Source organism: Cherax quadricarinatus, chromosome 32 (assembly GCF_038502225.1).
Source record: "Cherax quadricarinatus isolate ZL_2023a chromosome 32, ASM3850222v1, whole genome shotgun sequence".
NCBI classification, from domain to species: Eukaryota; Metazoa; Arthropoda; class Malacostraca; order Decapoda; family Parastacidae; genus Cherax; species Cherax quadricarinatus.
This window is the reverse complement of record NC_091323.1, coordinates 6005338-6149516: the sequence shown is the minus strand read 5'-3', so window position 1 is coordinate 6149516 and position 144179 is coordinate 6005338. Positions and strand designations below refer to the sequence as shown.

At 43.8% G+C, this 144179-nt stretch overlaps 2 protein-coding genes across 2 annotated transcripts; both read left to right on the top strand.

Annotated features, from left to right (window-relative positions):
- The first annotated feature begins 24021 nt into the window (after nucleotides 1-24021).
- LOC128690172 (probable peptidoglycan muropeptide transporter SLC46) lies at nucleotides 24022-26521 on the top strand. The gene is made up of 2 exons (XM_053778728.2): nucleotides 24022-24675; nucleotides 24848-26521. The coding sequence occupies exons 1-2, from the start codon at nucleotides 24130-24132 to the stop codon at nucleotides 25298-25300; spliced, it is 999 nt and encodes a 332-aa protein (XP_053634703.2). The 5' UTR covers nucleotides 24022-24129; the 3' UTR covers nucleotides 25301-26521.
- Nucleotides 26522-48609: 22088 nt separating this feature from the next.
- LOC128690173 (uncharacterized) lies at nucleotides 48610-142722 on the top strand. Its single transcript, XM_070090433.1, has 41 exons — nucleotides 48610-48685; nucleotides 68444-68565; nucleotides 80807-80936; nucleotides 81049-81196; nucleotides 81538-81646; nucleotides 81870-82096; nucleotides 86991-87120; nucleotides 88692-88860; nucleotides 89409-89524; nucleotides 89846-90038; nucleotides 90122-90255; nucleotides 90392-90538; nucleotides 90632-90766; nucleotides 91581-91740; nucleotides 92732-92958; nucleotides 93225-93414; nucleotides 93608-93835; nucleotides 94807-94973; nucleotides 95079-95206; nucleotides 95284-95380; nucleotides 95881-96006; nucleotides 96082-96190; nucleotides 96263-96442; nucleotides 96543-96736; nucleotides 96819-97008; nucleotides 98948-99105; nucleotides 99206-99398; nucleotides 99579-99691; nucleotides 101442-101658; nucleotides 122156-122265; nucleotides 122398-122512; nucleotides 122610-122827; nucleotides 123005-123194; nucleotides 123388-123557; nucleotides 138922-139025; nucleotides 139146-139300; nucleotides 139377-139498; nucleotides 141508-141618; nucleotides 141699-141857; nucleotides 142035-142199; nucleotides 142498-142722. Exons 2-41 carry the CDS (start codon nucleotides 68452-68454, stop codon nucleotides 142651-142653), a joined length of 6204 nt encoding a protein of 2067 aa, XP_069946534.1. The 5' UTR covers nucleotides 48610-48685; nucleotides 68444-68451; the 3' UTR covers nucleotides 142654-142722.
- Nucleotides 142723-144179: the final 1457 nt, after the last annotated feature.

Sequence of the window (144179 nt, the reverse complement as noted above, 5' to 3'; positions counted from 1 at the left end):
TCCAGCAACCATCATGACTGTCATTGTCTAGTGAAGCCTCTAGCAACCACCATGACTGTCATTGTCTAGTGAAGCCTCTAGCAACCACCATGACTGTCATTGTCTAGTGAAGCCTCTAGCAACCATCATGACTGTCATTGTCTAGTGAAGCCTCTAGCAACCACCATGACTGTCATTGTCTAGTGAAGCCTCTAGCAACCACCATGACTGTCATTGTCTAGTGAAGCCTCTAGCAACCACCATGACTGTCATTGTCTAGTGAAGCCTCTAGCAACCACCATGACTGTCATTGTCTAGTGAAGCCTCCAGCAACCACCATGACTGTCATTGTCTAGTGAAGCCTCCAGCAACCATCATGACTGTCATTGTCTAGTGAAGCCTCCAGCAACCACCATGACTGCCATTGTCTAGTGAAGCCTCCAGCAACCATCATGACTGTCATTGTCTAGTGAAGCCTCTAGCAACCACCATGACTGTCATTGTCTAGTGAAGCCTCCAGCAACCACCATGACTGTCATTGTCTAGTGAAGCCTCCAGCAACCATCATGACTGTCATTGTCTAGTGAAGCCTCCAGCAACCACCATGACTGTCATTGTCTAGTGAAGCCTCCAGCAACCACCATGACTGTCATTGTCTAGTGAAGCCTCCAGCAACCACCATGACTGTCATTGTCTAGTGAAGCCTCCAGCAACCATCATGACTGTCATTGTCTAGTGAAGCCTCCAGCAACCACCATGACTGTCATTGTCTAGTGAAGCCTCCAGCAACCATCATGACTGTCATTGTCTAGTGAAGCCTCTAGCAACCACCATGACTGTCATTGTCTAGTGAAGCCTCCAGCAACCACCATGACTGTCATTGTCTAGTGAAGCCTCCAGCAACCACCATGACTGTCATTGTCTAGTGAAGCCTCCAGCAACCACCATGACTGTCATTGTCTAGTGAAGCCTCTAGCAACCACCATCACTGTCATTGTCTAATGAAGCCTCCAGCAACCACCATGACTGTCAATGTCTAGTGAAGCCTCTAGCAACCATCATGACTGTCATTGTCTAGTGAAGCCTCTAGCAACCACCATGACTGTCATTGTCTAGTGAAGCCTCTAGCAACCACCATGACTGTCATTGTCTAGTGAAGCCTCCAGCAACCATCATGACTGTCATTGTCTAGTGAAGCCTCTAGCAACCACCATGACTGTCATTGTCTAGTGAAGCCTCTAGCAACCATCATGACTGTCATTGTCTAGTGAAGCCTCCAGCAACCATCATGACTGTCATTGTCTAGTGAAGCCTCCAGCAACCACCATGACTGTCATTGTCTAGTGAAGCCTCTAGCAACCACCATGACTGTCATTGTCTAGTGAAGCCTCTAGCAACCATCATGACTGTCATTGTCTAGTGAAGCCTCCAGCAACCACCATTACTGCCATTGTCTAGTGAAGCCTCCAGCAACCACCATGACTGTCATTGTCTAGTGAAGCCTCTAGCAACCACCATGACTGTCAATGTCTAGTGAAGCCTCCAGCAACCACCATGACTGCCATTGTCTAGTGAAGCCTCTAGCAACCACCATGACTGTCAATGTCTAGTGAAGCCTCTAGCAACCATCATGACTGTCATTGTCTAGTGAAGCCTCCAGCAACCACCATGACTGTCATTGTCTAGTGAAGCCTCTAGCAACCACCATGACTGTCAATGTCAAGTGAAGCCTCTAGCAACCATCATGACTGTCATTGTCTAGTGAAGCCTCCAGCAACCACCATGACTGTCATTGTCTAGTGAAGCCTCCAGCAACCACCATGACTGTCATTGTCTAGTGAAGCCTCCAGCAACCACCATGACTGTCATTGTCTAGTGAAGCCTCCAGCAACCACCGTGACTGTCATTGTCTAGTGAAGCCTCCAGCAACCACCATGACTGTCATTGTCTAGTGAAGCCTCCAGCAACCACCATGACTGCCATTGTCTAGTGAAGCCTCTAGCAACCACCATGACTGTCAATGTCTAGTGAAGCCTCTAGCAACCATCATGACTGTCATTGTCTAGTGAAGCCTCCAGCAACCACCATGACTGTCATTGTCTAGTGAAGCCTCCAGCAACCACCGTGACTGTCATTGTCTAGTGAAGCCTCCAGCAACCACCATGACTGTCATTGTCTAGTGAAGCCTCCAGCAACCACCGTGACTGTCATTGTCTAGTGAAGCCTCCAGCAACCACTATGACTGTCATTGTCTAGTGAAGCCTCCAGCAACCACCATGACTGTCATTGTCTAGTGAAGCCTCTAGCAACCACCATGACTGTCAATGTCTAGTGAAGCCTCTAGCAACCATCATGACTGTCATTGTCTAGTGAAGCCTCCAGCAACCACCATGACTGTCATTGTCTAGTGAAGCCTCCAGCAACCACCATGACTGTCATTGTCTAGTGAAGCCTCCAGCAACCACCATGACTGTCATTGTCTAGTGAAGCCTCCAGCAACCACCGTGACTGTCATTGTCTAGTGAAGCCTCCAGCAACCACTATGACTGTCATTGTCTAGTGAAGCCTCCAGCAACCACCATGACTGTCATTGTCTAGTGAAGCCTCCAGCAACCACCGTGACTGTCATTGTCTAGTGAAGCCTCCAGCAACCACCATGACTGTCATTGTCTAGTGAAGCCTCCAGCAACCACCGTGACTGTCATTGTCTAGTGAAGCCTCCAGCAACCACCATGACTGTCACTGTCTAGTGAAGCCTCCAGCGACCACCATGACAGTCTAGTGAAGCCTCCAGCAACCACCATAACTGTCATTGTCTAGTGAAGCCTCCAGCAACCACCATGACTGTCACTGTCTAGTGAAGCCTCCAGCGACCACCATGACAGTCTAGTGAAGCCTCCAGCAACCACCATGACTGTCACTGTCTAGTGAAGCCTCCAGCAACCACCATGACAGTCTAGTGAAGCCTCCAGCAATCACCATGACTGTCGCTGTCTAGTGAAGCCTCCACCGACCACCATGACTGTCTAGTGAAGCCTCCAGCAACCACCATGACTGTCGTTGTCTAGTGAAGCCTACAGCAGCCACCATGACTGTCGTTGTCTAGTGAAGCCTCCAGCAACCACCATGACTGTCGTTGTCTAGTGAAGCCTACAGCAGCCACCATGACTGTCGTTGTCTAGTGAAGCCTCCAGCAACCACCATGACTGTCGTTGTCTAGTGAAGCCTACAGCAGCCACCATGACTATCATTGTCTAGTGAAGCCTCCAGCAACCACCATGACTGTCAGTCTAGTGAAGCCTCCAGCAACCACCATGACTTTCACTCTCTAGTGAAGCCTCCAGCAACCACCATGACTGTCATTGTCTAGTGAAGCCTCCAGCAACCACCATGCCTGTCATTGTCTAGTGAAGCCTCTAGCAACCACCGTGACTGTCAATGTCTAGTGAAGCCTCTAGCAACCACCATGACTGTCAATGTTTAGTGAAGCCTCCAGCAACCACCATGACTGTCATTGTCTAGTGAAGCCTCTAGCAACCACCATGACTGTCAATGTTCAGTGAAGCCTCCAGCAACCACCGTGACTGTCAATGTCTAGTGAAGCCTCCAGCAACCACCGTGACTGTCAATGTCTAGTGAAGCCTCTAGCAACCACCATGACTGTCAATGTTTAGTGAAGCCTCCAGCAACCACCATGACTGTCATTGTCTAGTGAAGCCTCTAGCAACCACCGTGACTGTCAATGTCTAGTGAAGCCTCCAGCAACCACCGTGACTGTCAATGTCTAGTGAAGCCTCTAGCAACCACCATGACTGTCAATGTCTAGTGAAGCCTCCAGCAACCACTATGACTGTCATTGTCTAGTGAAGCCTCTAGCAACCACTATGACTGTCATTGTCTAGTGAAGCCTCCAGAAACCACCATGACTGTCACTGTCAAGTGAAGCCTCCAGCGACCACCATGACAGTCTAGTGAAGCCTCCAGCAACCACCATAATTGTCATTGTCTAGTGAAGGCTCCAGCAACCACCATGACAGTCTAGTGAAGCCTCCAGCAATCACCGTGACTGTCACTGTCTAGTGAAGCCTCCACCGACCACCATGAGTCTAGTGAAGCCTCCAGCAACCACCATGACTGTCATTGTCTAGTGAAGCCTACAGCAGCCACCATGACTGTCATTGTCTAGTGAAGCCTCCAGCAACCACCATGACTGTCTAGTGAAGCCTCCAGCAACCACCATGACTGTCATTGTCTAGTGAAGCCTCCAGCGACCACCATGACTGTCATTGTCTAGTGAAGCCTCCAGCAACCACAATGACTTTCACTCTCTAGTGAAGCCTCCAGCAACCACCATGACTTTCACTGTCTAATGAAGCCTCCAGCAACTGCCATGACTGTCACTGGCTAGTGAAGCCTCCAGCAACCATCATGACTGTCATTGTCTAGTGAAGCCTCCAGCGACCACCGTGACTGTCACTATCTAGTGAAGCCTCCAGCAAGCACCATGGCTGTCATTGTCTAGTGAAGCCTCCAGCAACCACCATGACTGTTACTGTCTAGTGAAGCCTCCAGCAACCATCATGACTGTCACTGTCTAGTGAAGCATCTGGCAACCACTATGGCTGTCGCTCTCTAGTGAAGCCTCCAGCAGGAACCATAGCTCACTCTCCAGTGAAGTCTTCAGTAACAACCATGACTGCCACTGTCTGGTGAAGCCTCCAGCAAGAACCATGATTGTCACATTACTAGGTGAAGCCTCCAACAGCATCAATGGCCCACTGTCCAATGAAACCTCCAGCAACAACCATGACTGTCAGTGTCTAGTGAAGCCTCCAGCAGCAACCATAACTGTCATTTTCCAGTGAAGCCTCCAGCAACAACCATGACTGTCACTAATAGGCGAAGCCTCCAGCAACCACAATGACTGTCACTGTCTAGTGAAGCCTCCAGCAACCACCATGACTGTCACTGTCTAGTGAAGCTTCCAGCAACCACCATGACTGTCACTCTCTAGTGAAGCCTCCAGCAACCACCATGACTGACACTGTCTAGTGAAGCCTCCAGCAACCACCATGACTGTCACTGTCTAGTGAAGCCTCCAGCAACCACCATGACTGTCACTGTCTAGTGAAGCCTCCAGCAAACACCATGACTGTCACTGTCTAGTGAAGCCTCCAGCAACCACCATGACTGTCACTCTCTAGTGAAGCCTCCAGCAACCACCATGACTGACACTGTCTAGTGAAGCCTCCAGCAACCACCATGACTGACACTGTCTAGTGAAGCCTCCAGCAACCACCATGACTGTCACTAAATAGTGAAGCCTCCAGCAACCACCATGACTGACACTGTCTAGTGAAGCCTCCAGCAACTACCATGACTGTCACTGTCTAGTGAAGCCTCCAGCAACCACCATGACTGTCACTAAATAGTGAAGCCTCCAGCAACCACCATGACTGACACTGTCTAGTGAAGCCTCCAGCAACCACCATGACTGTCACTGTCTAGTGAAGCCTCCAGCAACCACCATGACTGTCACTGTCTAGTGAAGCCTCCAGCAACCACCATGACTGACACTGTCTAGTGAAGCCTCCAGCAACCACCATGACTGACACTGTCTAGTGAAGCCTCCAGCAACCACCATGACTGACACTGTCTAGTGAAGCCTCCAGCAACCACCATGACTGACACTGTCTAGTGAAGCCTCCAGCAACCACCATGACTGTCACTGTCTAGTGAAGCCTCCAGCAACCACCATGACTGACACTGTCTAGTGAAGCCTCCAGCAACCACCATGACTGACACTGTCTAGTGAAGCCTCCAGCAACCACCATGACTGACACTGTCTAGTGAAGTCTCCAGCAACCACCATGACTGACACTGTCTAGTGAAGCCTCCTGCAACCACCATGACTGACACTGTCTAGTGAAGCCTCCAGCAACCACCATGACTGACACTGTCTAGTGAAGCCTCCAGCAACCACCATGACTGACACTGTCTAGTGAAGCCTCCAGCAACCACCATGACTGACACTGTCTAGTGAAGCCTCCAGCAACCACCATGACTGTCACTGTCTAGTGAAGCCTCCAGCAACTACCATGACTGTCACTGTCTAGTGAAGCCTCCAGCAACCACCATGACTGTCACTGTCTAGTGAAGCCTCCAGCAACCACCATGACTGACACTGTCTAGTGAAGCCTCCAGCAACCACCATGACTGACACTGTCTAGTGAAGCCTCCAGCAACCACCATGACTGTTACTGTGTTGTGAAGCCTCCAGCAACTACCATGACTGTCACTGTCTAGTGAAGCCTCCAGCAACCACCATGACTGTCACTCTCTAGTGAAGCCTCCAGCAACCACCATGACTGTCACTGTCTAGTGAAGCCTCTAGCAACTACCATGACTGTCACTGTCTAGTGAAGCCTCCAGCAACCACCATGACTGACACTGTCTAGTGAAGCCTCCAGCAACCACCATGACTGACACTGTCTAGTGAAGCCTCCAGGAGCAACCATTGCAACCAACTCTGTACACACCGGTTCAATGTTGTGGAGAATTCTCTTTCAGAATGTTTTAACAGTCTATACATTCTTAAAAACGACTTGTATGTTAAATCTTTCAGTAGCATTCGGCAGGAGAGAGATTCTCATTAATGGCACAACCAACACATTTTTGATCTGATGTGCTATTGTGGAGGTGTTAGTGTCCTTCAGACCCTCAAAGAGCATATGAAGGAACTCCCTCCTCCTTATGAACAGAAAAAAAAATCTTACGAAATATAGAAGAATTAAATATGAACTCGTCCTAACTGAAGCAAATGAACGAAAAATTAAATCAAATGAAGCAAGCCTAATGGTAATTAACCTGTGAGATCACAGGTTAGTTAGTTACCATTTTGTCATAGACACATGTCGATTAGACACTAGGCCCGTTGCATATGTGTGTGTACACACCTAATTGTGGTTCCATAGGTCGAGACTCGGCTCCTGGCCCCGCCTCTTCACTGACCACTACTGGGTCCTCCCTCTCCCTGCTCCAGGAGCTTTATCATACCAAGTCTTGAAAATATGTATGGTTCCTGCCTCTACTATATCATTTGCCAGACTATTCCACTTTCTAACAACTCTGTTACTGAAGAAATACTTCCTAACATCCATTTGACTCATCTGAGTCTTCAGCTTCCAATTTTGACCTCTTGTTTCTGTGTCCCATCTCTGGAACATCCTGTCTCTGTCCGCCTTATGTATTCCACGCAGTATTTTGTACGTCGTTATCATGTCTTCCCTGACCCTCCTGTCCTCCAGTGTCGTCAGACTAATTTCCCTTAACCTCTGTTTGTAGGACATTCCCGTTAGGTGTTGGTTCCGAACTGGTGCTGCGTACTCCAGTATGGGTCTGACGTACACAGTGTATAGAGTCTTGAACGATTCCTTACTATGGTATCGGAACGCTATTCTCAGGTTTGCCAGGCGCCCATATGCTGCAGCAGTTGTCTGGTTAATATGTGTTTCCGTAGACGTGTTCGGTATTATACTCACTCCTAGATCTTTCTCCTTGAGTGAGGTTTGCAGTCTTTGGCAGCCCAGCCTATACTCTGTCTGCAGTTTTCTTTGCCCTTCTCCGATCTTCATGACTTTGCATTTGGCAGTGTGTGTGTGTGTGTGTGTGTGTGTGTGTGTGTGTGTGTGTGTGTGTGTGTGTGTGTGTGTGTGTGTGTGTGTATGTGTGTGTGATTTGTTGATAATCGTGACTATTGTACAGTCCAGCTCCAGAAGGTACCGACGTTAATGAAGATACACAGTTTAGCAGCTCAATTAATGGAGTTGGCTGTGGTAAACAACTGGAGATCGGCAACAGAGATATAGGGAACATGCCAAGTTCCTTAAACGTAGAATGTTGTAGAAATATTAGCTCTGTCCTATGGTATGAGAAAAGCAGAGTTCTCAAGATGACGCCTTTGATGGGATCATTAACCTGCACAGAAGTGGTAGAGCAGCAGAGTTCTCGTAATGATGTAGAGGTGTAGACCCAAACCAAATGTGAAGGAGCAGCAGAGATCCCAGGATGACAGATTACAAAGTTTCTGAAATATGATTAGATCTTGCCACTCTTCTCATCTCGTTTCTGTCGAGTGACCTGAAAACTACAAGAAGACTTGATGAGCGCAAGAAGCCAAGTGACGTTCCTCTGTCAGCAAGAGTCCTTTGTTGACTTCCACCGGGGGATGGAAAAAAGTGGGGGAGGGGGGGTTAAGGTAATTTCTCACACACCCCTTTCTGAACAGTCATACTACCTCTACCACTCATTCAGTCTTCCACTCTTATGTAATGAACATTTCCCTCACAGTTATCCTAGGTTCAGTCCTATGATAAGTTTTTCTACCTGTCAGCAATGCTGATTCCAGAAAATCTCTAGGGCACCACAGTTTCGTGGCAATATCAGATATTTTCTTAATTTCTTCTAGAAATTCCATGCTACATACTCGATAAGCTGTCAGAAACATGGTGAGAAAGACACTGCTTTTTACTCTGGTCTCATGGTTGGAATAATAGTGGATATATTAGCACACATTAGTTGTCTTCCTATATACTGTAAACTTATACTTTCTAACAACACGGTGTATCAACACATTTAGGAAGGGAAGTTTAGATCCCACAGTGAATTTGATAGAGGTACGAAAGTATAAAGACTCCGTAAGAATGTATCCATGTATCCTAACCACCTAGCTCTACGGGGAAGGATGTCTTTCAACAGCCTCACCTCAAAGAACTCCATATATAGATAGCTCAATAGAGGAGACAATGGAGTTCGCGTAGCCATTCCCTATCTTTGAGCACAGTATTTCCCTTCAAACTCAAACTTGCAATCAACAACACAAAACTTAATCAGCTTAATAATGGTGTTCTAATTAAAAGGCATGGAGAACTGATCTAATTCTTCATCCAAGTAAGATAGCAAATCAGAAGCAGGAACTCGGGTGAACAACGCAGTAACATCAGAATTCACCAGCGTAAAATGGACTTGTTAACATTTTGCAGTTTGTCATTGAGATCAAAACTGCTTTTTATGTGAGCTTCAGAAATGTGTTGTGTTGATACACTGTGTTAATAGAAAGTTTACAGTATATAGGAAGGCCACTAATGTGCGCTCATATATGCAGTATTATTCCAACCATGAGACCAGAGTAAAAAGGAGCGCCATTCTCACCATGTTTCTGACAGGTTATAGATTGTGTAGCCTGGAATTTTTTGGATGAAGAAATTAGGAAAATATTTGATATTGCCAAGAAACCGGTACCCAAGAGATTTTGTGGAATCAGCATTGCTGGGAGCTAGAAAAACTTATCATAGCACTGAACCTAGGATAACACCTCAGATAAAAAATGTGCTGGTTCTCTCATACAATGAGAATTTATCTGTCCTGCTGAATGCTCTTAAATTATTTAATATACAAGTCGTTCTTAAGAATGCACCGACTGTTAAAAACATTCTGATAAATAATTCTCCACAATATTGCATCGGAGGTGTGTACAGAATTGGTTGCAATGGATGCAACTTATCTTATGTGGGGCAAACTGGCAAATCTCTAGATATTAAGATATTACAACACAAATATTCGATACGGACTGCAAAAGATTCCAATGCCATTTTTAGTCACATTAGAGTCTGAAATAAGATGGCAAATTGGCCGGAAACTAAAGTCATTGTCCCTTGTTCCACTTGGCTTGGACAAAACGTCATAGAATCAACCATCAAAAAAAAAAAGATAAACTTTCATTATATAATAACAGTGGTGGCTAATTCAAATTAGATTCGTTCACAGTGAAGGCTGTAGTCCATAGCCTAAAACAGGACTCCTATACAAATGCAATGGATTGTATTAAATGTAGCACACAGAGGGATAGGCTCGGTTCTTATGGTTAGACCAAGGTTTCCAAGAATGATGTGGGATAAAATATGACCTACCTATCGTATGTCTCCTTTTTAAATGAGTTCTCCTTTAAATGAGCGCTGCTTTAAATGAGTTCTGCTTTAAATGAGTGCTGCTTTAAATGAGTTCTGCTTTAAATGAGTTCTGCTTTAAATGACAGAACACAGAGAGTAGTCGTCAACAGAGTAAAGTCCGAGGCAGCTACGGTGAAAAGCTCTGTTCCACAAGGCACAGCACTCGCTCCCATCTTGTTCCTCATCCTCATATCCGACATAGACAAGGATGTCAGCCACAGCACCGTGTCTTCCTTTGCAGATGACACCCGAATCTGCATGACAGTGTCTTCCATTGCAGACACTGCAAGGCTCCAGGCGGACATCAACCAAATCTTTCAGTGGGCTGCAGAAAACAATATGAAGTTCAACGATGAGAAATTTCAATTACTCAGATATGGTAAACATGAGGAAATTAAATCTTCATCAGAGTACAAAACAAATTCTGGCCACAAAATAGAGCGAAACACCAACGTCAAAGACCTGGGAGTGATTATGTCGGAGGATCTCACCTTCAAGGACCATAACATTGTATCAATCGCATCTGCTAGAAAAATGACAGGATGGATAATGAGAACCTTCAAAACTAGGGAGGCCAAGCCCATGATGACACTCTTCAGGTCACTTGTTCTATTTAGGCTGGAATATTGCTGCACACTAACAGCACCTTTCAAGGCAGGTGAAATTGCTGACCTAGAAAATGTACAGAGAACTTTCATGGCGCGCATAACGGAGATAAAACACCTCAATTACTTGGAGCGCTTGAGGTTCCTAAACCTGTATTCCCTGGAAGGCAGGAGGGAGAGATACATGATTATATACACCTGGAAAATCCTAGAGGGACTAGTACCGAACTTGCACACGAAAATCACTCACTACGAAAGCAAAAGACTTGGCAGACGATGCACCATCCCCCCAATGAAAAGCAGGGGTGTCACTAGCACGTTAAGAGACCATACAATAAGTGTCAGGGGCCCGAGACTGTTCAACTGCCTCCCAGCACACATAAGGGGGATTACCAACAGACCCCTGGCAGTCTTCAAGCTGGCACTGGACAAGCACCTAAAGTCGGTTCCTGATCAGCCGGGCTGTGGCTCGTACGTTGGTTTGCGTGCAGCCAGCAGCAACAGCCTGGTTGATCAGGCTCTGATCCACCAGGAGGCCTGGTCACAGACCGGGCCACGGGGGCGTTGACCCCCGGAACTCTCTCAAGGTAAACTCCATATAAATGAGTTCTGCTTTAAATAAGTTCCTCCTAAAATGAATTGCCGTGAGCCGTTTCCTAAGGTATGGAAAATACCCAGATAGTTGCCAAATATCAATATTTAGAATGTTAAGCCTTTTATATCATATCAAAGTTGAGGGAATTCTTGGTGATTATCATGCCACTGATTGTTACACTGGTTGGGCTGCCACGACAATATCAGTGCTTGTGGGCTGGAGGTCTTATAATTCCTTAAAAAACTGTCAACCTTCCAGGCACCAGGCACTGGCATAAGTGGCACCCTTGACCTCTTGTTTTCCGATTCCCTTCTCCCTAATTCTAGCAAAAAAAAAAAAAGTCATTCGTCTCTCAGCCTTTGAGTAGAGAGGACGTGTGCTACTGCCGCCACCTATAGTTGACTGGTGGCAGTTTTCGTTTTCACAACATGGCAGCAAGGCGCTGCGTCAATACTGTGTGTATTGAATTGACCCGTGGGGCCGTGCTTGGACCGTCTATGGCGCTACTATTGCCTGCGATAATTCGTGATACCTATGGTACCGCCAACGAGGACTTGTGCAGTGTGGCAATGAATGGCGTATCACAGATCTTTGTGAAGTTCTGCTCGGCTCATGTTTACGAGGAGGTGGTCGACAAGTTCCAGGAGGTTAATCTAGTGGTTAACCCCACAGTGTCTGTCAAGCTACATGACGTCTCCCACTATTACACATGGGTAAAGGTCAGAAATGTGCCCTTTGAGGCTGATCTGTCTGACATTAGAGCTGTACTGGGGAATTATGGCACCACACACATGGCTACAGCAGGGAGGTGGTCTGACAGCCCATATGCAGGAATACCAGAAGATACGTTTTCTGTAAATATGACATTATGGCACCCAATCCCTTCTTACGTGATCTTGCAAGACTTCAGAACTCAGGTAATGGTGTCATATGCAGGGCAACACCGCACTTGCAGGTTGTGCGGTGCATATGATCATATGGTGGTACAGTGTGAATGACGACGAGGTGCCAAGGTTGGGGGACAAAGCACGGACATTGAGGAGGAAGCTGCGGGGCAAGATGTGCCTGGTATGCCGGTGATACCATCAGGATTGTCTTGGAGCGAGGAGGTTGAGAGGTCGACGAAAACAGCGTGTGCCACACTCCCGGAAGTGTCGCCTTCATTGGAGGTGAAACCAGTAGAAGGCCCGGCTCTGCAAAATGTGCATAACAACGACGTAGATGGAATCCATTGCCTCCGTGCTGGATGCATTATTTACAGAGAGGAGCATGAGTCCTGCTACGGATCCATCCCTAAACCTGGGACCTGCTGCGAAGGTGGACGCTGGACACGAAGAGCAGCAGGTCATGGGCGTCCCTGACGCTTTGCTGAAACATACGGTGGAGGTGGAAATCCACCAGGACTGTTCTGTGGATGAAGACATGCAGGTGGAAAGTGTAACGCGAAAGTGCTCTGTTGCGCTTTCAGACTCTGAGGAAGTGCTGACGCCAGCCCAGCGATCAGGGAAAAAAACCTGGGCGGATGTGGCAGAGAGAGGGTCCTGTGGACCGAAAACTCAGGGGATGGTCAAGAGTGCTTCAAAAGGGGGGGGGGGAATTGAAAAACGTGGGAACAAAAGATTAGGTGAGAAACATTCAGTATCGAGAGGAAAACCCCCACTGTCCAATTTAAGTGTCTGACAATAAATATTACTGAGGAGTGCCTGAAAGCGTGTATGGTACAGAGAATTATTAGTTTGTAATAATGTTGACGTTGTGTTCGTACAGGAACACAATCATAAATTAGGAAGTGAGTTGCGGATAGATGGGTATGATGTGTATGTGGAGAATGCTATAAGGCTGAAAGGTGGCATTGCCATCATGATCAGGGAGACAAGCCCGTTTGTTGTGAGACATTGCGAGGGTGGGGAGGGGAGGGTAATAAGGGTGGAAGGTCTATGGGGCAGGGTGAAGGCTGCCTTCGTGTGCGTGTATGGACCAGCAGAGAATGATGGATGTGTAAAAACTACCTTTGTGAAGGAGGTATTAATTTACTATTTGTGGTCACTCCCTGAAGTGGTGCTCATAGGAGGGGATTGGAATTGCGTGATCCGATGTAGTGATGTTGAACCCCGGGGAAGTGGACACTTTTTTGGGGTATTGGGGGATTTATTGACTGGGGCGGGATTAATGGACATGGTGGGGGGGTGAGGTTGAGCATACTTTTGTACATCGTGGGTATGCGGCGCGACTTGATAGAGTGTATGTACCGCACATCGTCGCAGTTAAGAGCATGTGTATCGTGGATGTGGTGTTTACCGATCATAGAGGGGTTCTCATGGACGTAGGGTGGGAGGAATTACCTAGAAGGAATCGTAGTTATTGGAAATTGAATGTTAAATTGTTGAAAGGGGATGAGAGCAGCCAATCATTTGCGACTTTGTGGGAGGGTTTGTGGGCGGAGGCACCTGGGGATGGTGACTAGGTTCGGTGGTGGGATATGGTGGCTAAGACACGCATCCGGGATTTTTATGTTCGGCGAGGGTGGGAAAATAATCAAATGTTGTACGGGCTTCAGGGGTATTTGGAAGGACAGTTACATGATTGTTATGTGGGTGACGGTGCACGATACCCTGTAGAGGAAATTGAGGATTTAAAGGAATGTATAAAGGGCTTGCATAATGATCATTTTGATGGTGCTCGGGTGGTGGGAGGTTTGGAGGAGGTTCTCTACGGGGATCGGCCTTCGGCATGCGTGTTGAGGGAACAGAGGCAGTGGAGAGCAGCTTCGGAAATGATTGGGTTAACAGTGCATGCAGGGAGAGAAAGCTATCATGAGGGCCAAGTTTTGGTGATGACGGAGGGCATGAGTGGGTATATAGATGTGTGGTTTAAGACCTACATGACAAGCATTGGGATAAGTAATATAGCACTACGGGAAATCGGTAATAACATGCAGTGTGGGCTTAGTATGCAAGACAGAGAAGCATTGGAAGGGCCTATTTCGGAGTGCGAAATATGGCAGGCTCTGGCTGGGGCGAGCTTAGGTAAAACCCCTGGCATTGATGGGCTCCCGAGTGATTTCTACATAACAAACTGGGGTGTGATGAGAGCGTTTTTGGTACGATTGTTTAGCATCTTAAAGACTAAAGGGGTTATGGGAGAATTGCAATGGACGGCAGTGGTTGTACTTGTGCCAAAAGGGGATCGATAAATAGTTCTGAATTATAAGGCCATTTCACTTATGTGCAGTGATTACAAGTTGTTCACGAGGATACTGGAGAATAAACTGAAAAAGGTGATGGAAAAAGTTATAGATAGGAGACAATACGGGTTACGACGCAGGTCCATGTTTGAAGGTCATGGGATGATTCATGGTTTCATAGAAAGGCGAAAGGTGTCGGGCGAGGGGGAGGGGTTTTAGCTTTGGATTGGGCTGCTGCATATGATAGTGTAGAAAGAGGAGCTTTGTGGCAGTTCATGCGTTGGCAGGGTTTTGGGAATGAAATCATCTCTTGGGCACAGACTTTATACACAGGGGCGACTATGCATGTGTAGGTCAATGGAAAGTTAGGTGTGCTAGTTCAGATGGGTCGGGGTTTGAGGAAAGGTTGCCCCCTTTCACAATTATTGTTTGCGTCTTTTCAAGATCCTTTTTATAGGGCGGTGCAGGCTAGAGTTTTAGGGGGTTTGGAGGGTTATGAGAGCGATGGGTGGCCTGGTATTGTGGGTTACGTAGATGACACATCGGTCTTGGTAGGAGGTGGTGTAGACTTGCAGCAGGTGGAAGGAATTGTGGACATGTTTAGAGAGGCGACAGGGATGACAATTAATGCCACGAAGACTAAGTTCATGGCAGTGGGAAATTGGGACCAAATGAGTGGGGGCATGAGGGATAGGTGGAGCATGGTGGACCAGCTTAAGATATGTGGGATTGTGTATGTTTGTGATCCGTTGGTGGCACGTGAGGTGAACTTGGTGAGGGCCGTGGACAATGTGTTAAAAAGATTAGGAGGATTGAGGTCTGCAAATCTCACGTTGCACCAAAGAGTAATTGCAACAAACGTACTATTATATAGTAAATTATGGCATGTGGTGGTCATGTATCCATTAATGCGCCGAGAGGTCACGAGATTGTTGCATAAGGTTTTTCGGTTCATTTGGGAATCTGGCAGTGAGTGGTTAAGCAGAGGGGTAATTTTTTGCCAATTGACCAAGGAGGGCTGGGGCTCATACCGCTTGAATGAAGGATTATGAGTATTTACACGAAACGGAGTTATTTGCGGGAGCGTGGGAATAAGGGGGAAGGGGTGATCGAGAAAGTGCATGCGGACATAAAATGTTGGTGGGCGGGGAAGGATTTGCGAGTAGGGGAGGCGATGTTGAGATTTTTGATTGTGGTGAGGGATCCAGCTCGAGTCAGGCTGCGCATAATCGAGGGAGTGGGGGGGTTGGAGGTGGCTGCTGTGGAAGGAGTATACCCGATGTATGCCTGGCGCGACATATGGGAACGTCTCCGGAAGTTGCGCATTAGTCCGGGTGTACGAGAGGTAATGTATCGCTTTTTACACGGGATTCTGCCATCTGGGATCGTCTTATTTATTCAAAAGCTCAGGGAAGGCGGGGAGTGTCGAGCGTGTGGTGAAGTAGAAACCATTTTTCATGTATATTTTTGTGAATATAGAGGGAGAGTCGGGGAATGGTTTGGAAGGGTAATTCGATTTGTGGGAGGGGGTGGGTTGCAGGTATTGCAAGTGTTAAGTTTAGATATTGATGTGGTGGGAGCGCAGGTTAAAAACACAGTGGCATATCTGGTAACTGATTTCGTGTTCACATCATGGGCAATGAGAGATATAGGAGCAGGTGAGAGAATAAAGGTGCTGGCAGCGACGTTTTACAGATGTAAGTGTCGCAATCGGGCAGTATATGGTAGGAAATGGAACACTGAATTTACAGAGGGTTATAGGAATTTTCGGCTGTGTGATTTATGGAATTTTTAAGTCAATGGGAAGCAACGGGCTAGCCTCCCATTGCTTCCCATTGACCTACAAATTCCATAAATCACACCAGCCGAAAATTCCTATAACCCTCTGTAAAATTCAGTGTTCCATTTCCTACCATATACTGCCCGATTGTGACACTTGTCGCTGCCAGCACATTTATCCTTTCACCCGCTCCTGCGTCTCTCATTGCCCATGATGTGAACACGAAATCAGTTACCAGATATGTCACTGTGTTTTTAACCTGTGCTCCCACCCCATCAATATCTAAACTTAACACTCGCAATACCTGCAACCCACCCCCTCCCACAAATCGAATTACCCTTCCAAACCATTCCCTGACCCTCCCTATGCATTCACAAAAATATACAACATGAAAAATGGTTTCTACTTCACCACACGCTCGACACTCCCCGCCTTCCCTGAGCTTTCGATTAAATAAGACGATCCCAGACGGCAGAATCCCGTGTAAAAAGAGTTACATCACCTCTCGTACACCCGGACTAATGCGCAACTTCCGGAGACGTTCCCATATGTCGCGCCAGGCATACATCGGGTATGCTCCTTCCACAGCAGCCACCTCCAACCTCCCCCCACTCCCTCGATTATGCACAGCCTGACTCGAGCTGGAACCCTCACCACCATCAAAAATCTCAACATTGCCTCCCGTACTCGCAAATCCTTCCCCACCCACCAACATTTTATGTCTGCATGCACTTTCTCGATCTCCCCCCCTTATTCCCACGCTCCCGTAGATAACTCCATTTTACGTAAATACTCATAATCCTTTGTTCAAGCGGTATGAGCCCCAGCCCTCCTTGGCCAATCGGCAAAGTAATTACCCCTCTGCTTAACCACTCACAGCCAGATCCCCAAATGAACCGATAAACCCTACGCAACAATGTCATAACCTCTCAGCGCATTAACGGATACATGATCACCACATGCCATAATTTACTATATAATAGTACGTTTGTCGCAATTACTCTTTGGTGCAATGTGAGATTTGCAGACCTCAATCCTCCTAATCTTTTTAACACTCTGTCCATCCACCTGCTGCAAGTCTACACCACCTCCTACCAAGACCGATGTGTCATCTACATAACCCACAATACCAGGCCACCCATCGCTCTCATAACCCCCAACCCCCCAAAAATTCTAGCCCGCACTGCCCTATAAAAAGGATTTTGAAAACACGCAAACAATAATTGTTAAAGGGGACAACCTTGCCTCAATCCCTGACCCATCTGAACTGGCACACCTAACTTTCCATTGACCTGCACACAGTCGCCCCTGTGTATAAAGTCTGTGCCCAAGAGATGATTTCATTCCCAAAACCCTGCCAATGCATGAACTGCCACAAAGCTCCTCTTTCTACAATGTCATATGCAGTAGCCCAATCCAAAGCTAAAATCCCTCCCCCCAACCCGACACCTGTCGCCTTTCTATGAAACCACGAATCATCCCATGACCTTCAAACATGGACCTGCCTGGTAACCCGTATTGTCCCCATCACCTTTTTCAGTCTATTCCCCAGTATCCTCGCAATCAACTTGTAATCACAGCACATAAGTGAAATGGCCCTATAATCCAGAACTGTTGATCGATCCCCTTTTGGCACAAGTACCACCACTGCCGTCTGTTGCAATTCTCCCATAACCCCTTTAGTCTTTAAGATGTTAAACAACCGTACCAAAAACGCTCTCATCACACCCCAGTTTGTTACGTAGAAATCACTCGGGAGCCCATCAATGCCAGGGGCTTTACCTAAGTTTGCCCCAGCCAGAGCCTGCCATATTTCACACTCCGAAAAAGGCCCTTCCAATGCTTCTCTATCTTGCATACTAAGCCTACACTGCATGTTATTACCGATTTCCCGTAGTGCTATATTACTTATCCCAATGCTTGTCATGTAGGTCTTAAACCACGCATCTATATACCCGCTCATGCCCTCCGTCGTCACCAAAACTTGGCCCTCGTGATAGCTTTCTCTCCCTGCATGCACTGTTAACCCCATCATTTCTGATGCTGCTCTCCGCTGCCTCTGTTCCCTGAACACGCATTCCGAAGGCCGATCCCCGTAGAGAACCTCCTCCAAACCTCCCACCACCCAAGCACCATCAAAACGATCATTATGCAAGCCCTTCATACATTCCTTTAAATCCTCAATTTCCTCTACAGGGTATCGTGCACTATCACCCACATAACAATCACGTAACCGTCCTTCCAAATACCCCTGAAGCTCGTACAACATTTGATTGTTTTCCCGCCCTCGCCGAACATAAAAATCCTGGATGTGTGTCTTAGCCACCATATCTGACCACCGAACCAAGTCACCATCTCCAGGTGCCTCCGCCCACAAACCCTCCCACAAGGTCGCAAATGATTGGCTGCTCTCATCCCCTTTCAACAATTTAACATTCAATTTCCAATAACTGCAATTCCTTCTTGGTAATCCCTCCCACCCTACGTCCACGTGAACCCCTCTATGATCGGAAAACACCACATCCACGATACGCATGCTCTTAACTGCGACAGTACGCGGTACATACACTCTATGAAGGCGGGCCGTGTACCCACGATGTACAAAAGTATGCTCAACCTCAGCCCCCCACCGCGTCCATTAATCCCACCACATCCATTAATCCCGCCCCAGTCAATAAATCCCCCAACACCCCAGAAAAGTGTCCACTTCCCCGGGGTTCAACATCCCTATGCCGGATCACGCAATTCCAATCCCCTCCTATGAGCGCCACTTCAGGAAGTGACCGCAAATAGTAAATTAATACCTCCTTCACAAATGTAGTTTTTTCACGCCCATCATTCTCAGCCGGTCCATACATGCACACGAAGGCAGCCCTCACCCTGCCCCATGGACCTTCCACCCTCATTACCCTCCCCTCCCCCTCTCACAATGTCTCACAACAAACGGGCTAGTCTCCCTGATCATGATGGCAACGCCACCTTTCAACCTTATAGCATTCTCCACATACTCATCATACCCATCTATCCATAACTCACTTCCTAATTTATGATTGTGTTCCTGTACGAACACAACGTCAGCATTATTACGCACTAATAATTCTCTGAACCATACACGCTTTTGCACACTCCTCAAACCATTAATATTTATTGTCAGGCACTTAAATTGGTCAGTGGGGGGTTTCTTTTCGATACTGAATGTTTCTCACCTAATCTTTTGTTCCCACCTTTTTCAACCCCTTCCCCCTTCTGAAGCACTCTTGACGAACCCTTGAGCTTCAGGTCCACAGGACCCTCTCTCTGCCACATCCACCCATGTTTTTTTCCCTGATCGCTGGGCTGGCGTCAGCACTTCGTCAGAGTCTGAAAGAGCAACAGAGTGCTTTCGCGTTACACTTTCCACCTGCATGTCTTCATCCTCAGAGCAGTCCCGGCGGATTTCCACCTCCACCGTATGTTTCAGCAAGGCGTCAGGGACGCCCACAACCAGCTGCTCTGCGCGTCCAGCGTCCACCTTCACAGCAGGTTCCAGGTTTAGGGATGGGTCCGTGGCAGGACTCATGCTCCTCTCTGTAAATAATGCATCCAGCACGGAGGCAATTGATTCCTCTACGTCATTGTTATTCACATCTTGCATAGCCGAGCCTTCTACTGGTTTCGCCTCCAAAGAAGGCGACACTTCCGGGTGTGTGGCACATGCTGTTTCTGTCGACCTCTTAACCTCCTCGCTCCAAGACAATCCTGATGGTATCACCGGCCCACCAGGCACATCTTGCCCGGCAGCTTCCTCCTCAACGTCCGTGCTTTGTCGCCCAACCTTGGCACCTCGTCGTCGGTCACACTGTACCGCCATATGATCATATGCGCCGCACAACCTGCAAGTGCGGTGTTGCCCTGCATATAACACCATTACCTGAGTTCTGAAGTCTTGCAAGATCACGTAAGAAGAGATTGGGCACATTTCTGACCTTCACCTATGTGTAATAGCGGGAGACGTCATGTAGCTTGAGAGACACTGCGAGGTTAAAACCAGTAGATTAACCTCCTGGAACTTGTCGACCACCTCCTCATAAACATGAGCCGAGCAGAACTTCACAAAGATCTGTGATACGCCATTCATTGCCACACCGCACAAGTCCTCGTTGGCAATACCATAAGTATCACGAATTATCGCAGGCAATAGTAGCGCCGTAGACGGTCCAAGCACGGCCCCACGGGTCAATTCAATACACACAGTATTGACGCGGCGCCTTTCCGCCATGTTATGAAAATGAAAACTGCCACCGGTCAACTATAGGGGGCAGCAGTAGCACACGTCCTCTCAACTCAAAGGCTGAGAGACGAATATTGTTTGATTTAAGGTGTTTTTCCTTGGCTATGATCCATGTTCCATCACTTGGCAGTGATGGAACGTATGTTTACATAAATATGTAGGTTCGTGAGTGTTTATGTATATATGTGTGCATATGTACAGAAATATATATAAATGTATTTATAAATGTATACATGTGTGTGAGAGGGCATGTTTGAACAGGAGAATATAGTGGGTGACAGAGCGTAGCATTTTAGTCATAAGATGCTTACCAAATATACATTAAGATGAGGAGTATCATTTGTTCATAATTTTATCCATTGTGAAAACTGAACTAAATATAAGTTGATCTACAGTATTGTTTTTGGTTTTAGTGCTGTTTAGCCCTTGTGGCTTAGCGCTTCTTTTTGATTATAATAATAATATTTTGGATTTAGGGTATAATTATTACATGTCTGTAACGTGAATATTGACATATATATATATATATATATTGCAAGTGTAATGTCTGATGAGGTGTATGTGTTTTAGCTGTATTTAGTAGTTAACATTATTGTGTCAAGTAGGTACTGAATTTAGGTGTTTTATTCTACATTGTCTGTGTAAAAAGGTGCCACTTGTTTTTGGATCGTTGAATTAGCGTCTATTACTTTTAGGTTTATGGGAGATAACAGTGAGCAGCACACTTCACCCAGCAGGGTGGTCGGTGTGTGCACAGAATTATCTAGATTCCATACGAAGAATGTCTATATTGGATGATATGATCGTCAGTAGCGAGTTGTGAATGGTGTTGTGTAGGATGTAATGGCAATCGAGTTAGTACACGTATTATCCTTGTAATCAAAAGTATAAAATTGAGTTTGTTGTTTAATATTTATTGTGTGAGGGGACAATGTCATAATCATGAGGTGTGTGTTGGTGTGTCGTGTATATATTAAAGGTCAGAAGAACGGGGTTTGTGTAATCAGGTCAGTGAAAGTATACTTTTTGAGGGGTACTGTAATTTTGTTTTGTATCATTATAATAATTACTCACAGGTGTGGGTGAGTATCGGTTGTGTAAGTTATAGACAGCATTGTACTGTCATCATGTCTCACTGTGTGTAACCCAGTAGATTGTGTACTGGAACCATTACTTATGGTTCGTGTTTGTTTCTTTGTTATACATGTACTTGTTTATGTACAATTCTGAATGAAGGATTAATAATATATAAATAACAAAGTGGAAAATAAATGCATATAGTAGGTTTGATGCTTCTTTGTGTATAATAATAAAGCATATTGTAATATATTCTTGTGTAATCTTGCTTAACACAGGTACAAGGGATATAATGTGTAGGGGATGAGGGACAGTTCGTGTCAGCACAAAGTTAAACGTCTGTGTGTATTTTGACAATGAAATTTATACTTCTGTGTAAGAACTGATACTGTGTTCTTTTATTTAATGTATTGTATTGTTTTAAATAAAATATAAAAAAAAATCTAGCAAAAATGCTCACTCTGAACGTGTTTGCTCGGATTTTATCATCTTTTCTGTAACATTGGAAGCTCCTGATGATGTGTTGATTGTGCCACGAGAGGCCTATAGTTATCTTTTATTTTTCCCATGGTTGTCTTGCAACTTGCATAGCTTGTTATCGATTTTTTGCATATGTGTGTATATATAGCATTGTAACCACGAATGAGTGGTATTTAATCGATAACAACATTGCGATTAACCAGGGGATCGAACCCGTGTTGTTTTATCCCACCTCATGGTGAGCGAGAATTCACTATGCTCTAACCCACTGGACCATAGAATCCTACAAGAATCACGCATCCAGCAGAACTAGGTGTTGTACCATGATCCGAGGACATACGATGGTGTTCGCTCTCCATGAGGAGGGCTAAAACAACACGGGTTCGATCCCCTGGCTAGTGGCAGTGTTGTTATTGATTAAATACCACTCGTTCGTAGTTTCAATATTTTATATGCTGCTTGTGGAGGCTAGTACACTAAACGGGGAGCAGAATAAAATTAGCTCTAAGGCACCTACACCATCGTATGTCCTCGGATCATGGTACAACACCTAGTTCTGCTGGGTGAGTGTTTCTGGTAGGATTGTATGTTCCAGTGGGTTACAGCGTCGCGAATTTTCGCTCATCATGAGGCGGGCTAAAACAACACGGGTTCGATCCCCCAGCTAGTCGCAGTGTTGTTATTAATGTGTGTTTATATATATATATATATATATATATATATATATATATATATATATATATATATATATATATATATATATATATATATATATATATATATATATATATTGTTGAATATGTAAAATTGGTCAATTAGCAAGAACTCATTTAAAATTAAGTCCTTTCTAAAATTTTCTCTTATACGTTTAAAGATATATTTTTTCATTAATGTTAATGTAAAAAAAATTAATTTTGCACCAAAGGAATCTTAGAAAACTTACCTAACCTTGTTATAACAAGAGCAATTTATTTTAGCCTAACCCAACTAAATATATTTTAGATTTGTTTACAGTAATTTAATACTAAACAAACACAGTGAAATATATTTTTTTTCGTTAGGTTCAGAATGATTTTGGCGAAATTATTGCATACACAAATTTTCACTTGTCCTATATGGCAAGATGAACGTTGCTATTTAAGCCAAGAACGTGCCTATTCGGCACGACATATATATATATATATATATATATATATATATATATATATATATATATATATATATATATATATATATATATATATGTATATATGTATTATATATATGTATATACCTCCCAGATATCGTACATATCAGATAATTTTCTTATTTGATAATTCCGCAGCAGAGGCTTATCATGATTTGGTTTCCACTGTGAATGTTAAACCAGATGTTGTTGACAAAGTTAATTCAGTGTTGTGAAGTCAGCCATGGCAGGTACAAGTGTACTGAGACACCTGCAGAAGCTGGCTCTAAATACTCTCTCAGCAATCACTATAGAACCCATATTGTTTTTACAGTATACTGGTTTGTATACACTCACAGTTGTTAGAGACACCCTGAAAATAGAACGGTTCTGTAGAGTGACCCTAAACTATTCCACTGAGGAATGCAGCGCTATTAACGACGGGGAGCATACAGAGCTACAGGTGAAGGTACAGCAACTCGACAGTGTTCTCACATTTTATGAAAAGATAGCAAGCACTGTTATACCAATCTTGTTGCTGTCTTTCATTGCTTCCTGGAGTGACAAGCGAGGCCGTCGTATTCCAATCCTCCTTTCATTGTTCGGAGAAATACTTTACGCCATTATCTACTTGCTGGAGGCGGTATTTACCTCATGGTCACCATATGTTCTTTTAGTTGCGTCCTTCCTTCAGAGTATTGGAGGAGGCTTTGTAATGCTTTTAATGGCATCTTACAGTTACATGGCAGACAACACCACTAAGCAGTCTAGAACAATTCGCATGACAGTCATGAATGTATTCCGTCATATTGGAGGTCCAGTTGGAACACTTTTGGGTGCTTGGATCTTTGAGATTGGAGGTTTCATATCAGTCTTTAGTACCTCTCTCCTTCTGTACATTCTCGCTTTTGTAGCAGCTTTAATTATAGTCAAAGAAAAAATTCAAGAAGAAGAGAGTGCTGGTCATAACCTGAAGGAAACAAGTCCATGGAACCCGAAGAATGTGACAGACTTACTTCGTGTTGCCACGAGAAGACGATCAGGCAGAACTTAATTATAGTCAAAGAAAAAATTCAAGAAGAAGAGAGTGCTGGTCATAACCTGAAGGAAACAAGTCCATGGAACCCGAAGAATGTGACAGACTTACTTCGTGTTGCCACGAGAAGACGATCAGGCAGAACCCGGGGTCATCTTATACTCCTCCTGACACTGATACTCGGTTACTTGAGCTCTTTACCCCATAACTTGTACCTGTGGACACGCAGAGTGTTCACCTGGGACCAGAACCAGTACAGCTTATACTCGTCACTCAACTTAATTTTTGAGCAGCTGGGAGTTCTCAGTACTGCAGCAATTTCCCGCCGACTAATTCTACACGACTGTGAGATTGGTGCAATTTCAGCCCTCACTTTGTTTATGAAAAACTTGACTTTCGGATTTCTGACCACTTCTAGTCAGTGGTGGGTTCTATATGTGTTTATTGCCGTGCCTGGCTCACTGCCCAGCGTCATAGTCAGATGCCAAATATCTAAGGTGAGAAGATTGGAACTAAAGCATTATTTTATTGAAAATTGACACACTTTGGTACACTATTTGATTAATATTTCTGATAAAACTATCAATTTAGAAATAACAATGATAGATATGGTCTATCATTATTATTACCAGGGTAATAATAGTGATACATATGCATTCTTTATTCCAGCTGTGTGATATGGAGGAGGTTGGAAGATATTTCTCACTTGTGGCTATCCTAGAGGTGTTGTGGCCTTTGATAGATGCTGCTATCTTCACCGCTGTCTACATGTCTACTCTCTACATCTATCCGTCTTACGAACACCTGCTTGGTGCTTTATTCAGTGTCTTCGTCTTGGCAGGTTTCCTGTTTCTCAGGTTGTCCTTGGCCAGTTGTCAAGCCACAGCACTTGGTGTTAAAGATTCACTTACAGTACCTGATGTCAAAGGTTCATTTACAGTACCTGATGTCAAAGATTCATTTCCAGAACCTCATGTCGAAGGTTCACTTACAGTACCTAATGTCAAAGGTTCACTTACAGTACCTACTGTCAAAGGCCCACTTACAGTACCTGATGTTAAAGGTTCACTTACAGTACCTCATATCAAAGGTTCACCTACAGTAATTGACGTTATACAGTAGCAAGCGTTGACGCCAGCAGACAATAACCTCCTTATCCAAGACTAGGGACAATGTTTGACTCTTCTGGTTTATCGATAGTAGTAGTAGTAATAGTAGTAGAAATAACAGTATTTGTAATAGTAGTAGCAATAATACTAGTAATAGTAGTAGTAGTAATAATACTAGTAATAGTAGTAGTAGTAATAGAAGTAGTAGTAGTAGTAGCAATAATAGCAACATTAGTAATAGACAATCAATCTATACACTGCATATCATACAGACATGTTAACACACCTAACTTATTCCTCTACAAACAATACTCCTACACTAGACATCTTTCATCTGGTCGTAATTCGATAAACATATCTCTAGTTACTTCATGACCTTTCTAGCTAAGTTATTCCAGATAGTCTTACATCCAAAATCACTTTAAAAAAATATACAGTATGTATCAAAGAATAAATTACATAAATATTGGTATCATGTTTTACAAGATTAAAAAAAATATAGTTATATTGATCAGTGATTTAAAAGTCTTAACTTCTTGTAAGACAACATTATGGTTAAGTACAGACATTAATGGCGCAGCATTTGGACTACTGGTGCCCTCAAGGGAGGTTCCTTGACACTGGTGAGGGGCTCAGTATCTAGGGAATGGGATCTGTGCTCCAGTTCCCTGAATTGAGCCTGAATACCTTCCATCCTTTCCCTCCCCCAACTTGTGCTGTATAATCCTACGGGTTTAGCGCTCCCCCATAATTATAATAATAATATTTGGACTACTGGTGTTAGTGGGGAACCCCAACATGTTTCGTATTTACAAATATAAACCTGAAAATTATTAAGGTACCCAGAGGTAAAACCTTGCCAGACTTAATCAGACAAAATTGTATAAATAAAACAAGAGTATCAAAATTAATAATTTTTAAATTTCTAAATGTAGAATTATATTTTGCATAAAACATACGAAGTCCTATTTCAACTTCCTTATTATCTAGTAAGTTCGTAGCGGTTGACAAGACCCGGGCCGGGAGAGTACCGGCGAATCAAGAAGTCAAGGCCGGGCCACCACCTGGAAAAGACCCGGGCCGGGCCGGGAGAGCACGGGCGAATCAAGAAGACAAGGACGGGCCACCATCTGGAAAAGACCCGGGCCGGGAGAGTACCGGCGAATCAAGAAGACAAGGACGGGCCACCATCTGGAAAAGACCCGGGCCGGGAGAGTACCGGCGAATCAAGAAGACAAGGCCGGGCCACCATCTGGAAAAGACCCGTGCCGGGAGAGTACCGGTGAATCAAGAGACAAGGACGGGCCACCATCTGGAAAAGACCCGGGCCGGGAGAGTACCGGCGAATCAAGAAGACAAGGACGGGCCACCATCTGGAAAAGACCCGGGCCGGGAGAGTACTGGCGAATCAAGAAGACAAGGACGGGCCACCATCTGGAAAAGACCCGGGCCGGGAGAGTACCGGCGAATCAAGAAGACAAGGATGGGCCACCACCTGGTAAAGACCCGGGCCGGGAGAGTACCCGCGAATCAAGAAGACAAGGCCGGGCTACCATCAGGAAAAGACCCGGGCCGGGAGAGTACCGGCGAATCAAGAAGACAAGGCCGGGCTACCATCTGGAAAAGACCCGGGCCGGGAGAGTACCGGCGAATCAAGAAGACAAGGACGGGCAACCATCTGGAAAAGACCCGGGCCAGGAGAGTACCGGTGAATCAAGAAGAACAACATCAAAGCAAAATTTATGCACTGAGATATAATAATACTATAGCACTTCGAAATTAAAAGTGTCAAGTGTTTCAATATATTCCATTAAATAGATGAATCTCTCAAGTAGGATACGACTGTTGAAATTCTACAGCCGATCAGAAGAGCCTGTCTCTACCTATTGATCTGATTGCAATGAGTAATTGATCTGATTCCAGTGAATAAGTGATCTTATTCCAATGATTCCAAGTGTCTTTAACTAATACAGTAAAATTTCAAATTTTCACCTATTTGGACTAAACTTAAGAGTTATCATCTTAATTAAGATGCTAACTCTTAATAAGAGTTATCTTTATTAAGAGTTATCTTCTTTATTATAAACCGCACCGTCAGTAATATTTTGAAGCCAGTTAGAATAAAAAATTAACATCTCTATTTATTCAATAAACTTGGCAAACTGATCCTTATGGGAACCAGCAGCAGCGTGAACTTGGTGCTCGAGAAACCACACCAGTGGTGAAAATTTGAAGCCAATTAGACGAGTCATTCTCTAGTTATGACACGGATTTCAACAATTCCATTTTCTTTATTGTTTCCCTACAATCTCAAATTTGCCAGCACGCAAACGAAACTGACTGGGTACTATTCTGAGCTTAAGATGCGTAAAGATGGCTGATGGAGTGCTACAGGGAACAGTATCTTCGGCAAGGTATGTAGAGAGTTCTTCTCCGAGATCATCCAGTGTGTGCATCAAATGTCTCTACTATGCTGTTTAGTGTATCAAGATTACGGGCATTATTCTTCCCTCAGTCTTACGCCTGGCAACGCTCTACAAGGACTGCAAAGGTTACATTATCAGTTTACCATATCTTAATAGATTATTCTATCTGTCAGTAGGCATGATGAATTCAGAATTCAATTTCACCGTCACCAACCCAACACACTTGCTCTTACTGGCCTCCTCGCTGAAAGTCCCAACTTTGACGCGGAATCTCTCTGACTTTTTAACAGAAACTTACTACACCAAGTTTGATTTTAATTTACTTATTGCACTCTTTCCTACCCCCGCTAACCCTTACTCTTGCACACTTCTGTCTCTCACCCCCGCCTACCCTCCACATACTCTTCCCTCAGCACGTCCCTCTCTGCAACACTGCACGGCCTTTTCTGGTTTAGAGTTTAATTTGGTTATAGTATTAATATTATCCATGTAATTTACACATCCCTTTCCCTAATATTCGGTCAGATATTGCATATTAGATGTGAACTATAAACAAACTTAATAACAACAAGGTTATCACTGCAACATGACTGATAAGGTGAGAGAGCAGCAGCAGCAGTCTGTCTTCCCACCTTCACCAGTGACGCAAATATCAGCTGTCTAAGGTCACGGCCACCGTGAGAATATCACCTGTCTCTAGCCACTGAGACTGAGAATATCAACTGATTTTGTTCACGGCCACAGTGAGCGTAGCATCGCAACAACACTATTGTTGTGTCTCACCACCTACGTACGTGGGATGGTGACCCTACAGATTTAAACAACTATAGGCCAATATCAAACTTACCATTGCTATCCAAAAATCTTCGAGAAACTCGTGCACAGGAGACTATATTCATTTAGAACGGCACAAAACATACTCAACCCCTGCCAATTTGGATTCAGGAAAAATAAAAGCACTAATGATGCAATTATAAAAATGCTAGACCTGCTTTACACAGCATTGGAAAATAAGGAATATCCACCAGGAATTTTTATTGACCTAAGAAAAGCTTTTTACACAGTAGACCACGGCATCCTACTCCACAAACTTGACCATTATGGTATAAGAGGCCATGCGCTTGCATATTTCAAATCTTACTTAACTAATAGGTATCAGTATGTCACCATTAAAGACACACCATCAACAACACGTATGTAAAGTAAAAGGACACAAGTGCAACTAATGTGACATTTATTGTGGCAACGTTTCGCTCTCCAGGAGCTTTATCAAGCCATTACAAACAATACATGGACACAGAGGGTATATAAAGGCTCTGAGTGAGGTGCAATACTAGTGAGGTAACATTTCGATGTTCACTAGTGGTGGTAGTAGTAGTAGTAGTAGTAGTAGTAGTAACAAAAATAATACAATAATGAAGAGCAATTAATTCGTACATGAGTAAAAGGATATAAAAGCTATTACTTGGGTAACATAAAAATAGGTTGGACAAATATAGACTGGAAAGAGGCAGGTTGTTTCAGTGTTCACTCTCTGTAATGTGCTTTGTGTAGTATAACAGGAGAGACTATGTGATGGCAGGGTTTACTGTTTTCAGGAGGATTCTTGCTAAGACTTCGGAGATGGTGAAGCTGCCGTTGTTTTGTTTAATTGTATTCGAAACAGCGATCAGTGCTGATTCAAGGCACTTGCGTCTGCGGAAATTAGTTTCTTTGATCACTAATTGGGCGTCTCTGAATTTCATGAGATGATTGGTGGAATTTCGGTGTTGTACATAGGCGTTGTTCAGGTTATCGTTCCTACATGCGTAAATGTGTTCATTGAGGCGGGTGTCGAGGTTTCTTGCTGTTTCACCTACGTAGATCTTGTCACAGCCTCCACAGGGTATAGTGTAAACTCCTGCATTGACTGGTTCGTGGTGCTTGGGTTTTGTCCTTGTTAGATCCTTTATTGAAGTGGTAGAAGCGATGGCGACTCTGGTGTTAGCTTGTGAAAGTACTTTTGAGACGTTTAGTGCAACCTGGCTGTTGGGAAGAATTATAACTTTGTTGGGAGCGGTGTTGATGCGTGGAGAATTGATGATCTGAAGAGCTCTTTTCTTGCAGTCTTTGATGAAAAAAAGGAAATTGTAACTCAGTGAATGTTTGTGAATGTAAGTGCATTCCTCGTCAAGAAACTCAGGACTACAAATTCGGTATGCTCTTAGGAAAAACCCGATGATAATGCCTCTTTTGGTCTTGGTATCTTGACTGGAATAGAAGTGTGTGAGATCAATTTTATTGGTGGGTTTCCGATAAACTTGAAATCTTAGGTTGTTGTCTACTTTGTGAATGAGGACGTCGAGGAAAGGTAGCTTGTCATTGGACTCTTCTTCTAGTGTAAACTGAATCGCTGGTTCAACTGCGTTGAGCCTTGCCTGAAGATCCCGTACATCAAAACGTTTTGGAGTTATTACGAGGACATCGTCCACGAGGTTCTACGACGTAAAGTCAACCAGGACCTTAATCTTCCTTTACCTCCCGGAGATTTTGTTGACTTGATTGAACTCTGTGTTAATTTCAACTGTTTTTCTTTCAATAACAAGCTCTACAAACAAACCTACGGCATGTGAATGGGGTCCCCCATAAGTGCCGTCCTAGCCAACTTATACATGGAACACCTAGAGTCCGAACACTTCGCCAACATCATCCCTTCAAGCGTCACTTGGTTACGTTACGTGGACGATGTCCTCGTAATAACTCCAAAACGTTTTGATGTACGGGATCTTCAGGCAAGGCTCAACGCAGTTGAACCGGCGATCCAGTTTACACTAGAAGAAGAGTCCAATGACAAGCTACCTTTCCTCGACGTCCTCATTCACAAAGTAGACAACAACCTAAGATTTCAAGTTTATCGGAAACCCACCAATAAAAATGATCTCACACACTTCTATTCCAGTCAAGATACCAAGACCAAAAGAGGCATCATCATCGGGTTTTTCCTAAGAGCATACCGAATTTGTAGTCCTGAGTTTCTTGACGAGGAGTGTACATACATTCACCAAACATTCACAGAGTTACATTTTCCTTCTTTTTTCATCAAAGACTGCAAGAAAAGAGCTCTTCAGATCATAAATTCTCCACGCATCAACACCACTCCCAGCAAAGTTATAATTCTTCCCAACAGTCAGGTTGTGATGAATGGTTTGAAAAACCGACATGTTGAAGATTGAGACACTTATGCAGCATATGGGAATCTTTATTCAGGAAACGTTTCGCCACACAGTGGCTTCATCAGTCCAATACAAAGAGGAAGGCGTAAGGAGAGGAGGAGAATGAGGTAATCAGTCCCTCAACCTGGAGTCGACGTGTTCAGTCCATCAATCTTGTAGAATGTACAGCATAGGGCCGTAGACGTGGCTTATATACTGTATAAACAGTATATAAGCAACGTCTACGGCCCTATGTTGTACATTCTACAAGATTGATGGACTGAACACATCCACTCCAGGTTGAGGGACTGATTACCTCATTCTCCTCCTCTCCTTACGCCTTCCTCTTTGTATTGGACTGATGAAGCCACTGTGTGGCGAAACGTTTCCTGAATAAAGATTCCCATATGCTGCATAAGTGTCTCAATCTTCAACATGTCGGTTTTTCAAACCATTCATCACAACTGTCAGACACTGCAGCATCATGGGGTCTTGTTACAAAGAATTCTTCAACACTTGTTCAACCTTTGGACGAAGACCTACTTCGACTAGTGGTTGGTACCACTATGACCCCGCCTCCACCTGCTTCACGTCACCTCACTACAGTATATAAGCCACGTCTACGGCCCTATGCTGTACATTCTACAAGATTGATGGACTGAACACATCCACTCCAGGTTGAGGGACTGATTACCTCATTCTCCTCCTCTCCTTACGCCTTCCTCTTTGTATTGGACTGATGAAGCCACTGTGTGGCGAAACGTTTCCTGAATAAAGATTCCCATATGCTGCATAAGTGTCTCAATCTTTAACACCAGAGTCGCCATCGCTTCTAGCACTTCAATAAAGGATATAACCAGGACAAAATCCAAGCACCACGAACCAGTCAATGCAGGAGTTTACACTATACCCTGTGGAGGCTGTGACAAGATTTACGTAGGTGAAACAGCCAGAAACCTCGACACCCGCCTCAATGAACACATTTACGCATGTAGGAACGATAACCTGAACAACGCCTGTGTACAACACCGAAATTCCACCAATCATCTCATGAAATTCAGAGACGCCCAATTAGTGATCAAAGAAACTAATTTCCGCAGACGCAAGTACTCGAATCAGCACTGATCGCTGTTTCGAATACAATTAAACAAAACAACGGCAGCTTCACCATCTCCGAAGTCTTAGCAAGAATCCTCCTGAAAACAGTAAACCCTGCCATCACAGTCTCTCCTGTTATACTACACAAAGCACAGAGAGTGAACACTGAAACAAGCTGCCTCATTCCAGTTTATATTTGTCCAACCTATTTTTATGTTACCCAAGTAATAGCTTTTATATCCTTTTACTCATGTACGAATTAATTGCTCTACCATATTGTATTATTTTTGTCACTACTACTACTACTACTACTACCACTAGTGAACATCGAAATGGTACCTCACTAGTATTCACCTCACTCTGAGCCTTTATATACCCTCTGTGCCCATGTATTGTTTGTAATGGCTTGATAAAGTTCAGTCCACGGGAGCACACAAGACACTTCTTCACAGAGTTAAGTACAGGTCACCACTGAGTTAAGTACAGGTCACCACTGAGAAGTAAAAAAGGCGATTAGAAAGGCTAAACGTGACTATGAAATTAGAGTTGCTAATGAATCAAAGACTAATCCAAAGGGGTTCTTTCAAGTGTATAGGACGAAGGTGAAGGAAAAAGTAGGACCTCTGAAATCTGGGAATGGACAGCTGACGGATAATGAACTGGAAATGTGTTCCTTATTTAATGACTATTTTTTGTCAGTTTTTACACAGGAAGATGTAAATGAGATTCCAGTAATTAACAATTATTTAGTTCCTGATGAATTTAAGTTAACTAATATTACTGTCACGAGGGACATGGTTATTAAACAGATAGACAAACTGAAACAAAATAAGTCCCCGGGACCCGATGAGTTGTTTTCAAGGGTACTTAAGGAATGCAAGATGGAGCTTAGTCAGCCATTAACGAGTGTATTCAATGCGTCCATCCTTACCAGTGTTGTGCCAGAGTTGTGGAAGATGGCTAATGTGGTTCCAATATTCAAATCAGGGGATAAGTCCACTCCTTCAAATTACCGTCCTATAAGCCTGACATCTATAGTGGGCAAGTCATTAGAATCAATTATAGCTGACATTATCAGAAGTCACCTTGAAGAGCATAACTTGATAAATGAATCTCAGCATGGATTCACGAGAGGTCGTTCCTGCCTGACAAACTTACTGACGTTCTTCAATAGAACATTTGAGGCAGTTGACAGTGATAAGGAATATGATATTGTTTATTTGGATTTTAGTAAAGCCTTCGACAGAGTACCTCACAAGAGACTCCTAAGAAAAGTGGCAGCTCATGGTATAGGAGGTAAAGTTCTAGCATGGATTGAGGCATGGCTTACCAATAGAAAGCAGAGAGTTACCATTAATGGAGTGAAATCTGAATGGGGATTAGTCACTAGTGGCGTTCCACAAGGATCAGTTTTAGGCCCTCTCCTGTTCATAATTTACATTAATGACCTTGATGAAGGGATTACTAGTGACATGAGTAAGTTTGCTGATGATACAAAGATAGGCCGTATAATTCACTCTGAGGAGGATATCAATGAACTCCAGGACGATTTGAACAAATTAATGTCTTGGTCTGAAAAATGGCAGATGAAGTTTAATGTGGATAAGTGTAAGGTACTTGCCCTTGGTAATGAAAGGACATAGGAAAGTATTGGTTTGGAAATAGGGTAGTTGATGAGTGGAACAGTCTACCTAGTTGGGTTATTGAGGCTAGGACTTTGGGTAGTTTCAAATTTAGGTTGGATAAGTACATGAGTGGGAGAGGTTGGATTTGAGAGGGACTTGCACATCGGAGCTTGTTTCTTGGGTGGCATTGAAAATTTGGTTGGTCAAATGTTTGTTAGTGGGATGAATTGTAAAGGACCTGCCTAGTATGGGCCAACAGGCCTGCTGCAGTGTTCCTCCTTTCTTATGTTCTTATGTTCTAACCCTCGAAGCTATAATCTAGGTGAAGTAGAGCTTGTTTGTAGGGATTTGGGTGTTTGTAGGGATTAAGATGTAACATCTTACACACAGGTACCAAGTGGACACACTCACTCTCTATTGCTCCAAGTGGTGACCTGTACTTAACTCAGTGGTGACCTGTACTTAACTCAGTGGTGACCTGTACTTAACTCAGTGGAAACCTGTACTTAACTCTGTGAAGAAGTGTCTTGTTTGCTCCCGTGGACTGAACCAAGATGCCCTCCATCGAGCAACTTTACCAGCAACTTAAGGAAGAATTGAGGGCAGATAAGATGGAGATACGGCGATTGACCGCGGAAAACAAGAGGATTCGTAGTAGTCCTCCTGTTTCGAGTCCTCAGGTCAAGAAGGGATCGTGGTCAGTGGCTGGACAGCAGGGGACGACGAAGTTGACGATCAAGAAGACGAATGGAAAGCCAGAAACGATGAAGAAGAAAGAGACTGCTGTGGAAACTCCCGTGGAAACCTCCAACGCATTGTTAGGTAAGACACATATGCAACAGTTAGGTATATTTATTTCGAAACGTTTCGCCTACACAGTAGGCTTCTTCAGTCGAGTACAGAAAAGTTGATAGAAGCAGAAGATACTTGAAGACGATGTAATCAGTCCATCACCCTTAAAGTTTTGAGGTGGTCAGTCCCTCAGTCTGGAGAAGAGCATTGTTCCATAGAATGAAACAATATGGAGATGAAGTGAACGAACGAACGAAAGTTCAGGTAAGATCCCAAATGGGATGAGCGGGGAAGACGGGACAGACGAAGAATAGTGCTGGAGAGGAGTGTTCTTAGTCGTAGAAATAGAGCCAGGGCTTAACCCAGCAGCAAAGGCGATCGTGGGACAGATATTGAAAAGAGAAATTCCGGTTCTTCTGTTGGGACTCCGGTGGGGTGAGCTGGGAGTAAGGGACTTGCGACGTTTAGAGCTAGAGAGGAGTGCAGAACTGAGTCATGTCTTAACCCAAAAAAGCTAAGGCGAACGTGGGTCAGAGAATGGTACCTGTCTTAGAAGGTACCTGTCAGCGGATCCAAGGTTATTTGTAAGTAGGGTTAGGAGCAGGATCATGCAAGGAGTAGAAAAGGTTGTGTTGGTTTGTGGGTCTGCGAATGTCTTCGTCAAGGAGAGAGGTCCAGTAGTCATGTCGTGTCTCAAGTTTGTCTATCTGTCTGTCACTGAGCCTCTTCCAGTACAGATTCAGCGCAGGGACGTCTAACTGGGCATGGAGAGACTCGCTTGTGGCGAAGTCCTCCCATCTGACATCAAGCACCCAGCGCAGCGCCTTGTTCTGGACACGCTGCAGTTTAAGTAAGTTTGTTTTTGCTGCAAGAGAGAGGGCTAGAGGAGAGTAAGTTATCAGAGGACGTATTAGGGATTTGTAGAGGTGTAGTTTGGTGCGTTGAGAGGCATGTTTCAGCTTGTAGAGGCCCGCAAGGGCCTTACTAGCTATTGCATGCCTTGAGTGAATGTGTCCGTGTAAACGAAGAAGGTAGTCAAGATTAACGCCAAGGACAGTGACAGATTGTGTGATAGGGAAGTAAGTGCGGGTGTCAGCTGTTCTGAGTTCGACAGGTAATGGAGGATCAGGTTTCCTGTAGTTAAAATACGTAATGCTGGATTTTGCTGCATTGGTTTTGATCCTCCATTTTTGTTCCCAGATAGCTATCCTGTCAACCTCATTTTGTGTTTTGTGTGTGAGTGTATCTATATTGGCATGAGTGATAAGTTGTGTAATGTCGTCTGCATAGGCTAGTGTGATGGAGTTGTGGTATACAGGTGTTGGAATGTCGTTAGTGTATAAAATGTAGAGGGTAGGGGAAAGGACAGATCCCTGGGGTACTCCAGCATTTAGTGTGAAGTAGTAAGAGTAACAGCCTTGGAATTTGATTCTCATGGTACGGCCGTCTAGGAAGTTGCAGAGGAGTTTACGAGTATTGAGAGGCAGGTTGAAGTTAGTGCAGAGTTTGTACTTGAGCCCCTCGTGCCACACAGTGTCAAAAGCTTTTTCAACGTCTTTTGCAGCCAGGGCTGTACTGTTTCTTTGTTTTGTGTTTATGTGGATGTAGTTGAGAATGATGTTAATGGCATCCTGTGTGGATCTGTGTGTTCTGAAGCCAAACTGGCCATCTGAAAGTAGAGAATTATGTTCCAGGTATCTGCGAAGGCGATGATTAATGAGTTTTTCAAAGAGTTTTCCTAAAGTTTCGAGGAGGCTGATAGGGCGATAGTTTCTAGGGTCAGAGTGATCTTTATTGGGTTTAGGAAGGAGGATAGCAGTAGCAGCTTTGAAGAGGGAAGGGAAGTATCCAGAGGCAAGGGAGGCATTGAGGAGGTTTGTGTAGGCAGTAACGATAGAGTCAGGAAGGTGTTTCAGGATAATATGGTTTAGGCCAGAGGCACCAGGAGCCTTTGGAGGAAGGTGTCTGAGGAGAGTTTTAATATCTGTGTTGGTGAAAGGAGTGTAGAGTTCTTGGGAGGAGGTAAGAGTGTCTAGATGTATGTGGCTGTCTGGTGTTGTTTCTTGTGTGTGTGCAGTGTTCCAGTGTTCTATGTTCTGAATGTGTTGAATAACGTTAGGGCGAGGTGGGTGAGGGTGGAAGATGTTCTCCCAGATGTGTTTGAAGATGTTGGTAGCAGCCTGTGGGTCTGAGATGTGTGTGTTGTTGTGGGTGATGTGTTTGAATTTGTTGGTGGGAGTAGTGCCTCTGATTTTTTTGATAAAGTTCCAGAAGGCTTTAGTGTTTTTAACACGCTGCCTGTCCGCTTGTTGTATTAGTCGTGACCAGTGATTGTTGTGGTCTTGATCTAGGCTGTGTAAAATGTTGTTTCTAAGGTAAGTGAGATCTAATCGGACTTGATTAAATCTATGTGTGTTGTAGAGGAAGCGGTTGTGGTAGCAGATAATTAGTCTTCTTGTTCTGAGTGATGGTTTGAAGGAATAACGAGTGGTGTGAGTTTTCTTTGGTATTGCGATGTTGGCTGCTTGTGTAATGGTGTCCTGGATGAGATCAAGTTGAGTATCGATGTCAGAGATAGGTTTGTTGTTGTAGTCATAGGTGAGGTTAATATTGTCTATGTGTTGTTTGAAAGCATCCCAGTCAGCGTTCTTGTAGGAGAAGGAAGGTGTGGTTGGAATGAGGATAGGGTTGGAGGAGATGTGCAAGATGACTGGGATGTGATCAGAGCCTGTAATAGGGCCAGGTGAGATGTAATGTTGAAATAGAGAACTGGCTCGGTTTGCCAGAATGATGTCTGGTTTGCCTTGGCCCGTGTGGTTGAAGAAGGTATTGAAGTCTGGGCCAAGATGAATTAGGTGTTTATGGTTTGTGAAGTTGAGTAATTGGTGACCAAGTTGGTTGTTACTGGTGTGATGAAAGGCAGTGTGTTTGGCATTCATGTCAGCTAGTAGGTAAGTTGGTGTGTTGGTGTAGTTGAAGACTAAGGAGAGGTCGTGTATGTTGAGAGTAGTGTTTGGGCGAGCATAGGTGGTGAAAAAGATAAAGGGGCCAAGGTGGGTGTGTATTCTGACCGCAAGACAGTGTTGGTGAATAAAAGGGATTGGGAGAAATTCATGTTTTATGTTGGAATTGACAAGGATGGCAACCCCATCGTGGGGATCATAGGGGGACTGTAGTGCAGTATAACCATAATGGCGGATACATTGAGGGGCTTTGAGGCAGGTACTGTTTAGCAAAACAATATCTGGCCTCTCTGCTTCAAGGAGCTCGGCCAGTAGGTGTCTAATTGTAAAGTAAGAACGTACGTTGAACTGAATCACCTTAAACGTGATTTAATGGTTTCGTCTTAGCAAAGTTAATGTCGGGGGAGGAGTTTGGATTAAAGCCCGTGATAGTGGTGCCATCAGTGGATGTGTGTTTGTAGGTGCTACGGACCCGTTTCCTATGTGGCATCGGCTCCACAACCGCTGCCCATGACTTCTTCCCCGGCCTCTGCCCCGGGGTAATAACCTCGTCTATCTCTGATGCCGCAGTTCTTTTTCTAGAACTTCCACTTACACACATCTCACCCTCAGACGAATCCTCCTGGTGTACCTCCACGGCCACCACACGCTCCAGCATTTTCTTACTCAAGTCTTTCTCCACAATTTGTTGTCCCTCCAGCGCTCCAACTTCACATAAACTGAGGACACCTTCTGCACCGGGCTCCTCCCCATCCAAAAAATCCTTGATCACATCTGCCAGTAAACCCTCCTGAGTCGAAGCTTCCTGGACAAAAGACTCCTCAGATAACACCTTCGACTCCCCCGACTCCCCTGGGATAGTGACACACATCTCCGCCTCCGCCACCTCCCGGTCGACCTCCTCGCTCCAGAGATCAGGCCTCCAGCCTCCCGAGGCAACAGAGCCAGGCACCAAATCACACGACTGTTGAATCACAATCGGCGTTTCCAGAATTCGAGGAGCCCGCCTCCTAGGACACTGGGCTGCCATGTGCTCATAAGAGCTACACAGACGACATGTTTTTCTCTGACCCGCATAGTACACATAAACCTGTGTTCTACAACCGGTCATCGTTACATAGGATGGCATAGGCCTTGTTAAAGACATTTTAAGGGTATAAGAACCTTCCGGCATTCCTTCATATGGACCATCCCTCCATACCCCTATGGTTGCAGAATGCACTGTCCCATAACTGCGAAAAAACTCCTGTAGTCCATACGCCGTGGCCTCGAAGGGTACATTCCGTACCTTCACCCATGTGAAGTACTTAGAAACATCATGTAACACAACATCCATCGCTGAATTCACACTCATGCGTTGTTCCTGGTACTACTAGACAATTCTTGTGTAGAAGCCGGCTCTTAGAAATTTCACGAAGATTCTTGTCAAACCATTAAGAGCGACGCCATATAATTCCTCGTTGGGGATACCATATGTGTCCCTGATGATGTTAGGGAGAAGTACGTTCATCGTATCTCCACTTAACGTACCACGAACCAGCTCTATGCAGATAGTATTTACTCTCCGTACTGTATGTTCAGCCATTTTGATATCCCAAAATGAGCAGCGCACGTCCTCACTACTCAATGGTTGCTGATGTACTGTGGTAGCTCGCCTGAAAACAGCAGAGGGGTGCTGAGCACAGCCGCACTCCACCGTAGTCAGGCAGCGAATATCTATAAACCTACGTATAATCCCCTGCCCCACATACATCGAACGCCCAGGCACTCCATATTGACCCTCGTCCAAAACTCTGGCAAGAACACCTTTCAACCTATTTCCCAACACTTTAGCAAAGATCTTGTAATCACCACACATTAAGGTGATCGAACGGTAGTCATGCACGCATTCACAAGACTTTTTTTTTAGGGACCATGACCACTACACCCGTTCTCTGCTGTTTCCCCCAACCTACCCCTGGTTTTCATGGCATTAAATAACTCCACTAAAAACCCACGCAAACACTCCCAGTTTTCCCTATAAAAATCACAAGGGATGCCATCAATACAAGGTGATTTACCCATGCTCATCCCGTCCACTGCCACCCTAATCTCCTCCTCACTTATAGGCCCACTCAATCTCAATCGATCCTTATGCTCTAGATTACAGTTTACCCATTTGCCCATTGCGCCTAACGCCTCACAATTAACCCCCACACTTTTACCATTCTTCTAGTACCACGCATCCACATAACAACACATACCCTCTGTCGACGAAAGCACCTGCCCCTGACGATATCCCGCCAATTGCTCCTGTACCCGCAAACTCATCACTTCCGTTGCCCTACGACGTGTCCCCTGCTCCCACAAGACATACACTGATGGACGGTCCCCCCATAAGACCTCATCAAAGCCCCCTGCAACCCTCGCAGCATCAAAATTGCGATTTTGAATATCCCTAATCCGTTGTTTCAAACCCTCAATCTCACCCACCGGATATGCACCCTCCTCCAATATAGCATTCCTGTAGTTGACCCTCAAGGTAATTTAAAATCCCATATTGAAACCGCCTCTCTTCCTTTCCCCTCTTCTGATAAAAATCCCTCACCTTCCCCTTACCGACCGAGTCCCACCACCCAATGACATCAACCCCCCCTCCATCAGCCCACCACCTTTTCCAAGTGCACACAAAAGATTCCCTCCCCTCCACTGTTTTCAATAACCCAACATTCATCTTCCAGAAACCTCTGAAACGCTTTGGCAAACCCTCCCAATTTAAATCCACCAGAACCCCTCGATGATCAGAGAAGCTTACATCCAATGCACTCACACTGCTCACCCTCACCCCCGAGATACATAAATGCGATCGAGCCTCGCTGCATAATCACGCTTAATAAATGTATGCGTCACTCCGCTCACCTCCCCTCCAACATCCACTACATTCACACCTCTCAACAAATCCCCTAAAAACCCCGAAAAAAAACCGTTCCCCTAGGCTCTACATCCTTTCGTCGGACAACACAGTTCCAATCACCCCCTATAATTGTAATACCTGGCAGCGATCTGAAATGGTAGACAAGGAGATCCCTAAAGAATCTATTTTCAATACCCATGCCCCCTTCCGCCGGCCCATACACCCCAATGAAACCCACCCGAACCCCACCCCACATGCCCTCGACCCTAACCACCCACCCCTCCTCCCCTACCTCACACCTATGCAAAAGAAATGGGCTGGCTTCCTTAATTAATAGTGCCACACCACCTTTCAGTCGTGTAGAACAACCCATGTACACGTCATATCCGGTAATTGACAATTCACCTAAATATTTATAATTATGCTCCTGCAAGAACACAAGGTCTGGCACATATCTCCTCAAATAACCCTCCAGAACTTTACATTTGCCCACTGCCTTCAACCCATTAACATTTAAAATATGACACCTGAAGGCCGTAATGAGGGCTTTCCCTTAGACACCCTAACACACTTAGAACCCTGGCGAGAATCCCCACCCTGCCCCCTACACTTCCCATCACCTTCCCCATGCTCACACTCAACATTCTTTAAACCACCTTTATTTCTAGGCATTACATCATGCCAGGCTTTCTTCCCAGTCCTTTGCCCAGGCGTCAAAACATCCTCACTATCAGAAATGACAGCCGTCCTCTTGCGAGAGCCACGCTTCTCACGTTTCGCCTCCTCCTGGGCATCTTCCCTGTGGACCTCCACTGCCACACTCTGAACCTGCCCCTCATCACTCACAACCTTCTCATTGAGGCCACCCACCTCAGCCTCTACACTCACAGCATCCAAGCCAACATTGACCGAAACATCCAGTAAGTCGTCCAGGGCCTCCTGAATTGTAGCTTCCAAAACATGGTGAGCAATTGCAGACTCCTCACCACTCTTCGCTGACACCAAGCCTACGTCCTCAAGTCCAGTGAGTGTCACACACTCAGACGACGATGCCTCCTCCCTCTCCACCTCCACACTCCACGCCTCCCATGACAAAGGCTTACGTTGCGTTGCCGTTGCATAAGTCAGTCGGTCCATAGTGCCATCAGACCCCGCCTCAGCATCAGGTTTCCCACGTCTCGTTGGACAAGTCGGCGCTATGTGGTCGTACGCCCCACACACATGGCACGTACGCCTCTGACCTGTGTATGTTACGTACACCTGAGTCCGGAAGTCCTCCATTCCCACATAAGATGGAATAGGATGCCGTAGGGACATTTTCAGGGAAAACGTCCCTTCAGGGAAGCCAACTAGTGGCCCATCTCGCCAACGTCCCAATGTCGCCATATGGATCATCCCATATCTTCCAAAGGTGAGTCGCTGCCTGACCATGGTCGAGTGAGGTTGTGCGCTGCACCCCTCTGCTGTTCAGGCGAGCTACCTTGTATCAACATGGCGCTGAGTGTGAGGAGGCGCGTAAATACCATAGGTATTGAGCTGCTTCGTGGGGCGATTTCACCCTCTTCAGTGCAAGTCTTACTCCCAACAATCATTAGGGAGACCTATGGAATCCAGGACGATGAGGTGTATGGTGTAGCCCTGAATGGGGCTTATAGAATCTTCGTCAAACTGAATTCCACGTCCGTGTATGAGTCTTTGGTGACGAGGTTCCAAGACGTGAGTCTTGACGCTACTCCAGCTGTGAAGGTGCGTTTGATCGACGTATCTCGCCACTTTACGTGGGTTAAGATACGTAATGTCCCATTTGAGGCAGATGAGGCTGACATAAGGAGTGTTTTTGAGACATATGGAACCGTACATCTGGCACAAAAGGGCAAGTGGACGGCAGGTGCTTACATGGGACGTCCGGAGGGTACCTTTTCCCTGAAGATGACTCTGAGACATCCCATACCGTCTTACGTCGTGTTGGAGGACTTCAGGACGCAAGTTATGGTATCGTATGCCGGACAGAGACGTACGTGCAGAATATGTGGGGCGTACGACCATATGGCGGCAGAGTGCGTGAAGCTGAGGAGGGCGCCAGCGCAAACTGGTGAAGCACCAGTTACCAGCGTGATAGCTGTTGAGAGCCCAGTGCGCAAGCAAGGGCCTGGGCGCTTGTGGAGTGAAGAGGTGGAGGATTCCAAAGAGGAGAATGGCATGTGTGAGGTAAGCTGTGATGTAAAAGGATCTGTTACTACTCACAGGAAAAGTACAGAAGTGCAAGTGCAGGAGGAGGTGCAGGCTCTAGAGGAAGAGCTTCAGGAAGTGTTAAGGACATTGACACCGCCTGCAGTGGACGTTGTTCCTGAGCTGGTGAGAGACACGGCGGTGCCTGTAGAGGAATGTAAGGATAAAAAACATAGCAGGGTTGACGGGCCAACTAGTAAGAGAGAGTTGTCGCCGTGTGCTGTGGTACGGGGCGTGGTGGAGGTAGAGGTTCATCGTGAGGGAACCTCTGAGGATAACATGGATGTGGAGGGCATCACGAGGAAGAGAGCGGCGGCGTCAGACTCAGATGATGTCCTGACGCCGGCGCAGAGGTCTGGGAGGAAGGAAGAGCAATGTCGAAGCAGTCACGATAAGAGGCATCGCAAAAAAGGGGGAGGGGTTGATGGTGTGAAGCCTTGTGCTGGCTCTGGGGCAGGAGGCCCTGGGATGAATGAAGAGAGGAGGAAGGGTTGGAAACTATAAAGAGGCCTTAGGTGTATGACTGTGAACGTAAATGGATTGTGTAATAGTGTGAAGAAGGAATGGTTTCGAATGTTTCTGTATAAATATAGGGTGGATGTAGTGTTCCTGCAAGAACACAATTTCAAGGAGGGAAGAGTGCTCGAGGTGGAGGGGTTTCAGGTCATGACTCTGCCATCTGCACGTCTGAAAGGTGGTGTGGGTATATTGATCAGGGAGGCAAGCCCGTTTGTGTTGCTAAGAAGTGAGGGGGGGGGAGGGGGAAGAGTATTGCGCGTGGATGGGTGGTGGATGGGACAGCGGGTATCCTTTGTATGTGTGTATGCACCAGCGGAAAATGATGTGAGGGTAAAAAGGGATTTTGTATGTGAAGAACTAGTTTTCTTCTTACGTGGTTTACCTGCAGTGGCCATCGTTGGTGGCGACTGGAACTGCGTTATTAGGAGGGCTGACGTGGAACCAAAAGGGGCGGGGCACGTGTCGGCGGCCTTGCGAGATCTTTTGAGGGATATTCAGTTGCGGGATGCGGTTGGAGGAGGGGCGTGGGAGGTAGAGCACACTTTTGTAAGACGGGGTTACGCTGCTAGGTTGGATAGGCTGTATATATCTCAAGGGGTTGGGTTGACATTTTTCCGTACAATAGAAGTAGCTTATTCGGATCATCGGGCGGTAGTAGCAGAGGTGGCGTGGGAGTCACTAGCAGGTATATCTAGGGGATATTGGAAATTAAATACAAGTGTGTTAGGTGATGAGGAGGGGATAGAGGGATTTGCGACGCTGTGGGAGGGGTTACGTGCAGAGATAAAAGGGGTAGAGGATGTGGTGATGTGGTGGGATGGTGTGGCTAAAGAACGGATTAAGCAATATTACGTAAAGGAAGGGAAACGTATCAATTCTTTAAAATATGGGCTTGCTAACTATTTGGAGGATAGATTACGGGGTTGTTATGCGAGGGGGGCGGTGGCGGGCACTTATCCAATGGATGAAATTATGGCAATTAAAGGGAGGCTGCGTGAGGTACAGGATGAGAGGTTCCAAGCGGTGAGGGTACAGGCGGGGGTGGAAGAGGTGTTATGGGGCGATAGACCTTCATCGTGCGTATTGCGTAGGCAGAAACAAAGACAGCAGGCAATGACTATTCCATGGTTGGAGGTTCATGAATCGATAGGAGGGTACAGGGAGGGGCAGGTCATACAAGCTACGGAAGGAATGGGGGCGTTTGCTGACAAGTGGTATGAGAAGTACTGGCAACGAGAAGGGGTAGAGGATGGGGTTTTAGAACAGGTGTGTGGGAGTGTGGTATGTCAGTTGCGTAACAGTGATAGGGAAGCACTGGGTGGGGAAATAACTGAGGGGGAAATATGGAGGGCTTTAAGTGGAATGCGAAAGGGCAAAGCACCGGGAATTGATGGACTCCCGGCAGAGTTTTATCAGCAGCATTGGGAATTATTGAGGCATTTTCTGGTTAGGTTATTAAATTGCATGAAGGAGAGAGGTGAGCTGGGTGAGAAGCAGGCAACGGCTGTCGTTGTATTGGTACCGAAGGGTAAGGGGCAGCATACGCTTCGGGATTATCGGGCGATCTCGTTGTTATGCGCAGATTATAAATTGTTTGCGAAGATTTTGGGAAATCGGGTCAAGTGTGTGGTAGGGCGGGTAGTATCAAAAACTCAGTTTGGTTTGCCAGGGAGGTCTATGGTGGAGGGGCATGGGTTACTTAGGGATTTCGTGGAGGCAAAAGGGGGGGGGAGGGAGGGAGGTTTGGTGGCGCTCGATTGGCAAGGGGCATACGATAGAGTGGATCGGAAAGCATTGAAAGCCATCCTCAGGGGTCAGGGGTTTGGGGAAGAAATAGTGGGCTGGGTTGAGGCGTTGTATGGAGGTGCAATGGCGAGGGTACAGATTAATGGTCGATTGGGTGGGAAGATTGTAATGGGTAGGGGACTTAGGCAGGGGTGTCCTATGTCACAATTATTGTTTGCGTGCGTACAGGACCCCTTTTATAGATTGATGGAGCAGCGTATGTGTCACGTAGAGGGACCAGGGTGTGAGGTTGCGAGGGTTTGGCCAGTTTTAATTGGGTATGTGGATGATACAACTGTTCTGATCAGGGAGGGGATGTCAATGGACACATTAGACGGGGTAGTACAAATGTTCGCAGGGGCAACTGGTATGAGGGTAAATTCAGATAAATCGATGGTCATGGGGTTAGGAGCTTGGGCGGGTAGGGTTGATTGGGGTAGTGCAGTTGTGAGGAGGCAGGTGCATTCGTTAAAAATCTGCGGTCTTATTTATGCAGACGATCTACCTGTGGCACGCATGGAAAACTCGCTTAGGATGGTAGAAAGGATTCAGGGACGCTTGGGTGCATTGCGACCTTATCATTTGACCCTTGTGCAGCGTGCCATTGTGGTTAATATCTTACTGTATAGCAAAGTATGGCACGTGGCAGCCGTGTTCCCATTAACTGGGCCAGCAATAACGAACATACTTAGGATGGTTTTTAAATTCTTGTGGGGTTCGAGCTGTGATTGGATTAAGAGAGATGTGGTAATGTTACCTGTAAGTAAGGGGGGGCTGGGATTGCTGGACTTAAAGCGGAGGGTCAAATGTGTCTTCATTAAAAGGGAGGTGATGAGGGAAAGTGTGGGTGGGGGGGGTTTGGCCAGGATCCATAACAGATTGCAACGGATGTATACAGGAGTTGAGTTGCATGAGTGTGAAAATGTGTTGAGGGCTCTGGCGTGGGATCGAGAGCCAGCAAAGGTTAAAATAGGTAGGTTGTGTAGATTGTTAGCCGGGAGGGTTGTAGCGCCTGTAGAGGGAATTTTCCCCATGTATGCATGGGGAAGTATATGGAATAGGTTGAGTAGGATGAGGTTGCAACCTCGTGTTCGGGATGTAATGTATCGTTTTCTGCATGGCATTTTACCGTCGGGTGTGGTTCTACGGGATAGACGAGTCGTTGACGGGGGGGAGTGTGGGATATGTGGTGGGGAGGAGTCGGCTTTTCATGTAGTATATTTTTGTGATGGACTGAGGAGTGTCAAGGGGTGGTTAAATAGGGTGATAAATAGGATAGGAGGTAAAGGAATTTCTGTATTGAGAGCATTAAGTCTCGACGTGGGGGGTTGGGAGGAAAGTGTAATCAGAGCTGTGGGGTACATTATGGCAGATTATATCTATATAGTGTGGGGAATGCGGGGCAAACAGGTTACTGAGGTGAAGAGGAGGGTGTTAGCGTTAACGTTCTATAAAACGGTATGTAGAAATAAGGAAATTTATGGGAGGAGGTGGGTGAAGGATTTTTCAGAGGGATATAGGCAACTTACGTTACAGGTTTTATTAGACTTGTAATAGACGAGGGAGGGGAGGGTATGATTGGAAAGTGTTGGTGGGGTAGGGAGGTCAGGGGTGAAAACAGGGTTGCCTCCCTGGTAATGGATAACAAAAGTTTTGCGAGAGTGTTGGATGAGTGATGCATGAGTGAATAATATGTGGACCACGGGTGCTAGCACCTGTGGAGCTGGCCAGTTTTTGTGTGACTGGACTTTATACTTATTATACATATTGTGTGTGGTAATATTGATTTACGGTAATGACATTGTAATTTGGAGATTTGCTATAATAATTGCATGTATTTGCTCCAACTTGTTTTTCTGGTGCCTTGCACTGCATAGTGTTGATGCTGTGATCATGCACGGTGTCCAGAGATATGATGTGATATGTTTGTATTAATGTCTGTGCATTATTGTTCGTCACTGGTGTTCTGCAATTCAGTTTTGTTTTGAGAGTAAAGAGGTTACTGCACGTCAGATAGTGTAATAAAGTTGGGCAACAGTGGTGTTATAGGTTTTTGTGGTTAGGTGCGTGCTAGGCACAGTCTATGTGTTACTTATGTCATGGTTATATTTTATGTTGTATTGTACTGTTGTCAATAGTACTATGTAATGTCCATATAAGCTGTATAGAGCTTGAATGTCATAGTTGAAGCTGTGTTATTGTTTTAACACTGGAATTGCATGTTTAAATGTGTAAAGGCTTACATGTGTTGGATTTTGAGACTAAGTTTATTCTTATGGTTTTGTAGTAATTTTGTATGTCTTTGTGACTTTTCTATATCACCATTGTTATGTAATACATATTGTTATGTAACTGAACCATTAGGACAATTACATAAATTAATGTTGGATCATTGCTGTGTGACTTTAGATTAAGCAACATTCATTGTTTATAGTATGTTAGGTTGTAAATAGTGGGGTGGTTGGATAACCACGGAGGGGGGGGGTAATATGTCTGTATAATATGGTCAATGCAATGCATTGTATGGTCTGTAGTCGATTATTAAGTACCATTTCGAGGGATGTGTATATAAAAGTGTTGTTCATATCATGTAATTCTGCTGGGTAGCTCCAACAGGTTTGGGTTAAGTGATAGGATGAGGGAGCAGGGAGGGGGGGGTGTACCCACACGGAGTTGTAAGTGTGGTGTGTAATATTAGATGTAGGGAGGATTGTGTTAATTATCGACTTAAATGAGTTTTACATATTATATTTTGTAATGTCATGGTTTAAATAAAATATAAAAAAAAAAAAACCTCATGAAGACGGACACTAACGCCAGGGGTAACCGTCTTAACCACGTCCTGATACTTGGCCACCATGTTTTCATATGTACTGCTCAGCCAGAACTTAACGAAAATGCGTGCCACACCATTCAGTGAGACTCCATAAAGGTCTTCATTAGCGATGCCATACGTATCCCACAATATCGCCGTCAGCAACATGTTAGTGTTCTGGGCAGTGAGCACGCCCCTCACCAATTCTAAACAGACAGTGTTTACACGTCTGCGGCCACTCTCCGCCATGATGAAAATACTGTCATCTGCCACCAGGGGTCAGAGCGCAGTTCCAAGTACGTCCTCTCTACTCAAGAGTTGAGAGACGAATATGAAAACTGTGCAGAAAGTCAGATGATTCGGGAGCTACTGTACAGCCTGTCCACACAGCCCGAGAGCGATGAGGACAATGTGTCGGCACTTGCAATAATTATTGTAAAAGGTGGGGTTTGTAGGATATGTTTTGGGTTGTGTATATGGTTGCAATATGGCCATTATCTGTAGTGTTTGTTTTCTGTACTGGGATTGTGTAATAGAGGTTTAGGTAATATCCAGTATAGTTTTTAATTTTATTATACTCTTATACATTCTTGTATTTGTTCTGTTTTAAATAAAAATATAAAAAAATAGTTTATGTCATACAGAATTTAAGTTACCAACGTCACATTACATTAAAGATTTGTAAGTACTTATATTGTATTATTGAACATGAGTTGGGCAAATATTTTTGTTAGCGCGTTTGGGGTTTGAGAAAGACCTGCCTAGTAATGGCCAGTAGGTCTCCTGCAGTGTTCCTATTTTTTCATGTAATGAAACTTTTTTGGAAAAAAATATATAAAAAATGCTTTTATTTTAATAACAGTAGAGCAAATTCTCAGTCATGTATGTATAAAATAAACTTTTCAAATTAATTTACAAAGCAGATACAGATAAATATTTTTCCTGATTTTTGAATGTGAGGTCAGGTAAGGTTAGCTGACCTGAGAGAGCGAGGTCAGTGTGTGTCTGGCAGCCCAGGTCATCACAACACCAGTTTGCAGTGTCAGTTTCTCACATTAACAGGTAAACGTCTACAAGTTGGTGCCTTATAGGTATGTGTTTGTTAATTCTGACGCGACAGACTAACAAAGATGACTTAACACCACTGGTCAACGTTGAGGGTTAACGAGGTTGACTCTCAACCGGTTGTTTAAGAGGATATTTAACCACTGTTAACTGCTCAACATTAAACTGTTAAATTATTTTTGGGTTAAGTTTTGAACGTTTTAGGTTATAAAATACTTAAAATTATAAACAAAACTACTGGTTTAAAACTTCATTGATAATAAACTTGAATGGATAAACCAATGTTAACTATTTCAGCAAGGTAGTGTACCAGCAACCTCTGTCAAGTATTTTACCAATTAAGGTAAGCTTTTGCTGACGAGGAATTCTTGATTAATGGAGTTCTTGCTGTATAACCACTACCCCCTCCCCTATGGGTTTACCGCTCAACCTTAAAAGTTGGGTAAATTAAGGGTAAACCCACTTTGTAAGCATATAAAATCTTTAAACCATTCTTCAAACTTGTGCATAAGTTTTCGTGAGTGAGTTTTACCTTAGCTTGGATAAGTGTATTCCTATAGTTTAGTTTTAATTAGTTTACTCTTTAACAGCTTCACAGTGAGGTGAAAACTTTTCCTGGGGAGACTTTTCATACCTAATTTGGTTCTAATCTCAACTCGACCTTCCTTCTTTCACCTCGTAATTTCTTCCTTCTATAAAGTACACCTCGTAAATAGTGAAAATCAAATGTCGACCTTCTAACAGCTTCCACTGGTAATCAGTCGTCACTCTTCCTGTAACATCCAGTAGTAGTGTTAAGACGCTCCTCTTTCCGCAGATCAGACAAGACCTTATGGTCACCTGGCACGTCTTCAGGACTGGATAAGAGCTTCCTGTAGCTAAAAATATCGCTTGAAAATGCCAGATTCCTGGCGTTGATTCGCTGACTGTTAGCCGCTACACTATTAAAATATTTTTTAGTATTTTATTTAAAATACAATACATAACGAACAAACCCTGTGACAAAGGGTTAATGCATATAAAACTTAAAACATAAAACGTCGCACCATACTGGCATAAGAGGAGAGGTTAAAGACGGCCTTTTGTAGCTATGTATAATATTACATGAAGTCGGTGAATGCTGCATGGGACAAAAAAACGGTAGTATTTGATTCCCATTGTAAAAGTCATGTTAATGGAGCTTAGGGTTTTGTTTATAATACAACTTGAGGATATGTCCTGTGGGGTAGTCATAACCGGGAGGGGGAGGGGTGGAAGTGAATATAATTGAGATCATGTGAAAAACTTAAGTAATGTGTGGTGAGGGATTGGCTTTATCTATGTTGGGCATATGTGTGATGGCGGCGTATGCAATTGCATTTTTGTCAACATAACTGTTTTAGGTACATTGGGGTATGTACGATATCTCTGATGTGTCGTTTGGGTGTCGAGTGTACAAGGGGGGAGCATATTCAATTATTAGGCAAGCGTTTGTAATTTGATTAGAGAAGTGGGAAGGGCCGGTATATGTCACTATATGGCACTCTTATGGTTGTAACAGATGCATGTATCGTGTATGTACTTGTTAGGTTAGCTTTTGTGTTGTGCATTTTACTGTATCGTGTTTATAGTGTAGGTTGTTTTCCTATTATAATTACTGTTCAGTTTATAAACGATATGTTTATCGTGTTTAACTATATTGTGTATGCCATATGTCAGGGTTGTACTTGCCTAGTTGTACTCGCCTAGTTGAGGTTGCAGGGGTCGAGTCCTAGCTCCTGGCCCCGCCTCTTCACTGGTCGCTACTAGATCACTCCCTGAACCGTGAGCTTCATCATACCTCTGCTTAAAGTTATGCATGGATCCTGCCTCCACTACATCGCTTCTCAAACTATTCCACTTCCTGACAACTCTGGCCGAAGAAATTCTTCCTAACATCCCTAGGATTCATCTGTCTTCAACTTCCAGCTGTGTCTCGTCTCTGGAACATCCTGTCTTTGTCCACCTTGTCAATTCCTCTCAGTATTTTGTATGTCGTTACGTCCCCCTTATCTCTCCTGTCCTCCAGTGTCGTTTGGTCGATTTCCCTTAATGTCTAACGTGCCTTATAATTTCATAAGGCTCTCAACCCTCCGCCACCCACGGAGCCCTGTCCTTAACGAAAATTAAACTATCCAACCAACATCATTTCTCATTCAACAATACACTGTACGTTTCCACCTACCTTATGGTGGAACAAACTGCAAGTGTAAAACTCGACCTGCTCACCACAAACCGACATTCATTCTTCCCTAACCATATAACATGCACTTGAACACTTGCACGAAGACCGTATGACCTCTCCTTTAGTGTGCTCAGGTACAGGGAGCTCTAAAATAGGGTGAAATCCCCCATTTAAACTTCACTCGATCATCCCATTCTCACTCTCGTCCCACTCCCCCGCGCGCATGCACGCACAATCCACTGCCCACCTTTCCCCTTTAGTTTGGCAAGCTAGTTTGTTCCCTTCCCCTTTAACACTTTGCTCAACTGCTGAACCCACTGCCCCCTCACAACCCCAGCAACTCCCCACTCTCCCCAACAGTGATGGACTTGTAACCCTCAGCGAAATCTCCATCTCGTCTCCTCCCATACACCTCCCGATTCCTATTCATTGTACTACAAAATGTCGTTGCTAAAACCCGTTTTCTCTCCTCTCCATTACTCTTCTCTCGCATTCCCCACGATATACACTAAATCAACCATCAAATATGCTACTCCCCTTGCAACATCCTCGCCCCCTCCCATATCAAGGCTAGGTGCTCTCAGCACAGACACCCCAGTTCCTACCAACCACTTTCCCCATCCATTCCCTCAAACCCTCCCGTTAATAGCAAAAACATACCACATAAAATGTCTCCAGCCCCCCCACACCAACCCTCCTCAATGACCCATCTATTTCTGAAGGCTGATCCTGACTGAAGAATCCCATGCTAAAACTTTAACATTCTCCCTTGCCCTGGGCTGTAGCCTTAGTTTGCCCAAACAATTCCATATAGTTTCCCATGCATACATTGGGAACAGCCCCTCTGCTGGAGCTGTCTCCTTAACCATCAACATTGGATATAAACCTAGCCTTTAGTTTCTCTGGCTCACACGCCTACATTATTGCCCTCAACAAGCACTCGCTCTTCATTCCCCACCCGCATACATCACTTTCAATATGTCCTGCAACCTGTGTCCCTCCCTCTGCCCCCTAGTCTCTTCCACTCCCACCTGATAAACACACTTCACCTTCTGCAGGTCAAACAAGCCTAAACCTCTCCTCTCTGGCAAGGTCACCACCTCCCGCAGTATCCATTCACAACCTGACCCCCGTAAGAACCTAAACACATCTAACGATACGAGTAATATCGGTTCCCAACAATGGGTAAACTGCTGCTACATACCATACCATACCTTACTGCACAGCAGCACATTAATAACAATCACCCTTTGAAATAACGTAAAGTGATAAGGCCTCGGCATCCCCAACAGACTTCACACGCGTCCCACCATTCTCGACGAATTCGCCTCCCTAGCCTCCCTTATGGTCCCTTTGTACAAAATGCCATCAATTAACAACTACTGGTCCTTCCTCCTCACCATGTTGCAGTCCCATGCAACTCTTTCCACATGATCTTTTTATCAGCATTTACCCTTGTATCTGTCACCCCTCCAAACATACGAACCACCACCTCCCGTTCACTCGATCAGCCTTGTTCCCTCCCAGACCAGAAGAATCGTATCCTCCATGTACCCTGTTATGTCATTTCTGATTAAGCCCTCCCTCGATCCCTCTCCCCCCCCCACACCCTGTTCCCTACCAACCTATAGAATGGAACTTGCACACATGCAAATAACTGCAATAGTGGGCACCCCTGCCTCTAGCCACTATCAATGTTCACCCCTCCCCCCCACTCGTCCAGTGAACTGAATTCTCGCCTTTGCCCCCCTTGTACATCATTTCAACCCACCCCACAATCTCGTCCCTGAAACCGTTTGCTAAGGATCTCTTTAACCCTCCCATTCCACCTGATTGTAAGCTCCCTGCCAATCTAAAGCAAACCTACCCATTCCTTCTGCATCTCCTCCAAACCCTCGACAAACCCCTTAAGTATTCCATGCCCAAGCTCCATTTATCTTCCCGGCAACCCTAGTTGACTTTTTGACACTACCCTTCCCACAAAGCATTTTAACCTGTTCCCTAAAACCTTTGCAAGCAATTTATAGTCGGCACACATGAGAAATCGCACTATAATCCCTGTGTACTCTGCACCTTACCCTTAGGTACAAGCACCACATCCCCCGTGCTTTGCATCTCCCCCAACCTCTCCCCCTTTTTCATCCTATTGAACAACATTACCAAAAAACCCCTTAACAGATCCCAATTTTGTAGGTAAAATTCACTTGGTAATCCATCAATACCTGGTGCTTTACCCCTGCTCATGTCTTCAAGCCCCCTCCATATCTCCTGCTCTTCAATGGCACCACCCAGCACTTCCCTGTCCTTCCTCCCCGAAGCTACGCACACGCACACTTCTGATCCACCTGTCTACTCCAATATTGCCCGTACCACTCGTCCACAAACATACTCGTCCCCTCCATTGTTTTTAACACCTGCCTCCTCAATGAAACCACCCGATGTCGTGGTTGCTTTCCTCTGCTGTTGTCCCCGCAACACACGTGCCGATGGTTTGTCCCCCCCAAAGCACTTCCTCCATGCCCGCCTGTACCCTTGCCACATGAAATCACTCCTCCTGTGACCTCTTAAGTTCATCCATTGCCTGTCTGGAAAGACCCTCTCCCCCCCACAGCATCTCTCGTAACAGCACCCCAATCTACTTTCTAAATAATTGGTTAGTCCATACTTTAGCTGATTTATCAGTTTCCCCTCCCCCACATAAAACTGACGAATCCTCTCCTTGGCCACACTATCCCACCAATGAATCACATTACACACCCCTTTTGCCTCCTCACTAAGGTACCTCCACAATGAGGCAAACCCTTCCCCCACCTTGTCCTCAAAGATTTGCATGTTTAACTTCCAGAAAGCTCCCACACCATTTCTCCAACGAATCCCAAGCCACCCCCACCACTACTGCTGTGTGGTCTGAATATATTGCTTCGATGGTGTGAACTCGCTGAAACCTCCTTGTCATGTATATCCTGTCCAATCTAGCTGCATAATCCCCCCTTAAGTATATTCCACTTCACTTGTTTCACCCCAAAATGCATCTCTTATCCCTATATCTCTACACAAATCTCTTTACACGTTCAAGAAGAACCCTGCCCCCTTTGCATCACGTCAATTCTCCTTATTACACAGTTCCAATGTCCCCCAATCAATGCTACCCCTGGGAGCGCACTCAAGAAGTATGAAAGATCCTCCCTTATGAATGCCAATTTTACCCTCTTCTCTCTGCAGGCACATACCCCAACAAGACATGCATTCTTGGATCCACCACCTGTCTACCCTCATGATTATTCCCTCACCCCCCCCCCCTCGAACCATTGCAAAACAACTTCTCGTGAATTAAACACCTACTCCCTCTTTTAAACGTACCTTTGGCATCACATAAGCTCGATATCCATTCACCTCCAGTACTTTTCCAGCTTTCAAATTATGCTGTTGTACAAAAGCCACATCCACCCTGTAGCGATACAGCAATCCTCTCAACTATTCACTCTTACCACTAGCACACAAACCATTAACATTGATCATCATACACCTTAGGCCTGCTTACAATTTCTGCCCACACTTCCCCACCTCATTTTTCAACTGTCCCATAGCCCCAGACAGTCCTTGGCACTTCCACCCCCTCCCCCTCCACCCCTAACACCTTCCTGGCATTTCTTTTTCTCCTTGCCTCTGCACACCCCATCAACCCATGTCTTTTTCCTGGGTCTTTGTGCCGGTGTTAGGACATCATCTGAGTCAGACGTGACTGCTGCCTTTTTCCTCGACACTACCTCCTCCATACTTGTCTCCTGACTCTCCTCATAGTGCACCTCTACCACTTGTGTCTCCTCCTCACTACTTGGCAAATCCAACACTCCGTTCCTTCCTCTAGGCCTGTGCTCTTCTTCCCCATGCCCTGGTGCCTGATCTCCCATCTTTTCATCTGTCAGTCTCCTTCGATTTAGGTAACATTTCCTGCAAAACCATCTCTAGCACATAAATTTCCACATTTTTTTCCTTCTCTGCCATTTGCTCCATGCCCTCTGCAGATGCACCCAACTGCTCCACAACACCCTCTCTCCACACACTCTGCCTTTCCTGCACTTCCTCGCTCCACAACCGACCATGCCTACATCCATGCTGGCAGTACTGATCATTCACCACAGACCCCTGCCACGAACTGTCACTTCTTGACATCACCTGGTCCATTCTCTGCCTCCCACAGTCAGCTGCTATGTGATCATAACCATCACACAGCCTACAATTCTTGCGTTGTCCAGCATATGTTACAAGGATTTGTTCTGAATACCTCCAAGTACACATACGATGATATTGGTTGCCTCGGTCATCTTTAGGCTAAAAATGCCTTCCAGATAACCCTCGTATGCCCCTGCCATCCACTTGCCTTGTGCTAAGAGTATGGTACCAAACTTGCCAAAAACACTATGGAGGTTGGCTTCATTCACCTCAAAAGGCACATTACATAAACGGATGCAAAACTTCAATCTTCACCTGGATCTCTTTAACCTCAATGCCGACATCTTGATAACGATCGAGTAGGTCCTCGTACACCTGTGAAGATAGTTCACAAACATCCTATAATTACTGTTTAGGGCAACACTAAAGGTCCTAGTTTTCAATCTCGTATGTCTTGCTTATGATCAAAGGCAACAAGACCAGCGCCGAATCCTGATTAATTGCTCCTCTCAGTAATTCAATGCCGACAGTGTTAATCCTGTGACGTATACCGACCACCATTGTCAGCCAGCGATCGCTGGCTAGAGTGGAAAGGCGATGTGTACATTGTGCTGCTTCTGGAGGCGGTATAAGGTTCGTAGGGTTGAGTCTTGGCCTGCTGCAGTTTGGTAAATGCACAAATATAAATAGGGAGATGAGTATGATTACGTGTAACAAAAATGTCTACTGGTACAAATCCAGTTGATTCATAATGGTGCTGTTTCCCCCAAACACTATCCACACAACCAACTGAACATGAATAAGAATATATAAACGATAACTTTCCATTTGACTGTGACATGGAGCATAGATATACTTAGTCATGTAAGGAAACCCTATCCTTGCATATCCACACACATTATTCACGTTTATACTATCCCTACCAAATATCCTTATTAATAATTATACACAATATTTTCCCTGCACTTTGTATCTTCCTGGCGTGAAGATAGAAGACAAATATGCATAAATATGTTCATGTACCCTACCACATTTAGTCTATAGTGCTTAGAACATTGAACTGACGTCATACACAACTTTGTAACACCTTAATAGGTTTGGTAAGCCCCCTCTTCCACCTTACTGACCACCCACTAATCAGTTTCTACATTATGGCCAATGTCAAACTAAATTGAGATTCCTGTATACCACAATTTCTTGAGCACTCTTCCCACCCCCCATTTTTAGAGACCAGTCCACCCAACCCTTCCTACACCAAGTCTCGTAGCCCTGTAATTCCCTTATAAGTTACATGAAAATTTAAAGCACACCTATTACCATGCACTACCTCATTCCTACACCTTGTTCTATAGATGTCCTGCTAATGCCTGTATTCTTTCCACCCCCCCCCTCCCTCATCGCCCACGATACTTAAACATAATCCACCACTAAATATAATACAGCCCTCCTCACACAATCCCCCACTCACTCTACATCTAAACGTCATACCCTTAGCACCGCTAGCCTACTCCCACCAACCATACCCAAGACTGCAAAACCAGGTATGTACCACCTCTCTATTTGCACAGAAATACACCACATGGTAAGCAGTTTCCTCCCCCCCCCCCCAAATACACAACTTTGGGAGTGCAAAATTCGCATCTCGTACAATCTAACTTCAGTTGGCAATATCCCATGCAGAAACCAATACAATGTTTCCCTCACCTTCGACTGCAACCTTAACTTGTGTAATGCCCCCCCATACAAGTTTCCAATCATACAATGGAGAAACTCCTTCCACCACCTCGTTACACTACCCAGAACCCTTGCCAGTAATAAGTACCTCAACATACCCATGTACTCTTCTAAATCCCTACCCTCCCCCTCCCACCACCACTGCTGCACGTCATCCATCACTGCCCCCACCCTAACACCCTTTTCCCCACCCAATCTAAGATAACTAGGCTTCACATGCATACTCTTCAACGTGCTCTCCAAATGAATTAACCCCAACCCTCCAATCACTATCGATGTCATCACAACAGTCTGTCGCAACCAATTACAGCCATGTCCCCCATGCAGAACTCTACTTTCCTTCGCAATCTCCTTGTGACTTCCACCAGCAAAGGATACATCACTGCCACATGCCACAGTTTAGTAAGTCTTAACCACAATGACCCTCTGATGTAACGTCAAACCACTCATTCTTATGCCTCTGAAACTATATAATACCCCTTTCACTACCCTTCCAGAATTTGCCTCTAGCCCTCTTTGCATCCCCCTTGTATAACACTCCACAAATTTCCACCTACTCTACCACCTGCCAGCCATATGTAGTCCCTATTCGCCCCCCCCCACCCATGTACCCACCTCCAGTAATTTCGACTTTACACCATTAACACAAACCTGTTCCTCCACTAAATGTCTGACTCCTTAACCCCCTCCCCCCCCACTAACACTCGTATCATCGAAATAACCTACTATACCCATTGCACCCCTATGCCATACCCCCTTTACCCACCCCTACATTTATCCTATATAAAGGGTTTTGCAGACATGCAAACAGGATCTGAGGCTTAGGGCATACCTGCCTCAGTCCCCCAATCCATATACTAACTATAGTCCCCACCCTACCATTTATTTGCACTCGGATACTCGCTGCTCTTTGTTTCTGCCCACTTCAATCTCCTCACCAAAACCCCTTCTCATCATCTATGAAGTATCTTTAAACAATCATAGGCAACCTTCCAATCCAAAGCAAGTACACCTCCACCCTTTCTACAATCCTGTATAGTCCTTTATCCTCCCATGTCCACTATATTGTTCGTCCTGGCACACCCTTCTGCCTGTCATTAACCTTTCCTATAGCTACACAACCTATTACCTAAAACTTTATCCAACAATTTATAATCCCCAAACATTAATGACTTTATAATCCAGTATGCTGCTATGTACCTCCCCCTTTGGTACCAGGACTGCCCCTGTTCTTTGCGTCATACTCGCACATCCCTTATCCTTCATCTCGTTTAGCAATTGCATCAAGAATTCCTTCAGAACTTCCCAGTTTTTTCAAATAAAAATAATTTGGTATTCCATCATTGCCAGGTATTTTCCCTACACTAGTTCCCTTTAACGCCATCCATACTTCCTCTTCCTCTATGGACCTCTCCATTACTGCACTATCTTCCGACCCTAGGGTCCTCTGTATCCCCTCTAAAATCTTCAGATCCTACATCTTTCTCAGTCTCATAGATCCCAAACCACTTACCAGCAAAATCACTCGTACCTTCCGTTGTATCTAACCTTTGTCCCATCTTGTACCCTCCCACATCCTTATGTACTTCCAACTTCATGGTCATTATCCTTTGCCATAGCCTTAATGCCTCGGTTCACATGCCAATGGCTTTTTTTCCCCATAACGTCGTCCAACCCACCTCTCGCCCTTTCAACATCAAACCTTGCATTCTGCATTTCCAGCAGTTGCACTTTTATTCTCTCAATCACATTTACCGGATATACCTCGCCAACACCCTCATAACACTTCAAGTGCCCTTCCAAATATCTCTGCAACCAATATTTCTATTTAGTTATCTCCCTTCCCTTCCTCGTATAAAAACCATGTTCCAGGCTTAGCATACTTCTCCCACCATAGGAGTATATCACTCCTCTTCCTCCCATTAGACCACTCATTCTTCCACCACTCGACTGTCACCTTCCACCGATCCCTCTAACAAGCTCGCATTAAGTTTTTAATAACTTGGATAACTCCTTGTAAACCACCCCACCCCACATCTGCCACAACCCCTCTTATGCTCTGGAAACATGACGTCTGTAACTTCCGAGTTAGCAACAGATATCCCCAGAGAACCGCACGTACGATCTAATCTTGCCACATATCCCCTCAACACAAGTGCTCCACTTTCCACCCCTCCCCCGCAAAAGACCCACCAATCCAGCTCTCCCTAAAACATCCTGCAAAACCCCTAACACACCCTGCACCCTCGGCTCCACCTCCTACGAATCTCGCTATTCCTTTCTACACCTGACAATGAATAAACAGGCAACCCCTGCATGTGGTAAGTTAAGGTTCCCAAACAAAATCTTTTACATGCCTGTTATTCCCTGGCATATATACTCGCAAAACTCGTACCCCACCCCATGTCCCATCCACCTTTGCTCCTCTCCCATCCCCCTACCCCTTTCCTTCTTCCCAATGTAACATTCGAAAATGACTGGCCTCTATTAATACAGCTGCACCTCCCTTAATCTTCCCAGTATACCCTGCATATACTTTATACCCATCCACCAACAAATCTCTTCCATACTTAAAATTATGCTCCTCTAGAAATATTACCTGTTTGCTATATCTCCGCAAAAATATCTGTTGTCCTGTATCCTCGTGTTTCTTTACGCTTCTGCAAACTATACTTATCACTTTTTCCCTTTCCTAACCTCGCCTTACCCCCCTTCCCCTCGAGACTTTTCTTGGCGCATCCACCAAGTGTTTCTGGGCAGGTGTAGTGACATCACTATCAGAAGCATCAGCCCCCCTCTTGCGAGATGCTTCAACTATTTGCATGTCCTCGCCTTCACCTCCTTACCCGTGCACCTCAACCTCTGCCTCAAACACTGAGGTTGCTCATCCCTACCACCCGCATTACCTACCTCGTGAACCCTACCCTTTTCCAGGTTCCCCATCCTTTCCCATACTGAGAGAACTTTCCTCGTTATGATCAACCAGTAAGTCTTGTAACAGTGCATAGCAGTCGACACGCCATTACACAATTCCTCTGGACCAACCTCTTCCTCCATTCTCATGGTCTCAATTACCCAAGACGACACCGGTAACATTACGCACACTTCGGGATTTTCCTCCACTATTTCACTCCATGGCTTACGAACCCCATGATGCTCTCCTAAAGTCTTGGTCGTCACTTCTCTATCCTTTGCCACTCCTTGCTCAGCTCCATTAGTATCGGGTGCTGATCTTCGAGGACACTGCAGTCGTATGTTCATATGCTCAACACAATCGACATTTTAGTCTCGGGCCCACACATGTTACATATGCCAGAGTCCTAAAGTCGCTCCATACCACACATGACTGTATGGATTTGCACAAAGACATTAAGATTAAAGGAGCCATCATGGAGGCCAGCGTACATACCCTCAGACCACCTTCCAAGTATTGCTAGTTATATTACACCATACTTTTCAAACGTTGCTCGCATGTCCTCGTCCCCCTCAAACGGTAATTTCTTAACTTGACCAAGTGTAAAACTACAAAGATCTAAAAGGTGAGATGCAGAATAATCCAGTAAATGGCTCGGCACCACGGTCACTAGAACCCCCCCAGAGACTGTCGACACTCCCCTCTGTTCAACTCTTCCTTTTGTTTCACAGACTTAAATCTGTTTTGAACATAAAATTCTTCAGTTTACTGGGGATACTTGTCCGCCCTGCACACGGAGAAAATAAGAATTAATATAGCTCATTGTTCGTCGTGTATTTATTTCCTACCTCGGTATAGTGTTAAAATTGATGTTGTGTAACTAAAATATTGCAAGTTACAGGCAAGTTTCATCAGGAGGAACTAAAATTAAGGCCCCTTAATATCTTCCTGCTATAGTTAGTGAAGTAAATTAACTTTGCTCTCGCTAGTACCTCAAGTATTGATACCTCTCATCCTCCCATTACCCGGTACTGCGCCAGTCCACCGCTGCTCACAGTAGGTTATCTCAGTGGTGAGGTTTAACCGGCTTTATTTGGCATCAGAAGATATTTTTCCTCAGTCGTTTTATGTCTATTATAGATGCATGACAAACTCCTTGTGCCCCCACTCTTGTCATTCTCCACTGTCAGTGGAACAGATGGTGGGTGGTACATCGTATGAACCATAAAGTGGTTATTTGGGAAGAAGTGTTACCAGAGGTTACCTGCAGTTCAAGGAGTGACTAATGGTGTGGTCTTGCAGGTTAGCCTCCTGAATATTAGTGACCCAATGAAGATTGTGCTTATAAATGGTTTTTAACAATTTTTAATTTTTCCATTGGATGGTTGAGCACGAGTGAGAACATTGAGTTCTGAATCCTGAGTGGTTGTGGGTAAGAGGAAGGCAGATAGTGGTTTGGTGAACACTAAAATTTCTTCACATAAACCAATACTCCTCCAATCAACATCTCTTCTCTGGGGAGAAATGGTTGTTAAACTTTTCCCATACAATAAACTCAGTCCCAGAAATTCGGCCACTATACTAAATGAAAGTGCCGGACTAGTTGTACGTGGATTCAAACGACTACCCACTCCTGTAATAATCTCTTCCCAACTATGAGGTTCCTAAGACTTAAGGTGCCCCAAAAGGAAAGCACTGTGCCACGTTTGAGGAGACTGGTTTTGCAGAGGCCATCGTGCATCTTGGGTGTGGCTATTGCAAATAGTCGCAGGGCCCTCGCTGCCTTGAGTCTTTGAAGCTACGTTCTTTCCCTGCCTATGGAACAATGATGCTCTCTTCAGGAACTTCACTGATAGCCTCGCCTGTCCAGACGGCCACTGACTATGCCTGCTTATGTTAGCATCTAAGGTATGATCAGAAATCAGCTAACGGGTGGTGGCTTGAACCCATGGCATTTGAGTCTTGACACGATTAGGCCAGTGGTGTGTTATCACTGTCAGCTGGCTCTAAAAAGATTTAGCCTACGTAGGGCCAGCTGACCGAGGGGTTAACGCACTGACTTTAATACTTTTGCCATGGGTTAAAGCCCCCACCCGTTCCCTGATTAGTTTGCAATCTTATGACTACTTAAGGTCATGATCGGAGGTTGGCGAGGAGGGTGAAGGCTCTTTTGGTGAAGTCCTCCAGGGACTGGAGCCCCACGGGCTCTCCCTGCTAGGGAGTGGACTGATGAAAGAAAGTGACGAGAGGGTCTTTGCATATGGTAACCCATCTGCTTCCTGCCGGGATTAACTCCTTTGGGGCCCCTTGGTCAGTTGAAAGGCCTTGAAATGACTACTCGGTTTGTAGGTCGTGGCTGATGAATTATTTCTGTGGGAAGGCCCTCGGTGGATTAAAAATGCTTTTGCAGTGGTAGCTGGAGTCAAAACACTAGAATACAGAGGGGTGTGGTGGGTCAAACAACTTTTACCCACTTCCAGAGTATTTGTCTAGTCCTGGTTAAGATTACCTGGGTACTTGGGGGGGGGGGGGGCTCTGTTCCCGTGGCCTGGTGACTCTTCAGTGAGTGTCCGGGTTTGATTCCTGGCAAGGGTAGGAACATTGGGTGTGGGTAATGATTTAAAATAAAATCAGCGTATTTTTTTTTCTTGATACCAAGGTTCAGTTCTCTTCATACTAAATATTGCTGGACATTCCTCGCCCAGCTGCCGGTGAGGGTGGACGTTTTGCTACTCCTCTCTGACAGGCGCAAGTGCTAGCCAGGCTGTCACAATGGTGGTTGGGGTGAGACGCAGAATTAACACTGTCGGCATAGAATTACTGAGAGGTACAATCAATCAAGATTTGACGTTGTTGCCTCTGATTATTCGAGAGACATAGGGGATTGAGGATTGCGACCTTTACGGTGTAGCCTTAAATGGAAACTACCGAATGTTCGTGAAACTGCTGTCATCACACGTGTATGAGGATCTACTTGCTCAATATCAGGATGTTGCTATCGAGGTTAACGAGGGCATCCTGGTAAAGATGGTCGATGTTTCGAGTCAATTTACGTATGTAAAGTTACGTAATGTGCCTTTCGAGGCAAATGAAGCTGACCTACGTAGTGTGTTCGGGAAGTTTGGAACTGTACACGTAGCTCAACAAGGCAAGTGGACGGCAGGGGCTTATGTGGGTTATCCGGAAGGTAGTTTTAACCTAAAGATGACTCTGAGGCAACCTATACCTTCGTATGTGTTCTTAGATGAATTTAGGACACAAATACTCGTAACTTACGCTGGCCAACGTAGAACTTGTAGACTGTGTGATGGTTATGATCACATAGCGGCTGAATGTGTGCGGCGGAGGACTGGCCAGGGAATACCAAGAAGTGACATTCCGAGGCGAGGACCTACAGTGACAGATCAGAACTGCCAGGATGGACGTAGGCGTGGTCGGTTGTGGAGTGAGGAAGTGGAGGAAATGCAACGTGAGGTGGAGCATGAGGGTGCAGTGCAGCAATTGAGTGCGTCTGCTGAGGATGTGATCCACGAGGCGGAAAAGGACGTACCAAATGACGTAGAAATTGACGTCGTGCTTGAGACAGTTTTGCAGGAGATGTTCCCTAAATCGGAGGAAGCCTTGACAGAGGTAACGACGGGAGACCAGGTACAGGGACAAGGGGAAGCATGCGGGTCTGAAGAAAGGAATGTAATGTCGGCTTGGCCAAGTAGTGAGAAGGGGAATGAGGTGATAGAGGTGGAGGTGCACAATGAGGAAGGTCAGGAGACTAGCATGGCGGAAGAGGAAGTGTCGAGGAAGCGGGCAGCTGTCACGTCTGACTCGGATGACGTCCTCACTCCAGCGCAAAGACCAGGGAAAAAGGCGGGGATTGAAGGTGTGTGTAGAGGCACAGAGAAAAAGAAACGCCAGCAAGGGGTTAGGAGTGGAGGGGATGGGGTGAGTGTCAAGGACGGTGTGTATGAGGTTACTGGACAGCGGAAAAATGTGGTGGGGAAAGGTGGGTGGAAAACGTAAGCAGGCCTAAGGTGTATGACAATTAATGTTAATGGTTTATGTAAAAGTGGTAAGTGTGTATGGTTGCGAGGACTGCTGTATCGTTACAAGGTAGATGTTGCCTTTATACAAGAGCATAACTTGAAAATAGGAAAATTGCTGGAGGTGGATGGATATAGGGCTTTTGTAACTCCAACGACACGTTTAAAAGGTGGAGCAGGTGTTTTAATTCGTGAGGCAAGCCCGTTTGTTTTGCAAAGGTTTGAGGGGGGGGGGTGAGGGAAGAATAATGAGAGTGGACGGGTGGTGGATGCGTGAACGCGTGTCCTTTGTTGGAGTGTATGCTCCGGCGGAGAACGATGCGAGGGTAAAATCGGCATTTGTAAGGGATGATCTGGTGTATTTCTTGAGAGCACTGCCCAGGGTTGCATTGATTGGGGGAGATTGGAATTGTATAATACGGAGATTTGATGTGATGCCAGCGGGGGCGGGATATTTTTCAAACGTGTTGCGAGACCTGTGTAGAGATATTGGGGTACGAGATGCATTTTGGGGTGGAATAGGTGAAGTGCAACATACGTATGTAAGGAGGGAATACGCAGCTAGACTGGATAGGATCTATATAACGCAAGGGGTTTCGGTGGAGTCTTTTAACACTATAGAAGCAATTTATTCAGATCACAGGGCAGTGGTGGTGGGGGTAGCATGGGACTCGTTAGTGAAACGGTTTGAAAGCTACTGGAAATTAAACACGCGACTCCTTGAGGATGAGGAAGTGGAGGAGGGGTTTGCTTCGCTGTGGAGGAAGCTAAGTGAGGAGGCAAAAAGGGTTGATAATGTTGTATGTTGGTGGGACAGTGTGGCCAAGGAGAGGATTCGTAGGTTTTACGTGGGTGAGGGGAAGCGGATAAATCGACTGAAGTATGGATTAACAAATTATTTGGAAAGTAGAATAGGATACTATCATGAACAAGGAGTAGTGGGAGGGGTATTCCAAACAGAGGCAATAGATGATCTGAAGAGCAGGATAAGAGAAGTGCAGGAGGAGAGATTTCATGCGGTGCGGGTGCAGGCGGGTGTGGAGGAAGTGCTTTGGGGGGACAAGCCATCGGCATGTGTGTTGAGGAGACAACAGCAGAGAACAGCGACCACAATAGCAGATTTGGAAGTGCACACTGAGGTGAAAGGGTTTAGGGAGGGGCAGGTGTTAAAAACAACGGAGGTGATGAGTATGTTCGCGGATGCGTGGTATGGGCATTATTGGAAAAGTAAAGGAGTTAATAGGGAGGATCTTGATGGGGTGTGTGCTGTTGAGCCCGTAGCTCTGGGGAGTAAGGACAGGGAAGCTTTGGGTGGTGAGATCGAAGAGGGGGAGATATGGAGAGCGCTTGTAGACATGTGCAGAGGCAAAGCACCAGGTATTGATGGACTACCAAGTGAATTTTACTTAAAACATTGGGATCTGTTAAGGGGTTTTTTAGTAACGCTGTTCAATAGAATGAAAGATGGGGGAGAATTGGGCGAGAAGCAAAGTACAGGGGTCGTAGTGCTTGTGCCCAAGGGTAAGGGGCAGAGTACACTTAAGGATTACAGGGCGATTACTCTCATGTGTGCGGACTATAAATTGTTCGCGAAGATTTTGGGGAATAGGTTAAAATGTGTAGTGGGACGTGTAGTTTCAAAAGGTCAACTAGGGTTGCCAGGACGGTCGATGGTCATGGGGCACGGAATTCTAAAGGGGTTTGTTGAGAGTTTTGAGGGGACGCAGGAAGGAGGGGGTATGGTGGCGATTGATTGGCAGGGTGCTTATGATCAGGTGGAAAGGGAGGGTTTAAGACAGATCCTTAACAAACAAGGTTTTGGGGATGAGATTGTGGGGTGGGTTGAAACGTTGTATAAAGGGGCAAAAGCGAGAATTCAGATCAATGGACGTGTGGGAGGTGTGGTGAACATGGATAGGGGCTTGAGGCAGGGTTGCCCGCTATCACAGTTATTATTTGCATGTGTGCAAGATCCATTTTATAGGTTGGTTGAGACCAGAGTGTGTGGTGGGGAGGGGTCGAGGGAGGGCTTGATTAGGCATCATGTGGTAGGTTACGTGGATGACACGACACTCCTAGTCCGGAAGGGAACAAGATTGGGAGAGTTGGGAGGGGTGGTTGGCATGTTTGGAGGGGCGACAGGCATGACGGTAAACGTTGAGAAAACAAAGATCATGGGGCTAGGGGAGTGGAGAGACAGAGTTGATTGGGACTGTGATGTGGTGAGAAGGCAGGAAGGGCAGTTATTAATATGTGGCATTTTGTATAGAGCGACCATACGGGAGGCTAGGGAGGCGAATTCGTTGAGAATGGTGGAACGCGTGGAACATCGGTTGGGGATGTTGCGGCCTTATCACTTGACATTGTTGCAACGGGCGATTGTTATTAACGTATTGCTGTACAGTAAGGTATGGCATGTAGCAGCAGTTTTTCCATTGCTGAGGGCTGAGATTACTCGTATCCTTAGAAGTGTTTTTAGGTTCTTATGGGGCTCAGGATGTGAATGGATGAAGAGGGAGGTGGTGACTTTGCCGGTGAGGAAGGGAGGTTTAGGTCTGTTGGACCTGGGAAGGAGGGCGAAATGCATTTTTGTCAGGTGGGAGTGGAAAAGATTAGGGGGACAGAGGGGGGCATGCATGCAAAGGTTACATGATATTTTGAGGGGAATGTATGTGGGTGGGGAATGGAGGGAGTGTGAGATTTTGTTGAGGGCACTTTTGTGGGCGCGCGAGCCAGACAAATTAAAGGCGAGGGATTTATATCGAATATTGAGGGTAGAGGAGACGGCCCCAGTTGAGGGGCTGTTCCCGATGTATGCATGGGGAGCTATATGGAGTCTGTTCGGTAAACTAAAGTTAGGGCCCAGGGTGCGAGAGATCATGTTCAAATTTTTACATGGGATTCTGCCTACTGGATCAGTCCTCAGAAACAGACGTGTGGTAGAGGAGGGTTGGTGTGGGTTATGTGGGGAGTTGGAAACAGCCTATCACGTGGTATACTTTTGCGATTATTTGGGGAGTGTGAGGGAATGGCTGGGGAAAGTGGTCAGGAGGATAGGAGGAACTGGGGTGTCAGTGTTGAGAGCGCTGAGTCTTGATATAGGGGGGGTGGGGGAGAATGTGGCACGGGGAGTAGCTTATATCGTGGTGGATTTCGTGTACATATCGTGGGGAATGAGAGGGGTGGATAATGGGGAGACGAGGAAACGAGTTTTAGCGAGGATTTTTTGTAGGACAATGAATAGGAATCGGGGAATTTATGGGAGGAGATGGGAGGGAGCTTTCACTGAGGGTTACAGGTCCATAACTGTTGGGGAGTTGCTAGAGTTGTGAGGGGGGGGGGAAGTGGGTTTAGATTGGTGTGTAAAGCATTAGATAAAAAAAACGGGGGGTACCAAACGGGCTTGCCAAACGAAAGATGTTGGTTTGGTGTGCATGTGCGTGGGTGAGTGACAAGTGCAAGAGAGAACGATTGTGTGTAATTGGGGTGTGCATGGGAGTGCTGAGTTCATGCATTCTTAATAGTTTATTTAATATTGTTAATTAATGCCTTCTGCTGAAGGCTATCGTAGTAGCGTATAAAAGTAGAAGTCTGAGAATGCTGCATGGGACAGCAATAAAGTTAGGATTTGACTCCCATTGTAAACTAAGTCAGTTTCTAATGTATATATATACATATGTATATATAAATAATCTTAGGACAGCAGCTGGCGTTTTCACTACGGTAGAGTTGTTATTGTTTTCAATTTAATATGTTCTTAAGTTTAATTTAGTATGGTTAGTTTATAAGTTACATAAACAACGGTGAAATGCTGTACATTTTGGTGAGCTGGGGTAATAGGGGGGGGGGTTATACTGCTTGCATTTTTGCGGTATGTAATTATTGTGTGTGGATATTGAAATTAGCAGTTGGGAAGGAGTCAGAGGATTCTTTATTTTGTATTACTTGAATAGTTATATTTTGTAGTTATGAATTATGTATATGGCAGTATTCACCTATCAGCTGCATGACATATTACTGCATATTGCAGTGTATAGAAATTGATGAATTTTATATTGTCTGTCGATGCTCTCATATTGTATGCTTTTGTTAATGTATTGTATGTTATAAATAAAATATAAAAAAAAAAAAAAAAAAAAAAAAAAATTGCTGAAGTTAATTTAGTTAATTCTTGACATTGTTTCAAATAACTTAACATGAATTTCCAAAATTAAATATTAATACATTAGCTAAAATTTTTATTGTAATGCAGTTTTCATTTCTGCAATGCCACGTACCTGACGTCAGTAGTAACCTGTCGTCAGGGTCTCCGTACCTATATTGCATCAATTTGTATATTTAGCTTCAAATGTTTAATTGTAAGTGTACCTGATGCCTCGCTGAGGTTAATTACCTTGTTACTCTACATGTTCAAAGTACAATGTTTTAGGATTTTAAATATCCCCATGTACCAGTTGTAATCTCTAAATCTTTTCATCTGCCAATTTAAAACAACTTGTAAAAATATTTTTTTAGTTATTCATTTCCTTGTGGCCTGTGCTTGTATTATATACAGAATCTGCCTTTATGCTTCCAAGCTTCCTTGATGCAATTGAAAGTTGGCTAGGCTTCCTTAAACCCTTTTCCCCCAGGTACTGTACTGACCATGTTGGTTTAGTGCTTCTGAATATACTTAAATTCAATTTTTTTTACAGATTGCCTGATGGGCCCCACTAAAGGGCCAGGAGCCATGTATATTTGGCTGCTGGTTGCTGTAGCCATCACGCTGACAGATGCTTCACACAAACATTCCTACTCTCCACACTTCCAGCACACGGTGAGTCACTAGAAAAGTCTTTAGTTGTCACTTCATTCTCTTGGGACTTTTGTAAGGCGTTATGGATGTACTTCGTATGTGTACACCTGACCACGCTTGTCTGTCCATTTGACTCTTGCAAGGTTTTCTGTGCTTTTTGGATCTGGTGCTCCAGGATTGTTGTATCTTCTCCATTGCCTTCACTGAACACTGCCTGAGGTACGTCCTTGACGGCAGTTGCCGTGCATAACTAAATAAAACTGGTTAATTTCTTGGAGCATGATTTAGTACTTAAGATTGCTGTATTTACTTCGAGGATGGGTGGTAATCATTAATTAAGACAGTCTGTTCACTGCAGAGACCTAAACTTTTTGCTGCTTACCATGATTAATTTGATCTGTTCACCAATATGCTGATTTACCATGAACCAGCATTTGTCCATCCTGTGGTCTACCTTTCCTATTGGCCACACAGATGCTGGTAGGCTAAATTTAAATTCAGTTTGGTTAGGGACCCTCTTCACTGAGTGGTTCCTGCCTGGAGACCCAGCACAGTTGTGGGTAAATAGTTAGGACATCTCTCCCGAACATTTATGAACGTTGTGGAATATTGATAGTTTGAATTTCACGGCAGTTGCAAAGTTCATTAATTTTTGAACATTATTAATGTTGAATAACAAAAGGGTTAGTTTTATAAATTAAAATTCCTATGATGGCAATAACTAGATGGTTGGGACACACCAACTCGCAAGAATGTGATTTAGTGATAGACGAGTTGCTATAAAAGAAAATGCAGTGGCTTGGTTGCTTCTAGCATACTTTAAATTTAATGAAAGTACTTGATGGGTCATGTATATAGTGGTCTTGGGCCTACCAGACCTGTAATTTAATTGTACATTGTCCTCTTCGCTTTCGGGCTGAGTGGACGCACTGCACAAACAGCTCCTGCTTTCTCTGGTGCGCAACTTCCTGTTTTCACCAAGATAGCTGCCAGCTACCGCAGGAGGAGCAACACCGTGTGTGTTGACCTTGTTAAAGGGGCAATCTACCCTACGAATGCCTCAGTTTTATTACCAACGATTATACGGGACACGTATGGCATTGAAATTGAAGAATTACACGGAATAGCACTTAATGGCTCATCACGAATCTTCATGAAGTTTTGCACAGTGGAGGCATATGAAAGAACGGTGACTCAGTACCAGGAGAAGAACATCACCGTATCATCTGGTCTGGAGGTACGCCTGCGGGATGCCTCAAAATACTACACCTGGGTGAGGATCCGCAACGTTCCTTTCGAGGCAGACGATGTAGATATCAGACATTTCAAAGATATGGTGAGGTGCATGCTATAACTTTAGTTCGATGGACGGAGGGAATCTATGAAGGATTGCCGGCGGGGTCTTACACAGTCAAGATGCCTTTAAGAAGACCTATTCCATCGTATGTTGTCCTGGAGGATTTTAGGACACAGATGTATGTGACCTACGCGGGACAACGCAAGACGTGTCGCCTGTGCGGCGCTTTTGACCACATGGCGGCTGGATGTGGTAAAGCAGCAGCGCCTCGGCCTTGGGAACGGCAAGTAGTCAGAGCCTCAGGCGGCACCTCTGCCGAAGACTTTGAGTGCAGCAGGCAAAGGTAATTGGGCGGACGAAGTGGAGGGCGTGTTAGAGAATTGTGTGACGCTACCAGTGGCTTCGGATGCTCCCCCGCAAACGGGCCCGGGAGTTGAGCGGCAGCCTGTGGGGGTGGGAGAGACCGGTGATCCACAGGAGTTATCTACGCCCCTACAGGAGATGATTCTTTCCTGGACGTGCCTGCGGAGGAGAACCCATCTATAGACAGGAGAATTCTGATGGCTGAGGAGGACTTGATTGAGCAGATTCCAGGGCCTCTAGGGTCAGAGCTTGGCATGTTGCAGTTGTTATAGGTGGAAGCACAAGGAGAATGGAAATACTGATACGGAAATTGAGGGTACATCTAGAAAGAGGGCTGGAGGCTCGTCGGATGAGGTTGTTATAACACCAGCTCAGCGTTCAGGGAAGAAGACGTGGGCGGGAGTGATTAAGAAGGGGCAGGGTAGTGCACGGGGGGAGGGGGTCCAGGCGGGAAAGAGTGCACAGAAAGACAGAAGCAGCAAAAAATGGAACAGAAAGGACAGACATAGAGGAAAGCCACCCTTTCTGAATCTTTAAGTGTCTAACGATAAACGTGAATGGCCTAAGAGCTGACGGTAAACGAGTATGGTTGGAGGATGTTTTGCGGCGTTTTAACATTGATGTGCCTTTTATTCAAGAACACAATTTCAAGTATGGCAGAGTTGAGGCTGAACGGTTTTAGTATGTATGTTGGTAGTTCAGGGAAATTAAAGGGTGGGGTGGCAATGAGGGAGTCCAGCCCATTCCACGTGCTAAAGTGGGACGAGGGGAGGGGAGGGTGGTGAGGGTGGAGGGGATATGGGGTGAGATTAGAGCATGTTTTCTGGGGATATATGCCGGCAGATAGTAACGTACGGGTAAAGGTGAATTTTGTAAGGGAGGTTTTGCTTTTCTACATGCGGGGTTTACCAATGGTTTCTATAATAGGTGGGGATTGGAATTGTGTAATCAGAAATAAGGATGTGGAGCCGAGAGGGGCAGGAGTATTGAGGGATTTGTTGAGGGATGCAGGGGTTTGACAGTCAGGGGCGATGGGTGGAAAGTAGAGCACACGTTTATGCGGAGGGGTTATGCTGCCAGGTTGGATCGTATATATAACTCGAGATATTACAGTAGAACGTGTAATGACGATAGATTTAGGTTTTTCGGACCATCGTGCAGTTTTGGCAGAGATGGCATGGGAAGGGATGGTTCGTAGGTATGTGGGTTACTGGAAAATGAATGCGAGGCTACTTCAGGGAGAGGGGGAGGGGTTTTTTTAGTGAATGGTGGAAGCAACTATGGGAGGCTCGCAACGAAGAGGAGGATGTCTTGGAATGGTGGGAGAAGCACGCTAAATTGGAGATTAGGGAGTATTGCCAGCATAGAGGAAGGGATGAGGAGAGGTGGAGGTATGGTTTACAGAAATACTTAGAGGGGCAGCTAAATGATTGTTATGAAGGGGGAGGGGGGGGGGCTAGACATGGAGAAATAGGTTTCAAGGGGAAGATTGAGGGATATACAAAATTATCGTTTTGATGCGATACGTGTGAGGGAAGGTTTAGAGGAGGTTCTATGGGGTGACAAACCGTCAGGATGTGTTTTGAGGAGATTTAGGAATAGGCAACAGATGACCACGATTATGGGATTAGGTGTGTGTAAAGGGGTGGGGGGATATAGGGTGGGGCAGGTACTTAGTACCACCGATGGAATGAGCAATTATGCTGATTATTGGTTCAGGGAGAATTTTAAGCAGAGGGAGGGAGGATGGGAGGGAGGATGGGAGGGAGGATGGGAGGGAGGATGGGAGGGAGGATGGGAGGGAGGATGGGAGGGAGGATGGGAGGGAGGATGGGAGGAGAATGGGAGGGAGGATGGGAGGGAGGGAGGATGGGAGGATGGGAGAATGGGAGGGAGGGAGGGAGGATGGGAGGGAGGGAGGGAGGGAGGGAGGGAGGGAGGGAGGGAGGGAGGGAGGATGGGATGGAGGATGGGAGGGAGGATGGGAGGGAGGATGGGAGGGAGGATGGGAGGGAGGATGGGAGGGAGGATGGGAGGGAGGATGGGAGGGAGGGAGGGAGGGAGGGAGGGAGGATGGGAGGGAGGATGGGAGGGAGGGAGGGAGGATGGGAGGGAGGGAGGGAGGGAGGGAGGGAGGATGGGAGGGAGGGAGGATGGGAGGGAGGGAGGATTGATTGATTGATTGATTGATATATATTCTGGGATAAGGAATTCGAGGTATTTTAGGGGAGGAGGAGAGTGCGGTAATAGAGGGTAGGATCAGGGAGGAGGAGGAGGAGGAGGAGGAGGAGGAGGTGGAGGAGGCGATAATGGGCTTGAGTAGGGGAAAAGTGCCGGGCATTGATGGAATTCCTAATGATTTCTATATTACACATTGGGATTGTATGAAGGAATGTCTGGTCCGGTTGTTTAACTTTATGAAGGAAAGGGGAGTGTTGGGGGAATCGCAGGTCATGGGGGTAGTAGTTTTGGTCTATAAGGGGGGGGGAAGACCTTGGGTGCTTTTAGGGCGATCTCCCTCATGTGTGCAGATTATAAAGCTTTTGCGAAGGTTTTAGGTAAGTGTGAAAAAGGTGCTTGACCGAGTCCTACATAGAGGACAGTGTGGGATTCCAGGTCGAAGTATGTGTGAGGGGCATGGAAGAATTAAGGATTTTGTGGAGGGTAGACAATGGGGGGGGGATCTTGGGGATTGATTGGAAGCAGGCTTATGACAGTGTAGATACATATGTTGTGGTGTATTTTAAAAAAACAGGGTTTTGGTGATGAGATTGTGTGCTGGGCGACTACTTTGTATACGCCTGCAACGGTCAGGGTACAGGTTAATGGGAAGTTAGGGTTGCTGGTGCAGATGGGGATGGGTGTGCGACAGGGTTGCCCCTTGTCTCAAATCCTTTGCATGCATGCAGGACCCTTTTTATAGGCTTATAGAGGGAGTGTGGGAACAGGGAGAGGTGGGTCCTGGGAGATGTGGTATTGTGGGGTATGTGGATGACACCAGTTTTGGTAGGAGGGGAAATAGGATTGGGAAATGTGGGACGTATAATAGAGATTTTTGGTGGGGCGACAGGGATGAGGGTTAATGGAGCAAAGTCAGTTATTAGAAGTAGGCACGTGGGGGAAGGGGGGGGTTGGGGGAGCAGTATGGGTGGAACGTAGTGGATATAATTAAGATATGTGGGGTTGTGTATATGGCGGACGCTGGGGAGGCACAGAGAATAAATTCCAAGGAAGTAGTGAGTAGAGCGATGGGTAGGATGCGCGGGTGGAGGGCTGGGGATGTAACATAGCAGCAGAGGGTGGGGGTAGTAAATACACTTGTGTACAGTAAAGTGTGGGGCGTGGCAGAAATATATCCCCTGAGGTCGTGTGATATTCAGGAACTGGAGAGGGTGGTTTTGAGGTATGTGTGGGGTTATGGGAAGCCATGGCTACGGAAGGAGGTGGTGGTGATGGGCGTGCGGCAGGGTGGGCTGGGTCTTATACCTTTGGGGACACGAGTGAAGGCAGTGTATGTGAAGCAGCGGTACTTGAGGGTGGGAGGGGAGAGGGGTGGGAGAGGTCATGAAGGATGTGCGAGAATGGTGGAAGGGAAAGGCACTACTGGAGTGAAGATATGGTGCGAAATTTGTTGGCAGTAAGGGAAGCAAAAAAAAGTAAGGATAAGTAGGCTTGGGAGGACAGGTTGGCAGGGTAGTGATACAGGGAGTAGCTACATACCCAATGTATGATTGGAGGGGCATTTGGGAAGACTTTCGGAAGATCAGATTAAAGCCAAGGGTTCGTGAAGTGGTTTATAGATTCTTTATGGGAATTCTAGCTACAAGGTCAGTGCTATATAGAATGGGTTATGTAGGTGCCGGCACTTGTTTGCATTGTGAGGAAGAGGAGACTGCTTTTCATGCCATATATTTTTGTGAAAACTTGGGTTTTGTAAGGGCATGGTTAGCGAGAGTTCTGGGTATAGTGGCTGGAGGGGGGAGAAACATTTCGACTTTGAGGGCTTTGCATTTTGATGTGGGAGGGGTTTCAAAGGACATTCGGAGGGCAGTGATGTATGTAGTGGCAGATTTTTTGTATGTGTCTTGGTGCATGCGGGAGGTGGGGGGGTGAATATAGGGTGCAGGCGCTTGCGGCGAGTGTATCGTACAGTATGCAGAAATAGGCTATATGGGAGGTTGTGGGTAAATAGTTTTCCCTTGGGTTATCGTAATCTGACGGTAGGTGTAATGTTAGGGTTGGGTGTAGTTTAGAGCTGGATTGGGCTGGTTCTCCCTAAACTGGCATTCTTGCTCTTTTTTGGAGATTAGTGGAGGATGGAAGGTGGAATAAGTGTGTGGTAGTGGAGCATATGGGTGTAAAGTAGTTAGGAATGAGCGGGGGGGGCCTAGGGGGGGGGTGAACTGGTGACATTTGGTTAAGAGACAGGGGTTTTATGACTTTCGACGTCAGGTACGAACTTGAGCATGGAAGGGAACGTGAGTTTTTTTTAATACATATAGCATGGGGTCAGGGGATGGCAGGGGGTGGCTTTCTGAAGTGTCTTTTGCCAGGTTGGTTTTGTTAATGATTGAGGTAGTACTGCCCGGTACGTGTTTTATTAGGAGCCATAAGTTATATTGTGTAACTTAGTGCGTGACAGAGTAAGTCTGATATTGCTCTGGAACATTGTTAATAAATATATATATCTTGTTGAACATAATACATAAAAATGGGAATATGTATTAGTGAGTGAGTTACAATTTCTAGTGTACTGTTACCATATTAGTTGTTATTCTTCACTTTGTCAAATAATTACTATCTATATATTGTTATAAGTTATTTATATTCTTATTTTATACGTTTTAAGTGAACAAATGTAAGGTGTTGTGACTCTAGTGCAAGTGGCATTTATCTTGCACTGGGGAAAAGGGGAAGTGTAAAGTAAATGATTGGATCATAACGAAATGTCATTGGATATATGTACACTGTATTTAGAAGACGGGAAGGATTGTGAGGATTGTCTATATATGTATTAATTCTTATGTAAATTTCATGGAACTCAGGGTGATAATAATGTACACCTATTAGTCGGATGATAAGTATTGATATTATGCTTATTGTAATATAATTGATTGATGAAATGTATAATTTGGTTTTTATCTTTGGAGTAGAGATAAAAATCATAGGTGATGGGGGATATTTTGTAAGCACAAAGATGAATCAGCAGTATGTATTTAGAAAATGTAACAATTTTATTTTTCTGTGGCGGAGACGATAAGGGGTTCTTATATTCCTTTGTTACTGTATTTTAATGTATTTTTAAATTCAATGACTGGTGGAGGTTGAGGGGTGACGGCAGACAGTTACTAGGCATGTGGGGGGGGGGGGTGAAGAGTCAGGGGTAGTGTATTAAACCCACCACCGTGCACGATATTGATTATCATGGGGTATACGAGGGTTAGGGTGTGGATTGGTTTCTTTGGTGGATGTGTGCCATCATGTTCAGACATTCCTTGTATTATAGTCAGCCTTTTAGATGGCTGGATTGTGTTTATACATGTTGTCAATGATGTCCTTAATGCTCTAATAAATGTATAAGAGATGTCAATGAGTATACTAAGGTGAAAGTGGTATGTTTTTCAAGGGGGGGAGTGTAAGCATTACTAGGTAGGACTATAGTTTTTATTATAAAGCCATCTTTTCATGTGAAGCACGGTACATAAAAGTAGTGTTTGATTGGAGTGCAGCAGCCAGTTCTGATGTCATTATATAAGTGCTTCTTTTGTATTTGTGTAGTCACTGCAGATTATCGTTTTACTGCTTGTATCTTGTTACATATTGATTGTTCCCATATATTTTGTACCCGAGTTTTAAATAAAATATAAAAAAAAACTTAATTGTAGTGTTTTGCAGGATGTAAAGATTTTGTATTTTAATGGTAATCTTCGCTTTCAAAGACTTAAATTGAGTTGTGGACGGCACTAACATCCTTCTTATCCCCGCTCCATTGGCTTGGCGCTTCTTTTTGATTATAATATCCCAGCTCCAGTCTACCTTATGGCAATCTGTAAACTTACGCTGTCGGTTCTAACTTCATAGATTTTCTTTTGTAATTATCTGTCGCTTGTAGCAACCTGACAACATAATGGTTTTTTTCTTTTAATTCAATCTAACAGGTTTTCTTCTGAATTTATGCATCTCCTTGCTAAACACAGCGATCAAGGTGGTCAAAAGTCTGACTTTTGTAATCTTTAAAAAATGTCTACTACAGCAGTTATGAACTTTGCCATTGCGGTGCCACTAGTACGAAGCAATACAGAGGCAGATTTCCTGCTTACTAGTACTTAGTTTTCCCTCTCCTTCCAACACCGTTTAAAACTTATGACGGTCCTCTGTAATTTTGTTTCTTATAAATCTGTCAAGAATGGTTTTTACCTGGTTCTATGTACTGTAACAGTTTCATCAAAGGAGGGGAAAGCTGTGCCTCTAAGCTTTTCTTAGAAATAAGGCCTACATTTTAAATTTTGGATCCACTAGTATCTTTAATTCTAGTAAAGTTGAACTATTTTTGCTTTCTTAATCTTCAGGGAGAAGGTTGGAAAGCTGCCTGGACTAGCTATATGCCACTCATCTTTGCTTTTCTTCTTAAAAACCGAACTTTTTCCCTCTCCAAACTCAAAACAAACTTTCCCTTACACTGTGACCCACTGCGGATTACTTCTCCATGCGTATTTTAAGTTTTCTTAGAGATTGATAATCCGTCCCTCACAGATGTGCTTTGACACTCAACAGTCACCCCTTAATATTTTACTGTAACCCTTCAACGGGAAGGTGGTAATCAGAAATGTGGAAATTTTCTTGAGTGAAAGGCTGTTAATCCACGGAACTTAGTTTCCCTGAAAGTAGAACCTGATTTCTTCCCATTCCTCGTACACTACGGTTTTATAGCTTCTCCATGAAAATCGCTGATAGCTCGGAGCAAAGTCTATTAACTTCATCTGTCAAAGAATAAAGGAATGAAGACAGGTGAATGGTATCACAGGCATTTGCGTTAACCCAAATTTAAATAAAAATTGTACGTACAGCCCAAAAATCAAGTGAAGGCTACTAGTAGCTTCTTGAGGCTGGTCCCCAGCCGCCCGGCTCCAAATCACGATTCTCCATTGATGTGAAATACTGGATTCATTGAAGGGAAAACATTAGGAAAACTCTTAAAACCAGTGACCTCGGTGATTAGGAAGCTTCTAAAGTTTAAGGTTTAGTAATTTGGATTTTTTGTGTACTAAACCATATGACCAAATTTATGCATAATTGCTAAGCAGTAAATAGTAAGCTTTTTTTCTTTGGAAGGGCACTAAGATCCCAAGTGGGGAAAAAAAATCACTGCTTGGTTTTCCGTCCTCTGTGGTCCGAATTCCAGGGATGGTTAGCAGTCTCCAGGCGAAGTTCTCTTCGTACCCGAGCTTTTGGTGTCCTGGGGAAACAAACTTGTATTTACAGTGATAAGACTACGGTAGATTTCACTAATCAGATATGCCCTGGTAGTGGTGAACCTGCTAAGCCCTGAACGTTAGGAAAAAGTTCGGCACGACATGGGGTAATATCTCCCCTTAAAAAGGAATCTGCACTTAGTCTAGTGACTATCTTTCATGCGCATCTTCCATATACCTGTTGGCAGGTGCTCCGGTCCCACGTATAGCTTGTAACGTACTACTGATTCTACAGTCTAGGTTTGCCCGCGGTCATAGTCTTTATATCGCCCTTCAAGCTCTTAAAACTAGCAAACAGTTGTACTATTTTTTCGGTTCAGAAACCAAACTGGTTTTAAACTACTGAAACATCGATCACGGAGCTCGTCTCTGGCGCAAGTTTTTCTTAATTTGTTTGGTGAAGTTAAGAATCTCGTACACGTTAATTATGCATAAATATTAAGTGGTACATACAGAAAGTTTAACTCTAATTATATTTGAGCATAAAACTGAAATTTCCATATCCACAAATATATACACATTAGTTTATAGCCTTTACTTGTTCAGTATCTCTTACAGGACGGTCCAGCAATAGTCTACCATCGAACAATTTATTTGATCTCTTCTTCATGATGGCTTTCTTTAAATTTTAATTTATCGCCGACGTTTGGCGGGAAAGTGAGAGAGAAAATATAAGGGGGATAAAAACCTCCTGCAGTTTTTGTGTGAAGGGAATAGTGTAAAATTATAGGGGAATAGGTCTGTTAAGTATACCTGGTAAAGTGGATTAGTTATTATTGATAGAATTAAGACGGAGAGCAGGATAGCAGATGAACAAGGAGGATTTAGGGAAGGTTGGGGGGGTGGGTAAAAAGGTTTTCGTCGCATTTATGGATTTGGAAAATGCATATGATAGGGTGGATAGGCGGGCAATGTGGCAGATGTTACAAATAGGAGGTAGGTTATTGAAAGCAGTGTAGTTTTTTTGAGGATAGCGAGGCTCACGTTAGAGCATGTAGGCGATAGGGAGATTCTACCAGTGAAAGTAGGCCTTAGACAAGGATGTGTGATGTCACCATGATTGTTCAATATATTTATAGATGAATGCTCAGGTGTTGCCAAGAGGTGGGGTTAAAAGATTAAGAATATAACAAGTGGGAGTTGCCACAGTTGCTCTTTGCTGATGACACTGCGTTTGGGAGATTCTGAAGAGAAGTTGGAGGTTGACGGATTACTTTGGAAGGGTTTGTAAAAGGAGGAAGTTAAGTGAATATAGGAAAGAGTAAGGTGATGAGAATAACAAAATTAGACAACGGAAGATTATATATCAGAACGGAGGGAGTATGTAGGTGAATGTGCTCAATATTGGGAAGTGATGTGTCTGCAGATGGGCCTGAAGGATGAGGTGAATCATAGAATTGAGGGGGAAAAAGAGTGGTGCACTGGAGTCTGTAGAGATGTAAGAGTATAGTTATACTAACGCTCTTGTATGGGTGAGACATGGGTTATGAATGTTGCAACAAGGCTGGAGGCAGTGGAAATGTCATGTCTGAGGGCATGTGCAGTGTGAATATAATGGAGAATCCATAGTTTGGAGATTAGGATGTGCGGGATTACCAGAGAGCTGATGAGGGGTTATTGAGATGGTCTGGACATGTAGAGAGGTTGGAACTAAATAAAAGGATTTGGTATATAAATCTGTAGTGGAGGAAAGACAGGGTAGTGGTCGGCCTAGAAAACGTTGGAGGGAGGGGGTAAAGGTTGTTTTGCGTGAGGGGCTTGGACTTGAAGCAAAAGTGTGTTCGACAGGAGCGAATGGATTTTAGGACTTAACGCGCTGTTGGAGTGTAAGCACGGTAACATTTATGAATGGATTCTGGGAAACTGGCAAGTGGGACTTCCTGGAGAGGGGAAGTACTGTCTACACTCTGAAGGAGGGTTGTTAATGCAGTTTTATGAATGTGGACATGCCTCTGGCAAGACAGTGATAGCGAATGTTTTCATTTTTGTGCCACCCTGCCTTGGTGGGAAACTGCCGATGTGTTAATAAAAAAAACCTAGATACTGCTGTCAATAGGTCTAAAATATGACTACCCAATAAACCTGTAGAAATATTCTTGTATGTCACCGTAGCTCTCGGCTGTATCTGAAAGTTTCCTCTAAACTAAAACCGTTGAATAACTACCGAATCTGAGGGCCGACGACTATGCCTTCCTTGATTCACTAACAGTCGAACCCTGAACGTTTTCAGTCCGGAAGTTATCAAGCCCAGCTTGATTTGTAAAGGATGAAGTATATTCTAATATTCTTCACATTTGCCTCTCAAGATTATGCAAGTTGGTCACTTGTTGCATTAGTGCTGCATTTTAAGACTGTACCACAGGCACGGTAAATGCCAGTACTTCGTAAATCCACTGTTCAGTCCTAGTAACAAACTTAAAAAAATTCATTCGATCAGAAGTTTTTCTCTTGAGGTAGTCACCTTTGGTGGGTGTTGCCATTGTAGCAATGTTGAAAATACCGTTCTAAAAGAAAACATATGAAAGTCTGCAAAATATAAATCTTCCCTAAATGACAAAGTTCTCAAAGTTGCAAAATAATTTTGAGAAGTTTTCCCACTTTTTTTTTTTATGAATGGTTTAGAAGACCGACAAATTGACACTTATGCAACACATGGGAATCTTTATTGAAGAAACGTTTCGCCACACAGTGGCTTCATCAGTCCAATACAAAGTAGAAATGGGTAAGGAGGAGAAGTTTGAGGTAATCAGTCCCTCAACCAGGTTGAGGGACTACCTTAAACTACTACTCCTTACCCATTTCTACTTTGTATTGGACTGATGAAGCCACTGTGGCGAAACGTTTCTTCAATAAAGATTCCCATGTGTTGCATAAGTGTCTCAGTTTTTTAACTTTTAATTTAGACATTCTGGTAGTTTGGTACTTGTAGAAAACTTAATTTTTCTTTAGACATTAATAATTTAGTGGCCTAATCGATCAATTATTTTTACTTGGTATTATACTGTTCCGAGTGTTCATTGCTTTTTAATTTTGTGCCTGACTTGTATTTTGAGTCTACCTACGTACTCTCCTCCGTAGGGACAACTACAAAGTTTTAGTTCTTAAGACCTTTAACTGTCAATGCTTTCAGTCATGGTTGGTGGAAGAGCGTTCTTTGTCGACTCTGGTAGACCTAGACGAGTACATGGAAGACCTTGTTAAATTGGCTCGTCTACAAATTTCAAAGGCCTTCACGGAAGAATCTCGCCGCTACCGCAGAGGTGAGGGACTAGGCTGACATTTATTTAATTCTTTTATGCAGTTAATTGGGTAGCTGAATAAAGATGACTCCTGACTTCAGTAAATCTTGTTTACGAGTATCTTATGTTCTAGCACTGGACATGGCATCTATTAAGGTGAAAGGAACTAAAGATGTTGGCTTTGAACTTGATGAAGATCAGGATTTTGGGACGAAACAGGTGACAGGGTTTCACTTCTTTACCCATGAACATGCATCTTACTGGATATTTGGGAGCTCAAGGTACGTAAAGGCTAATTTGTTACTGTTTTGCACTTGCTAATAATAAAGTTGAAGACCCATGGACTACTAGAGGATCGTTCGGTTGGCATGAAATTTGTTCATGAAAGATTAATTTCTAAAATGAGTAAAGTGAACTTTATATATACACCGTGAAACTAAGACCTGTTCTGAGTTGTCTCTCTTGCGTGGTGGCTGGTTGATAGGACTAACGCAATTTTTCTTCATAAGAGCATTTAGTATTGGTAGTTACTAATTGCTTTCTTGTGACTTATCGCTTAGGGTCAGCTTCTTAAGGTCTGGTAGCTGCTTTTAGCTTTTAATGACTTCACTAAATTTGTCAGGACTGAGATGCAGACGGTGGCTTCCTGGTCTCCAGCGTCTCGCACCCTCACAACCATAGCTAAATTTCAACTTACCTTCACCAGCCTGGCAGAAGTTAACATAATAGCTGTAAGTTCTTTAATGACGTTTGGGAAGATTCCCTTCATCCATTGTTAAATCCTTTATGCTAGAACAGATTAATACTAAAGTTTTATTTCCTTAGTATAATTGTTTGGCTTGTTGCATAGAAACTGTATAACTTGTATTAATTGCCTCAAGGTTTGAAGTTGTGAAACTAATTTTTGTAACAAAATTACTTTGTAAAAATGTTATTGATATTGTAATGTTTCAGGCCCAATTCTACAACGGTTTTATAATCCTGGCTCTTGGCTCGTCAACATCAAGGTTTGTGAGCATAGTGTGCATTAACGTGTCTACCAGACAGTTAAGTACACCACAAGTTATACCGTCCAGGGGTGTAGTGGGCGCCCTGCATCTCTTCAAAGCCTTGGAGAAGCTGTACCTTGTAATAGGCGAACAATACTTTGCTACTCCAGGCGATGATGCTGCTAACTCCGCGTAAGTAAAGTAGGCTTCCTTAATTACTAACCTTCCTTAATAGTGCCCCATGATGTGTAGTTCTTTGGCTAACATATCAGAAAAAAATCTTAGCTCAAACTTTTCACTGGCCTATTATCCTCCGCCATTGCAGAGCATGGAAAGGATGGGTGGGGGGTGTTATGGCTTGTTGAAAGATGACTGCAGTTTTTTTTCCCATTTTTAGTCAGATTAGTTCTATGCCTGGCAGTGAATTTTGAAATCTTGCAACATGCAGGCCGTATCCCACAGGCGGGGCGGCCCAAAAGGAAAATAAAAAGTTTCTCCTTTTACATTTAGTAATATATACAGAAGGTTACTAACCACTTGCTCCCGGCATTCTAGTCGCCTCCACTTCCCCATGGAGATGAATTTTGAAATATCTCTGAAATATCTATTGCTCTACAGATTAGATTTCAAGCTTTGAGCTGGTGAACTTTTGAATTATTTTAGGTTTGCATGTTAAATTTGCATGCAACTTTTGACTGCCTATTCTGAGTTATATATTAAGATATTCCCTAAATGGGGCCTTGAAGTGGTTACCAGCATTATTCAAAATTTTACTTGGCTCCTAATAACGCCTCATACGATCTGATTCAAACTTTCATTATTGGTGTATGTTAACTATGGCAAGTCTGGAAAAAGTGGAGTGTGCAATTTGCCCCATGACAAACTTCTAACTCGGTTTTCCAGCATCATGATGACTCTTAACTTCAAACTGTCGTAGCTCAGTTTGTGACCCTAATTCCAGGAAGGTGGAAAATGAAATTAGTGTAAATGCACACATGCTAGTGTAGGTGTAAAATAGTGTAAAACTTTCGTTCACTTGTATAAATTTGTAAACTTCTTAAATGGCTTAATGGCTGCTGAACCTTGTAGCAAATATTTAGTTGTTGGCTAATAAGAACATAACATAAAGAAGGAACACTGCATCAGGTCTACTGACCCATGCGGAGCAGGTCCATGTCTCCCCCCCCCCCCCACGGATTATCCCAATGATCCACCCAGTCTGGTCACCTCCACTCCAGGAAGGAGCACGGCACCAGACCCAGTAGCACAAGCTAGTCAGGTCCAACTCGCACCCACTCGTGTTTCTTTCCTGTTTTTAAAACTACACAACGTTTTAGTCTGAATAACTGTACTTGGGAGTTTGTTCCACTCGTCCACAACTCTATTGCCAAACCAGTGCTTTCCTATATCCTTCCTGAATCTGAATTTTTCCAACTTAAAACCATTGCTGCGAGTTCTGTCTTGGCTGGAAATTTTCAGCACGCTATTTACATTCTTTATTCCTGTTTTCCATTTATACACGTCAATCATATCCCCCCTAATTCTACGCCTTTCGAGAGCAGATTCAGGGCCTCGGAATATCCTCATTGGGAAGATTTCTAATACATGGGATCATCTTTGTCATCCTCTGTACGTTTTCCAGAGCATTTATATCCATTCTGTAATACGGTGACCAGAACTGAGCAGCATAGTTTAAATGAGGCCTAACCAAGGATATATAGTTGAACAACCTGAGGACTTCTATTATTTATACTTCTAGATATGAAGCCAAGAATTCTGTTCGCTTTATTGCGAACACTAATGCACTGTTGTCTTGGTTTTAGATTACTGCTAACCAGAACTTCTAAATCCTTTTCACAATCAGTAGTATTAAGATCTACATTTAGTTTATATGTGGCATGGTTATTTACCTGTTGCCTCGTAAAATCGACTCAAATTTAAATACTAGTGTGGTTTCTTGAATGACAGATCCTCTTTAAAGGGGGGGGGGATCCTTGCCGACGTAATTGGACAGCTTGTTCTTTCTCAGACCTAATCATGTGCCCGCCCTCCTCCCTTCCCTATACCATTCTCCCCTCTAGCATTACGGTTTCTAGGTGGGGGTGACATGCTGGGGTTCGTCTCTCTCCGTGAGGTCCCTCTGGTGTAGTTTGCGGTAGAAATTGAATTCTGAGGATGCCATCCTCCCTTCCCGGATTTCTGGGTAGTGGGCGGTGCTCTTCGGATGATGGGGGGGGGGTTGGGGGGTTATCTCTGGAAGCTGCCTCTGTTCTGGGGGCTGGCAGCCGAAGGAGGTATATTTTAAAATAAATAAATAACAAAGGCACAATACCGTGACTGGAACGATACACAAATACCCGCACATAAGACAGAAGCTTACGACGACGTTTCGGTCAGACTTGTGACCATTGACAGTCACACTAACAGAGGTGGAGCAGGACGGCTATATATAGGCAGGAAGAGGTGGAGGTAGTAGTAGTAGTGGTAGTAGTAGTAGTGCAAGGTATATTTTGTGAGTTTCCGACTGTCCTTTTTGTCCATCGAGGCAGTTCGGTAGATGTGAGGCTATCCTGGAGTGCTTGTTTACTGGCGTTAAGGGTAGGGTATGGCACGGGTCCCACGCTGTATCTTCTACCAGTGGGCTCGAGCCCCTCTCGGATGAGCAGCTTTCGGTCCCTCCATGCTTCATAGCGGCTGTCCCTCTTTTTTTTTTATCACGTAAGGTGCACCAATTATGGAGTTTCGCCCAGTGAAACCCTTCCTCCTCCCAGGCTCAATTCTGATCCCACACCCTCTACTGACCTGGCTTCGTTATCGGACCATTCTCTCGATTCTACTCGTCCCCCTGTACCTTCTGCCGGTGACTCTTCGTCACCTGCTTCAGGTGCTGCAGAGTCGCCAGTTTGTTCATGCTACTGCTTCTAGCATGCCTTTCACAATGTGTCCAGCTTCCCCGAATAGTACGACGGTTCTGATTGCCCACCTCCCTCGGGTCAGACCACCCACGGTTCTACTAAGCATCCAAGACAACCTACTGACGACAGTTCGTCGATGACTGCTCAAAAACTACCTAAAAGACAGTACATATGGGTACCGGACTAAAGAGTACAGCGGACAATTTTCTTTACAAACGAAGTCTCAAACTGAATGATTAATCTTTCTGATAGAGGAATTAGTAACTCGTTTATGGCATGTTAGCTAAAATATATTCATGAAATACGTATGAAATACGTAATGAAATACGTATATTTCAACTGTTTTGTTCCTAGCTATCCATGGAAAAATAGAATAAAGCTGTTTATCCTAGTAGCTAAGGACTGATTTAAAGTTTGGCGAAGGTGTTATGGGACATGTTGAGCAATCCATTGGGATGTGGGATGGGGTCTGAAATAGTAAAAAAAAAAAAGGGGGGGGGGGTGACAAACAACTTGGGCTGGACCGTCGTTGGAGGGCAATAAGCAATGTGAATATTTTATAGATTAGGACATATGGCGTGGGGAGGGGGGGGGATTACCACAATTCTTCACAGGATAGATTAAGCGGTTGTGGTAGTCTGGGCATTTAGAGAAGTTGGGTAGAAATTATTGCAAGGGCTTGTAAATCCAGGGTGGAGGGAAGGTGGGGTGGTGGTAGTCCTGGGAAGGCGTGGAGGGGAAAGGGTGGGGATAAAGGTAGTTTACTGCTAGGAACTTGGACCTCAAAGGTTTGTGAATGTTAGTGGAAGGAAGTGGGTTTTTATTTGACGGGTTGGAGTGTAAGCAAGGTAATACCTCTGAAGGGAGGAGGGGAGAGTGGGGTCAAGGAAACTGGTTGGCTGGTTTCCCACTCCGGAGGTGGGATAGTACACTGCCTTCACTGAGGCAGGGATGTAGTAGTAAGTCATCTGTGACATCAGCAAACTTCTGGTAAGTGAAAAAGTTCTTTTCTGTGGTGTTTACACTACATTGGTGGGGAACTTTAGATGTTTGTTAGAATTTGCTTATACTGACAATGTTCTGCTGCAAAAAAAAAATGAATACGAGGCTTGCTATGAGGACGACGACTCCTTGTGACTGTACATGCAACGTAAAATCTTACTGTTAGATTCCAAAATTCAGTGGAAATTACATATATGCATAAACGGTTCATGTCTTTCCTGCCTATACATAGGCACAAAAGCATATAATTGAATGTGTGCATATTCATACATTTACATATACCTGTTCTGTTAATAAGTGCTCGTACAGATGCCCAAACAAACTTGTAAATTTATAAATGTACACATGCACACGAGCTGGAGCCTGTAATTTCATGCATACATGTGTATAATGCATAGTTTTAACTTGGTAGTATTATTTTATCCTGCATTATATTGTTTACGTAGACAACTTAGGTAATACAGGGAATAACTTTAGATCACACCAAACTCTTCTAGTATTGAATTTCATTTCTATATTGTGCTAGACTCTAGCATCCCTCTGAACAGAAGACTGCTGAACTATGCCAGACGAGGATACTTTTCTTGGATCGTCCAGATTCCACATTAGATCTATTTCCCCTTCCCTCCCCCAGCGGTAGATACTTAGATATCGGCTCTTCAAAATTTAATTCTAGTATTGTTCTGTGACGTTTTTGATCAGCAAATTTGTGGTTATCAAATTAGGCAGCAATAGCATCACTAGTAAATAAATCCACTCTGATAATTCAGGTTAAACATAATGAGCAAAATATTTCTGAAGTCTTTAAATTGCTTGCAGGCGAAGCCGAAGAAAATCTGGAAATCTGAATGCAAAAAGTGCCTAGGAATTTCCTTTAGCCTTTCATGTTGACTTGCTGCCATAACTATAAGGAATTGACTTTTTTTATATTTTATGTTCGGTCTTGGATTCGCAATTTTTGTTTGAGGATGATTCTAGTTTAGAACTACCATGGATTTGAAATTTACGGTTAGTGTTTAACTTTATATTTTATATAATTATTAACCACTAATGTTCTTAGAGAACTGACCTGCTAGTTGAAACTTGGCTCACTAAGAGTTCCTCGTTGCTTGCAAGAAATTGGTTAAACCTGTGATCCAGGAGACTAATAACCTTCACTATTGATGCAGGATGTATGTTATGGTGGGAGAATACTTCGACTACCTGGATGACGCCCAGTTGACGGCCTCTGGAGTGACAGACATAACAGGCTTTGCTGATGCTGGTAGTTACTACCTCGTCTTTGGCATGCAGTCAATGGTTAGTAGCATTTTAAGGGGGTAATTGTAAAGTATTTTACCATTTCCTCTGCCACGATAAAATTGATTGTACATGCATCATGGTTAAAATGGAAAAAAAACATACGAGCGCTTTCATGTCCTTACACGCTGCACTTAACATGTAAGCACATGAACGCGATAGTTTTTTGCACTTATCGGCATTTATAAATCTGCACGTACGTGCTATAATTCGATCAGATTCGGGCAAGACCCACAAGTGGGTCAGCGGGGACCAAATAATAAAAGCCGGTGAGAGGAATGTCTTGTTTGTAGATAACCAGGGCTAAACCCAGCAGCAAGGAATTGTGAAGCAAATGTTGACTATGTAGAAAGCACGAGAAAGTACTGCCTGAATCTTGAGCTGTGGTATATCTTGAACTAGAAGGTAAATTGGTGGCTAGATCTGAAAGCATGGAGAGAAGGCAAAATATGAATGTGATTGGTCATTTCAATTTGAAGAGGTGGCAGCTACGTCGTGATTGGGTGGTATTCTTAGATGTGACCATATTAGTCCTATTTTCCGGTCGTGGAGCAGTTTGCAAGTCTTGTATGCAGATTTTGATAGTTTTGACCAGGTGAGTGGAGTCTGCATTTAGTTCAAATAGGGATGGTTTCAGTGCAATGTCTGCAACCAGTAGTAAGTGTACTAGAGTTCCATGGTGCATGATATACTGTCAGTTGCATGCAGCAACTGGTTGAGTGGATTTGCGCAGGAAGTGAGGTTTTTCTTAAGAAATTTCTTCAGGTATTGGGTAAGCTTGCGGCAAGTTTCAGGTGGTTGTCTTGGCTCTTGGTGCTTGTTGTGGAAGTTTAAAGTTGAAGTTGATTAGTCAATAGTAGTAGTGGTGGTGGAAGTTAATGGTGGCTCCTCATTGCCGTGCATACCTTGTACGTGTATTTGTAAAAAATATTAAAAGCTCTAGTAACCTGACCAGCTCCTGTAAATATACATTATCTATCTAAAACTTTTTGAAGATTTTTTATAACTCAAAATGGCATTAAGTAAATGTCAGTGACGGGGGGGGGGGTGTTAACTAAAAAAAAAAAAAAAATCTTGTGAATTAAGGTGGAAAAGACTATAGTTAGTGGCAGTCCTCAATGTTACCATGAAACAGTTTTACACCTGCTAGCAACACTTTTAATTATGCATTTCAATTGTTTGCTTTATTAAAATGTTTTTTCAGGAAAGTATTTTTCATTAAATTTTTTCTCCTGGTTAAATTTTAATCAGTGACTAAATCTGAACCATTAAACTAAATTGTTTTTCATGTGGTACCAATGGTCTAAATGTAATTAAACACTGGTAGGCACAATAAGCAACTGAGGAGGACTTGCAGTTAGTATGAAGGTTGTCAGTTACTAATCAGGGGATTGGAGGGGGTGGGAGAGTTTAATCATGTAATCCTAAAACTCTTGCCATGAGGTTAAACGTTATTCTTCACCTCCAAATCCCCGAGTTGCTTGCAACAGTGTTAAGATTACTACTTCACCTCTAATGGCTAGAAACTCTTAACATTCTTAGATGTATTGAGTTTCCTGGTACACTGGCAGGAAGGATCACGTGTATACGAATTCAACCTGGCCCTGGAGACCTTGACCCTGACCCAACAACTTCCTGAGACTCGGGTGTTGAGCGTCCATCACTACCTCGACCACCATGACAACAAACATTACGTCCTTCTAATGAATAATGATGCCCCAAATATCTACTGGTGGAACCGTAAGTGTATTGTCTACTATAGTTTGGCATGTATATTATAAACTGGCTTACTATGTTGTGGGTTATTAGGTTTAGTGGAAGGAAGATTTCTTCCTCCAATATCGAGTTAATTTACTCTCATCCTCATAGTAATTCCCCCCCCCCCAGTTTCTTCAGTCTAACTCATGATACATGGGAGGATTTCTTGTAATTTTTCCAAGGATTAGTCCCTTAAGGTTGTATTAATATAAAACTAATGTAATCATGATCAGTTATACTCCTTCACCCTTACGGAAACTAAACTTTTCTAATTTTTAAGGTCAGAAGTATTAATTGCCCAAATCTCAAATTTTACCTTTAAATGTAAAGATTTAATTTTTGGGGGGTTCATAATCGACACTGCTTGAATGGGAACTTGGAATAATTAGCAATTTTTCTGCAGTCCTAAATACAGCATCTTTACTTTCAAACAGCCTTCAGTGTATTAAGCCCCTCCTTTTTTAGTTTTCTTTAACTTTGGTAGATGTTTAAACAATAACTTGGTTTTTAAGTCTGAAATACTTTTACAGATAAGCAGTTGCAGAAGTGGCAAGTGTTGGACTATCCCGATGTTATTGATCTCACTAGCAGTGTTGGAGTCCTGCCATTACACAACCTGGAGAACCTTCTCTTCGTAACCACAGGGGCAAGTATTTAATTATTTTTCTAGTAATGGTGTCAAACCTAGGAAAATGCTTTAAAATGTTTAATTTTGACTGAAATTTGGAATTATTTCCTCCCTAATATTTAGTATTGCCAGTGGAAGGATAAGGGGGAGGGCGTGTGAAAGTACTGACGGGGATAACTTAAGAGATTTAGGGAGGCTGGTAAATCACCTTTTTAGTCTAATCTTAACTGTCACTTAGCATCCATATCTATAAATCTGACTACATCAAAACATTCGTATGATCTTTAAAATTTCTTAATCCTTTCCCTCTGAAGTAACCTTTTTAAAGTGTGTCGACAGGCAACAATCACGCTATATGGAGACGACTTAACGGGCCACTACTCTCCTTCCTTCAGTCTACACACATCTTGCATTACCGTGAAGGACGTGTATGGAGTCAGACTAGAAAATAACTATTATATAGTTTACATTTGTTCAGCCACTGTAGACACTTTGGAAGCAAAAGTCCTCGATTTGGAAGATATAATATTAGGTGAGATTTATTTCGGAAACTTAGTTGAAAAAGAAATGGAAATTGACTAACTGAATGACACTTTATACAACCTTTCTTTCTAGATGAGGAACCTGGAGACCCACTGCTAAGGTGTCTGGCTGACTTGTCTAGTATGCTAACAGCAAGAAAGTCTGAAGTTTCTTACCTTGAAGAAGTGATCGTGAAGGACTCTCTCATGAGTGTCAACCATGCCCAGGCTAGTTTTATGCTTATTCAAGGGTGCAGAAAGATGGCCAGCGAATTTAACAGATGAATAGGAAAATTGAAAATAGGTTAAAATTCAGGCTGTGGAAAGTTTTAAGTACGGCTGTATCTGACTGAAATAATTTCAGGTTTGGAGTGGGCCTGTAGTCTTCCCGGAGTTGACCGTAACTGGTGAGATGTCTGTTAGTCACCCGGTGGTTATCGGGTCGCCAGTGGGAGCAACTGGAACTAACGAGTCTGTAGACCATTACGAAGCTGCCCTAATGAATCTTGAGGTAATTTATGCATTGATAAGGGAATTAAATGTGGATTTTAAGTTGGTTACCATGGTTAACCAAGCTCTAATCTGTAAATTGTATATATTTTAGACAGAGGTAGAGGCTATTAAAGAGGAACTACCCATGGTGTTGCTGTACTCTGGCTCCCAGACCATATCTGGACCCATCACTGCTACCTCCCTCTCCGTCGATCACGTCTACTTCGATGCACTCGTATTGCAGAAGGTTAGTGAGACGCTGCGATCTGACTTAACATCAGATTCCTTTCTTTCTCATTCTCTCTCTCTCTCTCTCTCTCTCTCTCTCTCTCTCTCTCTCTCTCAGCCATGGAATTTGTGCCTTTTACATTCGAAAAGTTAACCCGTTTAGGCTGAGGTTTTAGCAGTCGGTGATTAGTCTCTTGAGACTTGAGAAATTTTAAAATTTTGTCTGCGCTTCTTGTGGAGCTGATGTTACCACTGACTAATCTAGATTCTCAGTTTACTGGGTATTTAGTCTTTGCTGCTTTAAACCAGCTTTACAGTATTGGCTAAAAATATATTGCACCAGAACTTGTAGAATTAAATAACTGAATAATTAAAATTCAGAAGGCTTTAAATTCAGCTTAGTGTCTGCACAGGCTCGGAAAAATCTGGTTAAGAGGTGGCATAAAATTAAAATTTCAGAATTTGTTCAGGAATGTGCAAATTTGAGTTGTGGTTAGTTACTATAATTCCCAAAACTAACATATGTAATTACTGAAGGAAGGAATGTTAAACGACTGATTTTGAACTGAAGAAATTCAGAGGCCAAATTTTTATTTAGTTTAAATTACTTAAATTTTAAAGTTAGCCTAGAATCGAGTAGCATTAACAAGTCTTCTAACTTATTTCAGGCCTTGTATGAAGTGTTGCTGAAATGTTTCTTTCCAGGTTTGTTAGAGTAGATTGTTGCAGCAGTGCGTCAACTTTAAACTTATTATTGTAACTATATCGGACTTTCTTGCATTGAAGCTTCAGCTCTTAGAGGAAATGTATTTCGTGATTAAAATCTTTGGCAGGTTAATGGATTTCATTTGGGGAGGACAGCCCAAGAGTTTCTACTGGATGATGTTGATCAAACAATAGAGGGCATGTGGCACGTAGACTATCTGGGTACAAGAGTGTTAAGCACCCTGGGACACACAGTACCCGGCATGATCTCTGGAGTGTTAACAAGTGGTAAGTAAGTCTTGAATAATTTGAACAGTATCAAGCTTTCAGGGAATAAAGATGTTGAACTGAACAGATAATGGTAATTAGACATGGCATGGGCAAAGTCTGCATAAATACCTCCTTAACCCCTTTCACTGTCTAAGCCCCTGCTCACGAACTTTCTCTAAAATTAGTGTTTTGCAAACAAATCACTAAATTTTGTTATCCCAGGTTCTCTACACACAGGCTGCTGTGTATAATCTATTACTGTATTAGTGTATACCTGAATAAAGTTTGTCTTCGCAACTACTCACGCTCTTTCCCACACCCACGCTCTTTCCCACACCCACGCTCTTTCCCACACCCACGCTGTCTTTCCCACACCCACGCTCTTTCCTTTCCAGTATCTGGTATCCTGGGCATTGCTTTCGGTCACACTTCTCAAAAACTGAGAAATTAATCTTCAGTGACACTTCATCTGCTAGAACTCTCACTTGGGAAGAGAAGTCCCAAATTCACGGAGTGAGGTATTTCTTACCACTAAATATGGTGAATTGGCACAACCACAATGCACTAGGCCCTCCATATTTTTTTTCATACTAGGCACACAGACCCATTCTATCGCATGTAGGCCTACCAGCTTCCTCCCACCAGATCTGAAGCTGCTAGAATTTTGGCGTAGTAGTACAGGACGACACTGGCTTGCAATATTACGGGACCAACAGTGAAAGGGTTAAGATTGTAGCGAGATGTGTAAATAGTTTACTATAAAAATTTAATTACCAATCTTATTGCCCAGTCTCTGGACTCGTGCCTCTAATCTCCTGGCTACCGTGCCCACTATGGGTATGAGGTGCATAAAGCACATTCAGAGTAGTGATCTGTCAAAATGGGTACCTTGTTTGTAACGCTAAAACTGTCACTTTGGGGTGACACTGCTAAACCTAAAACTTCACCTAAACGGTACAAAGTATCACTGGTTCTATTCTTTAAACTGAAATTCCCTACCTTTGTGCAGACTACATGCGGTGCAGTGCAGTAGAGCAGACAGTACTGGGACAACATACGTACAAGACACTGCTAACCAGGAAAATCTGCGACACGCACTGCAGCAACTCTTCCATTATAATTAATGGTATAAACACTGCCGACATTGTCACTAAGGAAAGCAACGTTACACTTTCAAATAAGGCTTTCACTAATGTAATGATCACTGGAACAGTTTCTGCTGAAACTGTTAATTCTGTGAGTACTTTGGTTTGATTTTTCATATCGGTACTGTAGTAAAATGTACTATATAAGATTAGGTAAATAGCACTTAAGTTGCCTGTATCCCTTTTTGCGAATTTAGATTGACTACAGCTCCTTGAGAACGAAAACCTCCCACATTCAAATATCACATTAGTTGCATCTGTTAATTTTTAACAGTATTGAATTAAATCTGGATTTAGTAACGCAAAAATCCTTGTTAAAGTTCTGAGAGTGCTTAATGTAGAACTGACGACTTGCAGGTGGTGGTCAGGAGACTTGCACACCAAGCAGTGTACACGGATCGCACCTCAACACAAACATTAGTTGGGAACTTCACCCTTAGTACAGTTTTGGTTAAGGGCAATGTTGCTGCTTCCTCGATCAATGGCCTAAATATTGTAGACCTAGACAGCAGTGTTGTGAAGAGACATGGTAACTACAGGCTGGCAGGTGAGGTCTCAGTGCAAGTTTACAGTAAAGATTTTGACTCCAAATTTTAGGTAACTAATTTGGACGAAATAGCAAATTAAGAAAATTTGAATATTTTGCTATAGAGGGGCTAATTGTTGCCAAAATTTTACTATTTTTTTTTAAATCTTTTTCACACTCGAGGGATATTAGTTCTAAGACAATGTATCTTCAGGTGGTCTAGTGTTCGCTGAAGACTTGGTGGTGAGTGGATCAGTCCTGTTAGACAGCATAAACGAAGTACTTTGGAGTAACATTGTGGATACAAACTCTCTTGACCAAATTACCTCAACCTACCACTTCTCAGACGTGTCTATAGAGAGTTCACTAGACTCTGACAGTATTAATGGCGTAAATCTAAGTGATGGGCCAGTCCTTGTCGACACCAACCAGATAATAAACGGTAAGCAGTAAAACTTTAGACTTAAATAAATTTTCACTTTTCAGCATGACCTTGCCGTGAACTTAAACATTTCATTATACCAGTGTGCTCTTAACAAATATAAACTTTAATATTTGTGGTTGAGTGGACTGCTAAATTACAATCAGGAATTGTTAGTTTAGTATTTACCGCCTGCAGACTGCTGCTCACAGTACTGTAGGAATTACCACTCTAGAAGGGGTCTTTGATGCTGGTGAGATAAAAGGAATATAATGGCGAGATAACGTTGATCTAACAAGAGCTGTACCTATACCCATCTTAAGTGAGCATAACTGCCTCTTTCCTCCCTGCAGAGCTTCTCCATGAATGTAACTATGGGATGAAAGATTAAAATTGGATGGAAGAGTAGAGTATAATTACTTGGTATTGTATTAGTAAGTCTGCTGCCTCAGTTTGCAGTCCCCCCCCCCCTCCTTGCTAATGTCAGGAGCACGCCTCCAGGAGTATGAATTTTAGGTAAATGTCCAAATTGGATGACAATCTTAACACTACTCTTCCCCCCTCATCCCTCTATAGACTGGTCGTACGATTGAGTACGTGAATGCTATGGTAAGCTCTGGATTGACTCCATAGAGGTGAACTTTGGTAACCATGACTGGTATTTATGGTTACCAACAAAAATTAAAACTTATAAGCGGCGGCTCGTATTTCTCGAATATTTACAGACTAATTTAAATTTGGGATAAGAAATTGAAATACTATTAAGGTACCTGGGTGTTAGACTGGTGTGGGTGGAACCTTGGAAACAAGACTGAAGAATTACAAAGTCAGATGATAGACTTTATCCTGAACGGCTACCCTCCCTATCCCGGGTTAAGTGTCTTCATTGTTGTGCGTAGAGAAACTACATAGTGCTGCTTAGTTAATATTGACAGAGTGCAGAGATCACTGAAGATGCTTTCTAAAAGCTTTTCTTGAACTATTTTTTTCAGGCTACATAAACTTCAAGGAATCAGTAGGTGTGAGTGGGTCAGAAGGTGTAATAATGGAGGAAGGAGCTACAGTGAACACCATAGATCCCTCCAGCTTGCAGACACTATCTGGTGTCACCGGAACCCTTCTTATTGACGAGGAAATTATTTTCCAAAGTCCATTAATTGTAAGTTTTCTCTTAATGGTTCCCAAAAGTGTAACTAATTTTTTCCCCAGTCTTCTAGGCTTCTAAATTATTTAAAACTAATTCTTACCATTTCAATTTTTTCAGTTGTCTGGTAATGTGAAGGCACCTAGTATTAATGGCTTTCTACTTGACAGTCTTGACACTCTGTACTGGCGAAAGTCTGAGCATCAGAGTATTGAAACTACTGGCTACATTCTGAATGCAGTGTTCCAGTGAGTGCTAAATGGCTTGAATTTCATGCAGAATACGGCAAAAAATTATAACTCGCTAATTGGTAATACTTGTACAGGGGTCCGGTGATGGCTGACACGCTGAATGGATGGATGATAACAGATTACCTGCAAAACACCGACCAGGAAACTGTATTTAGTGACTACTCTTTCCAGGTAGGATATCTGGCTTAAGAGGCACGAAAGTTCCCCAGTCTTTTAATAAATTTTAATTTTAACCCCCCAACTATGATCTACCTTGTCCATAATTACATTTGCTTTGTCCTCTTTCGTAAGCTGAAGTCGAGGATCTTTCCTTAATTCATGGTATAACTTTAATTGAAGACAATGCAAATGCAGTAATAATTATGGAAAAGTTAGATCATAGTGGAAAAATTAGTTATTAGAATAACTTGTCTTAAAAAAAAAAAAGGAAAGTTTCCTAGCCATTTTTTCCTGACAAGCTAAGATTTCCATTCACAAAAGCTTTTCACCCACTTGTTCCCGAAGACTTGACTCGGGGGGGGGGGGGGGGGGGGGGGTTTCAAAGGTTTTTATTATAACTGATAAATCTGTGAAAGGGCATGATTTTGCCACTGCACTTCAGTTAAAATATTTAGTACTTGCAGGGCATGTAAGCCTTTCTAAAAGTCTAATGAGATATTCCTAAATTACAGGGTAGCGTGTTTGTCAGAGGTGGCCTAGTGATGAGAGACGGAAGCAAGATCGACAACGTCGATGTGTCTGAATTAATAGACCAAATTGTTACAGTAAACGGGTCTCAAACTATTTTTGGGCACAAGGTGATTATTTTCAAATAAGATTGTTTAGGCAAACTACAAGTGGCACAAAGTATTAAGATTTGTCTTAAATTGCAGAAGTTCATCGGAAAAGTGAATGTCGTAGACTTGGAGCTGCAAGGCAGACTGAATGGCTTAGACGTAACTAAAGACCTGATGAGACTGGACCAGAATCTCCCACAGACTGGTAAGATAACACTAAAATTATGAATTCATATTTGAACTAATTTAATTAATACATTGAAAAAATTTTTTGCAGGCCATTTGACCTTCACCAGTCCAATAGACATGATGACATTAGATGTAGTGGAGGCTGATGTTACGGTTGAGTCTCTGAACGGCTTAGATGTCCTAACCACCGCTAATAACATGGTGCTTTTAGGTGAAAATGCCACTGTGAGTGACAGCAGTGGCCTCCAGTTCACCGGCGATGTTCATGGTACACATTAATTTTAATTACAAAATTAGCTGTCTTAAAAATTGCTGTTTATTCTTGTGGAGGGAAATTAGCAAATTACTACAGAAGTATAAAATTGCAGTAAAAGAATTACTGGTGCACGAGCTAGTGGATGGTGTAAACATCGAAGACTTGGTGCGGAGAGCCATAAAGAAATCTTGGAACACATCTCAGCGGATTTCCTCCAGAGTAGTTGTTGAGGGAGATGTTTACCTTGCCGGCCCAGCCTCCCTCTCCAGTGTTAACGGAGAAGACTGGAATGAACATCTGAACAACGTAAGTTTTTTTAGTTTGTCTGTTTTCAATTTAATACCTAGAATTTTAAGTTCACTTTATAAAGCTAAATTGCTCCCTTTAGGTTGTTCTCCTGAACTACAGCGGAGAGATCAGTGGTAGAAAGACCTTCACTCTGCCTCTCTACATGCAAGGACACTTCAACCCCACCATAATTAATGGTTTGAGTTTACACGACTTTTCTGCTAGACTTCTAACTCGCTCTGGGGAACAAGTGATCAGAGGAACTTACACCTTCACTGACATCATTGCAAGTAAGTGTGCAAGTGGCAGAATTTCATTTTCATGGATTATGTAAACCATCGTCACTAAATGTAAATTTTAGTTTCTGGCCTCAAACACCCTCAAGTTTGCAAAAGTAGAGGTTCGTTTATACATGATAGTTTAGCCAGAGGAGACAGACGTTAAATGGGGATGGGTGTGGGGGGGGGTGGATTACAGTAATAGATCTAACAAGAATTAAGATGCCATATCCCAGAGGCAAGAATATTACTTGTCATGGGTCTTTTAATTGGTACGAAATTAGCAACTTAATTATCTACTTATTGCTTGGGGATCATTACAACCAGTGAGAAACTTGACGCCTCCACCTACTGAAGGACTGAACTTGGAATATCTGGTTGAGCTAAAGGTTCTAAGAATTAAAACTTCGCCCAAAGTAACAAGTAATTAGAGATGTGCATTGTGTTTGTAGATAGTTAAAAATTCGATATTGCAATACTAGCATAACCTCACATGGGCAGTGAGGCGATTCACCTGGGAATTGCATGGTGCAAAGAATGTTCAACTGGAGAGATATAACGGGTATTTGTAATGTAAAATTAACAAGTCTAGTGATGTGGGGGGTGGGGGAGGTAAGGGAAGTTATTTTGTGGCAGTCGTAAACTTACTGTTTATTCCTATATATAAAAACTACACAGGAAACAGAACTGTTATTCTGAAGATAGTTTGATCTGGAGTCTGTCCACCTTGTTACCCTTTGTTGTCCTGGGAAACTAATCTAAACTTCTAACACAACGTCCAATGACGCGCCACCATAAAATGGTTTCTAGTGATGGTTTAATTCAAGAACCTAGTGGGTGGGGGATGGGGGGGGAGCCGCCGCCACCCCCCCACCCCCTTCCCCACAACCCCTCCCCACCAACCCCTCCCCCTTTGTCTAGCATGTACATCGAGGTTCTCCGATATCTCAAATCTTTCTTCAGGAGATAATGGAGTTCTTGATTCCACCCCCCTGACAGTTGTTAGCCCACTCTACGGAGTCCCACTGAGCAGCAGAATCAGTGGGACTCAGGTGCGAGGTTCTGACCACAGCTTTGGCGAGATGGGTAAGGAAGGAGTGAAAGGTTAGGGGGGTGGGGGGGAGGTGGGGTTTTAAAGGTAAGTGGTGTAATTTGGACGAGTGTGCATGCGTGTGCACGAGTGTTGTGTAATTCGTAGAAAAGTTATGGTCTCAAAGGTCTAAGTTCATTTATCAGGACATGTTTGGCTCCTAAACAGGGAAAGTAACTTCAAGCACTTGAAAGATCTGGGCGCCCCACCCCCCACAGCCTCCACCTTGCTGGTGCTCTTCCCCCCTTCCCCGTGTTGCAGCTTTATATTAGAATGATGGAATGACTGTACAGATATGGGTGACAACTGGTGGCAGGAAGCCCATAGTTATGCAGAGCATTTCGGTAAAGTGTGGAACTTTGTTAACCTTTCCACCTTTGTCATGGCTTTTACATTTTCCAGGGTGACTATGCACCTCTGCTTTTTAAGTCCATATATAATTTTTTTGTGTGGAATCAACTTTTTGGTAACTGGTTTTATTAATGTTGGTAGATCATTTAAATTTTTATTAAATGACCAATAGTCAAGGTTGTCTATAAGAAATGACAGCAATTGGGAAGATACTTATCAAGAAAATTATAAACCTCGCTATTTCCATTAGCTTGCAGATACTGCTAACTCCTCTACCCCCTAAAGTTCCTTGGCATATACCAAATAGATTAATTGTCGTTCGTAGTTCTAAAAATTTTTCAAGCACTTGTAAAAGCCTCTGAACTGACATTCTGATGGAATTTTAACTTTTAATTTGATTTTAATACTACTTGATTTAAAGCATATTAAATGGACATTTTATTTACCAGGTCGCTTTATTTTTTTTCCCCGATCTAAAGTTTTGATAATTTACTTAACATTTTCTTCCAGGAGAATTGTTTGCACCAATGATTGATGGACAAAACCTGAGCAACATCTTGCTGATAGATGAAGCGCAGCACGTCGATGGTAGTCTGATATTTAAGGAAGTTTCTATGTATGGCTTAACGTCTGACACTGGTGTCTTAGATGGCTGTGATCTTCAAAAGGTTACTTAAATTTAAAAGTCGCCTAGGAAATTTTTTGATAAAATTAATTTTTTTTTATATCTCAAAGGATTCTCTTAAAGCCAGAGTTGTCGGGTTTCAGCTTCAGAGTGGTGCGATATGGAAAGATGTCGGCGAGCTGAACATCAACGCTGAGGTGACTATTGATACCCTCGTGGTGGAAGGAGCAGCAACAGCTACTGCAGACATGTCTGCAGTGAAGGCGGGCAACAAAATAGACGTGATCAACTTCCTAAATTCACTGGTCCTGAAGTCTTCTGATCAAAATATAACTGGTAATTAAGAATTCCTAATTACAGCTATTTAAAACGAAAGCATTGCGTGTGTGGGGGGGGGGGTATTGTAGTACGTAAAATTAGCATATTAAAACTGAAAATTGCTCTAAAGTATTTAACATGAAGGATGTTGAGATTCCTCAAGCACATGCATGTAATTAACATTTTCTTTCTCGCCAGGTATGGTGCACTTTCTTAACGATATGCACTTCACCCACCTTAATGTAGACACGATCAACAGCGTTAATGTCGAAGAATTTCTACGCGTAGGTGTGATGAAAGACGAAAGTGTGGTAAGTAACTATACCTACTTCCTCTGTTTTCACCCAGGACAATACTAGCGATATTCCTGAAATAGATTATGTAGAACAGGATGATAAACTATGCACGATTGCGGTAACTAGTGACATGGTCCTCAGAGAAACTGAAACGAAACAAATCTCCAGGTCCTGATGAACTGGTTTGCAAGGGTGTTAAAGGAATGTAAAGAGGAACTTAGCATACCTTTGGCTAATCTTTTTATCACTACAAACTGGCATAGTGCCTGATAAGTGGAAAATGGCAAATGTAATACCTATTTACAAGGCAGGTGACAGGTCCAATAAACCTTATTTCCATAGTGGGAAAATTTATGGAATCTGTAATTGCCGAAGCAACTCGTAGCCATCTTGATAGGCACATATTGATTGATGAATCTCAACACTGTTTTACAAAGGGGCGTTCCTGTCTTAAGAATATACTAACTTTTTTCAGTAAGATGTTTGAGGAGGTAGATCATGGTAATGAATATGAGTGTATATGGACTTCAATAAGGCTTTCGATAGAGATCCACATCAGAGGCTATTGAGGAAACTTAAGGCACACGTAATAAAAAAAAATTTCTGGTTAAAGGCATGGCTGACAAATAGGCAGCAGAGAATTTCCATAAATGGGGAGAAATCAGAATGGGGGCAACGTCACAAGCGGTGTTCCTCAGGGGTCAGTGTAGAGCCCATTGTTTTTCACAACTTACATAAACGACATTGATGAGTGAATAAATAGCGAAATTTGCTATTTTTGATGACGCCAAAATAGGCCGTCAAATTCATTGTGGACACTAGAGCACTCAAGGATGATTTGAATACACTGATGCAATGGTCGGAGAAGTGGCAGATGCAGTTTAATATTGACAAATGCAAAGTTCTAAATGTTGGACAGGTAAATAACCATGCCACATACAAAGGTAGATCTTAATACTACTGATTGCGAAAAGGATTTAGTTCTGGTTAGCAGTAATCTAAAACAGACAACAGTGCATTAGTGCTCGCAATAAAGCTAACAATTCTTGGCTTCATATCTAGAAGTATAAATAATAGAAGTCCTCAGGTTGTTCAACTCTATATATATCTTCGGTTAGGCCTCATTTAAACTGCTGCTCAGTTCTGGTCACCGTATTACATAATGGATATAAATGCTCCGGATAAACGTACAGAGGAGGATGACAGATCCCATGCATCAGAAATCTTTCCTACGAGGATACTGAGGGCCCTGAATCTGCACTCTCGAAAGGCGTAGAATTATGGGGGATATGATCGAGGTGTAAATGGAAAACAGGAATAAATAAAGGATGTAAATAACGTGCTGAAAATTTCTTGCCAAGACAGGACTCTCAGCAATGGTTTAATGTTGGAAAAATTGATTCAGGAACGATATAGGAAAGCACTTGTTTGGTAGTTGTGGATGAGTGGAACAAACTCCAGAGTACAGTTATTCAGGCTAAAACGTTTTGAAATTTAAAAAATAGGTTAGATAAATGTAAGAGTGGGTGTGGGTGGGTGAGAGTTGGACCTGACTAGCTTGTGCTGCTGGGTCTGGTACCGTGCTCCTTCTTTGAGTGGAGGTGACCAGACTGGGTGGGTCATTGGGCTAATCCCGGGGGGGGGGCACATGGACATGCTCCGCAAGGGTCAGTAGGTCTGTTGCAGTGTTACTTTGTTCTTATATTTTGTTACTTACGTGGGTTTACATTGTAATTAACTTAAACTAAGCTCCCTTAATTTACAGGTAATAAACTGTGATTTGAGCTTCACAAAAGGATTGACTGTAAAGCATGTGGAGGTGAAGTCAGCCGTGTCAGGCGGCAGCAGCGGTGGTGTATTGCTGAACGGTGTCAACATCACTGATGTACACAGTCGTGCAGTCTATGCCGACGGTGGTTCAGTAGAAATTGTGGGAAGGAAAGTCTTCTTAAATGCTTTGTCCGTTCATCACCTGGTTGCTGGTAAGACTTGTATAAATTTTAATCCCCCCTACGCCCCCCCCGGTCATGAATTTTTTAAGTTTAAATTTTCTTTCAAAATGTTTTGAAATTTTAAAACGGTATGTATGCATTAAAAATTTAACTGGCCTATAGGTTTAAAAGTGAAATGGGGATAAAATGCTTATTACCCCCCAAAAAAAGTGTATTTTATATAAACTCTATGGGCTCCATTAAACTTTAATGTATTTGGGTAGGTGCTCACTCCATGGGGAAGTGTAACGGAATGTTTCCTCCGTAATCCATGCGTGTCATAAGAGGCGACTAAAATGCCGGGAGCAAGGGGGCTAGTAACCCCTTCTCCTGTATATATTACTAAATTTAGAAAGGAGGAAGGAAGGTAGCTGCTCTGAGGTATCAGTCCCATGGGCTATGGTATACACGAGTGCAGTGTGACAGTTTGTAACTCAATTATTCATAATCAGTGAACATTTCAAGCTAAAAAGAAAAGCCATATGGCAATTTATCTGCTAATTTTCCTAAAAAGTGAAAATTTAGAACTTGCACAACCCAGATCTAAAGCTTCTATTTTAAATCCCGCCCCCCCCTCTTAAAGTAAGAGGAATTTAAGACTGCAAATTCTTGCTTGCATTCTGTTTAAAGTTGAATCTAATGTAAAAATTGCTTTTAAAGACTTTAACTCCCCCCCCCCCCGCGCATAAAATTTATAAGGTACTTAAGCGCGCGCATATATATATATATATATATATATATATATATATATATATATATAATATATATATATATATATATATACACACACACACATTCATTCATTCATTCATTCATTCATTCATTCTACATTTTTAACAAGTCGGCCGTCTCCCACCGAGGCAGGGTGACCCAAAAAAAGAAAATCCCCAATAAGAAAATACTTTAATCATTCAACACTTTCACCACACTCGCACATAATCACTGTTTTTGCAGAGATGCTCAGATTACACGTTTGCTTCTAAACTGTTGTAAAGATACACAACATATCCCTCCAAACTGCTAATATCCCGAAACCCCTCCTTTAGAGTGCAGGCATTGTATTTCTCATTTCCAGGACTCAAGTCTGGCTATATAAAAATAACCGGTTTCCCTGAATCTTTCACTAAATATTACCCTGCTCACACTCCAACAGATTGTCAGGTCCCAAATACCATTAGTCTCCATTCACTATAGAACACGCCTGCTGGAAGTCCAAGCCCCTCGCCCACAAAATCTCCCTTACCCCTTTCTTCCAACCTTTTCGAGGACGACCCCTACCTTTCCTTCCTTCCCGTACAGATTTATACACTCCACGTCATTCTACTTTGATCCATTCTCTAGATGACCAAACAATCTCAACCCCTCTTCAGCCCTCTGACTAATACTTATAACTCCACACCATATCCTAATTTCCACTCCGAATTTTCTGCATATTTACACCACACATTGCCCTACAGGGCAGCTCCACTGCCTCCAACCACCTCCTTGCTGCTGCATTTACAACTCAAGCTTCACACCCATATAGTGTTGGTACTACTATACTTTCATACATTACCTTCTTCGCCTCCATAGATAGCGTTTGTCTCCACGTATACCTCAATGCACCACTTTTTTTTTTTCTCCTCCCCTCGTCAATTCTATGATTAATCTCATCCTTCATAAATTCATCCGCCGACACGTCAACTCCCAAGTATCTGAAAACATTCACTTCTTCCATACTCCTCCTCCCCAATTTGATATCCAATTTTTCTTTATCTAAATCATTTGATACCCTCATCACCTTACTCTTTTCTATGTTCACTTCCAACTTTCTACCTTCACACACTCCAAGCTCATCCACTAACCTTTGCAATTTTTCTTTAGAATCTCCCATAAGCATAGTATCAGCAAAAAGCAACTGCATAAATTCCCATTTTGTACTCGATTCCCCATAATTTAATCCCACCCCTCTCCTTCTCCCGAACACCCTAGCATTTACTTCTTACAACCCCATCTATAAAAGTATTAAACAACCATGGTAACATTACACATCCCTGTCTAAGAACTACATTTACCGGGAAGTAGTCTTCCTCTCTTCTACACATCCTAACCTGAGCCTCATTATCCTCATAAAAACTTTACAGCATTTAGTAACTTGCCACCTATTCCATATACTTGCAACATCTGCCACATTGCTCCCCTATCCCCACTATCATATGCCTTTTCTAAATCCATAAATGCAATAAAAACTACCTTTATCTAAATACTGTTCACATATTTGCTTCAGTGTAAACACGATCTACACATCCCCCTACCCATTCTGAAACCTTGTTCATCCACAATCCTACATTCTTGCCTCTAATTCTTTAATTATAACCCTACCGTACACTTCTCCTGGTATACTCAGTAAACTTATTACTCTAATTTTTTTATGATCTTTTATCCCCCTTCCCTTTATATAAAGGGACTATACATGCTCTCTGCCAATCCCTAGGTACCTTCCCCTCTTTCATACATTTATTAAACAAAAATACCAACCACTCCAACACTGTTCACCCTGCTTTTAACATTTGTCATGATCCCGTCAGTTTCAGCTGCTTTACCCCCTTTCATTCTATGTAATGCCTCGCACACCTCTCCGACACTCGCATCCTGTTCATTCCTAAAAGATGGTATACCTCCCTGGCCAGTGCATGAAATTACCGCTTCCTTTCTTCGTCGACAAAAGTTCCTAAAAATATCCTCGCAGTCTACCCAAAACCTCCATCTCCCCCATCTACTACTCTCCTCCTGTTTTTAACTGACAAATCAATTTCTCTAGGCTTTCTTAATTTGTTTAACTCAATTTTTTTTTTTTCATTAAAATTTCTTGAGTGCCTCTCCCACTATCATCTGCTCTCCTTTTGCGCTCTCACCGCTCTTCCTTTCTTTTGCTCTCCATATACTCGACTCTTCTTAAAACACTTCTGCCTTGTAAAAACCTCTCATAAGCTAACTTTACCACACCCTTTACTTCATCATTCCACCAAACACTCCTCTTTCCTTCTGCACCCACCCTCCTATAACCACAAACTTCTGCCCCACATTCTAATACTGAATTTTAAAAAATATTCCAACCCTCTTCAACCCCCCCCCCCACTACTCGTACTTGCACCAGCCCACCTTTCTGCCAATAGTTGCTTATATCTCACCCGAACTTACTTCCTCCCTTAGTTTATACACTTGCACCTCTTGCTTGTTGCCATTTTCCTCTTATCCCATCTACCTCTTACTCTAACTGTAGCTACAACTAAATTATCAGATATATCAGTTGTCCCTCTAAACATGTACATCCTGGAGCCTACCCATTAACCTTTTATCCACCAATACATAATCTAACAGACTACTTTCATTACGTGCTACATCATACCTTGTATATTCTCTTTTTCATAAAGTATGTATTACTTATTACCAAACCTCTTTCTACACATAGCTCAATTAAAGGCTCCCAATTTTCATTTACGCCTGGCACCCCAAATTTACCTACTCCCTCCAACATTTTTGCCCACTTTAGCATTGGAATCCCCAACCACAAGTACTCTCACACTTTGTTCAAAACTCCCCACGCATTCCCAAAATCTCTCTCCTCTACACCTCTCTCTTCTCTAGGTGCATAAAAGCTTATTATAACCCGCTTTTCACATCCATCCTTTATTTTACTCCACATAATCCTTGAATTAATACATTTAATATTCCCTCTTTTCCTGCCATAACTTATCCTTCAACATTATTGCTGCTACTTTAGCTCCAACTCGAATTGAAACCCCTGACCTAATCCCATTTATTCCTCTCAACTGAAATTCTCCTACTCCATTCAGCTTTTCACTTAAAGCCAGGACATCCAGCTTCTCATTCATAACATCCACAATCATTTATTCGCACAACATCCATGCACATTCAGACGTCCCACTTTGACAATTTTCTAATTATTCTTTAGTAATTATTACAGGAAAAGGGGTTACTAGCCCATTGTTCCCGGCATTTTAGTTGACTTTTAAAACACGCATGGCTTACGGAGGAAAGATTCTTATTCCACTTCCCCATGGATATAAAAGGAAAAGTAATAAGACTAAAAGCTATTAGGATAAAATCAATGAAAACTGAGTGTATATACATAAACGTGTACATGTATGTGTAGTGTTACCTAAGTGTAAGTAGTAGTAAGACGTACCTGTCCGTCTCAAATATGCAAGATAACAAAAGACACCAGCAATCCTATCTTGTAACAGTCATAGGCCTTCGTTTTACTCCCTTGGCAGTACGGTAGTACTCCCCTGGGTGGTTGCTGTCTACAAACCTACTACTATATACTTCTTGAAGCAGATCAAATGCTATTCTCTCTTAGTTTTTTATTTTAATAAATTTCTTCCTATCTCCACTAATGGTGGAAGTTTGAATCCAACCAGGTAAGTAGTTCTCCAGTAACTGGTCCCAGTCACTGAAATTACGAGGTTTATTATTCTTCGGGCTAAGTGAATCTATAGTATTTTGACGTCTACCAGAAACATTAATTAGTTGTCGGACGAATCATTACTTTAGAAACCCACTAGTGGTGAAAATTTGAAGCTGATGAGCCATAATGCAGTTATGGCACGAATTTGATTCAAAGTGCCTTAACTATTTTACTAAATTTTTAACCACTCGCGCACCCCTCCCCCCCCCCCCCCCAACAAAAGATGGGTACTATCCTGGCTGTAAGATGCATCGGAAATTTGTAACTCGTCTAAAAAGGTAATTTAAAGTAGATTTAACGATAAAACATAATTTCGCAATTTTTACACTAATCTGCAGCTACTCTTAAATTTCGCTCTCCGCCGTCGAATTAAAACTCGCTGCTGCTTCAATGTTCTCAACTTTGCAGCTGAGTTTGAAATTCATTCCAGGATCCTGGGAATGAGGTCAAAAACTTTGGTCATAGGGCACATTTCTCTTGTTTAAAGAATCTAGTTCCTAATTATCTTAAACGAGAACTGAAAATACGAAGCCTATTGGATGAGGCATCCTTGATTTTAAAGTAAAAAGGGGAGGCCAGTCTACTCACGATGGCGGAGGGAACACGCAGGTGCGTCAACACTGTCTGCCTGGACCTAGTGACTGGCTTAATAGTCAGAATACTCATCTATTGTTGACGGCGATCCTCAGACACGTATGGGATTGCTAATGAAGATCTTTATGGAGTAGCTTTAAATGGCAATTCAAGATTGTTCAAGTTCAGACAATGCGCCACTTACGAAAACATGGTGGCTAAGTACCTGGATGTGCTGAAAACAGTCACCCTGGCGTTACTTTTCGTCTTCGAGATCTCTCGCTATTACACCTGGGTGAAAGTGCGCAACGTTCCGTTTGAGGCGGACGAATGCGATTTACGGAATGTTTGAACGGTATGGTACTGTGCATATGGCGACATTGGGACGATGGCGTGACGGTCCCCTTGTTGGTATGCCAGAAGGGTCGTTTTCTCTGAATGTCCCCTAAACACCCGAAACCGTCGTATGTGGCCATGGAGGACTTCCGAACGCAAGTATATGTAACGTATTCAGGTCCAAGGCGTACGTGCAGACTTTGTGGGACGTACGATCTACATTGCAGCACAATGCCCTACGAGGAGTGGAAGAACAGAGGTTGCAACGAGGATAGATGGGGCAGCAGCGCCGCAGTCATACGCTGTGGCCAGAGCGTGCATCTTGGACTGGAAAACTGTGGAGTGAGGAGGTCGAGGGGGAACAAGAGGAGTCATCTGTTTGGCTCTACCTGGCATAGGGGAAAATGAAGGCTTGGTGTCGGCGATATCAGAGGTGGTATCCGTACCTCCCCAGGATATTATGGAGGCATCCCTTCAAGAGGCTTTGACTGTTTTGTTAGATGCTTCGGCGTACGATGGAAATCGGGGAGGAATGGAGGATGCAAGCACACGGGAGTAGGGAGGTGACATAGGGCCGGTTGCGGAACAGCAGGTTGTCATTGTGGCGGTACACAGGGATAATAGTTCAGAGGACGATATGATCATTGATCGTAGTTGCCGCAAGAGGGCTGCGGTGATAACGGATAGTGACTATGTTTTAGCTCCCGGCCAAAGATCTTGAAAAAAAGCATGGAAAGAGACCCGTCGAGATACAGGCGGATCTAAGTGTTCAGCATGAGAAAGGAGACTGCATAGGGGGGCGTGGGGGAAGGGGAGAGTGCTGCAAGGGCGTTAAGAATGTAGAGATATCTAAGGGTAAACCGCCAATGAAATCTTCAGGTGCATTACTTTAAATATTAACGGATTAAAGTAGATTAATAAGCGCAAATGTTTAGAGATGCTATGAAGGAAATACGTTCCTGATGTAGTGTTTTTACAGGAACATAATTATAAATCTTTCAGGAATTATCAATTCCCCTATTGTGGTGTACATGGGTTGTTCTAGTAGATTGAAAGGTGTGGCAGTGTTAATAAAAGATGTTGGCCCGTTTTCTCTACAGAAATGAGATTGGAGAGGAGAGGGGAGGGTGGTTGGTGCATGGGGTGGGGTGCAAGTGGGATTCATTGGTGTTTACGTGTAGACAGCCTGTACAGACAGCCCATGCTGTCTGCCAGCTTAGTTCATATTTCGCGCTATGCTGGTGCTGCCACCTAAACCTTCCCACTTCAGTATGCCCAGACTTGCCTCACCCTCACTCACACAGCGGCCTGGCATCAACACACAAGGCCTCCCAGCTCTCTCGTGGGCATGGCCCTCCCGGGCCATGGGCACAACACACAAGCCTGTGTAACCCACCACTACTTATCAATAAACAAAGAAGCCTCCAAAGAGTTTATCATTTACTACCCGCTTGCAGCACCTACCATACAAACCCGTTATATACGGGCCAGCGGAAAGTGATATGCGTATTAAAAATGTTTTTTCTAGGGACGTTTTGGTGTACCATTTAAGGTCGTTGCCAGGCGTAACAATTATTGGGGAGACTGGAATTGCATTGATCGTCGCAAAGATGTAGAGCCTAGAGGACGGGGTATTTTTTTCGGGGGATTTACAGTGTGAATGTTATGGATGTGGGGGGAGGGGATGAGGTAGAGGGGGGACTGCACACGTTTATTAGGAAGGAGCATGCAGCGAGATTGGATCGAATATATGTTCGCTTCATATGTGAGTTACTCTGATCATAGAGGAGTTATGGCGGATGTGTATTGGGTGGGATTACCAAGGCGTTGGAGGTTCCTGGAAAATGAATGTTGGGTTAATGCATAAAAAAGGTTTAAGGGAGTCATTTGCGAGTGTGGAAGGATTGGTGGAATGAATGTCGGGTAGGGGATGACGTTATCGAATGGTGGGACACAATCGGAAAAAGGAAGGCGAGGGATTTTTATCAGAAGAGTGGTGTAGAACGGAGAATGCAATATGGGGTTTTGCACTATCTGGAAGGACAACTGCAGGAATGTTATGTGAATGGCAGGGGGGTGTATCCGGTGGCTGAAATTGAAAGTTTAAAAAAACTAATTGGGGATATCCACAATCATAACTTTGATGCGGTCCAGATAGCGAGTGGTATAAATGAAATATTATGGGGTGATCGTCCTTCGTCGTTTGTTTTAAGGGAGCAGGGCAAGCGTCGAAGGGAGACAGAAATAATGGAATTGGAAGTTCAGGAGCAATTGGGAACATATCGTAGGGGACAACTCATTACGTCCACTGAGGGCATGGGATGCTATGTAGATGCACCTCTTCAAGGGGGGCTCCTTGGCGTGGTGAAGAGGCTCTTGGTCTGAGGAATTAGCCCTGTCGGTCTTCTTCCTCAGACCGAACCTAATTACCCCCCATTCTCCCCTCCCCTATCCCATCCTCCCCATCCTCCCCTTTTTCCATTCCTCCTCCTCCTCCTCACCCCTCCCTTTTGCCCTTCCTCTTTTTAGCCTTCGTGATTTCTCCCACAGGCGCGCTAGTTCCTAGGTAGGGGAAAGGACACCGGGGTCCATCCCATTCCGTTGAGGTTTCTTGGCGGTGGCGTAGTTTGCCGTGGAATCTGGATTGCCTAGGGATGTCCCGATCCCTCTCCGGTATCCCGGAGTAGCTTTGGGTGTCTTTTGGGCGACGGGTGTATCTCTGGAAGCCACCTTTCGGATTCCGGGGGTGGTGGCTGAAGGAGGTATGCTTTGTGGCGGATATCCGGCCGCCCTCTCTTTTGTCCACCGAGGTAGCTCGGCAGATGTGAGGTTGCTATCCCAGATTGCTGGTTTACTGCATGAAGGGTAGGGTATGGCACGGGTTCCATGCTGCATCTGCGCTACTAGCGGTGTCGAGTCCTCTTGGGCGCGGAGGGAGATTTCTGGCCCTTTCATTCCTCCTAGGAACTATCCCTCCCCGGTCCCCCCTTTTTTTTCTTTTTTTTATTTTTATTTTCTTTTCTTTTTTTTTTCTTAAAAACAAAAAGAAAGAAGTAACCTAACCATGGCAGCCCTAGTCCATGAACCTGGTACCCCCGGGCCCCTTCTTGATACCGCACCCCGTTCTGACCCCGCCTCATCTTTGGACCACTCTTCAGACATTCCTCATGCCTCTGTACCTATTGCCGGTGCTGTTTCCTCACCCGCTTCAGGTACTGAGGCCTCGACTGACTCCTTCGATTTATCAGACCTTCGCTCTCCTCTGACTATGCTTCCGGCCTCTCCCTCTACGGTGCGGCAATTTTCAAATCGCCGACCCGTTCCACGTCGGACCAACTCTGGTCCCACGCCTAAACGTCAACGACAATTACCTGCTGATGATACTTCTCCACCTTCACCTTCTCGTTCTTCTCAGAAACGATCGACACGTCCTTCACTACCTTTCCACGCTCAGTTTCAGACTGAACAGTGGACTAAATTCTTCACTTTACGACCAACTTCCTCTACTGCCTATCTTTCTGACCATAGTATTGGCAAGGCACTCCTACGCCATGTTGGTAAAGATATTTCTTTTCATGCTCTTAAGAGCGGTACGCGCATCATTACCGTACAGAATGCTACCCAGGCTCGTGAGCTCTCTCGTCTTACCCATATAGATACTGTTCCTGTCACCCTTGAAAAACATCATTCCCTCAATTCTTGTAGTGGTACCGTTATTCTGCCCCATACCATAGTTCAACAAAATTTCCAGACATGTGGCACCGACATTCTTGAACACCTGGAACTCCAAGATCTCCCAATCCTCAAGGTAGACACTTACGTTCTTCCTGCCCGTGGGCGGAGACGATACCCTAGCAATGTGGCTCGTTTAACTTTTGACAGCCGAGAACTCCCATCCTCCGTTTATATAGCAGGACATCGGTTACAAGTTCGAAAGGTGATCCCTACACCACAACAGTGTAGAAATTGCTGGCGATTTGGCCATCCAGCGAAATATTGCAGATCTATCGCCGAATGCCCAGTCTGTGGTGCCGATGACCATTCTAATACGTCTTGCAATCGATCTCCCTCTTGCCTTAACTGTCATGAGGCTCACCCTTCGTACTCTCGCCGTTGTCAGGTCTATTTAAACGAGCGGGAAATCCGTTACCTCAAAGAGACAGAAGGTCTCCCTTATGCCATGGCAGTTTCTCATCTCCGCCTCCAAGGGAGACTCCCACGTGTTTCTTATTCCCGTGTTTCAAAACGTCCCCCCACTTCTGGTATCCCATCTTCTACACCCACCTCTGTGGTTACCTCTCCCATAATCACTCCTGTATCTAATCCTTTTGCTGTCCTCGGCTCAGACGTCCCTACTTCAACGCCTCAGTCTAATCTCGCTTCTTCGAGTTCTCTCTTACAAGCCTCAGTATCGACGAGACCTCGTACGACACCTCTTCCCAATCGTCCCTCTACTTCTCAAAAGTCAAAAAAAGGTCCGGTAACACCTCCTACCCATCTTCCACCTCCTCATTTTACCCTCCCTGTCTCTGTCCCTAGTTCTTCCCCTCTCACTGGCTCAGTTACAAGTGCAGAGGTTCACCCTCCTCCTCGTAATGTACCTTCCTCCCCTGTTCCCTCCCAAGTTTCTTCCTCTTCTGCCACCTCCCAGGTTCCTGTCTCTTCTGTCCCCTGCCACGCTTCTCCAGTTCCCTCCACCCTTTCGCCCCCCCGTACCTTGGTACAGTCCAATACAGTTCCAATCTTTACTCATCCTCCCCCTACCATTCCCAATATTGTCTCCCATACGACATCTCTGAATTCCGAAACACTTGAAGCAATCTCTGAATATATTGCAGAGACCAAACCATCAATGGACACTGATCCACCTTCCGCTCTTCCTCTCTCCTCTGCTCCATCTGCGCAACTCCTTTCTTCACAACGCACAGTTCCTTCGCTGCTTGAACATTTTCCACTGCCTCCGCATGTGGACTTTTCTAACCCTTCTAGTCCGTAGGAACCCTTACCTGCGGATTTCAAGTATCTTTATCATTGCCAATCATGGCCTTTTTACAGTGGAATATACGCGGCCTCAGGGGTAATCGGGGTGAGCTTCAGATGTTACTCTCCCAGTTTGCCCCTGTTGGTGTTTGCTTACAGGAACCAAAATTACACTCTGCTGTTATTTCTCACATCTCAGGCTATAATTTATTGTATTCTTCAGATCCTTTTCCTGATGGGACCTTTAATGAAAGTGCCCTTCTTCTCCGCACTGATATTCCGTACCATCAGCTATTTGTTCATACTTCGCTGCATTACACAGCAGCCCGTATCCACTTACATAGGTGGTATACGCTCTGTTCTTTATATCTCTCTCCTTCTCGGGCATTATCTATTCCGGATTTTGCCTTCCTTGTTTCGTCATTACCGCCACCGATTCTGTTACTTGGTGATTTTAATGCCCACCATTTCCTCTGGGGAGGGTCTCACTGTGATTCCCGTGGAATTCAGTTAGAGGCTTTTCTTGCCACCCACCCCCTCCATGTTTTAAATACAGGTACTCACACCCATTTTGATCCTCGGACTCATACTCTCTCTTGCATCGATCTCTCAGTTTGCTCTTCCTCCGCCGCATTAGACTTTACTTGGTCTGTTCTCCCGGACTTACATGACAGTGATCATTTCCCAATCATTCTTACTTCCCCTTCATATTCGCCACCTCTTCGCACCCCACGCTGGCAATTTAATCGGGCAAATTGGAACCTTTACTCACACCTGACTGTTTTTAAAGAGGTTCCTTCTTCGTCCTCCATCGATGAGCTTTTACACCTCTTCTCGTCCTCCGTTTTCACCGCAGCTTCTCATTCTATACCCCAAACTTCGGGCAGGCATTCTCAGAAATGCGTGCCTTGGTGGTCTCCTGCTTGTGCTCGTGCAGTATGTTTGAAACGCGCTGCATGGGGCAGGTACCGGTACAATAGAACCACAGAGCGACTCCTTGATTTTAAACAGAAGCGTGCGATCGCTCGCCGTGTCATCCGTGACGCTAAACGCACTTGCTGGCGAGATTGTCTCCACCATCACCTCTGCTTCCTCTATGAGTGCAGTCTGGAAAAAAGTACGAAAACTGAGTGGTAAATATTCTCCTGACCCGGCTCCTGTTCTGCGGGTTGCCGGTGTTGATATAGCAAACCCACTAGATGTTGCCAATGAAATTGGCAATCATCTGGTCCGTATTTCTCAGGGACTCCATCTATGCCCCTCATTTCTTTCCTCAAAGTCTGCCAGAGAGTTAGCACCCTTGGACTTTTCTTCTCTCAGAGAAGAACAGTATAATGTGCCTTTTACACTTCAAGAACTGGAGGCAACACTCTCAGCTTGTCGATCATCGGCAGCTGGGCCCGACGACATTCATATTCGTATGCTACAACATTTACATCAGTCAGCCCTTGCAGTCCTATTACACCTTTACAATCTTATTTGGTCACAAGGAGTTCTTCCACAGCTGTGGAAATCCGCCATTGTTCTCCCTTTCCGCAAACCAGGCACTACGGGACATGAAACCTCCCACTATCGTCCCATTGCTCTTACCAGTGCAGTTTGCAAAGTAATGGAACGTCTAGTAAATAGACGTTTAGTGTGGTATTTAGAGACACACAACAGTCTCTCCACTCGTCAATATGGCTTTCGTAAGGGACGTTCTACCATAGACCCCTTACTGCGCTTGGATACGTATGTTCGTAATGCCTTTGCGAATAACCACTCAGTTATTGCCATATTTTTTGACCTTGAGAAGGCATATGACACAACTTGGAGGTATAATATTTTAGCCCAAGCCCACTCCTTAGGCCTTCGAGGCAATCTACCATCCTTCCTTAAGAACTTTTTAACTGACAGGCATTTCCGTGTTCGGGTTAATAATGTGCTCTCCCCGGACTTTGTCCAAGCTGAAGGTGTCCCCCAGGGATGTGTTCTGAGCACAACACTTTTTCTCCTTGCTATTAATGATTTGGCCTCTAGTCTTCCATCAAATATTTGGTCATCACTCTATGTTGATGACTTCGCTATTGCCTGTGCAGGCGCTGACTGTCACCTCCTTACAGTTTCTCTCCAGCATGCAGTCGACCGTGTTTCCAATTGGGCCACCACACATGGGTTTAAATTTTCCAGCACTAAAACCCACCAAATCACTTTCACTAGACGCTCTGTCATCTCTGATCATCCTTTGTACCTCTATGGCTCACGTATCCCTGAACGTGATAGTCAAGTTTCTGGGCCTCCTCTTTGATCGTAGGTTATCCTGGAAACCTCACATTACCTCTCTGAAGGCAACTTGTCACAGCCGGCTGAACCTTCTTAAAACCCTTGCTCATCTTTCGTGGGGAGCTGATCGTCGAACCCTCCTTCACCTACATTCCACCCTTATTTTATCGAAACTTGATTATGGTGACCAGATCTATTCAGCGGCATCTCCTGCTACTCTCTCTAGCCTTAACCCCATTCATCCCCAAGGATTACGTTTATGCCTTGGTGCTTTTCGCTCTTCCCCTGTCGAAAGCCTCTATGCAGAAGCGAACGTTCCATCCTTGTCCGATCGCCGTGATGCCCATTGCCTGCGCTACTATGTACGCTCTCATGATCTCCGCAATCCTTCCATTTATAGAATGGTCACTGATATTAGTAGACATTCTTTATTTGTTCGCCGCCCCTGCTTACTCCGTCCCTTCTCTCTTCGCCTTCATTCGCTCTTGTCTTCTCTTCAACTACCACCTTTCTATGTACATGTAGCATCTCACTTTTCCCTACCCCCCTGGGAGGTCCCAGCTGTTCGAGTCTGTTCTTTCTCCCTCCCTTGCTCGAAAGCCCAACTGTCTACGGTCGCTTCCCGCTCTCTTTTTCTTGACCACTTTCACTCTCATTCTCATGCCATTGCTGTGTACACAGATGGCTCTAAGTCTTCTGACGGCGTAGGATTCGCAGCAGTGTTTCCGGACAGCGTCGTACAAGGGCATTTACTATCTTCAGCTAGTATTTTTACTGCTGAATTATATGCCATCCTTACAGCACTTATCCGTATTGCATCTATGCCTGTGTCATCATTTGTGGTTGTCTCAGACTCCCTTAGTGCTTTACAGGCTATACAAAAATTTGATACACCTCACCCCTTAGTCCTCCGTATCCAACTTTGGCTACGCCGCATCTTTACTAAGCATAAAGATATTGCTTTTTGTTGGGTCCCTGGTCATGTTGACGTACAGGGCAATGAACAGGCAGACACTGCTGCGCGGTCAGCAGTACATGACCTACCAGTTTCTTACAGAGGTATTCCATGTACGGACTATTTTGCTGTAATATCTTCCCACCTTCACACCCGTTGGCAACAACGTTGGTCTACTATGCTCGGCAACAAACTTCAGTCTATTAAACCGAGTATAGGTTACTGGCCGTCTTCTTATCACCAGTGTCGAGGTTGGGAGACTACTCTCTCCCGTCTTCGCATTGGCCATACTCGTCTTACTCATGGATATCTCATGGAGAGGCGTCTTGCTCCTCTCTGTGAGAATTGCCAAGCTCCATTATCAGTCAGCCACATTCTGTTGGACTGCCCACTTTATCAACGAGCACGCAGAATTTACCTCTGTCGTCGTCTTCGCCCCGCTGCTCTCTTTACCTTCCCTTCTCGCTGATGGACCCACCTTTCATCCGGACTCTCTTATTGACTTTTTGACAACGACTGACTGACTTCACAAATTCTGATACTTTCAGCCCTTTCTACTTGTATCTCTTGCTACCCTCTACCCCCGTACTATCCCCTGCCCCGCTGTTTTCTGTAACCTGCTGATCATCCCCCCTCCCTCCTGCCATCCAATTCCCTTGCTTCCTTCCCTACCCTGCAGCGCTGTATAGCCCTTGTGGCTTAGCGCTTCTTTTTGATTATAATAATAATAATAATAATAATCCCCCCTCCCTCCTGCCATCCAATTCCCTTGCTTCCTTCCCTACCCTGCAGCGCTGTATAGCCCTTGTGGCTTAGCGCTTCTTTTTGATTATAATAATATGTAGATGCATGGTATGAAGCGCAATACAAAAAAGTGGGAATTTCAAAAGTAATAGACATGGGTGAATGTGAATGTTGTGATCTTGAGATGAAGGATCGAATGAATTTGAACGGACCTATAAGTGAGGAGGTTAGAATAGCTGTTGAGAGTATGAATGCTGGGAAATCACCGGGGATCGATGGTATCCCATGTGATTTCTATAAGGAAAACTGGGAATGTCTCCGTGAATTTTTAGTTTTATTTAATGCTATGAAAGATAGTGGACGACTCGGGGTACAACAAAAAACAGATGTTGTGGTTATGATTCCGAAAAAGGCGTCGGGGAAACTGTATACATAACTATAGGTCGATATCATTGTGTGGCGATTATAAAATTTTTGCAAAAGTGCTAGGTAATAGGATTAAGAGGGTGTTAGAGAAGGTATTGGATGAAGGGCAATATGGGGTACCCGGGAGATCAACGTGTGGGTCAAGGCATAATACATGGGCTTATTGAGGGAAGTGGGAAGGGAAAGGCAGGGGGAATATTGGCTCTGGACTGGCACGAGGCATACGATTGTGTGGAGCGTGAGGCTTTGTGGAAAATTATGCAGTGGAAAGGATTTGGGAAAGAAATGGTAAGCTGGGCAATGGCTTTGTATGAGCAAGCTACGTTTAAGGTACAGGTAAATGGCAGGTTGGGGAAATTAGTTGGAATGCAAAGGGGTTTGAGACAGGGGTGTCCTGTGTCGCAGATTCTGTTTGCATTAATTCAGGACCCTTTTTTCAGGGCTGCATGGGGGAGTGTAAGAGTGAGAGGCGAGGGGGGGGGGGTAAACACAGGAATCGTAGGATATGTGGACGACACTAAGATTTTATACAGGGGATCACAGGATTTACGAAAAGTAAGTGAATTGGTTGATCTTTTCGGGAGAGCAACGGGGATGACGGTTAATAAGGAAAAGTCCATGCTTATGCGTGTGGGGGATTATATCCGGGGGGGGGACTTAGGTCAGGAGGAAGGTTGGTCTTTAGTTAACAAAATTAAGGTATGTGGGATCGTCCATATGAGGAATATTCAGGAAACGAGGAAGGTTAATTCTAGAGAGGCTGTGGATAGGGTTTTAGGACGATTGGCGGGACTGCGTGCAGGGAGCTTGTCTTTGCATCAGCGTGCAATCGTGGCGAATGTGCTTTTGTTTGGAAAGTTGTGGTATGTATGTATCCGTTAGTCCAGTGCGATGAGAAAAGGTTATTGAAGCGTGTATTTCGATATCTCTGGGGTTCTGGATATGACGGGTTAGCGAGAGATGTTGTGTATTTGCCGACTCGTCGGGGTGGACTGGGGTTAATGAACCTGCATACGCGAATGTTAGGCATGTATGTATGTATGTAAAACAATAGTTATTTGAGGGAGGGTCGGGGGGGCAGGTACAGGTTTGACGGGGATTCGAAGGGATTTGGTACGTTGGGTAAATGGCGGGATCATGAAAGATGCGAGAACATGTTGAGGGTATTAACTTCTGCAAGGATGCCTTGTAGGATCAAGATTGGAAAATTGGCATTGGTGGGAGGTAGGGAGGGGGTGGTTAGAGTACAGGGCATATTTCCGATGTATGCATGGCATGATATTTGGGGACGTCTGACGAAGTTACGATTGAGGGTCGGGGTACGGGAGGTAATGTACAAATTTCTTCATAATATATTGCCGTGCGGGGAAGTGTTAGCGAATAGGCGTGTGCAAGGGGGGGGGGGAGAGCGTTGTGCGTGTGGGGAGATCGACTGCGTATCATGCAGTGTATTTTTGAGATAGGAATCGGTGAGGGTGTGGTTTAGCAGGGTTTTACATATGGTGGGGGAATTAGTGTTTTAAGAGCGTTAAGTTTAGATGGGGGGGGGGGAGAAAGTAGGGTTGCTGGTGCAGAACGCAATGGGATATTTAGTTACGGATTTTGTATATATTTCATGGGTTTATAGACACTTACCAGTAAGAGGATCAGGGCGTTGGCAGCGGTTTTCTATGGTACACAGCAGCGGAATAAGAATATTGCTGGAAGCAAATGGCTTTTGACTTTTTCGGAGGGATATTGCAGATTTCATTTAAGGGATTTATGGGCTTTAATACAGTAAGGGGTAGACGTGGCTTGTCTCTTTGGCGTTTGGGAGGGTATGACTGTTGGACTTGGTATGGTGAGGAATTGTCTGGATGCTGGGTAGAAGTGGATATGGTAGGTTGATGGAGTATAAAAAAGACTGAAATAGGGTTTTCACATGTAATTAATTAATTGGAGGATTATAGTATGCCAAGCGAGCAGGTTTCATGAAATGTATGATTACCCCCATATAATAAATCACTAATGTATCAGTGTACCTTATGTAAGAATGATACTTGTACACATGATGCTGGGTTTGAAATAAAAGTTGGGTCCTGATGTTATTTGGCGTTAGTCTATAATTGTTATTGGCAGATCATTGATGTGATCTTGGTTTTATGATATTGCATCGATAATAAAATATTAATGATTGTTATGTACGGATTTTGAAGTGAGATGGTTACAGGTAATGTATTATTATTATAATCAAAAAGAAGCGCTAAGCCACAAGGGCTATACAGCGCTGCAGGGTAGGGAAGGAAGCAAGGGAATTGGATGGCAGGAGGGAGGGGGGATGATCAGCAGGTTACAGAAAACAGCGGGGCAGGGGATAGTACGGGGGTAGAGGGTAGCAAGAGATACAAGTAGAAAGGGCTGAAAGTATCAGAATTTGTGAAGTAAGTCAGTCGTTGTCAAAAAGTCAATAAGAGAGTCCGGATGAAAGGTGGGTCCATCAGCGAGAAGGGAAGGTAAAGAGAGAGCAGCGGGGCGAAGACGACGACAGAGCTAAATTCTGCGTGCTCGTTGATAAAGTGGGCAGTCCAACAGAATGTGGCTGACTGATAATGGAGCTTGGCAATTCTCACAGAGAGGAGCAAGACGCCTCTCCATGAGATATCCATGAGTAAGACGAGTATGGCCAATGCGAAGATGGGAGAGAGTAGTCTCCCAACCTCGACACTGGTGATAAGAAGACGGCCAGTAACCTATACTCGGTTTAATAGACTGAAGTTTGTTGCCGAGCATAGTAGACCAACGTTGTTGCCAACGGGTGTGAAGGTGGGAAGATATTACAGCAAAATAGTCCGTACATGGAATACCTCTGTAAGAAACTGGTAGGTCATGTACTGCTGACCGCGCAGCAGTGTCTGCCTGTTCATTGCCCTGTACGTCAACATGACCAGGGACCCAACAAAAAACAATATCTTTATGCTTAGTAAAGATGCGGCGTAGCCAAAGTTGGATACGGAGGACTAAGGGGTGAGGTGTATCAAATTTTTGTATAGCCTGTAAAGCACTAAGGGAGTCTGAGACAACCACAAATGATGACACAGGCATAGATGCAATACGGATAAGTGCTGTAAGGATGGCATATAATTCAGCAGTAAAAATACTAGCTGAAGATAGTAAATGCCCTTGTACGACGCTGTCCGGAAACACTGCTGCGAATCCTACGCCGTCAGAAGACTTAGAGCCATCTGTGTACACAGCAATGGCATGAGAATGAGAGTGAAAGTGGTCAAGAAAAAGAGCGGGAAGCGACCGTAGACAGTTGGGCTTTCGAGCAAGGGAGGGAGAAAGAACAGACTCGAACAGCTGGGACCTCCCAGGGGGGTAGGGAAAAGTGAGATGCTACATGTACATAGAAAGGTGGTAGTTGAAGAGAAGACAAGAGCGAATGAAGGCGAAGAGAGAAGGGACGGAGTAAGCAGGGGCGGCGAACAAATAAAGAATGTCTACTAATATCAGTGACCATTCTATAAATGGAAGGATTGCGGAGATCATGAGAGCGTACATAGTAGCGCAGGCAATGGGCATCACGGCGATCGGATAAGGATGGAACGTTCGCTTCTGCATAGAGGCTTTCGACAGGGGAAGAGCGAAAAGCACCAAGGCATAAACGTAATCCTTGGTGATGAATGGGGTTAAGGCTAGAGAGAGTAGCAGGAGATGCCGCTGAATAGATCTGGTCACCATAATCAAGTTTCGATAAGATAAGGGTGGAATGTAGGTGAAGGAGGGTTCGACGATCAGCTCCCCACGAAAGATGAGCAAGGGTTTTAAGAAGGTTCAGCCGGCTGTGACAAGTTGCCTTCAGAGAGGTAATGTGAGGTTTCCAGGATAACCTACGATCAAAGAGGAGGCCCAGAAACTTGACTGTATCACGTTCAGGGATACGTGAGCCATAGAGGTACAAAGGATGATCAGAGATGACAGAGCGTCTAGTGAAAGTGATTTGGTGGGTTTTAGTGCTGGAAAATTTAAACCCATGTGTGGTGGCCCAATTGGAAACACGGTCGACTGCATGCTGGAGAGAAACTGTAAGGAGGTGACAGTCAGCGCCTGCACAGGCAATAGCTAAGTCATCAACATAGAGTGATGACCAAATATTTGATGGAAGACTAGAGGCCAAATCATTAATAGCAAGGAGAAAAAGTGTTGTGCTCAGAACACATCCCTGGGGGACACCTTCAGCTTGGACAAAGTCCGGGGAGAGCACATTATTAACCCGAACACGGAAATGCCTGTCAGTTAAAAAGTTCTTAAGGAAGGATGGTAGATTGCCTCGAAGGCCTAAGGAGTGGGCTTGGGCTAAAATATTATACCTCCAAGTTGTGTCATATGCCTTCTCAAGGTCAAAAAATATGGCAATAACTGAGTGGTTATTCGCAAAGGCATTACGAACATACGTATCCAAGCGCAGTAAGGGGTCTATGGTAGAACGTCCCTTACGAAAGCCATATTGACGAGTGGAGAGACTGTTGTGTGTCTCTAAATACCACACTAAACGTCTATTTACTAGACGTTCCATTACTTTGCAAACTGCACTGGTAAGAGCAATGGGACGATAGTGGGAGGTTTCATGTCCCGTAGTGCCTGGTTTGCGGAAAGGGAGAACAATGGCGGATTTCCACAGCTGTGGAAGAACTCCTTGTGACCAAATAAGATTGTAAAGGTGTAATACAGGTAATGTAATTTATGTAACATTTAACAGGTGATCGTGAATGATTCGTGTGTGTATATTATTTTGCTGTCTGGATTAGTTTGTAAATAGTTAAAAATTGTGTAATTTAGTCAAAAGGCATCACGATAAACAATTGTTGGAAAGACGTTGATATAATAAAATGAGGTCTTGGGATTACAGGCTAAAGTTTGTTATAAGGTTTCTGTAATGTGATGTGTATACAGGTATTACATATTTAATCACTTACGTGTGTATGGTTGACTGGCGTGGATGTGTTGCGTGATGGTTTATAGTGGAATACACACTAGGCTTGGGTATGTGTATTGTAATATGTGAAAATGTGTTCGAGCTGGGTATGAATGCGTTGTGAATGTTCATTGGTCCCCTTCTAGTTGTAATTTCACTAGAAATTGGCGAGTTTTGTGGTAGTGTAAAGTTAACATGAAAATAAAAGTTTAAATTTAAGAGTTTCCTGCTTATTGCGGCAAGTATTATTGTGGTATGTTTTTGCAATTTTATTGTAGGTTTAGGTTTCTTTTGTTTAACATTTATAACGTATAATTTAATCCTTCGTATGCTGAATCATCTGTTGCATTTCGCGCAAATAGGTCTTAGTGTACTGTATAACAGGCGTGAAGTGTAGGTTTAGACTTTTTTTTTTTTTTTTTTTTTTTCTCTCTGAGGTGTTATCCTGTTTTCATTGTTAGGTGACGGTATATCCTTTAATACACATGACTGTAACACTTAGGGTATGTTATGGGGTGGCTGGTAGTTCCTTGTATTTGCAAACGGTTCATTATTTTCTTTTATTTATTTGTTTTGTAATGTGTTCTTTTAAATAAAAATACATAAAAAAAAGGGGGGAGGGGTGAGTAATTCCGGCAACCACTTCTCTTCAGGAATACCAAATTCCCGTCGACGGTATTGTAAGCCAGTAAGTTGCGATTTGTTTTCTTTAGAGAATACTTTAGGTACTGACGGTCTCTTGCCTTTATCGGTACTAATAAATTAAAGCTGAACTTTAAACCTGCAGAGTATGTTGGCAGTGTCGCTGTACAGAACCTGGTGGTACCAGCCAGGGAAGTGTCCATGGCTGTTGATTTCATCTTTACTGCTCCAATCATAGTTTTTGGCAATGTTCTGGTTAGTTTATTGTGCAATATAAGCTTCACTTTGCAAGTAGATTAAAATTTTCTGCTAGAAATTAGAATGGATGATTAAAAAAAATGCTGAATTCTTGAATCTCATTTTTGAGCATTAATTTAACATTTTCAGGTGTCTGGGCTGGTTGATGGCATAGATTTGGAAGACTTCTTCTCTACCAGAGCTGTGTTTAATACCACACAAACTCTGTTTGGGTCCTATACATTTGAGGCAATGAGAGTGGAAGGCAAGTGTAAAGTGATAACTGTGAACTTTGTGCTCTGTTTATAATTTGCATTTTATTAACTAAGAAATAACATTTACAAAGTCGTTGAAACCCACAGGTGATCTACAGGTAGAAATGATAAATAATGTGTCTATATCTGACCTGGTACTGAGGTACAGCAGCTCACAGCAGGTAATATCAGGCACAAAGATATTGAATGGTGGTCTCGTTGTTACCGGGGACATCTTCGCCTCAACACTAAATGGTTTAGACCTCTGGAAGCTGAATAATACACTAGTGAGACTAGACCGCAGTGTCACCATAAATACTCCTGTGGTAACTATTATACTTCCTAACTCTGAACATTATTCATGAATGCTCATTAACGTTTTTGAAATTGATTAAAATATCGCTTGATATTAGAAGGTTAAACATTTCTGTATTTTAATTGAGGAATCACATTGCCTCCTCGACTGTCGCATCGTTCATCCGATACTAAAAATTTTTTTCCAGGTTTTTGAGAAAAAAGTAACATGCTCAGTGAAGGCGTTTGTCAAGAACACTGTCAATGATTTAGACCTCTCAGAACTAAGCCGCAATCTGTCTACTCTGAGAACGAGAATCACTGAACATTATCATAGAATTGACAGTATCCTGAATCAGTTTGGTTCACTTCATGAAGAAAACTACGAAACTGCCAAAGGTGAGATTAAATTTGATTGGCATAGTTTCTCATAAAAACTTAAGTTGACTGAAATACGATATACCAGTTTCCAAGTAAAAATTTAGAAAGTTTTGATACTAGTAAATCTAGCTTAAATTCATGGTTCTTCGTATGAAGCTACGAACCATGGTAGTGTTCAGGAAAGCAAATTGTTAAATACAAATTTTCTCAGGACTGTACTCTGAACTCTCGTACCTGGAGAAGATAGACCTACCCAGAGACACTAATGTATATGGCAGACTTTGGACTGGTAGGATTCCTGGAGCAGAGGGTCAGTACCTGAAGATAATTAGTTGCCCAGATCCTCCATGTGGCTGCTCTACACAATGTCACTACTACAAGGTCTGTAGAAAATTGTTTGCGGTACTACTTAGGCGAAATTTAAATTTCCAAGTCTTAAAATGTCTCGGACTTTGCCTCCTTTTCTTGAGGTAATTGCTTCGTAGCGGGGAATTAACCCTTCTTAAATGGAGCCGGCTGGGAGAAACCTTCATGGTTCCTGTGGTGACTTGACCAAAGGCTGCTCTGTGCATATAAAATAAGCTCCTGTTCTGCTGGTAGAGATGTACTACATCTCTAAAGATAAAAGTATGCACTAAACCCATCCCCCTCTATGTTCAGTTATCTAATGTGATAGAGGTTTAAGACGTTCAGCCGAAGAATACAGCTGTCTCTTATCTTAGGCCTGTGTAGCAGGGACATTAACTAGTTTAACTGTTAAGTTTTATTGAAGCAGTATGCTACTCGTCTTATTCTTACCAATTAGTATTGAAGGGAATGGTTTTGTACCGCCAAAACTTTCATCACCTGGTGGCTGTCTACTGCGAGAAATATTACTTTGTGGTATAAACCTTGGTAATAAATACCGACAAATTGGTTAGAAAGACACGTAAGCAAACACTATGACATATAAATGTCAGTGTTTGCTTACGTCTCTTTCTAAACCATTACTTGATGTCACTCGTGTTTTCATGAATGGTTATAGTTTGCAACTGTTAAGCCTGTTTCTTTTACCCATTACTAGTTTAACCTTGTTAGTGCCTCGAGCACTTTCATTTTAAATTGGTGGTTTTGTTGATGGGCAAGTTGAGGTGGCAAGTCTGAAGGTTGGCACGATGGGATAGTAATGTTTTAGTCAACAGGTACTCTGCATTTTTCGGAACTAATACTTTCTCTACACAAATGGCACTAAAGAAATAGAAATGAGATACTAAAGTCCCAATACGACTCGATTTTCAGCGTGCCAAAAACCAGACTAAGGGTTGACAATGTAAATGGAGTCTTTGACACTCCCAAAATTGAGTAGTCTCAAAAATCTGATGTTATCCTAACACCATAAGACTTTAGAAAGGCAATAAATGATATGCCCGTGCACTATGCCCCAGGCCTAGATTCGTGGAACAATGTTCCTCCAGAACTGAAAGAAGCCTCCCCCCCCGTCACGCGTCTTCAGCATTCTATGGAGAGGGAGCATGGACACGGGTCATCCCACACTAAGAACAAGACATACCCTCCCCCCACACTACGAAGTGGCAGTAAAGCAATTGCAAAGACTAAACAGCACTAACATCCAATATCATAAAAATCTTCGAGTTCCAAGATCACCTACCTAGCGACCCATCAGTTACACAACCCAAGGTAACACGGGTTTAGAGCAGGTTGCTCCTGCCTGACCCAGCTACTGGACCACTGAGAAGGTCCTGGATCCTATAGAGGGTAAGCAAAATGCAGATGTAGTATACCTTATGCGACAAGTAACCAGTGTAATAGCGCACAAAATACGCGATAAAGGAATAAATTAAAGCTGGAAAATAGATCAATAACTTCCTAGCCACTAAGGTGGCTACAGTGAAAAGCTGTTCCACAAGGCACAGTACTCTCCCATCCTCGTGTCTTTCAAAGAGATGTATGCCATAACTCGGTGTGTTCCTTTGCAGATAACATGCTAATTGCCGTGAGTGACCTCCATCGAATACCACAAGAATCCTAGATGAATCTCAAAACTCCAGCCCAAATGAGCCACTTTAAACAATACTAAGTTCAGTGAGAAATTTCAACCACTCAGATATGGAAATTTGACAATAAAACTGTCAGTGTATGTATACGACAAATTCTAACCATACAAAAGAGCGAAAGTGATGTCAGAGGATCTCTCCTTCATAGACCACAACAATGTATTTACTTCGTCTGCTGGAGAAATGATAGGATGCATAATGAGAACCTTCAAAACTATGGAGGCCAAGCCACGATTCTCTCATCGGTCGTTCTTTCTAGGCTGGAATACTGCTGTACTCTAACTTCCCCCTATCCTCTTCAAGGGGGGCTCCTTGGCGTGGTGAAGAGGCTCTTGGTTTGAGGAATTAGACCTGTTGGTCTTCTTCCTCAGACCGAACCTAATTACCCCCCAATCTCCCCTCCCCTATCCCATCCTCCCCTTCCTCCCCTTTTTCCTTTCCTCCTCCTCCTCCCCACCCCTCCCTTTTGCCCTTCCTCTTTTTGGCCTTTGGGATTGCTCCCACAGGCGCGCTAGTTCCTAGGTAGGGGAAAGGATACCGGGGTCTATCCCATTCCGTTGAGGTTCTTGGCGGTGGCGTAGTTTGCCGTGGAATCTGGATCGCCTGGGGATGTCCCGATCCCTCTCCGGTATCCCGGAGTAGCTTTGGGTGTCTTTCGGGCGACGGGTGTATCTCTGGAAGCCACCTTTCGGATTCCGGGGGTGGTGGCCGAAGGAGGTATGCTTTGTGGCGGATATCCGGCCGCCCTCTCTTTTGTCCACCGAGGTAGCTCGGCAGATGTGAGGTTGCTATCCCGGATTGTTAGTTTACTAGCATGATGGGTAGGGTATGGCATGGGTTCCATGCTACATCTGCGCTACTTGCGGTGCTGAGGTCCTCTTGGGTGCGGAGGGAGATTTCTGGCCCTTTCATTCCTCCTAGGAACTATCCCTCCCCGGTCCCCCCTTTTTTTATTTTTTTTTTTTTTTTTTTTTTTTTTCTTTTCTTTTCTTCTTTCTTTTTTTTTTTCTTAAAAACAAAAAGAAAGAAGTAACCTAACCATGGCAGCCCTAGTCCATGAACCTACTACCCCCGGGCCCCTTCTTGATACCGCACCCCGTTCTGACCCCGCCTCGTCTTTGGACCACTCTTCAGACACTCCTCATGCCTCTGTACCTATTGCCGGTGCTGTTTCCTCACCCGCTTCAGGTACTGAGGCCTCGACTGACTCCTTTGATTTATCGGACCTTCGCTCTAATCTGACTATGCTTCCGGCCTCTCCCTCTACGGTGCGGCAATTTTCAAATCGCCGACCCGTTCCACGTCGGGCCAACTCTGGTCCCACGCCTAAATGCCAACGACAATTACCTGCTGATGATACTTCTCCACCTTCTCGTTCTTCTCAGAAACGATCGACACGTCCTTCACTACCTTTCCACGCTCAGTTTCAGACTGAACAATGGACTAAATTCTTCACTTTACGACCGACTTCCTCTACTGCCTATCTTTCTGACCACAGTATTGGCAAGGCACTCCTATGCCATGTTGGTAAAGATATTTCTTTTCATGCTCTTAAGAGCGGTACGCGCATCATTACCGTACAGAATGCTACCCAGGCTCATGAGCTCTCTCGTCTTTCCCATATCGATACTGTTCCTGTCACTCTTGAAAAACATCATTCCCTCAATTCTTGTAGTGGTACCGTCATTCTGCCCCATACCATAGTTCAACAAAATTTCCAGACATGTGGCACTGACATTCTTGAACAGCTGGAACTCCAAGATCTCCCAATCCTCAAGGTAGACACTTAGGTTCTTCCTGCCCGCGGGCGGAGACGATACCCTAGCAATGTGGCTCGTTTAACTTTTGACAGCCGAGAACTCCCATCCTCAGTTTATATAGCAGGACATCGGTTACAAGTTCGAAAGGTGATCCCTACACCACAACAGTGTAGAAATTGCTGGCGATTTGGCCATCCAGTGAAATATTGCAGATCTATCGCCGAATGCCCAGTCTGTGGTGCCGATGACCATTCTAATACGTCTTGCAATCGATCTCCCTCTTGCCTTAACTGTCATGAGGCTCACCCTTCGTACTCTCGCCGTTGTCAAGTCTATTTAAACGAGCGGGAAATCCGTTACCTCAAAGAGACAGAAGGTCTCCCTTATGCCATGGCAGTTTCTCATCTCCGCCTCCAAGGGAGACTCCCACGTGTTTCTTATTCCCGTGTTTCAAAACGTCCCCCCACTTCTGGTATCCCATCTTCTACACCCACCTCTGTGGTTACCTCTCCCATAGTCACTCCTGTATCTAATCCTTTTGCTGTCCTCGGCTCAGACGTCCCTACTTCAACGCCTCAGTCTGATCTCGCTTCTTCGAGTTCTCTCACAAGCCTCGGTATTGACGAGACCTCGTACGACACCTCCTCCCAATCGTCGCTCTACTTCTCAAAAGTCAAAAAAAGGTCCGTTAACACCTCCTACCCATCTTCCACCTCCTCATTTTACCCTCCCTGTCTCTTTCCCTGGTTCTCCCCTTTTCACTGGCTCAGTTACAAGTGTAGAGGTTCACCCTCCTCCTCGTACTGTACCTTCCTCCCCTGTTCCCTCCCAAGTTTCTTCCTCTTCTGCCACCTCCCAGGTTCCTGCCTCTTCTGTCCCCTGCCACGCTTCTCCAGTTCCCTCCACCCTTTCGCCCCCCCCCCCCTACCTTGGTACAGTCCAATACAGTTCCAATCTTTACTCATCCTCCCCCTACCATTTCCAATATTGTCTCCCATACGACGTCTCTGAATTCAGAAACACTTGAAGCAAACTCTGAATATATTGCAGAGACCAAACCATCAATGGACACTGATCCACCTTCCGCTCTTTCTCTCTCCTCTGCTCCATCTGCGCAACTCCTTTCTTCACAGCGCACCGTTCCTTCGCTGCTTGAACGTTTTCCACTGCCTCCTCATGTGGACTTTTCTAACCCCTCTAGTCCGTAGGAACCCTTACCTGCGGATTTCAAGTATCTTTATCATTGCCAATCATGGCCTATTTACAGTGGAATATACGCGGCCTCAGGGGTAATCGGGGTGAACTTCAGATGTTACTCTCCCAGTTTGCCCCTGTTGGTGTTTGCTTACAGGAACCAAAATTACACTCTGCTGTTATTTCTCCCATCTCAGGCTATAATTTATTGTATTCTTCAGATCCTTTTCCTGATGGGACCTTTAATGAAAGTGCCCTTCTTCTATGCACTGATATTCCGTACCATCAGCTATTTGTTCATACTTCGCTGCATTACACAGCAGCCCGTATCCACTTACATAGGTGGTATACGCTCTGTTCTTTATATCTCTCTCCTTCTCGGGCATTATCTATTCCGGATATTGCCTTCCTTGTTTCGTCATTACCGCCACCGATTCTGTTACTTGGTGATTTTAATGCCCACCATTTCCTCTGGGGGGGTCTCACTGTGATTCCCGTGGAATTCAGTTAGAGGCTTTTCTTGCCACCCACCCCCTCCATGTTTTAAATACAGGTACTCACACCCATTTTGATCCTTGGACTCATACTCTCTCTTGCATCGATCTCTCAGTCTGCTCTTCCTCAGCCGCATTAGACTTCACTTGGTCTGTTCTCCCGGACTTACATGACAGTGATCATTTCCCAATCATTCTTACTTCCCCTTCATATTCGCCACCTCTTCGCACCCCACGCTGGCAATTTAATCGGGCAAATTGGAACCTTTACTCACACCTAACTGTTTTTAAAGAGGTTCCTTCTTCGTCCTCCATCGATGAGCTTTTACACCTCTTCTCGTCCTCCGTTTTCACCGCAGCTTCTCATTCTATACCCCAAACTTCGGGCAGGCATTCTCAGAAATGCGTGCCTTGGTGGTCTCCTGCTTGTGCTCGTGCAGTACGTTTGAAACGCGCTGCATGGGGCAGGTACCGGTACAATAGAACCACAGAGAGGCTCCTTGATTTTAAACAGAAGCGTGCGATCGCTCGCCGTGTCATCCGTGATGCTAAACGCACTTGCTGGCGAGATTGTCTCCACCATCACCTCTGCTTCCTCTATGAGTGCAGTCTGGAAAAAAGTACGAAAACTGAGTGGTAAATATTCTCCTGACCCGGCTCCTGTTCTGCGGGTTGCCGGTGTTGATATAGCAAACCCACTAGATGTTGCCAATGAAATTGGCAATCATCTGGTCCGTATTTCTCAGGGACTCCATCTATGCCCCTCATTTCTTTCCTCAAAGTCTGCCAGAGAGTTAGCACCCTTGGACTTTTCTTCTCTCAGAGAAGAACAGTATAATGTGCCTTTTACACTTCAAGAACTGGAGGCAACACTCTCAGCTTGTCGATCATCGGCAGCTGGGCCCGACGACATTCATATTCGTATGCTACAACATTTACATCAGTCAGCCCTTGCAGTCCTATTACGCCTTTACAATCTTATTTGGTCACAAGGAGTTCTTCCACAGCTGTGGAAATCCGCCATTGTTCTCCCTTTCCGCAAACCAGGCACTACGGGACATGAAACCTCCCACTATCGTCCCATTGCTCTTACCAGTGCAGTTTGCAAAGTAATGGAACGCCTAGTAAATAGACGTTTAGTGTGGTATTTAGAGACACACAACAGTCTCTCCACTCGTCAATATGGCTTTCGTAAGGGACGTTCTACCATAGACCCCTTACTACGCTTGGATACGTATGTTCGTAATGCCTTTGCGAATAACCACTCAGTTATTGCCATATTTTTTGACCTTGAGAAGGCATATGACACAACTTGGAGGTATAATATTTTAGCCCAAGCCCACTCCTTAGGCCTTCGAGGCAATCTACCATCCTTCCTTAAGAACTTTTTAACTGACAGGCATTTCCGTGTTCGGGTTAATAATGTGCTCTCCCCGGACTTTATCCAAGCTGAAGGTGTCCCCCAGGGATGTGTTCTGAGCACAACACTTTTTCTCCTTGCTATTAATGATTTGGCCTCTAGTCTTCCATCAAATATTTGGTCATCACTCTATGTTGATGACTTCGCTATTGCCTGTGCAGGCGCTGACTGTCACCTCATTACAGTTTCTCTCCAACATGCAGTCGACCGTGTTTCCAATTGGGCCACCACACGTGGGTTTAAATTTTCCAGCACTAAAACCCACCAAATTACTTTCATTAGACGCTCTGTCATCTCCGATCATCCTTTGTACCTCTATGGCTCCCGTATCCCTGAACGTGATACAGTCAAGTTTCTGGGCCTCCTCTTTGATCGTAGGTTATCCTGGAAACCTCACATTACATCTCTGAAGGCAACTTGTCACAGCCGGCTGAACCTTCTTAAAACCCTTGCTCATCTTTCATGGGGAGCTGATCGTCGAACCCTCCTTCGCCTACATTCCACCCTTATTTTATCGAAACTTGATTATGGTGACCAGATCTATTCAGCGGCATCTCCTGCTACTCTCTCTAGCCTTAACCCCATTCATCACCAAGGATTACGTTTATGCCTTGGTGCTTTTCGCTCTTTCCCTGTCGAGAGCCTCTATGCAGAAGCAAACGTTCCATCCTTATCCGATCGCCATGATGCCCATTGTCTGCGCTACTATGTACGCTCTCATGATCTCCGCAATCCTTCCATTTATAGAATGGTCACAGATATTAGTAGACATTCTTTATTTGTTCGCCGCCCCTGTTTACTCCGTCCCTTCTCTCTTCGCCTTCATTCGCTCTTGTCTTCTCTTCAACTACCACCTTTCTATTTACATGTAGCATCTCACTTTTCCCTACCCCCCTGGGAAGTTCCAGCTGTTCGAGTCTGTTCTTTCTCCCTCCCTTGCTCGAAAACCCAACTGTCTACGGTCGCTTCCTGCTCTCTTTTTCTTGACCACTTTCACTCTCATTCTCATGCCATTGCTGTGTACACAGATGGCTCTAAGTCTTCTGACGGCGTAGGATTCGCAGCAGTGTTTCCGGACAGCGTCGTACAAGGGCATTTACTATCTTCGGCTAGTATTTTTACTGCTGAATTATATGCCATCCTTATAGCACTTATCCGTATTGCATCTATGCCTGTGTCATCATTTGTGGTTGTTTCAGACTCCCTTAGTGCTTTACAGGCTATACAAAAATTTGATACACCTCACCCCTTTGTCCTCCCTATCCAACTTTAGCTACGCCGCATCTTTACCAAGCATAAAGATATTGTTTTTTGTTGGGTCCCTGGTCATGTTGACATACAGGGTAATGAACAGGCAGACACTGCTGCGCGGTCAGCAGTACATGACCTACCAGTTTCATATAGAGGTATACCATTTACGGACTATTTTGCTGCAATAGCTATCCACCTTCACACCCGTTGGCAACGTTGGTCTACTATGCTCGGTAACGAACTTCAATCTATTAAACCGAGTATAGGTTACTGGCAGTCTTATCACCAGTGTCGAGGTGGGGAGACTACTCTCTCCCGTCTTCGCATTGGCCATACTCGTCTTACTCGTGGATATCTCGTGGAGAGGCGTCTTGCTCCTCTGTGAGAATTGCCAAGCTCCATTATCAGTCGGCCACATTCTGTTGGACTGCCCACTTTATCAACGAGCACGCAGAATTTACGTCTGTCGTCGTCTTCGCTCCGCTGCTCTCTTTACCTTCCATTCTCGCTGATGGACTCACCTTTCATCCAGACACTCTCATTGACTTTTCGACAACAACTGACTTGCTTCACAAATTCTGATACCTTCATCCCTTTCTACTTCAATCTCTTGCTACCCTCTACCCCCGTACTATCCCCTGCCCCGCTGTTTTCTGTAACCTGCTGATCACCCCTCCTCCCTTCTGCCATCCAATACCCTCGCTTCCTTCCCTACCCTGCAGCGCTGTATAGCCCTTGTGGCTTAGCGCTTCTTTTTGATTATAATAATGTGGTTCGTATGTTTGTGCGAGGCAAGCAGTAACAGCCTGGTTGATCAGACCCTGATCCACCACGAGGCCTAGTCTCGCTGGGCCGCGGGGGCGCAACCTCTGAAACCCTCTACGGGTAGACTTATAATTTGTGATAGCGGTGCCCCCACCACATAGCGAAGTGCTGAATTGATAACCTCTCTGAACAAAGTTTGGTGGCGGGCAGCCGGACCAGTTTGGTGGCGGGCAGCCGGACCAGTTTGGTGGCTCTTGCTGGCCCTCATAATGCCATTTCGCTGTCACTGTCCCAGTGACTTCCTGTATTTCTGCAGCTTTGATAGTTTTTGTAGGACAGTTTTCTTTTGATTATAATACAGTACAGGAAGATTAGTGTTGACAAGAGTCCCTCCATGACTCGCTGACTTTCTTCAGTTATCCTGATGAGTGATGAACAAAGTGAATGGAAAAAAATGCATGCGGTAAAAAAATGACCTAGACAGTGTATTGGAGTGACTTAATCACCGTGGGAGTGAGCATATAGTGTTTTACAGAGTGCCGAGCCTCAAGAAAGCAATAACCTCTATCTTGAAGCGAATACTGAGTATTCACTACGTTGATTACAAAAATTTAAGGAAAGGCACGACATTAAATAACTAAATCTTAGGTGTGATCTGTTGATCACGAAGCAGCATAGAAATTATGGTTAACAAAGGTAGTTGCTGATACTCGACCTTAGTCTGGACCTGCATTTGGTTTTCGTAACTTTCTTTTTTTTTGGGGGGGGGTCCCATCCCCGGACAATTTTATCGATGCAAATTTAAAAATGTCACAAAATCCGAAACACTTCCGGTCCAAAGCATTTCGGCAAGTTTGCTATATATACTTTTCCTCGGATTACCAGACTAGCCGACCCCTCGGTGATAAAGCATTGTTGCTGCCTTGCCAGAAACTACCTACTGTTCTAGAGGCATTGACTGGAGATTACCATAGACAAGCTTCTGTAACTCCGGTTTAGGCCAAAATCAAGGGTTTCAAGAGACTATAGCTTCACCCATTGTGGAGGATTCTGGCAAATCTGTCAACTGGAATCAAGAAATTGGTGTATGCGATGTTGGTATTATCCCCTCGCGGACTCTGGGAGGATGGTCTCTGAAAAGTTACAGCACTTCTCTCAGGCCTTAGGAATTAAATATAATTCAGTACTGGGCAGTCCGTGGCTTGGTTTATCATGAAAACAGCCCCGCTATGACTTAATGGATCTTAAAGTTGAGTAAACTGTCCAATGCTTCGCATAATGAAAGGAATTTACTTAGAATGCAATGGTTTTCGTAAACTGTAGCCATGCATAATTTTAAAACCATCCAGTGTGACATCAGTGTATGCTAAATTAAACCGTTTTGGTTTTATATTTGAGTCTTCAATGTAGTTTAATTCCGCAAATTCCTTTCAACAATTGATCCTTGGTGTGGCTTACTACGTCCTGGTGTCGCCAGACTTTTTCAGAATTTGAGTGGCTGACAAAATGGCGTTCTCAGCAAACTGAGATTTGGTAGATGTCTGCTCAGATTCCTCTACCTGGGCTAACAGACGATGTGATCATTGGCTCCTGTCTCTTCAATCCTCCCGGCCTCCTCCCACAGGGAGAAGTGGTCCTTTAGAGCAGAATTTTTAGAGATTATTAGCTTCATTACAGCCGTGGGTTCTATACAAGAGTAGAGGCTTCCTTGTATGTTAACAATTGCATTGCAATCTGCTCATTGGGGGGGGGGGCAGTCTGTAACAATGTAGGACAAAATCGCCGAACTGCTGTTTCTAACGTACTTCACTGTTAGACTGAGACTACTCTTTTTCTTTAGTAGATTGTCCTAGGTCATGTGCTGCTCGTGTGACCCTTCCCTTTGAGCAGCAAGTTAATTTTGGGCTGTTAGTCAATGGACAAGAGTAATCTAAAAGTATGTGGATTCTTTGATCCCCAGACACTTCCCGTTGTCCTTGCGAAGAGAAAGAGCTGCTTGATGGCACATGCTCCACATCAGATTCCCCGTTGTGCTTACTAAATCCTGTTACAAGGGTACCGCTTCGCAGGATTCATTCCTTGCCTCGTGTTAAGCCTCTGGTAAGTTGTCTCTGGATGTACAGTAAGACACCGGCCTTGAATGACTACAGTTTTCAGTACAAAACTGCTAGTGCTGTGGTCTGAGGCTGAGAACTCCAGGTTTGAACCTTTCTATGTTCGATGCTCAGACTCCTTTCACTTCTGGAATATAACAGTGAGTTTCCTGCCGGTACTAGGGTTAACTTAACGTCGAGTTCTTAAAGTAGCAATCGACCCATTCTCCCATCCCTTTATTTGACCTTCAGTGGGGAGAAGGATTCTTCCTTTTCCCTTTTCTCAACATACTCCTGCTACGCCTTGTGCTGCCATCAGTTTTGGAAATGGTTCCACTACCCAAACGAATAATGGTTTGTATACCACATCACGGCACATTAGGTGTTTCTAGTGGAGGAAATAATGCCAAGGGCCATATTTTGTGGCAATTGGTTGTTGCCGATGACCACCTCTACTAGATACGAGGCAAGTGCTCCATTAACTAGCTAACAGTACCAATCTATTAAATACTGCTAGTACCTCCTGTGCTTAGTCTAAATAGGCACTTTTATCTAACCTTGCTCTGTTCTGGGTGAGCGTTCCTGGACTATTCTGGGTAGGGCAAGGTGGTTTCCCCAAGTCTGCAGGCACTGCTCGTGTTGCTGCGGGAACTAGAGAATGGGTAGTGGCGTTCTTAGTCAATAGGGAGTCTCCCATTTATTTTCGTGCTTCTGCTCTGCTCATCCATAAAGTTTTCCGATGCACTAACCCTTCTGTTCCACTGGGAATACTCTTGATAATACCTCCCACTTCCCTCTGCACTTGCATGGTTTACAAGTTTCATGACAACCCAGAGATACTCGGGTTGCTGCCCACCCTGTTTGTCCCAGTTTCGGGCTTTCTCTATGTATGGAAATTTGTTGTATCTTAGTGTTAGGCATAATGTAGCAAATATCCAGTCTTCCCTGCACAGAAGATTGAAGTTTCTAGGAGCGAAGGAGAAGTAGAGGTTAAAGATGCTAAAAGTTTTCTAAATTAGACATAGCACATTAATGGTTTAGACATTCATTGAATTTCAAATTAATGACCCCCATTTTCTATATAAATTGTAAATTATTATTTTTTTTTTATCACACTGGCCGATTCCCACCAAGGCAGGGTGGCCCGAAAAAGAAAAACTTTCACCATCATTCACTCCATCACTGTCTTGCCAGAAGGGTGCTTTACACTACAGTTTTTAAACTGCAACATTAACACCCCTCCTTCAGAGTGCAGGCACTGTACTTCCCATCTCCAGGACTCAAGTCCGGCCTGCCGGTTTCCCTGAATCCCTTCATAAATGTTACTTTGCTCACACTCCAACAGCACGTCAAGTATTAAAAACCATTTGTCTCCATTCACTCCTATCAAACACGCTCACGCATGCCTGCTGGAAGTCCAAGCCCCTCGCACACAAAACCTCCTTTACCCCTCCCTCCAACCCTTCCTAGGCCGACCCCTACCCCGCCTTCCTTCCACTACAGACTGATACACTCTTGAAGTCATTCTGTTTCGCTCCATTCTCTCTACATGTCCGAACCACCTCAACAACCCTTCCTCAGCCCTCTGGACAACAGTTTTGGTAATCCCGCACCTCCTCCTAACTTCCAAACTACGAATTCTCTGCATTATATTCACACCACACATTGCCCTCAGACATGACATCTCCACTGCCTCCAGCCTTCTCCTCGCTGCAACATTCATCACCCACGCTTCACACCCATATAAGAGCGTTGGTAAAACTATACTCTCATACATTCCCCTCTTTGCCTCCAAGGACAAAGTTCTTTGTCTCCACAGACTCCTAAGTGCACCACTCACTCTTTTTCCCTCATCAATTCTATGATTCACCTCATCTTTCATAGACCCATCCGCTGACACGTCCACTCCCAAATATCTGAATACGTTCACCTCCTCCATACTCTCTCCCCTCCAATCTGATATTCAATCTTTCATCACCTAATCTTTTTATCCTCATAACCTTACTCTTTCCTGTATTCACCTTTAATTTTCTTCTTTTGCACACCCTACCAAATTCATCCACCAATCTCTGCAACTTCTCTTCAGAATCTCCCAAGAGCACAGTGTCATCAGCAAAGAGCAGCTGTGACAACTCCCACTTTGTGTGTGATTCTTTATCTTTTAACTCCACGCCTCTTGCCAAGACCCTCGCATTTACTTCTCTTACAACCCCATCTATAAATATATTAAACAACCACGGTGACATCACACATCCTTGTCTAAGGCCTACTTTTACTGGGAAAAAATTTCCCTCTTTCCTACATACTCTAACTTGAGCCTCACTATCCTCGTAAAAACTCTTCACTGCTTTCAGTAACCTACACCATACACTTGCAACATCTGCCACATTGCCCCCCTATCCACCCTGTCATACGCCTTTTCCAAATCCATAAATGCCACAAAGACCTCTTTAGCCTTATCTAAATACTGTTCACTTATGTTTCACTGTAAACACCTGGTCCACACACCCCCTACCTTTCCTAAAGCCTCCTTGTTCATCTGCTATCCTATTCTCCGTCTTACTCTTAATTCTTTCAATTATAACTCTACCATACACTTTACCAGGTACACTCAACAAGACTTATCCCCCTATAATTTTTGCACTTTTATCCCCTTTGCCTTTATACAAAGGAACTATGCATGCTCTCTGCCAATCCCTAGGTACCTTACCCTCTTCCATACATTTATTAAATAATTGCACCAACCACTCCAAAACTATATCCCCACCTGCTTTTAACATTTCTATCTTCTATCTTTATCCCATCAATCCCGGCTGCCTTACCCCCTTTCATTTTACCTACTGCCTCACGAACTTCCCCCACACTCACAACTGGCTCTTCCTCACTCCTACAAGATGTTATTCCTCCTTGCCCTATACACGAAATCACAGCTTCCCTATCTTCATCAACATTTAACAATTCCTCAAAATATTCCTTCCATCTTCCCAATACCTCTAACTCTCCATTTAATAACTCTCCTCTCCTATTTTTAACTGACAAATCCATTTGTTCTCTAGGCTTTCTTAACTTGTTAATCTCGCTCCAAAACTTTTTCTTATTTTCAACAAAATTTGTTGATAACATCTCACCCACTCTCTCATTTGCTCTCTTTTTACATTGCTTCACCACTCTCTTAATTTCTCTCTTTTTCTCCATATACTCTTCCCTCCTTGCATCACTTCTACTTTGTAAAAACTTCTCATATGCTAACTTTTTCTCCCTTACTACTCTTTACATCATCATTCCACCAATCGCTCCTCTTCCCTCCTGCACCCACTTTCCTGTAACCACAAACTTCTGCTGAACACTCTAACACTACATTTTTAAACCTACCCCATACCTCTTCGACCCCATTGCCTATGCTCTCATTAGCCCATCTATCCTCCAATAGCTGTTTATATCTTACCCTAACTGCCTCCTCTTTTAGTTTATAAACCTTTACCTCTCTCTTCCCTGATGCTTCTATTCTCCTTGTATCCCATCTACCTTTTACTCTCAGTGTAGCTACAACTAGAAAGTGATCTGATATATGTGGCCCCTCTATAAACATGTACATCCTGAAGTCTACTCAACAGTCTTTTATCTACCAATACATAATCCAACAAACTACTGTCATTTCGCCCTACATCATATCGTGTATACTTATTTATCCTCTTTTTCTTAAAATATGTATTACCTATAACTAAACCCCTTTCTATACAAAGTTCAATCAAAGGGCTCCCATTATCATTTACACCTGGCACCCCAAACTTACCTACCACACCCTCTCTAAAAGTTTCTCCTACTTTAGCATTCAAGTCCCCTACCACAATTACTCTCACTTGGTTCAAAGGCTCCTATACATTCACTTAACATCTCCCAAAATCTCTCTCTCTCCTCTGCATTCCTCTCTTCTCCAGGTGCATACACGCTTATTATGACCCACTTCTCGCATCCAACCTTTACTTTAATCCACATAATTCTTGAATTTACACATTCATATTCTCTTTTCTCCTTCCATAACTGATCATTTAACATTACTGCTACCCCTTCCTTTGCTCTAACTCTCTCAGATACTCCAGATTTAATCCCATTTATTTCCCCCCACTGAAACTCTCCTACCCCCTTCAGCTTTGTTTCGCTTAGGGCCAGGACATCCAACTTCTTTTCATTCATATCAGCAATCATCTGTTTCTTGTCATCCGCACTACATCCACGCACATTTAAGCAACCCAGTTTTATAAAGTTTTTCTTTTTTTTAGTAATTGTATACAGGAGAAGGGGTTACTAGCCCATTGCTCCCGGCATTTTAGTCGCCTCATACGACACGCATGGCTTACGGAGGAAAGATTCTTTTCCACTTCCCCATGGACAATAGAAGAAATAAAAAAGAACAAGAGCTATTTAGAAAAAGGAGAAAAACCTAGATGTATGTATATATATATATGCATGTGCGTGTCTATGAAGTGTGACCAAAGTGTAAGGAGTAGCAAGATATCCCTGTTATCTTAGCGTGTTTGAGACAGAAAAAGAAACCAGCAATCCTACCATCATGCAAAACAGTTACAGGTTTTTGTTTCAGTCATCTGGCAGGACGGTAGTACTTCCCTGGGTGGTTGCTGTCTACCAACCTACTACCTACAAATTGTAAATATAACCTTTAACTTAATACCAAAGCAATGATGCATTTCCACAGGTGATGCCAGACACAAGACTGGAAGCAGTCGCTCAAGTTGGACTAAGAATCGATATTATAAATTACCCCTTGAATGACGAGCACTTCGTGGCTATTTATTCACAGTAAGTATCATCTTTTTCCTATAAACAAATTTTAACTATAATAGCCACAAATGAAAATTAACTACTTTTCCAGTGGTGCCCCTCTGAGATACGTCCCTAATATGGCTTTTCACTTCATAGATGTGAAACTGGCATACCAAAAACAAAAGTGGATATGTATTATGCAAACAGCCCACCCATTGCTTCGTATGAAACTGAAGGCATGGTGTCAGACACTGGCCTGTTTGTCTCTAGTGGGATTAACTACTTGGTCGTCATGCTGCATGTTCTTGAAGGTAAGAACTCCGTAAGTAACCTAAAATGAACTAAAATTAACTAGTAAATATTCTTTAATTATTCCCATATTTACAGGAATGGATCGCACCCAAAACTCGTTGACAATTGTGCTGAAGCTCGATGAAGGTGGTGAGAAAATTACACAAACATGGAGCATAAAATCTGCCAAGGAAGCTGTTGACATTGACTTGGCTTTTGTAAGTAATTTAATTTTTAAACCTGTTCACCCTTGAGGTTTGACTCGTTATTCCTATCTTCAATCTGCATTTTAAATTGGCTAATATAACATGCTGTATGCCTAGAATGGGTTACAGGGGTCAATGCTCCCACGTCCAGGTCTGTGACCAGGCCTCGCGGAGGATCAGGGCCTGATCAACCAGGCTGCTACTGCTGGCTGCACACACACATGAACCACAGCCCAGCTAGCAGGTACTGAATTCAGGTGCCTGTCCAGCGCCTTGAAGACAGCAAAGGGTCTCACAAAGGCGTTTTATTAGGGGGGGAGGATATGATTGAGGTATATAAATGGAAAACTCGAATTTATAAAGGTATGTAAACAGCTTGCTAAAAATATCTAGCATACAGGACTCTCAGGAATGGTTGATAGCTGGAAAAAATTCAGATTCAAGGAAGGATACAGGAAAGGACTGGTTTGGTAATAGTTGTGGATGAGTGGAACAAACTTCATAGTAGTCATAGAAGGAAGGAAGACGCGGTGCTTTGGCTTTTCTGATAAACAGGATGGGAGAGTATTGTGCCTTGAACAGCTTTGTTACTGTAGCGGCCTCTGAATTTAGTTTACTATTAGTTATATTTGTTGGGAAGTTAGATCCATCTACCAATTTTTCCTGTTTTATTACTCATATTATTATATAACTTTCGACAAGTGCGATTATTTTGTCTATAGTAAATCCGTTTTTTCTCCTCCATAGCATCAGACTATGTAATAGTGGTCCAGTAACTGGGACATGCAGGAGGAACCTGCTTTAAACCCGTCCTGCCCAGAGTTGTGTAACTGATGGGTATCCAAGGGCATTGCTATCTTGTTTCTAAGATCTTTCAAAAGATTTTGATGCTGGTGGAACTTTAGTGCTATCTTTGTAATTCTTTGGATTTTACTGCCACCTTTGTGGAGTGGGGATATATTTTTAGTGACTGGTATGGCTCGCGAGGCCATGATCACTCCATAGAATGCTAAAGGCAGTTCTTAATGAACATTGTTCATCAAAATAACCAAGAAAATTGTATACCTATATTAAGCATTGGAGTACACAAAGAACACTTGCAATATGCGAGATTTCACAAATAGCAAATACACTTCAATGGATTGGGACAAGTTTGTTCTATTAGAGGTATGATCTTGCCTGGATGGGACCACGACCAGTCCCAGAACAGGTCTTTGCTTATGTTTATGTAGGTTCATCAGCCTGCAGCTTTCATAGGGACCATAACAGTGTACTCTGCTTATCTTGTATTACTGATATACAGTCTGCTGTGTTGCTCTGGTAGGAAGAAACTTGAAGTGCACGTATTTGACACTGATCCCTTCACTGTTTACAAGTGTAAATTTATCTTATCTTAGTACATTTAAAAAGACTTTATGCGCTTAAATTTGGAAGTTTTTTTTTGTTTCAAGAAAAATATCTACATTTTTTTTCTCGTACTGTAAAAGGCTACCAAAATGTTGCTTATTGCCTGCCATTTTATAAATATATGAAAGTTCTTGATCCCTAGGTTTTGCGCCACCCAGGGGTCACGCTAGTTCCCCCACGCACTGAATGACTAGTTTGCTCTTTCCCTATGACGAATTAAGTCTACAATTTTACTATGCTTGTGGCACTGAAAATTTTGTAAATAGGACTTTTGACACGTAAAATCTTTTAAAGTGTTAAATTCCCTAGCAGTAGAAAGGCTTAAATGAACCTTATAGGACCAAATTGCTGACAGTAACTATCTTGTAGATCAGCGCTTTCTCCGGAAATGTCATGTGACCTTCCATGGTACACTAAAGTGCTTGATGCTCTAGTCTAGTAGTTACTCTTACCATGGGTTGTTAACCCCCCCCCCCCATGCACTGGTTTTACAAGAGCTCTTAATTGCAAAACATTGTTTTGGAAAATCGTGCCGTTTTCAAAAGTGATCAGTCGGTTGCCCAGCATCTTCATTCTAAATTTGTGTATTAGATTGTAATAGTTGCTTCTTGCAGACTGACAACACCTGGTTCCTGTTTGTTGCAAATACTTACGATCCTGACGACACCATTGCTCCTTACACTACCACCTCACAACTCTTCACTTGGAGCCACTCCACTCAAATGGTAATTATCAGCTGCGCTTCATTAATTTATCTTTAAGCAACAATAAAGTGTAAATATACATATCTAATTTTCTTGGCTAGTTCACCATGGTGGCAGAGTACGTGGCGGATCACACATCGTCTGTCAGCTTCCTGCAGACAGTCTCGCCTCTTGAAGAAACCTTATTTACTCTGGCACAGCTTAAGCTGGCAGATTCTCCAGCGTTCAGAGACTGCCTGAAATACACTACAAAAGTTCTAGTAAGTACATTCTTAAATGTAGTGTAAGTAAATTTGAAACTTGATAAACTTATCAGTAAATGCCCTAGAGGGCAGAGCAGAAAAAATTGAATGAGATTCATAATCGTAAGAATACCGTCGGCAATAAATTTTCAAACTTTAGCACTGGTAATTACAGGCATTACATTTGTTCTGCAGGTGTTCCGGTATAACATGAACACCAGGAATTTTGAAGCATACCAGTCACTTGCTGCATATGGTGTGGTAGATCAGGCTGTGTTGCATGTAGACGACACGCTTTATCTACTACTATTGTCTAATTATGAAGACAGTCTATATGTTTATGAATATCTTCACCGTGAGGTAAGCGGATAAAATGCGGTATTATAATTTTAGTATTTAAGACTATTTTGACCAAAGTAAAAAAAAAAAAAAAAAAAAAAGCAAGGTAAAAATTTATTGTATCAAAATATGCCAATTTTAACTTTTTGAATTTTTAAGTATTTTCTAAACCGAAGTTTCCTCTTATTTACAGTTTAATGTAAAGTTTGTTATTTTCAACTTTTGGGAGGGAGAGATATGCATTAAAATTATGCAAGACCAATATAATATGTACTAGCTGTAAACCTCTAGGTTTCCCTTAAACAATTTTCACTTCTAGGGCTTCATCCTACTCTACAAAATTCGTGTAAAGGATCCCTACTCTGTGCTTATTATGGAAGTGGAGAGACAAACATTCGTAGTAGTGTCAACAAGTCGTGGTCTTGAGAGATTCAAAGTCCACCTGAAGGGCGTATCTCCTGACTTGTTGCTGTAGAATTTGAAAAGTTTCGCTTAAACTTTTTGTGGCAATCTGATAAATTTTTAATAAATATGTATGAACTCGTTTTTTTTTTTTTTAAATGTCCTTCAGTAAAGTAGCTAATTTTTGTGAAAACAATGTCTATGAACTGGCAGGTCAGACCTACACGAAATTAATTTGTGAACGTACTTTAACTTTGAAAATGTGATATAGTACTTTAAAGATGGTTCTTTTTTTTCCGAAATACTAGAACCCATGCTCTGCCTTTATACTGGTTCACCTCGTCCCCAAAAATATACCTAGATTAACTCTGTAAAGAGCTACTCTAGTAAACAGTTTGAGGGAAGATAATCTGTCTTCAAGGTAAACCAAACTGGGAGTGTCTTAAACCCATGGTAGTACTATCTCAGAACTCTACCTATTGTGCTAACCACTAGGCTAATTAAATTTATCAAAACAAGTGTATTTATGTACACCAAAAGTTTGGCATGGGGTTGACAATAAATGCAGGTTTTAACAAATAAATCTTGCAAGCATAGACGTGGTATGCTCTGGTCTCTTCAAAACCATCATAACTCTATTGTAATAACCCCTCAGGGAAGGTTCCTTGATGGTGGCGGGCTCTTGATTTAGGGAATTGGATTGTGCTCCAGTTCCCCGAATTAAGTTAGGTGTAATCAACGTAGTTTCCTGTTGTCGAGGAGCATCAGTTTGCATACAGCGCGTACACAGATGTTAAGGAAAAGTTGCTCGTATATCCTTTCTATCGTTACGGAGGTTTGAAGGCCCCAATCAATCCAAAATGTCGTGGAAACCCCGTAGTTTGCCTTGCAGTACCCACATGGGCTTCTCTTCCAAGAATTACGTGTAAATAGATACAAATCTAAGAGTCGGGCATTTATATGCAGGTCCTTTTTGAAGGAACATTTTGCTTGGAAATCAATCCATCTATGGAAGTTTGCATGTCCGTTTTGACCAGCACGACGTCAATTTCAATTTTAGCTACGTTATGGCTAGTGTATCATAAACTTGTAGCATTACTCACGAATTCGTAATGAAACTATTGCAAAGAAACTACTATCCCTCTCACACAGTATTTTCTATCTCATCCCAGGAACTTCTTGCATCCTGTGAGGAAAGGCGACAGAAGTACGAGTCCCCTCGTATCTGAAGGGGATAAATTCCCCAACCTATCTTGGATACCCGAAACCGCTGATAGTAGCGAACCAATATATATAGTCAATAGTCTTTCGTTGACATGCATACCTATGATAGATAAATTGATGAATTAGGCACTAAGTTGAGAATTATCACTTGTTCAGTGATGGGCAGTACTTGACGGCGTCTTAGTGTTGGAACAACGTCACCAACACTACTTTTGTGGTCATTATTAAGCAAAATTAAGGGTTATTTTTTGTACCACAGTAAACCGCAGATAATTCACAGAAAACTGAATTCACAGGTACTGTGCATCACCTTCGATAAATTCGGTAGAGCGAGCGAGATCGCTAATATTAATTAGTTGAAGTATCTTTTTTGCG

Coding starts and splice junctions, on each gene's coding strand:
- LOC128690173 (XM_070090433.1), top strand. CDS start 68,452: ATGGGCCCCACTAAAGGGCCAGGAGCCATGTATATTTGGCTGCTGGTT. Junction 96,443..96,542: donor GTTCACCGGCGATGTTCATG/GTACACATTAAT, acceptor ATAAAATTGCAG/TAAAAGAATTACTGGTGCAC. Junction 122,828..123,004: donor TCACCATAAATACTCCTGTG/GTAACTATTATA, acceptor ATTTTTTTCCAG/GTTTTTGAGAAAAAAGTAAC.
- LOC128690172 (XM_053778728.2), top strand. CDS start 24,130: ATGGAACCCGAAGAATGTGACAGACTTACTTCGTGTTGCCACGAGAAG. Junction 24,676..24,847: donor TCAGATGCCAAATATCTAAG/GTGAGAAGATTG, acceptor TCTTTATTCCAG/CTGTGTGATATGGAGGAGGT.